Consider the following 104,725-nt stretch of genomic DNA (forward strand, 5'->3'; position numbering starts at 1 on the left):
TTATATCTATCCAATTTATCAAATTTTATCAAACATAGTAATAATTTATATTCAGTAATTCTTAAAGTAATATATCTTCAAAGTAATCTTGTAATTTTTATAATAAAACATTTTCTAAACTAAATACCCCTTTACAAATGTAATTTTTTAACTTTGAATGTAAAAGATAATAAATAAATATATAAACGATAAGATTTATTTGTAATTTTTTTAACCAAACTCAAGTTAATCTTTTATATCTTAAACTCGCACCTACAACTTTTAAACTTGAATTTTGTATAAACCCTACTCCAACCAAACAATGCTCAATTTGATTTAATTATTTAAATATGAATACTTCATATTAGGAATTAACAACTGCTATGTATTGATGATTTAAATGTCTATTTTATTTTAAATTCAAAATATACTGGAGTGATTGATATTAAATACAATAGATGCGAAATATGTGAAAAAGACTATCAAAGGCATCAATTATGTCTAAAGAATAACATAATTGTTCCACTTATAATCATCTTGCCTAGTGATATCTTTCTATCTCTCCGCCTAGTGATATCTTTCTCTCTCTATCATGGAGTATATGACACCAAGTATACAAAGATATGGTGAAATTTATGGGTTTTGGTATAAGAATAGTAACAAAGTACAAAATTTAAGGGGTACACTTAGATCCCTTGAAGAACAAATGGCCACTCACTCCTCTCAAAGAGTGGAAAAATGCAGTAGCAAGTAGCAACTCCTGGAAAACTGGGATGCTGAAACTGTCAAAACTTGATATGGGTATTTCTGCTTTGACATTTCCTTCTTAATGGCTTGAATCTTTTTGACAAATCTTCTCACTTGGTGAAGGGTGAATATTCGCAGATGTAAACTTAGACAGACAGTTGACTAGAGTTAACAACTGGTACAACTGAATTTGGGCAAACTGACAAGACATATCATCAAGATAATCTACCAGTGCAAAGCTTATCTGCTTTCTGCATTCTCATGTGATGGAATGACATCGGATCCATCAGGTGCCAGAACTTCCCTGGTTTCTATGTTTTTTGCTTTTATTTGCTCCACTTCATGATCAGGGAAAACTTCCGATTGCAAAGATGGGGCTATTTGATTCACGTGCAACCAAGTTAGCTGCCAAAAGCTATCTCCACCAATATCATCTATTGGCCAAAGAATGCCAGCAGTCTTCATCACCAGCAGATTGTTCTTCAGAAGCTCAGGAACTAATTCATGAATCTTCTCAGATCGCTTTCCCCGGAGTCTTAGTTTCATATATCCTTCCATATGATTAAGAACCCCTAGCCATAACTTGCAGAAGGATGGTTGCTGAAAGAGATCCTGAAGTGACTGTAAGAATGCTTTTGACATTACTTTCATGGCTAAAACTAGTGTTCCATCAATGTTTCTGTAATCCTTTGGAGAGTTCGCTTGAGCAATTTCTAATAAATCATCAAGCAATTTGAATATGACCATATCAAAGCACTGAAACCACAGGGCATTTGGAAGGTGCATCCCATCTACTGCTGCCAAAGATCTCTGCAACACCAGAACAGCATGGTTCCTCACCTCTTCTCTCTGGTCCAAACACACTTTCTTCAGTCCCTGAACCAGCCTCAGCCACATCTCCCCAATGTCCTGGCTCAACTTCATAGCAGCCTCCTCCCCAGCAGTGTTCTTTGTCTCAGTAGACCATCTTACTAGACAATCAACTGAGCCTCCCATCAAATCTAGGGCAGAGACAGACCTGTCAATTTCACCAACCCGAGATTCAGCAAATTGTCTTGCTGCATCCACACACAGAATATAGTTTGACGGCAACAAGTGCACCCTGTCAGACATGATAAAAGCTAGCACTTCAAATCCTGCTTCTGATGCTTCAGGATGTCGGGCTGTGATAGATAGAAGGGAAATGATTGTGCGCCACCCTACATGAGATCTGATGTGAGTAGCATTTGCTTTTACAAGGCGCATTACTTCCTGTGTGATGTGCTCACAATAAGCATCAGCAACCCGGGCATCAAGTTTCAATATTAGTTGGAGTGACTTGAGGAGATCTTCAGTTAGGTTTTCCTTATAAGGCAGAAGTCGCTGGCATATCCTAAGGAGCCCAAACACGGCTTTCTCTACCAGCTTGCAGGGCATTACAGTTGACTGAACAATACTCGCTATGTGCTCATAAACACCCTGCCAGATAAGTATAATTCTATCCCGATTATTCAGTGCAATTGCAATCAGTAATTCTAGGCAGAACACACCCGTGTCTTCATCTTCCATGGAGCTACTTCCCTTACGGAGTCGCCCAGAAGCCAAAATAAGAGCCTTTACAAGCTCCATTAAAGAATCAGCTTGGAGAAACTTACTCTCTGTAAATATGCTATCAATGTGGCAATTCTGTATTATCTCACGGGTTCTCTGCTTAGCTGCAATTTCTTCCTCACTTGGCTGCAATCTTGGTTCCTCTATATCAAATGATAAGAGTTGACTGAAGCGACCAATCAAACCAGATGACTTTCGTGGAGTGGTCACAGGTGTTACATGTGATGTTGATAAAGAACCTGTAGTGGGATTCCCTTGCTCCACATCAGAGGAAGGCTCCATATCATCAGCTGCATCTCTAGCTAGACAAGCAGGTAGAAGACCAAGCTTGTGCAAGCTTAGGACACAATCCAAAATATTTTTCCAGCCAGAGTGGATGTAATCACCATACCTGTTTGCTATGGTAAAAACTGTTGTCATTGCCATCCTGGCTTTGGTGTCATCTCCAAAGGCAAGAATAGCTTCTTCAAGAGATAAAGGAGTCAAGGGGGTTGTAAATTTACAGAGGGACAGAACTAAATCATCCAAGACATCACCAAAATGACAGCATGTAGATATTTTGGCAAAGGCCAAGAATCCATTGATGCATCTCTGCAATATACCTTCCTGCTCCGCTTGATCAAAAACCACTGACATTGCAGCAATTGTGGGACCTGACAAGATCGCAAACATATCATGGTCCAGGAGTGCAGTTGAATTACACATGATGAAAGGGGTGGTTTCTTTGGATTTATGCATTACATTTATCCACCGGCTAGATGTCATTGCCGGAAAATTAACACCTTGCTCCGGGATCATCAGGATTTCATTATCACATATGGAGTGATAAAGCTCTGAAAGGTATTCTCGAGGGAGATCTTTCCCTCCATTGATGTGCCGATTGTTTCGGATGAAATCCTCTTCAGTCATCTTTTTCTTTACCTGTACATTGTGTTGATCTGTGTTAAGCAATATAAGTGAATATGACAACAAGAGAGCAGCATCTCTATTGGTCAAAATATCTGGTGATTGCTCATAATATCTTTCAGCAAATGCCTCAAGCACCCTTTGTATCTTCTGTGATTCACCAGGCAATCTGAAAGTTCCTAGGAAAAGACGCAATGCAGTATCTAGATTCATGCCATGGAAATTAAAAGTCCCAGCAAATTCTTGAAGCACCTGAATGCAAAATTCATCATGGTTTCCAAGAAAATCCCCAATGAGATTCTTATCCAACCCAGTTGTGTACCTAAAAAAAAATGCTACACTCTGTGGGTCAAGTTTGTCAGGTAGCAGATGCATTCCTTGAAGATATTCTAGACCTTTCTTAGAATCCCGGTTAAAGTGATCCGCCCCAACCATTAACCTTCTCTTAATATACTTCATCTTACAAACAAATGGAACCCAATAATTAGGGTCACCATAATCCTCACATTTCAAGCTCCAAAATGAATTATATTCCTCAGGATCTACTGATGACCCTTCTGAAGCAGGCAATTCATTGTTCATCCTCTCTGCCATACCCTGAACCATGGATATCATACCATCCAGAGCAAGAACATGCATAGCAGATAATGGTCCATTAACCGGAAATGCACTTTTTGATAATAGGTTTACAAGGTCCTCAAACAAATTGCAAGAGGTTATGTCACAATCAAAGTTGGCATATATCTCAGTCATAAATGTCTGCTGCCTACAGAGATCAACCAAAGCCTCCATAGCAACCTCCTGCTGTTGGTAAGAAGACCCATGCTTGCTCTGAGCAATCCGCAAAAGCACACATGAAAAGAAAGCTTCAAGCTGTGCTTTGAGTTCAGTACGCAAATGATGATAAAGATTGAGAACAATGCTACAAACTGTTGAAAGTATTAGTGGGCTCATGGACAAACCAAACTGCATCAGATTGCTAAACAGTTCATCCTGAATTAATGCCAATAATGTAGGGTGTTTTCTGAAAGACGACCCACCCAATTCTATAGCTGAATTAATCAAACCCAATGCAAATAGTGGAACATCTTCATCATATGCTATTGGATTTGATCTAGGACCAACTCCCATGTTTTCAATTACATTCAATAGAGAACAAAGGAAATGAAATATCTCCACCATGCATGGAACTCCAAATGGCTCCAACATTATCTTCTTACCATTTTGAGCAGCCTCTGCACCACTGCTACTCTCAACCTTATTTGCATCCATCTCACTTGCTTTTGACATGCATTCATTTGATGACTGACCACCATTTTCTACACTGACATTGCCATTCTCTAGCAGTCTGTCTCCAAAAGCAAGATCTTTCTCCACTCCCACCTGCACAAAATGAAGAAACATCAAAATTGTCCAGAGAAAGATAAATTTCTCAGTTTAGCAATAAAAATAAAGGAGGCAGAGAACTTCTCAGTGAACTGCAACTCAGCTCTATACTTTGATTGCTCAATGAAGGCTCCATACACGAAATGAATACTCACTCTGACCACAAATGATATTTATCAATGAAAGACATAAAGCTTGAAATTTTATAACTACAATAGACAAGCAAACCTTTTTTCACTTGGCTTGCTTAAAAGCTCAACATCTACCTTAGAGCTCACTAGTCAAGCCTTTGAAATATTACATTAATTACATATTTTTGTTAGCATTTACAACTACAATTAAAATCACATAAAATTCACCTATCGAATCTTCAGAGCTGACCTACTGAAACAATATTCAAGTTAACAAAATCAACAGAATAATATACAAAATATGGAACTTGGGGGCTCCACTACTAACTCTTGCATTGGAAAGGGAGGTTTACTCTGCAACATATTGCCAATCATCATAATATCATGCCATAGTCTTTGACTAATTTAAACTCTAAATTTTCCATTTGAGAGAAGAGCCTATGACTTAAGGTTAATTACCTTTTCACCAGCAGCTACCCAGCTTCTATTAAGCAAGGAGTTTTCTGGGGAGTCAATGTCAGGGAGGTGAGAGAAAACACACCGAACCAATTCATGCATTGTATGTCGTGCTATCCGTTGCAACAATTCACCTTTGGTGCTTGCTTGATGAACTATGTGAAAACAAGTATTAACAATATTGCACACATGCTGATTGCTCAACTTCACTGCTGCTTTGCTTTTCATGCATGCCAAAAGAACCTGAAGTATCTTCATCAACACCACCTCTTCAGATGCTGGATCAGTTACTTCAAACCGGCAGCTTGTTACAGCATCAACAATTAATTGCATAGCAGCACCCACATTCACAGTATCAAGATCAAGCACATCAAGGGTCAAGATTTTGTAAACAGAAGATAAAGCAACACCAGTAATTGGTGCACCAGTCTCATCAGATTGAATTACATCCAGAAATGGCTGAAGGTATACAGCTGGATCAATAGTATGCCACTGATTTTGCCATAAAAATATTTGTTTCCGTAATTCTTTCAGAGAATGAATGAGATAATGCTCTAGCTGATCATCATCTGCCACATAACGGACTCCCCACCTTACATTTCTCCTCATCACAGCCAAAACTGCACCTATTTCAGAATTTATCATAAAAGCTAGACCACTCCTGGAAGGTTTAACACGGCAATGCTCAAAACCTTTACAAATTGCATTGCTTCCAGACTCCATATTCACATGCCCAATCATTATCCCAGATCCTTGTACAATCCAAACTTACTCTTAAACCATGCTACAGTCCACCAAACAATCAATAAACACTAACCTGGCCAAAATTACACCAATTACTGTAAATTAACAAATTTCAACCCAACACAAAAACAAACTCATAAATTAGTACAACCCTTGGTATTGATCACGCATCATACATTACTAAAAAAATGTTGCATCCAATCCCTATTTAGTCTCTATATTTAGATACCAAACCTGGACGTAACTAAAACGCATTAATTCTAGTAACAAAACCAATAACTGTGATCCCAATAGCATAGATGAAACAAAAAGAGCTAACAATTTGCAGTAAAAGATGAAACTTCTGACTTTAAATTACAACCCACATTATGTTTTTTCCTCACCAAAACCCAAAACAAAAAACAAGAATAACGTTAAACAAAGAGCACCTTACTTCACAGCATAAAAACGAAAATTCGGATCACATAGTCCAGATCTAACTAAAATTCCACACTTGACTAAACGGCTCAAAACTGAACCATCTTGAATCAAACGACACATAGACGAAGATCAGCGGACAAATCCATAACATCATACGATCAAATCGGTTTCAAATTCAAACAAAAACCCCGGAATTGAGCTCTGTAATGAATACCTGATATTGTTTTTCACAGGATTCCCGGCTCTAAAACTCTTCCGTGAATAAGAAACGACGACGTTTTGGAGAGATCCCGTTAGTGAAATCGGAGGATCCCTTTACAATCGAGTAGAGACGTGAAAGAGGTCTCTCAAGTGTTATTGAGACTTCGATTGCAATACGCACAGATGTTTCGAGTTTCGGGGTGGTTTTAAGAAACGTTTCTAATAAAATTAGTTTCAATTTTTTTTTTTTTTTTGGTTGATTTGTTAATATACTTTTCCAATTTGGAGGATTTAATAAGGCCAAACGACTATTTCCCACCTAAGGTATGCTGTAATGACAAGTTTCCCCCCTTTAACTATGGAAATACCAAACACCCACCCATGGCCAGTTAAAAGTAACGGGGTTAAGGGTAAAATTGTCATTTTCTCTATAATATTAAAAAATAAACTAAAATATAATTTCCTTTTGCCCCCCTAAAGTTTGAAAACAAAAATTTTCCCCCAGCCTAAGTTTAAGAAAATGGCAGTTTCACCCTAGGGTTTGGTTTTGAAATCTCCGGCGACCTCTCCGGCTCCGTTGCCGACGGCTTCTCCCTCCCGAAGAATCCTCTCCTTCCGGTGATCGGTTTCCTCCCATTTGGAGGCCCGATCGTCGCCGAAAAAGCGGTGGGAGACGAAGAACTTCGTCGGGGAAGACGAAGAACTTCGTCGGGGAAGACGAAGTTCTTCGTCTTCCCAGACGAAGACGAAGCCGTCGTCTTCGTCTGGGAAGACGATCGTCTTCCCAGAAGAAGACGGTTGTCTTCCCTGGGAAGCCGATCGTCTTCCCAGACGAAGACGACGGCTTCGTCTTCGTCTGGGAAGACGAAGAACTTCGTCTTCCCCGACGAAGTTCTTCGTCTCCCACCGCTTTTCCGGCGACGATCGGGCCTCCAAATGGGAGGAAACCGATCACCGGAAGGAGAGGATTCTTCGGGAGGGAGAAGCCGTCGGCAACGGAGCCGGAGAGGTCGCCGGAGATTTCAAAACCAAACCCTAGGGTGAAACTGCCATTTTCTTAAACTTAGGCTGGGGGGAAATTTTTGTTTTCAAACTTTAGGGGGGCAAAAGGAGATAAAATTTTCAGGCGTTAGGGTTCTGTTAAATTTAACTGGTCATGGGTGGGTGTTTGGTATTTCCATAGTTAAAGGGGGGAAACTTGTCATTACAGCATACCTTGGGTGGGAAATAGTCGTTTGGCCATTTAATAATTATAACTTAAAAAAGATAGATCTATCTTGTTACGTTGCAAATAAAAGTTTTTTAAAAGGATAGGGCTTTACCTGTTTAGGCAGTTGGTAAGTCTGAGTTTGAGGATATTCAAATGTTTAAGTTCAAATAAATGATTTAACGGAAAATAAGAAATTCTTCTGATAATATATTTTCAATTACTAATATCATATTTTTTTTATTGAATATTTGGTTTTCACTATTTTTTATTAAACGTACCAAAATAATAATCCCTTTATTTCAAAAACAAAACAACAATTTTGTATTTATTGAATACCTATAGTAGGAAATACAGAAATGGAAAAATTTAAAAGCTTTTAGTATTTTTAATTGAAAAATCTTGTTGTTTAGCTTTAAAAAAATGAAGATAATTCATTTTAATAGAAAAAAATAATAGTTAAATACTTTTAGGTGTAGTTATCTCTTTGATAGGATAATTAATATTAAACTCAATAATATCTTTAGTAACACGAAATTCACTAATCTAATTAATTACTAAATATCTTCGTCGTTTTATCTTTCGATTGTTTCTATTTTTTGTGTTGTCCATCATAATACCATTTTTTCTTTTATTGAAGGATACATATCTCTCGTAACTTATTTTGTTTCCTCGTAACTCATTTTGTTTCCTCTTAACTTGCTCTGTATATGGAGAGAATTCCTTGGAATAAGGGGAGATAGAGATGGGCATATCTCGCCTCAAACTCACTCTGTTTGTACATAATTCTAAAATATAATTTATAAAAATATTCATTCCATTTTTAATTATTTAACATAAAATCATTAATGTGATAGTATTTAAGTAGGTAGGATAATAAGGATAAGAACGAGCAAAAGTTATTTCTTGCAAATTTATTTAAGTGAATGACCTTTGCGATGGATTGTTGGGGTAGCGTTATCAAGGTTTACTAACTTGGTGTAGCATCTCACTGCAAGAAAGTATCCATTGTCTTATCCAGAGTCATACATGTTTTTCTGCATTCCATGTGTGTGTTCTTGTAGACTATGCCATTTGTGCATCACTACTTTGTTTTCCGGCTGGTTGTTGAATTCTAGTATGTAATTAATCTGACAACTCTCAGTTTCATTTTCGATTTCTTAGTGTTTGTTTAATTTACATAAGCTATCCTAGGCCAACGGAACAAAATCCAGTGAAAGTCAATTTGAGATAAAAAAGATTTGTTCGAAAATCACTCAAAATCGATGAATTAAATCTTAAATTTAATTAAAAAATAATTTAACTTTAAATTAAATTAAATTCAAATATTTAAATCGTTCTACCCTAAATATGTTTATAAAAACGAGTTTAATATTTTATTTTCTTGTTAATAAGGTGAGATAATGAATATTACTAAATTCTATAGTGAAATTAGTTTTAGAGGTTGACATTCATTTTGTCAGTAAACGTCCACGTGGAGGAACAAGAGTGGGCGTTGACTCCTTTAAACAGCCTAATCCCCTTTCTAAGTAATTCATAATGGTTAACTTACCTTGTACGGTGGAAACAACCAACTTGCGTATAAAATTGAGTATTTATTTTTAATTTATTTCTATCAATTTTTTATTATGTGCCTAAATAAAAAATAATATTATGTGTATTTATTTTAAATATATAAATAAATATATTTATTTATATTATTATATGATTAAATATTATTTTATTTTTAATTTAAAATCATCTAACTATATGATGATATATATCAAATATGTATTTATTTATATACTCAAAATAGGTATACATAATTTTATTATTAAATAAATACAAACATAATATGTTGTCATAAAATTGGGTAATATATAATATGTATATTTATTTATATGCTTAAAATATATATATAAAACATTACTCAAAATTTAAAGCAAATTTAGTGATACGATCTCATCATGATGTTAGTATTACAATTAAACCAATCTAATTGTTAGCAAATTTAGTTAAACCATAGTCTAGTGTTATATATATATAGAGAGAGAGAGAGTTCAATCTCATGTCACTTCATTCCAATGAAACAGGTTTTATCAATGATTCGGATTGTTTGAATGAATTGGTCCGATCCAAATTTTAAAATAGTGCTTCAAAAGTATAATTTGGAAAATATTCAAACACCTTTTTTTTTTTTTTATAAATATAGAATTTTCAACAAAAAATTGTCAAGTGAAAACCCTTTTAATAATATGGAAAAAAGTATTTTAAAATACTTTTTATATAAAAATAAATAGATAATTACAAGAAATTGTTAAAATAAAATCTAGAAAAATGTAAAAAAAATATTTTTTTATTTTAAACTTTGGAAAAATCGACTCTCATGGTTTGTTTGGCTATTAACCCAAAGTAATTCTCCCAACCTTATTCTAGCTTTTGAAAGGGACTGACTTGTCTCACTTGTAGTCTTGCTTTGAATCTTACATTGTACAAAAATACATTTTTGCCCTCATAGTTTTTTGTTTACTTATTCCTTTAAGTGAAATGGTTATTGATATGTACAAGTGAATATTAATCAAACTGGATTTAAACACTTCTTAACTTAAGTTTTGTTCGAATAAAAAAAAAAATTGAAGTTTAACTTGAGTTTATAACTCAAATATATAGTTTAAATTTGTTGTTCATTAATAAAATAACATTGTTTTATTTAATAATCAATAAAAAGATATTATTTTAATAATTGTTTGACATAACTTAAATTGAATCACGATTCAAAATAAAACCAGATTGAGTTATAAGCTAAATTTCCTTTAATTTGAATTTAGCTCAATTTCAAAAAATGAACTAATTTTTCAAGTTTGAGTTCAAACTAAATGAAATCAATTAAATCAATCTGAGCTAAGTTAGGTTTTAAAACCAACTCAAGTTAGTTTGAATCTAACCTATTGATATGACATAAGCTTTACATTTATGTTATATATAATTCTCTTATACAAAAGAAAATTTACCTTCTTTTTCCTTTTTAATTCTTGTAATAAAAAAATGAAGTTTGATGTAATTGAAACTGTTTTAGTTTCTAAAAGAATCGTATTACAATGAAAGTGTTGTTTTGTAGTACTCCTAAATAAATCTCACATCGGTAAAGTATATAAAAATGTTTTATAAATATGAATATTTAAAATCGTTTGAGAATGATAACAAAATATTGTTTACATAGTCAATAAACTCTCAAATAAAGCTTAAAACAAAACAAAATAAAAAAAGCTGTAACAAATTATTATCTAAAATAGATGATAATTTAACAGTAGATTAAATTAAACTGTCTAATAATATATAGTAATGGGGTGTTCAAAATTTACCCATTTTCTCAATAAGTCAAATAATACTAAAATGTTTAACCTTTCTAAATCTGCCCTAGTTCTGCTCACAGTTTTTGGGCAGTTTCTTGTTGCATTGAGGAGACTATCTTTGGGTGGTCTCTTTCAAGAGAGTGATAACTTCTATGCTGTCTTCTTAATGCTTAAAGACATAGGCATATATTATTTTCATAATCTGACCATCAAAAAATAGTCTAAGATAGAGGATGAAAGAGAATAAAAGTGATATCTTCAATTATGATTGAAAACGAGTAAAACCAATTATTGTTTAGCTCAAACTAAATTTGTTTGTATTTAGGCAAAATTCGAGTTTGAGAAAAAAACACTTAATTCAAACATGATTCAATAACTATATTTAAACCTTATAATTTATATATTTATCAATTACTTCTCATATTAAAAGTTAGAAAATAATATTCTAAGAGTATAAATGTAAAATTTTAAAGCAGAAGAGTTTATTGATATTATACTTAAACCAGAATCATAAACTCATTGAACCAAACAATAATAAACTAATAAACTTGAATTCGGTTTAAGAGCTAAACTTGAGTTGCTCGAGCTGAAGCTTGGATCGACTTATTTACAACTCCATGTTCAATGACATAGAAAGGTACCATTTGGCTAGGTCAAATCAACACTGTCAAATTGGGTTCCATATGGCTTGATACGGAGATCAAATTAGTATAGTAACAAAAGGGTATTGAGCAAGCATTAAGACCCTTTCAGATGTCTCTTTTCCTTGAAAGAATCTTCACTTTTTCAGGTATAAAAATCAGCCACTCAACACAAAACACCGTAGCCAAATTTCAACAAGCACTCAAGTTCTCTCACAAGTGAAAACATCACTAAATGGCAAGGAAGAGAAAGGCTTGTGATGGAGTGGCAATGGAGGAGAAATTCACTGGCAATATTGAAGCAAACAGGAGTTGGGATGAGATGGCGAAAGAGGCTGCAGCAGCTGCGGCATTGGGAGGAGCAAGGCGGGCTCGAAAGAGATTCGTGGGCGTCCGGCAGTGACCGTCGGGAAGTTGGGTTGCTGAAATCAAGGACACCATACAGAAGATAAGACTGTGGTTGGGGACTTTTGACACAGCTGAGGAAGCTGCCAGGGCCTATGATAAAGCTGCCTGCCTGCTCAGAGGAGCCAATACAAGGACAAATTTCTGGCCTTGTTCACCATCAACTTATGCAACTCTGGCTCTTCCCACAAAGATCACAAATCTCCTTCTTCAAAGACTCAAAGCGAGGAATGATTCGGTGTCGTCTGCATCAAGTTCTTCGCCTGCGAATCTGCAAGAAAATCGGCAACATCAACGGGGACAAGCAGCTGCAGCTGAGCACAACAATGATTCACAGTTCACTGTTTTTCTTAACGATTCTGAAGGCTATTACACCAATGATAATATCATTAGCAATAATGGAGGTACTCTTGATTTGATCACAAACAGTTTTGAGACTTGTTCGACGGAGAAAGAAGAAGATTTTGCAGGCCAATGTTCAAGTGCTGACAGAGAAGATCGAGAACAAGAATATAATGAAGTTAACTCTATTGATTTCCATTTTCTCGACGACATTCATTCATCAAGCTTCTACTCTCCATTTGAGATTGCAGAAGAGATAGAGGAGCCAATGGAGACAGCAGAGTACTATGCAGATGAGCCATCAATGTTAAGAGCAGCAATGAAGAGGATGAAATTTGAGAGGATATTCTCAGCTTCATTGTATGCCTCTAATGGCATCCCTGAGTGTTTGAAATTGAAGCTGGGATCATCAGGAAAACCTGAGCAAATAACAAAACTTCAAAATGCTTGTAACAAGAACAAGTTAATGGAGGAGCATAAAATTCGAGAGAAGAAAGAGGAACAGAGCGAGGAGGAAATTTTGAGTTCAAGCAATGCTGAAGGTGAATTGTCACTTTGGAGTTCTCTTGGTCTGCCACCAATTTGTTTTGTGAACCAATTTGCACTTTAGCTAGGGGTGGAGAGCCCTAATTTAACATTTTAGCTTGAGTTTAACTTATTTATTATATTTTATAGTCAACATATGTTTTTGTTAAATAAGTTAAGTTATATACATTAATAATGACTAATTTATATACTGATACTAACATATCATCATATGATTAAATTAAATTTTACTTTTAATTCAAAATTATTCAATTATATAATGACAGATTACCGTTAATACACAAATTAGTATATATTATTAATATACATAGTTTCATTGTCCGTTATAATACTCAACGTACACCTAAAATTCATCGTAAGAATGTATTATGATAAGATTGATTTTAATTTTGATTTTGATATGGTCTAATTGACATTGAGAATCTTTTTACATAAAATATGATTATATTAAAAGATTCATTCAATTTCATGCTATGCTGAGTCCTGTACTTGTCTCAAAGAACAAATGCAATGTAGTTTCAGGTTTTTCTGCAGCAATATGAAATGAGTTTTGTTTGGTTTTGATCATCATCAAGATATGTCTTTATAATACCTCTTATACAAAATGATTAGATATTTACATATACAAATACACTGTTGTATCATTAGGAGTAGATATAAATCGGATCAAGTCTGAACACCTGTTGGCTTAAATTCAGGTCAAATGAAAAATATATTTAACTCAAATTCATTGAATTAAAGTTAAAGATTGTTTAAGTTCAATTTGATTCCTAAGTTAAAGTTTGAAGTTTAATTCAAATGCGTGATTTATTATCAAAACAATGTTATTTTAATAATTATTTAACACGACTTTAATCGAATCACAAGTCAAACTCAAACCAAATCATCGCTTGGCTCACAAATCATATTCATTTTAGTGTGAGTTTGAGCCAAACTGAACCAAGTCAAACCAGCCTTCAGGATCAAACCAACTCGGTCCAGATCCATCTTGACATATCATCTATTATTACCATTTTGAATTGTCAATGTTCTTTTCGACCATTGTATTTACCATATTTTGAAGGCCAAACGACTATTTCCCACCCAAGGTTTGATGTTTTCTCAAAAGTCCCCCATTTAACTATGGAAACACCAAATACCCACCCATGGTCGGTTAGATTTAACCAAACTCTAACGCCTGAAAATTTTATCTTCTTTTGCCCCTGTAATACCCTCAGGTAAATTCCAGGGGTAATTATGTAGTTGTAATACCCTCAGGTAAATTCCAGGGGTAATTATGTCTTTTGACCCTGTTTTGAGATTTTTCTTATTTTTAAATATATATATATGTAGGGGTGTGCTTTATATATATATATATATAAAGCACACCCCTACATATATATATATTTAAAAATAAGAAAAATCTCAAAACAGGGTCAAAAGACATAATTACCCATGGAATTTACCTGAGGGTATTACAGCCCCCCTAAACTTTAAAACCTAAAATTTTCCCCCACCCTAAGTTTTAAAAAATTACAGTTTCACCCTAAGGTTTGGTTTTGAAATCTTCGGCGACCTCTCCGGCTCCATTGCCGACTGCCGCTCCCTCCCGAAGCAACCTCTCCTTCTGGCGATCTCTTTCCTCCCATTTGGAGGTCCAATCGACATCCGGAGACGCCGTGGGAGACGAAGAACTTCGTCGATAAGACGAAGTTCTTCGTCTCCCCAGACGAAGCCGACGCCGTCGTCTTCGTCTGGGAAGACGGTCGTCTTCCCAGAGGTCTTCTTCTGGGAAGACGATCGTCTTTCTAGACGAAGACGACGGCGTTGTCTTCGTCTGGGAAGACGAAGAACTTCGTCTTCCCGACGAAGTTCTTCGTCTCCCACGGAGTCTCCGGGCGTCGATCGGACCTCCAAATGGGAGGAAAGAGATCGCCGGAAGGAGAGGTTGCTTCGGGAGGGAGCGGCCGTCGGCAACGGAGCCGGAGAGGTCGTCGGAGATTTCAAAACCAAACCCTAGGGTGAAACTGTGATTTTTTAAAACTTAGGGTGGGGAAAAATTTTAGTTTTTAAAGTTTAGGGGGGCAAAATTAGATTCTATTTTAGTTTATTTTTAATATTATAGTAAAAATGACGATTTTACCCCTACCACCGTTAGGGTTTGGTTAAATCTAACCGGCCATGGGTGGGTGTTTAGTGTTTCCATAGTTAAAGGGGGGACTTTTGAGAAAACGCTAAACCTTGGGTGGGAAATAGTCATTTGGCCTATTTTGAATGGTTAATGCTATTAATGATTGAGCAGTACTAACAATACTTCATACTGTGTATAAACACTTACGTATGCTTCAAACTTCCCTAAAAAGTAGAAATTTTATCAACCAGAGTGAATATAGATGGACGATAAATGATGAAAGAAACATTATTCTTTTATCGATTTCATTCAAGTTACCTGTTAGGGTTCATATCATAAGTTCGAGATTCGACAGCATTAAGAACTGGACTATCAGTACTAGAGAGTAAGTGACAAAGCCAGAGCCGAAACAAGCTTTTGCCTTAGTTTCAAAAACATTCACCCGTATAAAACTATAGGGAGAAGTTAACAAAAGATCCCAACCAAAAACTAGTTATGTACATCTAAAGGTTTTATTCACACGCATCAATAGTTTCGTGGATAATTCCTTCTTTAATGCCCTAACCTTCTTGTTTAAAGGACCCGAAGTTGTGCAAGAAAGGCCGCACAAAGATCCAGGAAAAGCAACTGTGGACCTTGAACCCTCTGAAGATCAAGCAGGTATTTCTCCTCGCGAGTTTTGTAAAGCTGTCAAGACACATAGTGAAAGGTATTATCAGCAGTGAACATTTAAAGACATCCAATATATCAGATTTAGTTCTGTCTGCACATGGCAAAGTGCTCAACACTTAAAATATGGCCATGAAAAGTGACTCAACTAGGTATTTCACTAGATTGAAGAGTGATCAATCTTAAACATTCGTTTCTCGGTATAAAAATTTTTGTACACCACCATTATACTGAATAACAAAATTGATCATATTTGTGTTACCTGAACTTCAAACTTGATTACACTTGGTGACTTGATCTCATTCTCAATAATGGTGGATTCCTCCCCAAAGTAGTGATTATTGTGTACTTGGTTGTTAACCATGCCCTCATGATGACCAGGAAAGCCAGAAATCCACCGGCACTTCATGTTGTAGTGCCCGATCTTCTTCCAGCACACATTTAGTTGTTGCAAAGCTTTGAGAACTTCAGTCATTATTTCCCGTGGATGGGCACGGGACTGTTAAAATACACATTCAAAGTGAATAACATGTTAATTAATAAAGTGCTACTCAGCCATATAAATAGATCACAGACACAACCTGCAGTCCAAGAGACCATTTCCTTTCGAATGGCATCTGTGCTTTTAAACCCATTCCTTGGTAATCCATGAACGCTGGAAGGCGATTCCCAACAGGCGAAGCAACTTCACCAGGATGCATACGATTGAAACCAGAATCCTGGAAAAATTATATGAAAAGAGAAAAGATTTGCCAAATTCAGAACCTAGATAAAATAAGTAATATTCCACAGAATATAACTACCAATTAACCAGATTGCAAAATAATTCTACATAGCATGACAATCAGTAAATACTTTGGGTCCAGGACAAAAATATCGTCTCTTTCACATGCAAAAATTTGATTATACTGCTCCAGCAAATTTAATGACGCATCTTTTACAACAGGACAACCTCCGCAAGGGAAGACACAAAATTAGATATTTAGCATCATGCCTTCTCATAACCCAGCTTGACTACAAATGAAAATAATTTTTTGTTATAAGCAATTATTTAATATTGTTTTAATATTTAAAAAGTAGAAATGGTATTCATTAGATCTAATTGGCATGCAAAATGATTAACAACACAAATAGAGTTAAGGAAAACAACTGCACCATAGTTTCTTGAAACTCAGCTCCAAGATAGCCACTGGAAACACGGAATCGGTTATCCAGCAACAGATAATACGCAACAGTAGCCTGAAATTTGCAGCAACTAATTATACACTATTGGAAAACCAAAAGCAAAAGAATTGGAAAGTTACCAACCTCATTTTGTATTCTGTTGCCAAGAGACTCAACCACTTGACTTTGATCGAATCCCATCTTAACCACTTCCTTAAGAATCTCCTCATCAATCTTCCAGAACACAATCATATTTTAATTAGTCATCATGAAAAATAGAATAGTATAATTACCAATAAATACAAGTAAGCATTCAGAAGCATTGCTCTAAATTGTCACATTCCTATGTAATCTAATTAAAAATTACACCAATACCATACTATAAAGCTGGCTGCAAGGAAATTTTGCTTAATAATGAAAGCACTATATTCACTTTATATTTACAACTGAAATTGATAAACACTATTATAAAATCAATCAACCTTTTTGGCTTGTTGCATAGTGTCAGGCGGGGGAACAGCTAAATAACGTGGAAGATGAGCTTGAAACCATGGATGTTGACGAATATCTGGAATGGAAATTCGCTTCATTGGATCAACTATAAGCATCCTTGGGATCAAATCTCTTGCACCTGGAGATAAATGACTTGGAAGTGTGTATATCCCACCCTACGATTCCATAAAATCATCAGTGAGCTCAAAATTTTAAAAGCTATCCATGCCAATATTGACTGTTGTAGATTTTGCTGACTGGAAAAATAGTAAACTTGATTGCACAAATTCAAAATTACCTTTATTTTCTTAAAAAGGTTGGGAATGTTTTCATCATCAAAAGGAAGGGTACCACAGAGAAGAGCGTACAATATAACACCACAGCTCCACACATCTACTTCAGGCCCAGCATACAGTTTTCCAGAAATGACCTATAAAAGGTAAAGGGACTCAAAATGTTAGCTTGAGATTGTTATTTAACAAAATAATTTCATTCATAAAAGAGAGCACAAGGGAGCTCAAGAATTTTAGCAATAAACCCTATCTTGCGATGTTCATACCTCAGGGGCAGCATAATTTGGGCTTCCACAACTTGTCTTCAGAAAATGTCCATCTCTCATAATATTGCTCAAGCCAAAATCAGCAATTTTTACATTGCACTTGGAATCCAAAAGCAAATTTTCAGGCTTAAGATCTCTATGAACCACCATATTTCGGTGACAGTACTCCACACCAGATATTATCTGCTTGCAGTAAAAGATTTGATTAAGTGTAAGCCAATTGGAAAGATAATAATAAAGAGTAGGATCTAGTATACAATAATTGCCAATCCCTACCTGCTGAAAGAAAACTCGGGCTTCATCCTCCTGTAGCCTGCCCTTCTCAACGATATAATCAAATAACTCTCCAGACTTCACATACTCCATCACAACATAAATATCATTTGGTGTCTCTATGACTTCATAAAGTCGTATGATGTGAGGATGCATAAACAGCCTCAAAATTTTTATTTCTCTTCTCACTGCCAAAAATAATAGTAATAATAATAAAATAGTAAGGTAAGAGACATTGTAAACAACTCTTTATAAGGACCATATAAACAACACCATTCATGCAAAATTACAGGAATTATTACCCATGAAGAATAACAATAAATCTATTTCCTCTTAATTTGTTTGAGAAAATAATCATGAAAACTACAAATTAAAAGGGCTTATAATTCAATCTCTAAGCCTCATTACATGATATCAAAGTAAGCTGCACACATTTAAAAAAAAAAAAAAAAGGAAAACAGATATAATTCTGATCACAGAGAATCAACCAAATTAACAAAGTATAGAAGTATCTTTTAAACCAGAAAATATCATAATCAAAGGACAAACCATACCTTTTTCTTCCATTTCCATGTTCTTGATCTTGCGACGATTAAGTATCTTGATAGCGACTTTATGGCCGGTCAATGCATGCTCCGCAATTTTCACCTTACCAAAGGATCCAATTCCTAGAGTTTTACCAAGCTTATAATTTGCTAAAAACATATCCACACTACTGCTACCTCGATTAGATCCCTCCATGTTCCTACTCAGAAAACAAGATTGAATTTGAGAAGACACATCTGGCAATAATCAGAGTTCACACAAAAATTCTTGATAACATAAAATCATGTTTCCCCTCTGCAACTAGCTTGACAACATTCCCAGGTCAGTACCGCAGTGCTTCTTCAAAAAACGCATATTTTAAACCATAAAATTTCCTTTACTACTATTTTAAACCCTAAAACACAACTAAGCCGACCTTCATCAATCCCACAAAGACCACAAAAAAAGTAAACATCTTTCGCCACAAATCCAGTCAAACGAAGCTTCAATTACAACAATACAGAAAAGATTCAACAAAACCCTAGCTGAAACGAGAGATCTCAAAACCCAGCCAAAACGACATCGAATAAAACAGACAAAAACGCCCAACCCCAACAACATCCACATTCACATTAAATCAAATAGAGAAGTACTTACATAGAGGAATTCGAGCGAAATCGAGCTTGCAAATTCCAAATTAAAGCATGAAAAAATAGAAAATAAAATAAAATCAATATGACTTCAATTACAAAATACTGGAATCGAAGATTTCGTTTTGGGAGATGCGATTATTAATTATTATCATAATAAATAAATTAATAATTAATAATAATAATAATAATAATAATAATAATAATAATAATTGCCAACAGGTTGAAGGGAAAATCGTTTTGTTTTTACAACTGAATTTATAAATATATTCCCTTTCTTGTCTGTAGAGAGCGAAGAGCGAGTTAAAACGAACGGTGATTTTGTCGTTTGCAATCGATGCTTTTGATGCATCATGAGTTACTGTGTTGCCCTTCACTTTTCATATATTGACAGCAATGCCCTACTTTGGCTTCCAATTTCTTTGGGTACGAGGGGGATGTGACATTAGACCCAAACGGACGTAGCGTAAGTTTGACGTGTGATTGGTTAAAATGAGTTAATCTCAAATAAAAATAATTTTAACATGAGATTTAATTTAATTATGAAGTTGACAAATACAATTTCTTTTAATGATTTTTCTTTTTTGACAATTTTTTTCTTTATCGTTTTTGATAATTTTTTTCATATTTGATATATGTATTTTTTTATCTTCGATAATTTTTTTTATAATTTTGTGACAATTTAGTCGATGAACTCTTTTGTAGTTTAATAAATTAAATTCAAACAAAAAAGGGTTTGACTTATTCTAGTTAAGAAGTTAGGAGATAGTTCTAAACAATTAAGTATGTTAAACAAAATTTTAAATAATGTTATTTTATCCGTTATTCAATAAAATATCATCATTTTGTTAATGAATTATAAACTTAAGTCATGAATCCAAATCACAACTATGAATTACAAATTCGAATTATAAGTTCAAACTAAAATTAAACTAAACCAAGTCAAATCATTTTTCATCGAAACTGAGCTCAAATTACCTTTAACTTTGGTTCAAAAAACTCAAACCAATTTTTCATTTAAACCAAACTTAAACTAAATGGTTTTTGAACTTGGTTCAATTTGAATTTAATTGAGTTAGTTAATTATATCATTTCTCCCCCTTAAACCCTAAAATTAGCAATTTTTCTTCGATCCAAGTTTTTTAAAAACAACATTTTCCTCCTAGGGTTTCCAAACTTTCAAATCCAATTTTTTCAATCACGAAGAGACTTTTTTGACAATCTCTAGATAACGTCTCTTTCTCTTCAATGCATCTTCCTTCCGATTTGGTGCGATGTCATCTTTGTCCAGAGATGAAGACGAGGTCTTCGTTGACAAAGAGTCTTCATCATTGACAAAGACCTCGTCTTTGTCTCTAGACGAAAATGAGTCATGTTTATTCTCTGACAAAGATAACGTCGCACCGAGTCAGAAGGAAGACTACCAAAAGAAGGATGTGTTGAATCTGAAAGTTTGGAAACCCTAGGGGGAAAATATTGTTTTTGAAAATTTGGGTTAGAGGAAAATTGTTAGTTTTTAAAGTTTAGGGGGGAAATGAAATCAAATTTAAGTTTATTTTTAATAATAAATATAAAATAATGATTTTACTCTTAAAATTAATAGACTTAACTAGTGGGTAAATGAGATTTTTAAAATTAACAAGAAAAAACTTAAGAAAACAATATACATTAAGTGGAAATAAGTCCTTTAAAAGAAAATTCTTATTTGAATTAAATTATTCTTTTAAAAATTAAATTAATTATATCAAATAGATAAACTCATAGATTTAATAATCAATCTTTACTGATATTATAATAAAAACAAAAAATTTAATATTTAAATGTATTTAAATTATTTTTGTACTTATAATCTCCTCTCTTAACGCCCAAGTACTTCCAATCAATAGTCATCATGTTAAGGATGAATATGATAGCTAAAAAGTACCATGAACAAGAAAACAATGGGACATGATACCAAGGAACTGGAGAATATGCTGAATGGAGTGCGGTGAGATGGTATTGATGAGTCAGAAACGTGTTGCCATTCCTACTTAGTACCTTTTTTGTTTGGTGAGATTATTAATATGATATAATTGTATTGGTAATGATTTGGCAACCACAAGAGCCCAAGTGGGTCACGTGTAAACCTCAGTCTCAAGGCTGCCAACGCCAAGATCCCCACCATTTTGGCTGCATCTGCATTCTGCATCAGCAATTGACCTCGCACCTTATCTCTTCTTACTGAGTCTGCTACAATTTTTTGCTGCATCCGGTACTAAGTCAAGCAGGCAACCCTAACTCAAGTTGAATAGTAGCAGGCAATCTTCTTTTTATACAAAAATTTTATTGTCAATTCAAATGAATTTAAGTTTAAATTGAATTTTATGAATTTAAACTCAATTTAATCCTTATTTAGATTCAATTCACATCGAATCCACCATTGATTACATTACATATTTGATCAAAGTTTCTAAGTCGATGTGTGAGCAATGCATACACTACCTCGCAAATAATACACTCAATCAGAAAGTGGCAGCTCACTGTGGATATGAAGGTGGGTGCTTCAATAATCAGGGATGGCGGCGAAGCGATAACCTGGAATTCGCCTCCGCGAATAATATGCTATCCAGGTCTCATAGAAGCCTACAGCCAGAAAATCGATATCACAGTGATCAGTTTATAGGGTTGTCAAGAGAAGGGAGAAGAATACAGTTAAATGTTTCATGGCATTTACAAGTATAATGGACAAAATAAGAAGCATATGGCAGATACATGAAAACAGCATTTCTAATTTACCAAGTTTGCTGCACCCACATCTTTATATGGGAGTTACCAAAAGCCAAACTACTCCAAATGGGGCATAAATCAATCATCATAGACACATAAAATCTATCTAGCCTTCCACATCAGTTAATAGACAAATATCAAGAGAGCATAAAAAATAACAATTTTCATATGAATGGTCTGACATCAATGGGCTGCAACTGAAGAAAGGCCTATTGATCTTCAGCCTACAGGTTTACAAGCTATACCAATCAAGCATTCAAAGCCCTTTAAGAATCTTTGCTTCTTTAATCAAATGTCTGATTCCATTTGCAACTAAACATGTTAGACATAAGTTATGTAGTATGTTGCACAAAAAGAAAATTAACCATCAAGTTCAAAATGCAAGCATAGCAAATCTAATTAATTAGGCACTTTTACCTGGAAGGAATGAAAGAATTCCAAGGACTAAAAGGCCATAAACTTGGGCCCTTTCTCCACTCATATGACCAGTGAAAATAAGCACAGAAAGAAAGAGAAGCAGACAAAGCAAGAAAAGTGCGAGTGCAATCGACTTCCATGGGATCTTATCAAAGCTTTTGGCGAATAATCAAATCTATAATCGTCTCATAGGTACCAAGTTTTTCATAATGAACATTGCGCTTAGATGCCATATAAACTGAACCCAATTCTTAATAATTTTCCCCAAGGAACCACACACCAAATACCTGGAGCCTTCAATCCAAAACAGACAAAAAAAATTTCTTCAGAACTCAAATCAAATTAGAATATTCACAAAAGCAAAAAAATAAACAAAAATAATAAGTCAAATGAAAATATAACACATAAGGGAGCCCAATTATTCTCTTCCAAACTAGAGGGTATTCTTGTTATTGACTGAATTCAATCAATATCTTCAGCCTAGTTAACAACTAAATCTAGATCGTTTGCTTTTCAGCTTTACTGTTATACAGAATGGACTAGCAGCAAGGAAAATAGGATCTTTTATACTCATGATTAAACATCCCAGGGAATGAATCAAGTGTGAGAGTAAATAAGAGTTAGTGAGGAACGGAAAATATCTATCTGAATATCTATATTTGAATATCAATGTCTACCTGCCTTTGCTCTCAAGAAGAGGGAGCAGCCACAATGTAACTTCCAGAATATGGGGGAAAAAAGAGTTCATCTCTGGCATAATTGGAGTCAAAGTCTAAATTTATACTGGTATGGTATAGAAATCTGTTAAGAGCATAGATTAGTTAGTTATTCTTCATATAAAATCCCAAAATGAATACAGAACAATTTATCTTTAAAAAAACAATTATTCAAGTTGCTTCACATCCATTGAAAGTATTCCACATCAAATGATTTCCATGTTCTTGTCCTCTTGTTTTAAAATTATCTACAAAGAGAGTATTCAAATATAAGTTATCAAGGACTTTGATCAATATAAACTCATTTTCTTCTTCTCCCTTATGAGATGCGTTTTAAGGGTAACATCTCGAGACCAACGAAGAATTTGAGTGGTGCGCTGCGCTATCCTCGGATTGAGGCGACATCCACAGTTGCCATTAAAAAAAGAATATCTTTTGCTATGAAGAATCAGTTACGCAATCAAAAACAAAATCATTAAATTACAAATTTCAATATTTTGTGCTCATAGGAATTGCTGCTTTAGCGAGCAAGATTTTCTATTTCCACAGAAAACTACTTTTCTATGGTTGCTAAACACGCCATAAAATATAAATGAAGAACTGTGATAACAACAACACGAAAGAGAACAGATTAAATGATCTAATTTATGGAAGAGAAAATTATATTAAGGGCGTTTGGTTCCAGTTTTTTAAAATTATCTTGGTAATCTATTTTTTATTTCCTTATTTAGTTTATCAATAATAAAATATTACAGTACTTTTACTGTAGTTAATTTTATTATAATTATATTATTATTTATTAATTTTTTGAGACCAAAATAAATTTATTTTTAATTAATATGATAAATAATATAAAAAATATTTAAAAATAATTATATTTAAGGGCATTTAAGTAAAATAATTTATTAGTAATTTTTTATTACCTTTAATCAAACACAATAATTATTTATACCTATCAAATTTTATCAAACATAGTAATCATTTATACCCAGTAATCTTCTAAGTAATTTATCTTCAAAATAATTTTTTTATTTTTGTAACAAAATATTACCCAAATCAAATATCCCCTAAGAGATTAGTATACAAATAGAGAAACTCACAAGACGTAGCTGGCGGAGGAGGATGCGACGACTGACGGGGAGTTTGCCAAAGTATAAGTACAAACGACATTTCTAACCTTTTGACCCACAAATAGCTTGCAGGGGAGAGATCCGAGCCCCCCGTCATCATCAGCCCCATAATAACCCAACAAGTTGATAATAGGGAACAAATTCAACTTTTAACAATATCCACAAGATCAAAAGTACGAGTAGCTTTGATATGAGTCAAGTCAAGCTAAACACTGAATCAAACCCAACTCAATTTGAAAACATACAATATCATCATAAAGTTATTGATGTGAACAACAGTAGTATAATAAACCCAAAACAATAACATCAAAGAAACAAACCAGCTAAAATCTCGACAACTAGCTTTGTTTCGGATCAATCACTCAAGTAAAGTGAAAACCAATTATTAATTCTATATAGAATCTACTTAAAATCAGTGAAGTGAAAAGCTTTAATTTCCCATGTGCCAATGCCTTGCGTTTCTCAAACACCAAGTTCTATGTATAAAATTAATGCAATCACATTGAACCTGGAACCAAACTTTTCAGTTCCTGAAAAGGCCATCTGGCATCTGGGTTTAATGCTGTTCTTAGCTTTGACACTGCTCAATATAATATAAGTTATCAGGTGCAGCTGATCCAAATTATTCTGTCCTACAATTTTTTATTGGTCTCTTACTTTATAGACTATGGTAGCTAATTTTTAAACAAATATTGAATTTAGATATTGTCATAAAAAAGAAAGAAGATGAGTTCTTTTCTTTTCTCAGTCAAAAGTGGTGTGAAATGAAACGTTTCATGCATGATTTATATCAGAGAATTAAGTGAGGAAAGTTTTCTGTTTTCGACTCCCAAAATGTTTTAGACAAGAATAAGTGACATCAGTAGTAAATAATTAAAAATTTTGAAACTGGTTTTAGTTATATTCACATTATTATGACAATAGGATTAGTTTGACTTTCATTTAGTTTAACTTTGAATTAGTCTAGTTTGATGACTGACGCAGGTTTTAACTTTAACATGGATTGAATTTATCTCCTATTTCTGATCGATCTGAGCGGTGTGATCTAGGTTTTAATAACCTACTCTTCCATTCAAATTATTATTATATATTTTATACCTGCATGCATGTGCAATGTTGTCTTGTTCCATCTGTAGATGTTTTTTTGACTTTGTCAAGGTCAATGAGTTTGCCTCCGTTTGTACTCGTCTAGCAAAACTATATTTGCTTTCATTTTGTGTGATTTAATAAGGTTTGGATTCAAGATTAATTTATTTGGGTTGAAATTCATATTTAATTCAAATGAGTTACACTTAGTGCAAAATAATTTAGTTTGTCGAGTTTAACTTTAACTTAAGATTGATGCTAACAACAAAGTTTATTTTGTCGATGATTTTCTTTAATGATTATTCTTCTTTGATGATTTTTTTCCTTTTTTAATGTTGTTATTTACATTTTTCGATATTATTGTTTAAAACTTAACTCAATTCGAATCAACCTCTTATCCCACTCTTCTCTTTTTTTTTTTTTTTTTTCAACTTAATGTATTAATTAAGAAAGCACATCAGTTTTTAGTGACAAAGTAGAAGCATTTGAGAAGCACTTTCAAAGTGATTACTTTTACTTTATGTCCATTCAATTAGGATTGCAAATCCTCAACTCTAGTAATTGAAGCTTAGTCATTCAACAATGACCTTTCAAAAGCACTTTTGCAATATAAAAAACCTAGCCAGCTTATTCAACATCCCATTTAGAGGAGTTCATCCACTCAACACAAGCATTGCAATTCTCTTTTGCTTATTAGATAAATTATTTTATGGTATTAATGGTGCACATAATGCATGTATTATATATTCTTGGCCACAAGGCTGCCCATTATGTTCTTCAAAATTCCCATTTCTCAGCTCATGAAGTCTAAGGTAAGGGCTCTTTGCACTATGGTTGGATTCGAATTGAATGGGATCAATTCAACCTCAAACTTATTTGAGTTAGTTAGAGAATCATCAATAAAATAAATAGTATTACTAAAAAGATAAATAGTATTACCGATAAGATAAATTATGTTATTTAAAAAGGATTTGAATTGAGTTAAAATTTTAATTCAAACTCAAACTTATTTAAATTGGTTAGAGATGTTATCGATGAAATTAATTGTGTCACTAATAAGATGAACAAAGTCATCAAAAGGGGATTCTAGTTGAGGTAAAGCTCTAACTCCAATTGAGATGAAGTCAAACTAAGTTGAGTCAATTCAAGTGCAACCCTACTTTTTGCCCACTTAGAGCATTTGAAGGACATTCTTCTCTGTATTCTGGCTATCATACAAAGTGACCACTCATGAAGGGAAAAAAAACTGTCAAACGATTCCTCCAAGAACAGTACTCTGAGATGACACAGCGTGAGCTAAAGTTTCCACCAGATACAATGAAAAGTAAGCCCCACCCCATTGATCATTCCCATCAACCAAACTTTGAATCACTAGAGACAAGGCCCCAGTCCTAACATATAACACGTACGTAACCCTTAAAACAACCCCTAAAAATATAAAAAATTTCAAAATCCCCTCAACTCCAAAAGGGTAAAAAATGACTACCCTTGTAACATTATCAGGGGATTTGTTCACTTGGCCTTTTCAAAGTGTCCAATCGAAAATCATCGCATTTTAACACTATCGATGATATCCATCTTAGTGGAGGCCTATAACAGGTCTTGACTCTTATTTCAAAAGGATATTTGATGACTTTTCCTTTATCCTCATCAATCTCGTTTCACCCAGATGAAATCCCTTTTACATCTTGACTTGGACCTTAAATCACGCTTTGCCGCCTAGGCCCTATCTAACTTTATACATCGAACACATTGGAGAGCTTTATATTCGGAAGTCCAAATATAAAAAGCATGCTATATGTGACAAAAATGCACAACTTTATATATAGAAACTCATGTATAATACTGTTTAAATGCAGGCTTAGCTTTATAATTGAAATAGAATTCAATAAAGTTCACAAATGCAGCTGGATTCAGCTGGAGTGGGAGTGGGCTCTGATTTTATGGTCATTTCAAAGCCGAATTTAATGGGGTTTTATGTTTATGTCTATGGCTTGTGTGCTATGTCTGTCTCTCTTGTTTTTGGACCATTTCTATTGCACGTATCTCCATGTGGTGCCTTAATTTACTACTGGGGTTAGATTTTATCTAATCAAGTTTAAGTTAAAGAAATTTTAGTTTAAACTCAATTTAGCTTGAATTTTCTCATTTTACCAGTGTTGTCTTATTGATGAGATGAGCTTATTCTTCTTTTTCTATTAGTTAAGTTTAAATTGACAATTCATCAATGTCAAAATTAATCTTGAATTCACTATTTTAGATTTGAGAAAATCTCAAATTGAATTTTGTTTACTCTTAATCAAATCATAATTGATTATGATTCAAGTTATATCATTTCTATTCAAAAATGGCAAGGCACAATACATTACAAATGTTGCGTCAATGCTCGTAAAAATACAAACATTGACAAGTCGTACCGACTCATCAAACCTCAAGGGCCATAACACAATCATGACACACAGATCATGTCTTTGTGAGCTATTTTGTAACTTAATTTATAATATTTATATTTTTGTAAAATTTAAAAATTTTTAATTTCTATATATAGTATCATATCAATCTATAAACCTTCTCGTGAGATATTTGATATAACTTGCTATGTTTACAAACCATGCCAAGGCTAAGTCATGCCCACAAAAAGTGGCCTACACTGATCCACTTGTTCACACGGGCCCACTCCCAGCTCTAGCCTGGATCAAATCAAACTCTAATTTAAATTATTGATTGAATAAAATATGGAAGATGCCAAGGTGAAAGTGTAAGAAAGCAAGCAAGGCTTATTTCTTTACCGAGGGTAAAATGGGAGAATAAAAATACAGGAAACGGGATCACGTCAAACTAGTTAGAAAAGTCAGTTAAATAGATTGACCGACAGATGACGTGGCACCTCCTCAACAAACTGCGATCAAACTTATGACTCGACGCAGCGAAATTTCGACCATGTTACCAAAATTCAAGGAGACACAGACAAAACCTTCAAGTAGATTTATTTATTTATTTAAATTAATAATTAAATTTCTATTTTTGAAAACAAATAAATTAATAATCAAGTCTGGCAATAAATTCTTATGTACCTCTCTCTTTTTCAAATTCTTATAGAAAAAGGAAGAAGAAGAAGATCAAATAACAGTCCTCTCTGTAGGTTCGTAGGATTTTGACCCGGATCCGACCTCGCCATACGGCGTCGTCGTTGGACCCGGAAGCCGAATCCGAACACAAACCCAGTTTTGTCTTTTCTCTCTCTCGGCTGGGTGTCGTGAGAGAGGGAGAGTGACAGAGAGAAAATTCTACGTAATTTGTTTTTAAAATCGTTTCCTTTCATGTTCATCTTTCTGGGATTTCTTGAAATTCCTGTAGACGCATGCATTGTAAATTTATTTTATTTCTTTTAAATTTTTGTAACTTTTAATGTGGACCCGTTTTGAAGCTTTCTCATTTGTAGCTTTTTATATATAAAAATGTGAAAACAGAAGCTTCGTGTTGATGAACAGAGAGTGGCTGGCTTCTCTTCCTTACTCTTTCCTCTTTTTGACTTCAATTTTGTAACTTTTAGGAGACACGGTTAAAAACTTTTCTGGGTATAAAATAATGAGGGGGGAAAAATAGGTATTATTTGTGATAATGATGTTGTAGGTGAAGATTATTGTAAGTTTGAACCCTTATTTATTTGCTTCTGTATTGATTGTTGCTTGCTTGCAACTGCATATTAGGCTCCTTATTATCATTGATTGGTTGATCTGGACTATATTTTGAGGTGTGTTGTGTACATGACACTTAAAGGATGATGACGCGAAAATGATTTTTGATACCATTTTGAGAAATGAAAACATGGAGTGTGTTTTCATATTTTTTGCTACAGAGCTCTAATGGGGAATATGATTTTGTCTGCAGGATTTTGTAGTGAAATAGTCAGATGGGCGCTTGTGCTTCAACACCAGTGCACGGCATTAAGGTAAGGAGGCGGCGGAGGTACCGGGTCTCCAAATGGCACCGGAAAGTTTCAAACGCTGTTTTTGATGGCACCAAGAAAAAAGGTCGTGATTCAGGACCTTGTGTAGCAGATTTTGCTGTTAGTCAATATGTGCATAAGGATTTCGAAAATGGTTTAACTGCCACTGGCAAAAGATCTGAGCTTCCCAATACAACAATCCATCTAAGGCAGTTGCAATGGTGCCTCAGTAGAGAACTTGATGCAAACGGTATGTAATTTGCAAAGAATGAGTAGCTTACTTTTCCATTGATAATTTGAAGCTTGATTTTAATTTTTTTTTGCATATCGCAATTGATGGTACTGACTTGTAGCTTCTTCAGTAAGCATAAATTCAACCATATAGCTTAATGAAATCTGATTATAATGTTGGTGGTGACAGTAATTTGCCAAGAGGATGCTTGGTTCGACTCAGTTAGTATTCTGGAGTCTGACTCAGACGATGAGTACATTAGTGTGTATGGAGGTAATGAATGTTTCCAAATATATTCATATCGTAAAGATAATATCAGCTTTTCCCCCTTTTCATGAACTTGTTGGAATATTGTTTTGTTAGCACCAAAAAGGCCAACTACTTAACAAATCTGAGTTTTCTCTGGTGTTTTCTGTTTTCATTTTTGCAATAGATGGTTTTCCAATTGTGGGCAATACAATTGGGACCATCTCAGGTGGCCAAATGGTTCAGTATGAAAGTTCTGCATGCATTATGGACGACAAGGGTCAATATGAAGAGTTCCATGAGAGTTATGTAGAAATGGATACAGGCAAAGCAGAAAAATGTTTGAGCAAAGATGAATCAAGCAAGTTTACATGTATTAGTGCCCAAGGTTACGACCTTTCACGCTTGGGGAAGACGGACGAGATTTTCAGCAAGAGGAAGAAAGTGTTAGATCAGTCTTACGGAAGCTTTAAAGGTCTAATAGATAATAGACGTGACTCTGAAGGGAACAACATGAAATCAAGCTTGGCTCGGATGGTTCCTTCTGTAAGTTTCAATGACAAGAATTTTAGTTCAACGGTTTCAGGTCCACAGCCTCAAAGAAAGAAATCAGCAGTTTTCAGGCTTTCATTTAAGAGGAGATCATGTGATGGAGAAGAGACTACTGAATTATGTTAGTATTCAAAATTTTGAAAATGCATGTCATTTCAACTCTTCTGAATTTAGGACCCTTGAAAATATTTGGGTATTCTTGGTATGAATCTTCTTTGGTATACATGCAGGTGCTTCAAAAAGATTCGTGTATCGACCCAAAGCTGGATTCATAATTCCACGTTGCACAGATGAGAAGCCAACTCCAGGGTGTTGGTCCGAAATCCCACCATCGACTTTTAAACTCCGTGGCGAGTCATATTTCAAGTATGCAATTGACTTAGTTTTGATGGATTTCAAGGCATATGCAAAAAATAAATTTCTATTTTCTGTTTCTTGATTATGGTAGGGTTATAATTGCCTAATCTACATTGCAGAGATAAGCGAAAGTCTCCAGCCCCAGATCACAGTCCGTACATACCAATAGGTGTTGACCTATTTGTCTGCCCAAGAAAGGTTAACCACATTGCCCAGCATCTTGAGCTTCCAAATGTGAAAGCAGATGGGAAAGTCCCTCCACTTTTGATAGTAAATATTCAGGTACTTATTTGATATGGTTATTCATTAATTGCTTCCTTTTTCCTTTTTTGCATTTCATTTGGCTGATGGTGCTTATCTTATCATAACTCTATTTCTCTCGGCAGTTGCCTACATATCCCGCTGCAATGTTCCTTGGAGATAGCGATGGTGAAGGGATAAGCCTTGTTCTATATTTCAAACTTTCTGAGAATTTTGAGAAAGATATCTCCCTCCAGTATCAAGAGAGCATCAAGGTAACCTCATTTCAAATCAGGACTCAACAAGGTCTTGTCATTTCTTTATATATTGTCTTTGCCAGAAAGAATATGCATAAAGGCATATTTATACACTGCTTTTTGCATGAATACAGTAGCCGAACTCTATTATCCCAAACTTTCGAGAGAATACGATATAGCATTTTACCCCGAATTACCAGATTAGATGTGTGTTTTTCATATATGGACTCATTGTCGAGACAGTTTACAATTTCCGAATAGCAGATGTTTGCATTGAGCATGGAATAGAATCTTCTGCTCCTTGCTTACGGATTTTTTATTTGCTGCAGAAATTGGTGGAGGATGAAATGGAAAGAGTTAAAGGGTTTCCAAAAGACTCCTTTGTTCCTTTCAGAGAAAGATTAAAGATTTTGGCCGGATTGGTTAATCCGGAGGATCTCAACTTGAGCTCCACAGAAAGGAAACTCGTCAATGCTTATAATGAAAAACCGGTCCTTTCTCGCCCTCAGCACAATTTTTACAAGGTAGAAACATTAACTTCTTGTTCTCTAATGCTTCCAAATGCTTAGCCTGTGAGAAAGAGTTGCATATCAAATTTCTTGTTCTTCTGTAGGGTCCAAATTACTTCGAGATTGATCTTGACATTCATCGCTTCAGCTACATTTCAAGAAAGGGACTTGATTCATTTCGAGATCGTTTGAAATCCGGAGTACTTGACATGGGTTTAACCATCCAGGTAACAGATCAGTCTGCGCTGCATTTTCTGTCAATAAGCTTGAGAGTTTCATCGGGATTAATTTTTGACTAACCCTCATTGTTATTAAGCAGGCACAGAAGCCAGAGGAGCTGCCGGAGCAAGTCCTGTGCTGTTTGAGACTTAACAAGGTTGAGTTTGTAGATCATGGCCAAATTCCCACTTTAATGACCATTGATGAAGATTGATAAAATGCAGAGAAGAGAATCCCACCAATTCCATGCAATTTAAAGCTTTTGTACATGAGAAAGGGGAAGATTCACCACTTTGTTCCAAATAATTAACCTAAAGTAACTTGAGATGTTCTTTAATTCTTCAGCTAAAGCAGTAAAATGTATGCTTTTATAGCTTTGTATTTATCCAGTGGCTACGAACCAAACCAAAACGAGCTCGAACACCCTTGACATGAGTTTGACCCAAATGAAAAATGAAGCGGCTCGAGTTTGGTTCAAATTTGTCAAGTTAAAGTTTGGGATAATTCGAGTTTAACTCAGTCCCTAAGTTTTAAATTTAAAGTTTGATCCGAATTTATGGTTCGAGTGTATGATTTATTAACAAAACAATGTCATTTTATTTAATGATGACTAAAATAATATTGTTTTGACAATTATTTGATATGCCTCTGACTGAATTGCAAGCCAAGCTTAGCTGAGTCAGCTTTCAAGATTGAACTAATCTGGTTTGAGTTCTATGTCGTGGGGATTAAGTCGACCTACAATTTTTTTTAATTACCTTTAGGGTATAGTTCTTTTCATATTAGTGAAGATTGAAATTCAACAAAATATTGTTGGTTATGGATATCATGAATATACATGATTACTGATGTTGATGTTGAAAATTGCAGCAATGAAAAAGGCCACAAAATATGCACCAGTTTAAGTGGTAATGATGATGAATATCATAAGATTTAAGTAATTTTGAATGAATTACTAACAAAACAACAACGTGCCTATAGAATTGCCCATTCTAGCTATAAATAATGTCCGTTCTACTCCTCGTTCTTCTGCCCATTCGACGTTATGCCATGGAGTATAGATTTTGCTTGGAAAGTCCAATCTTCCATCGGGAACGCCCATTCTGGACTTCATATTTAGATTCAGCAAGTTCCCACAAAATGTTAGCAATCAACTTACAAATGGCTGTAACTTCTATTTTTATTTTTTCTGGAAAAGGAACAAACATACGGTTCTATTTCTTTTAGCTCCAATATTCGCAACAGCCAATGCCAGCAGAAATGAACAAGGGCTAAAGAAAACCAGGCAAGTCAAATTACATTACCAAGAACATCTCTGCCTTCAAATTTGAGAGGTCCTATGCAACAATAGTACTTACGGATTCGATTTTAAAGTTGGTCTAGGCAGCATGACTCATACATTGGTGCAATGCTTCTTCCATATCATTCCTTGCAATGCTTCTTCATGTTGCACCATGTGATTTTGATGGAAGCAGCCACTGAACTGGTCTCGTGACAACTTGAACGGATTTTGAAAGAGAACTTTACACTATGATTTGCTCTTCTTTTAACCGCAGAAGCACTGGTCTTTGGTCATGGTTTCCGAACTCCACGTCTTTGAGTAACGGATGCTTCTGAGTCACTGCCTTCGGCCGTTTTAGTTGTGGTGCATTGTTGGCTGCATTCTGACTGCTATTTCTTGAAGCTGGGACATCGTGATTGTGTTTTCCCTCATATGTAGTTATGACAGCTTTGGGGTCGGTTGGAGCTCTCTCGACATGTTTACGGACATTGCAGGCTGCACTGGTGCATTTGTAATAGCTCCTGTAGATAGATTTTAATGCATCAGAAAAGATCCTTAAATAAATGGATCAAATTGCTCGTGAAAGTACCAAAAGCTTCAGTGCTCAAACTCAAAATGGAAAAATAGAAATAAATGAACATGCAAAGCAAGATAAACAACTACATTGGGTAAGCCCGTCAAATTGAAAATGGTAAGTTAAAAGCAAGCTCTCCAAATTCCTTACTGATCCATATTCCAAGAGTGTATTCAGCAAAAAGTTGCCTAGAATCCACTAGCATTAATTTATTTTTGTACCAAAATACAAATGATAGATATGTAGGCAAAAATACCACCTTGGATAAGGATTCCCTTTGACCACTTTCTGCCCGTACTTGCGCCACCTGTATCCATCATCTAAAAGATCAACTTCGCTTCTTGTTTGCACAATGATCTTTGGTTCTGTGACTGTCTTATGTGACACCATTACCTCTGGCTCGCCAGCAATGTTCCTGGTCCCCAAGGCACAGAAAACTCAAAATTTGGAAGAATGAAGGAAAACCCGGTATCATTCATTAAGAAACCAGTTTAAAACTGACCTTCTCTTAGGATTTGGCTCATCATCATCCCCTTCCTTTCTATTATCTGCATCACCTAGTTCCTCGCTGTCACTTGACTCTGGAATCTGTATGGGAGCTGCATGACTAGATTCCTGGTTATTTCCTGGAACCGAATGAGAAGGTGCTATTTGACCTTGCAAAACAACTTCAGGCTTAGCCTGAGAATTTATCTTTTCATTTACATCACAGCCATCTTTTGCACGTCTATTCAGTTGAGGCTTTTCATGGTTGTGCTCATTTTTGTAGATGATCTGAGTTATTGCACCCTCAGAAGAACGCTCTACTTTCTTTTTAACCGGGCAATTCAAGTGCGTGCATTTATAGTAGCTTCTAGGGAATTCACTGCCCTTAATCGGCTTCTGCCCATATTTACGCCAGTTGTAGCCATCATCTGCAGGTTTATCCACAGCAAGAGAAGGATTCAGGTGCTTTCCATCAGACTGAGAGACCTCTGATGTATCCATCACAGAACTTTGAGGGTCTGAGTTAGCAGGTTGCATCGGCTTTTGTGAAGCTTCATCTAGAGTTAACAATGGATGATGTGCCAATGACTCTGCAGAAGCAGATACTTGTGCAGGTTGATATTCAGCTTGCAAGTGCATATTTGATTGGGCTAGTACAGCTTGAGCCGTAACCTGTGCCAACGCCTGCTGATGGGACATTCCAAAGGGACTCTGCATGGATTTTAAGGTGCATATGTGAAAGTATGATACAAACACAATATATTGATGTCTACTGGTGTCAACACTAGAAAGAAAATATAGCCCAATAGCATCGTTTTCCGCACCATCGCAGTAGCACAATCCAAGTTTAGGTAAGCAGGGAAACAAGATCTACACAATTTTTTAATTTTTTTCCTTGTGCAGAACATCTTTCCCACCTGTCCCTAAGAACAAACACAAACTAAACTGCATTTCCACTCCTCCCTCAAAGTTGGCATGAAGGAGATCGATCCCTAAAGTTCTTTCTCCGTTGCAAAATCTACCTATCCTCTCAGGGACAATAAAAACTACACAGTTCTCAACAGAAATTTCAAGGTTTCCAAATGGTAAAGCAAGTTTAATGACAAGCAGCATTTAGTCTCATATAATATTATTTTACATATCTCACCAAATTCACCAGAACCAAAATCTTCAATGTTTCATGCTAAATAGTAAGTTTTCATGGAGATTCACCATGAAAATACATCCTGCATGAGATTTTGTATGCAGAAACATACCAATACGAATTTTTTTTTTAAACGTCCAGGAAATACACAGCTGAAGGACTTAAAACACTTAGACAAACTGGCATAAGGAGGGTTGACTTCCTTCCAATTCAAAAACAACCTAACCGTCGAATTATAATACCCAAATCCAAAAAGAAAAAAAACCACACACACATTTCCCAATCTCATTTCACCCTAGAGAAAAAGATACACAAACTGTCTCATAAATCTCCACTTCAATTCTAATAGAAGTAACCAAAGCAAGCATCATTTTATCACAGCGACAACCAATCCTCAAACCCCAATCAGAAACACACTAAATGGAAAAAACAAACTTAACCATAAAAATCAACACTAAACCTTATTCTCAATTACAAAATTCACAAGCACCCAACTCATAAATATCTTAACTTCAAGCTCAACCTGATAACACATTCAAAACAAGCGTAATTTCATCACAACTACAACAATACTCAAACACACCAAAAGGCAGAAACAAACTTAACATTTTAAAGCCAACACAAAACTACTTCTCAATTTCACAATTTACAATCACCCAAATCATAAAAATCTCAACTTTCATGCTCAACCCCATGAAGTAATCAAAACAAGCATCATTAAAACACACACCAAATAGCAAAAACAAACTTAACCCATTAAAACAAACACAAAACTCATGGAAATTACCTGAGGTGGAAAGAACCCAGGTGAATTAAGCAACCCAGAAGGGCTTAACCCAGGAGGAACACTAAAAAAAGGAGAATTAGTAGCCACTACCAAACTCCTCGGCCTACTATCTTTAAAACTAAAACTACCCCTTTCATCCCCATGCTTAACATCTTCATTTCTACCATTATCAACCAGAAGGCTCGGTGTTGGAGTTGGAGTTTGTCTAGCCAATGGTGAAGCCATGGCCCCTGCAAGAAGTTGAGAGAAAGATTGGTAATTTAAGTCCTCAGAGAAGAAACTTGAGACCAAAGTCATGGGTCCAGGGCTGAACCCGGTAACTCCATACAAGCTCTCCATAGACGGCCGAGGTGGAAGTGTGATTGTAGGCTTCTTCTTCCTCGATTCTTCTTCTTTCCCAGTTGCCATTTGTGGACAAAAATCCGAACTTGAAGGTTGGACTTGAAGACTCCTTGTTTGTGAAAGTAGTTTGAAGAAGTTAAAGGGAAGTTTGGGATCAGATTTGGGTTTGGATTAGTTTTTAGTTTTTATCTGTGTGGGTTGTCGAAGATAGTTTCATTAAGTTCATGCTCATCTTGAAAAACTCTCTCAGTGGAAAGCAAAAGTCCATGGGGCAATAACTGAAAGTGACTTGCTTAATTTTTGTTCTTATCTATTATTTATTACAATAACTAATAAATAAATATAAAGAATAATTAATTTCATATAATTACATTTAAATTGAGTTGAAACTGAATCCGAAAATAGGTGTTCTATTTGAATTAAGTTGATTGGTAATATTATTAAAAAAATTATTAAAAAATAAATAATATTATTAAAAAGTTCGACAAAAGTAATATATGATGAAAGCTTGCTTTTAAGACATTTTTCCTCCTCCTAATAAAGTCATCTATCAGCATCTCATGATGTTTAGGGTGAATATATTTCAGTTCTTTGATGGGATTGAAGTCTTGTCTTAATAGACTTTAAATTTTAATTTCAAGGGGAAACAAACAAATTTATTTAGACTGAAAAAAAAAAAAAAAACAGTAATACTTAGTTCCCCAATTACTTGTGAAAGTATTATTTTGTATATAAATTAGTATTTATTATTAATATTTATTAAAATTAATAAATAATATTAAATATATTCAAAACTAATTAATCAAACTGATTTAATATTATTTTGAATCTAAACAAAATTTTTGTTTAATGAAACTCATAAATCAAAATTTAATCAATTTAAAAATTAATTGATTTTAAACTAAATAAAAAATATCAATTAACTTAATCAAATTTTTAAATAATCGATTTTGATCAGAGCTTCAAATATTCACCCTCTTTATTGTTTCTTAATTCTATTTTTCGAAAATTAGTTCAACACTTTTATTATTTTTTCAAATTAATTTGATTCAATTAATTGGTTTTCAAAATAAATAAATCGTAAATCCAATCAAAATATCGAGTTTTTATATTATTGAAATGATAGCTAAATCAAATTTTCATGAAACCTAATTTTTTTGTTCAGTTTTTTATTTGAATATCAGTTCAATTCGTTCAACAGAATCTTTTGAACAGCTCTGCATAGGATTTTGACAGGCTATGACCAAGAATGCAAGTTGGGAGCAAGATGAACAAAGACACTTAAATTAAGTTTGTGGGCAGATTCAGAGAATTAAATGGTGAAATGGACTGTGGCAGAGTGTTTCAATTCTGTTCATGAACCTCGCTCACTTGCTATTGAGCCTATGTTTGTACCTTCAACATTTTCACTACCTATTGTACCCTAGAACCCCATTTCACATTTATTTAAGGGTGTCTCCACTCCTGCATGGTTGCATTGCAACCGCTTTTTAGAGCATAGATGTCCATCGTGAGACTTAACTCGATTCGAAACTGAGTCTATTTGTATGGTGACAAATTTATCATCGTTAAATTTATTTTTTATTGAATTATTACAGTTTATGATACATATAAAATTTTAATTATATCATTTTCATCATATTGTCATTATATTGTCAACTGATTGGTCAGATTAGTCAAAAGTCAAAACCCAAACCAGCCTTTAATCTGATCGGAAAAACATCGGATAGAGGTGCTTGTAACTTGATGCTTACCTGAAGAACTTGTGGTGCTGGTTGAGGGAACAAATTGTTGATGCATTTAGTATCAATAGACGTGGTTTCAATCAACTTGTGTGGAGTCATTGTCAACATGAGAGCCGCAGGCCAACTGGCCATCTTCACCAACTTTGAGATATTTATTATTCAGCAAGTTGGGGAGTTAAAGACAATGTTTTGCATTGTCAATGACAACGTTATACTGCTATTTGATCTTCTCCCTCATCATCGAGAAATGAATCTCAACAATTTTTTTTCTTCTTCTGCAGCGATTCTTTTCCTTCTATTAGAGTTTTGCATTCTTTCTTTGTCAATTAATCCTGCTGTGATCAAGTTTGAATTGGCTATGAATAATACCTTACAATTGGTGGCATCCAAGAGTACATGAAAGGGCAACTTATAGGCCTCTCAAAAGTTTTACTCTTTCAATTCATATCCAAGAATGCATACATAGTTTTCATTATATTATTGAAAATCCCCAGCTAGGGGTCAGAAAAGATAAAGAGACCATTCACACAGACGGAGAAAAATTACACCAATGGACCTTTGAATTTCTGTTTAAACAAATTCCTATCCTCACAACTCAATCAATTAATGGAAGGTAAATACTACATCAGTTGGCTTTCTCAAAAATGGATCTCTCATTCAACAGAAGAAAACTAGGTACAATGATGTGGGTGAAACTCAAAATTTGATCTCAGAAAAATAAGTTGATGAAACAGCCAAGCCTTCAACATCATAGGTTCGAACCAGTCTTTGTCTCTTACCAGGGGCTTCAACCCAACCAAACTCCAAATGGAATGACTTCGACTCTGCAACACTCTTTGCAATATCGCAAGGCCATCCCATGTACATGCCTCCTGGCAAAAACGTATATTGGTAGCCTCCATCAAATGTAACAAGGTTGTCCAACATCGTTCCTGTCCAGTGCACATTAGTCGTAACCGCTTTTCCATCAGATGTTGAAGAAAAATCCTGATATTTTGAGTGGAGAGAGTCAGGACAAAAAAGGAGCTCAGATTTTGGCCTTCGTTAAATATCTGTTCACTATAACAAGTACAATTTTTTGGTAGTATTGGTATACATCAGACAGTAAGCGCAAATGATATTTATTGCAAATTTAATACCTTAAAAAGTCTCCCATTTCAACGAATTCAAGAAGATGGTTTGAGCATATTAAGAAGAATACCTGAATTAACTGACCCTTGCCATCCATTTCAAGTAAAGCAACCGTATCAGCTTCATCAATTGTTGCTCCATAAACTCCACTGCGCTTCGTTATAGAATGGCCTTTCCAGTTACCAAGAAATGGTACAATTTTGTCAATGTTCTTCTGTAACCAACAGAAGGAATTGGTATAGCCTTGTGCATTTGCACAAATGTCTAGTTTACTCTCAGTACAAACCATGGAAATTAAGCAAAATACAAAATAATTGCTCTACTTGGCCACTTAAACTTACCACATCACTGTCAAGTGAAGATGGAAAATCTTCACTATCTCTGTCCTCAAGGAAGATAATAAGCATATCCAAATTCCCTCTTGGATCCATGATATGAAATGCTCTTGCTCTCCTATCTCTCTCTTGAGAATATAAGCAATTTTCACATACGATAGCAGGCCGACAAGAAGGAAGCTTAAGATTTCTGCAAAATTAAGAAAAAATAAGTTAAAAACAGTACATACTGAGATTCTGGAAGCACTTAGTAATTTACTAGAAATCTTAGAAATGGAGATAAGTAGTACAAAGCCTCAACATCCACTGGTATAGGTTTGTCGAAAATACACATAATACAAACAAACATAAAACAAGAGCCAGGCTAGCAATTCATTCTCCTTGGGATACATGTAAAATAAGAGTCACAACCATGTATAAATTGAGATTCCAACGGAATTATACAGTTCTTTTTTCCATTTTTAAGGGGCAAAAAGGCACAGCCCAAAAAGCCTGGCTTAGAAACACTCAACAATATGAGAATTGGCTTCTTTATGGACAAAAATTTTACATCACTGTTTCTCAAACATGTTCAGATAGTCCCACTCAGATAATCTAATGGTAGATCTCTTACTGATGGAATAGAATAGCAATGCTGTCTGAAGCATGACTTACTTGGGTGATTCTTCTCCAATGTCATCTTCCCCCAACACACCTTGCCTTAAAACGGTTTCCAGCATGCCAGCAGTCTGATATCTCAATGAAAAAGCCCTTTCATTGGGAAAAAAACCAATCTGCAGACTAGAAGTAACGCACATTCAAGAGAAAACAACAAAATCATAAAAGCTAAGATGTAAGCTAATTTTGAACAAGGTAAAGAACGAAGAGACAGTCTGAATTCTCAAAGTCTCAAAAGCATTCACCTGTTGGTATTTGTCCACAGTGAACATGTTGGTTTCTTTGATTTTGTATTCAGCCCATTCTGGTTCCTCTTCGTATCCAGAAATCAACGTGCTTGATGGAGGTTGTTTTATGTACAGCCTACAAGGTACAACCAAATTAAACCATAAAAGGATAAAAGCCAAATAAAAAGGAAAATCACTACTAAAGAGAATCCCCATATAGTTTGATATGGGAAAATCTTCAACTTTCTCAGTAAAATCGGAATCTGAACAAATGGCAAGGATACAATTTTTTTTAATTTCAATCTATTTAACTTAAAAGAAAAAAATCCAAATTCAAAATTTATGATGAGCCATAATATATTCTTCCACACAACATTTCAAGAAAAATCAAACTTCTGTGCAATCTACCAGGAACTCAACAAAAATCCAACAACCTTATATGGGAAAAATGATGGAGGACCAAGCCAGTAGCCCACGCACGTAGAGGAACCAAGGCAAGAAGAGTGCACAATCAAGTCCAAATGGCTGATAGGCATACAGTGACATCATCAAAGAAAATAATAAAGAGGAAAAATAATAAATCTTTTCTTTGTTAGGATTACAGTTGGTTGTTTTGGAAGCATATCTCATAGAATCCTAGTCCTAAGTTTTTCAAGAGCTTGATATAACAAATTGATTCTCAGTTGTGTGCTATTGTTCTTATCTTGTTGAACAAGAACATGAACATGATGTCTACATGAACGATATCATGACCAATTTGACGCATCTAAGTGTTACAATCTCTTCATTGTGATCTCGCCGTTCAATGTTAAACTCATTTTTCATTTGCTGAAGATACCCAAAATAATAATCTTGAGAAAAAATTAAAATAAAAACTTACGTTTGAATGAGACTAATGAGTTCATCTTCTCCATAAGTATTGACAGAAAGCTTTGTACGAATTTTTTGCATCAAATTTCCAGTACCATCAAATTGCTGCAAAATTAAGTAAAAACATTTAATTATTTTATTCAAGCAGAGATTAAGTTGAACTAGAGCCAAGTTACGAAAAACTCACGTGGAAAGAACCGGACCAGTTGCCAACGTTGAGGTCGAAGAACCGTTTAAGGTTGTCTATGCTCATGGAGGCTTCGCCTGTTCGGGTTGTGGAGTTGACCCGGGTGGTCTTGGAGACCCAGATTGTGGAAATGGATCGGGGAAACGATTTTGCATTTGGTGGGGTAGAGACTGAAGGGAACAAGAGTGAAACGGAAATGGACGCCATTGGAGGAGATTTGAGGTCAGTGAGTGTGGAGGCTTTTTTTAAGATGGCTTATCATCTCAAATAGAGGATGATGTTTTGATGGAAAACTTGTTCGATTCCCCGTGGCCTATAAAAGAGTAAATCAAATTTTCCTGCCCAAGGTTTAGCGGGAAAGACATTTTTACCCCTAGATGGCTTAAATTACACTCTCACACCCAAGATAAAAATTTGTTAACGAAAAAAATTAGCAACACAAAAAATTGAAATTATCTTTTATCTTTATTAATAAAATTATGTGTATATATTTTTGAATATATATTTAATATATAATTATATAATTAAATATTTTTAATTAAAAATAAAATAATAGTCAATCACATGATGATACATTAGTTATATACCCAAAAGTATGTGTATATAGTATTAATTTATCTCTATAGTTTTATTTTTTCTAAATTATCATATAACTCAAAATTAATAAAAATTAGATAAATTGTCAATAACATGTAATTGTATATTTAAAGATAAACTGTATTTTTTTTAATATTAGAGGTATTAATGTATTTTTGAAGGCTTTTGGGAACCAAAAAGTCCGAGGTGTTTGGAAAATTTTTAAAATTTTAATATGTCTTTTAATAGTTTTAATAATTATATGACACCCCAAAAAAATTAAATAGAACTAGGCTAAATTTAAATCGAATTTATTGAAACTCGAGCTTAAGCTCCGCTCGAATGAGTCCGAAATAAGTCAGCCTTATACAAACTCGTTTGAGCCAACATCTTCAAGCTCAAGCTACTTATTAAATTTGTGAATTAAAAATTTTGATACAAAATGATGTTGTTTTGACTAATATATATTAAAACGATGTCGTTTTAATAACAAGATAGTTAAAAGCTCGAGTTCGAAATGAGTCAAACCAAGTTTGAGCTTAGTTTTTATGAGTTCAAACTCAAACTCAAGCTCTACTATATACAAACTAAGCCGAGCTCAAATTCAAATGAGTTCGAGTTCAGCTTAGCTCGAATCTAACCCTAAATAGAACAAAATATGAGTGGAAAGTCATATTACAACATGTATAGACTATAACAACCTTTTCAAAATACATAACTTGAATAAAATAGTTTAGTTTGATAATTTATTCAAAATATATAAGTTGACTAGGATAATTTTTTTAACAAAAAGGAGAAAAATATATATGTGCCCTTCAGAATTTTAAAAAATTAATTTAAATCCTTGAAAAAATGTTCATAGTTCAATCTGGAAGGGTTTTATTATAATATTTTAAACTTTGAGAACATGATAATAGTGAAGAAGAGGTATCAACGTTAGTGTTTTAAAAAATCTTCGTAAGTTTTCAAATTTTTTTTTCAAGAATCCTATTTAGACCTAATTTGTAAAACAATCATTTTTATTATTATCTTTTTTTTTTTAATTTTTGGATGGTATAATTAATATTCAGCTTTACACCCCTAGTTTATTAAACAGAATTTAATTTTAAATTAAAAATATCTAAACTATGTTTTATTCAATTCGAAATTGAGCCAACAAGTATTAGAACTCGATTAGGTACATATCCACCCACTCTCGATAGGATACGCACCTGCATTGAAAATTTTGTACGAAGTCTCTCTCAGTGTGGTATCAATATTTAAAATTTCAACAGGAATCTCTGCAATTTCACCTAAACAAAGGCATGCTATGTCTCTCCAGTGTAAAGTAAACAAAGACAGGGACGATCTGTCTGAATCAATGGCTATATTTTACAGCATTAAAACATGGTGCATGTGGCCCAAAACAACTCAAAAGAGCAGAAAACATTTGCATAATTATGCAGACAAATCCTCCAATAAATAAAATCAAATCTTCAAGTGTCTTTTCTCAACATTCACAGCAACGACCACCACAGCATTTTCAATTCAAACATTTCTAGAGGTAATCTTTCACAAATTGGTTAAGGACTGTAGAATCTGGTATCCTGATAGATATTACTAGCTTGTACTGGTTACCGGAATCGGATGAGGGTGTCCCACAGGGCGCCTACGGCAAAAAGAGCTGGTAAGACAATGTTGCATTGGTAGAGTGATGGAGAGCTGCTTTTGACCGGGGAAGCGACCGGAGGAGGAGGCGGGTTTATCACATGGACGGCTAACTTCATACCACCATAGCAGAAGCCCCTGCCACTAACGAAGTAGTAATTACGCGTCACATTAAGTGGAACCACGTCCCTCCCTGCTCCGGTACTCCAATTGTGAAGTGGATAATCAGAGTTGCACGATTCGAAGTCTGTCTTGTTCACCTCTAGCACATTCATCTGGTTCCTGTCATACACAAAAACTGAGGACAAACAAGAGTTACCAAGCAGCAAAAATGGTTCAGAAGTACCAATAATGTGTCAAATTAACTCAATCATATCAAAGATTCAATCAAAACGATGTGTTAACCTTCAAAATTATCGCATTCAGTTCGATCATAAAAGATGTTACTCAACCTAAGGCCAATGGGTTCATATAAGAAATCTGTGCTTGCTTAAATTGCATTTCTGTTATCTGCTGAGGTGATTAAGGTTGAGGCCTAATGGACTGGTTGCTGCTGAAAATACTGAAAACGGGTTTTTGACACTGCTAGTTGCACCTCTGGTTATCGAAGAAAGAAGATGGTTCGCCTATGTAATCAACTAACCGATTAGGCCTGAAAATGGGGTTCGCAGAGTTGCTACTCGGAGACTAATCGAATTGCCATGATCAATTAACCAGCAGCAAAAACCAGAAACATAGATCAGAAAGGCAAGAATGTAACTAACAAGAAAACAACAAAAAGGTGAAATATCCTTTTCAACTAAAAGGCTGAAAAGGGAAACTTTGTGATTTCGACTAGCCAGATCAGAAAATTGAAGAAAGTTCAACAAAGAGGGGAGATTTCATCAGCGGAGAAAAGGAATAAAGAAAAAATTCAAATCTGGGTAATCCAGGAGAATTAATATAAAATAAAAAAATCAATGGAGAGATCAAAAATAAAAAGCACTTCTATTCAATTAGTTTCCAGCACACTTGAATTGAGCTCATCTTAGTCAACAAGCAAAAATTCTTTTTCTCAGCAGCCAAACAGGGCTGCTCATTGAAGCTAACAAAGCTGAAAATAAATAACACAAAATAAAGAAAAAGCACATATTCTCAAACAAACCACTCATTTTCAGCACAACCAATTTCCAGATCCAACTCTTTACAGCTTCAAAAAAACCAAAAATAGATTAAAATTAACGAAGAACATGAGCTACTCAGCTCCCCATAAAGACATATATATCAAAAGAGAAAGTAGAGAAGCTACAATGGGTTAAAAACAGATCTTTAAACAGTTCATTCATAGAAAAGCTAAAATTAAAGAATGTAATGCAGCTATACAAAGATAAACAACGGATCTAAAAGTAACTCCATGCAAAGAACCAGGACTAAAAACTGCAAGAAGATAAAGAAAGCGAGAGCATACAGAGCCAATCTCCATTGATAAAGAGCTTGTCCTGAGCCCAAATTGTGTAGTTCACATTAGTAGTCCAGCCCCGGTTAGCTCCCACTTGCCACCTGGTTGCAGCCACCTCAGGAATCATCACCACCATGGCCCATGCCAGCCCTAGAGCCACCCCCACCACCATTTTTGGTGCCACAGCCATTCTCCCTTTATCCTCACAAGTTTGTGCAAAGTTGAATGCTTGAAGCTCTGGCTGGTGGGTTTTTATAGGGTTATTATCAAGACAGCTTAGGGAACACAACAAAGTTGGTGACTTTGTTTTCGCTGTAGTAGACTGTAAAGTAGCTTTATATCTGTACAAATAGTAACATGGGTTAGTTTCAGTTAGCCGCTTTTGATGGTTTGCAAATCTTAAAAAGCCGCATGGATTGGAGGATATTTTATTATAAAAATTAAAAAATTATTTTAATTATTATTAAATATAAATTATTATTATATTTAATAAAAATTAATAAATATAAATAATTATTATATTTGATTAAAGATAATAATAAAATACTAATATATTATTTTACTTAAATACTTTTAAATATAATTATTTTAAAATATTTTTTATATTATTTGTTATATTAATTAAAAATAAAATTATTTTTACCTTAAAAATTATAAATAAAATTATAGTTATAATAAAATCAAAATTATTTTAATAATATTTTGATATCAAATAAAATAATATAAACAATAAAAAATAAATTATCAAAATAATTTTTAACTTTTTTAAACTTAACACCCAATAAAAATCTTCTTGTGTCTTTTACAAGTCCATTATTATTTTTGTGACTTATAATACACCGTATTAATTTTCCTTTCTTCTTTAATACTATCAACAAATCTTTGCGTTTCAAATACCCCCAAACTGTTTCGGTTTTAGCCCCTTTTCATCTTAACATTTTATATATATTTTTTTCATCCTCATTTCTTTCTTCTTTTTTCATTCTTTGGCCACTAAAAAACACATTGATTGAGCTAACATAGGTGGGAGAGATAACTTTTAGACTCAAGAGTTATGTTTCACAACAATTCTCTTATTTTTAATATTATTCTTTCTTTTACGACGTTGTTATCTTATTTTTTACGTTGTATTTTTATTTTTGATGTTTTTTGGTAGTTTTCTAACATTATCCTCTAATTTTTAACACTGTTTTGATGACTTTTCTTACATTGTTATCTTAGTTTTAACATCACTTTATGGTGTTTTCAATTTTCATTATTGATTTGATGATTTTCCAACGTAGTTCTCTTAAAATGATGTTATCATTCTATTTTTGACGTTTTTTTGATGGCTTTCTAAAATTATTCTTCAATATCCAACCCTATGTTGGTGGCTTTTCGACACTCATCGATCTACCTTGTTTCCAACATCTGATTATTTTGGCGAACAAACTACAATGTAGCTTCCATAAAGACAATGAGCATTTTTATCTTTTCATCCATTTTATAAAATATTAACATATTTTATTAATAAATTTAATACAAGGTAAAAAATAGAGTTTTTAAACTTAAAAATGAAAAATTATTCCTTCATCAAAATTCAGATAAAAAATAACTGTTTGAATATATTTTATTAACAGGTGTATTTTATTAAACAAGCTTGCCTTAACAACTTTGTAATGTTGAAAGCCATTAAAATGCATTTAGACAGAAACTTTCAGTACTTCATGTTCCATATTCATGACTCTGAATAATCTTTTTACTATTTTACTTTCTTAATTGCATGCGTTTTGGACTTTTTTTTTTTTCGCCAAATGACTTTTTCCCACCCAAAATTTAGCAAAATGACAGACTTTTGCCAGTTAAATTTCAAAAACTCAAATATTCATATATATATTAAATTTTGCTGTAACCGTTAGAAATAAAAATTTTATTTAAAAAAATTATTTCTATTTTTCTATCTTAGTTTCAAAAATTAACAATTTTCTCTTTAACTTAATTTTAAAAACTTATTTTTTCACTCCACCATCTAGGTTTTCTAGGTTTCTATATTTTCGGTTAACATTTGTCTTCTTAATCTTAAAATATTACACTTACACCTCAAAAAAAGCATATTCTCTCTTTGGTGACCGTTATTTCTAATAATTCATTATGTTGATTTTCAACTACACTATGGGCAAACTCTCTCTCTCCCCCGATGGTTTCCTAATACGATGCAAGAAATAACATTTTAGTGCATGAAATGGAAGCAAAAAAACATAGAAACTTGGAAACAAAAATGTGAAAACACATTTTTTTTATAAATATAAGAAACGAAAAATAGGAAAATTTATAAATATAAAAAATATAAGATTTTTTATATTAAAAATATAAACTTATATAGTATAAAAATAAATAATAAAAAAAGAATGAAGAGAAAAAATATTATAAAATAAAATTATAGAATTTATTATAAATTATTTTTGAGTAAACACATATAGATATTTAAAAAATAATAATACACATCAATCTATATAACATGTTAGAAAAGAAATAAGTAACACATCGAATAGTAAAAAAAGATGAATTTAATATATGATTTAAAAATATTTTAAATTTGAAAATAAAAAAATATGTGTTTAATCGATTTTATAATTTTTCTTTTAAAATAAATATATATCAAAATTTTTTAAAAATTTTGAAATGATTCAAAATATTTCGTATAAGTTTATAAGAGTTTTGAAAACAGAAACATTTCTACAACTTGAAAACGCACGCCATTATGAGTTTGTGCGCTATTTTGGTGCAGAGCATTTATACTCCTTTGGACATGCAGGCGCTGTCAAAGAGAATTCATTACGGTAAATTTGTCGCCGAGGTTACAGCAGATCCAGAAACGTACAAAGCTGCCATCAGTGCACAGGTATAGTACTTTCTTGCACGCGTTGCGAAGACAACACTTCTGGCAATATTCTTGATTTTCCCTGAATTGTGATTCTCCACCCACTAATATTTCCTTTCGTGTGAATTTTGCAGGACCGAGATAAACTGATGATAAATCTTCCCACAGATGATGTTGATTTTATGAAATAAGTGCTTTACTTTTTTCTGTGCTGGAGTTGAGCAATGGCTTGTTTGCCTTTGGGAGTTTGAAGGAGAATTACACAGAGCTCAGAAGAAATATGTAAAACATTAATGTAAACCAACTAAACCTATGTGAAAGTTATTTACTCATGAACATCCAAGAGAAATTGGAAAACAAAACCTCCATTTTTTCGGTTAATATGTTAGGATTCATTTTGACACGTCATCAACCTCATCACTAGTAAGCTTTCTCTCTTACCCGTGGTTTCTCGGCATGAAAACCACTCACCGTCCAAATGAAATCGCACAAATCTGTCCTTCTCTAGTGTTTTGATGCTATTCTTCTATTTTTGATGTCTTTTGGAAGGTTTATAAAACTATCATTTAGCTTTCAACACTATTTTAGTGAGTTTTCGACATTGTTTTGTTTGTAGCGTTATTCTCTAGTATTTGAAACATCAGATCATTTTGGAGAGCAAACTATTATTTAGTTTTAGTAAAAACAATAAAAATTTTTGCTTTTTTATCAATTTTATAAAAAAAAAATCAACATATTTAACAAACTGAAAATTATAGTTTTATCCTTACAAGTGGGAAACAACCGTTTCGTCAAAGCTCGGATGAAAAATAACAACTCGATAATATTTAATTAACAAGACATTTAATATGAATGAAATATACTATTATATAATTAATTAATTTTGAATTACCAAAAAAAAACAATTAATTAAACCAATCGTATACTCATACTCCTTATTTTAACTTTTTGCAATTATTTTTATTTTTACTATAACAATTTCCAAGGTTTATTGTAATTATAAAAAACTTAATATCGAACTAACAATTTTAGATTTTAACTTAGTTTAAACTGATCTTTGTTTGAGTTCCATTCAGTTCAAACCACTCCTAATTGAACTCAGGATTTGACATATTAACTTTAAAAATGGAGTTTTGTTTTCCATTTTCACTGGGACCTTCATGAGTAAACAACTTTCACATTGATTTAGTTGGTTTACATCTCGATGTTTTACATATTTCTTCTAAGCTCATTGTGTAATTCTCCTTCAAACTCCCAAAATGCAAACAAAGTCATTGCTCAACTCCAGCACAGAAAAAGTAAAGCACTTATTTCATAAAATCAACATCATCTATGGGAAGATTTATCAAAGAATGTAGTATTCTACATTGTAAAGTGCCTCTCAGCTTCCTGTTAAATGCATATTCAATTTACACAGTGCAGGAATCAGTAAAACCGTCACACCAAAAAGCATTTGCAGATTCTGTTACCTGTATCTTAGAAAAGTTGAAGACTCCATGGCTATTTAGCCCAACCTTCTTAGTAAGTACTCTACTTGGACTTCCTTTGTTAAGGGCATGATCCAATTACCGTAGAGATTCGCAACCAAGCTTGGCGTTATTCTAAACACCGGCTCTACTCCATCTGCTTCATCATCTCTGGTGACTTCTTGTGCATAAGCTCTGGCTTTCATTTCCACTCTCCGTTTGATTGCCTCTTCAACTTTTGGGTATGTCAGCATACTCATCAGTTTATCTCGGTCCTACAAAATTCACACAAAAGGAAATATTAGCGCGCAGAGAACCATGATCCAGGGAAAATCAAGAAACTTACCAAAAGTGTTGTCATTGCAATGAGTACAGGAAAGTAATATACCTGTGCTCTTATGGCAGCTCTGTAAGCTTCTGGATCCGCTGAAAATTTGGCCTCGGCGACAAATTTACCATAATGAATTCTCTTTGACAATGCCTGCATTTTCAAAGGAATGTAAATACTCTGCATTCATGAAAAAGAGAACTTGCCAAAAAAGGATCATTGGTTTTAGAATATGAAACTGATATGCATGTGCATGATAACACAGCAGATCACAGATGCTTGATGCAAATAACACTTCGCCTCGAAGCCCATACAGAAAGAAGGAAGAAATGCAATTAACTGGAAGAAAGGCAGGACTTTTGAGTAATTCATGAAAGGTGTGGCACTCAAAGTTAGAGATGATTGTGGTGTAAAAACAGATGGAAACACAAAGGCAGAAAAACAAAGTTAAGAACATTTGATTTTGAAGAAAATCAAACTGATGAAAATCACTTCAAATGTAAATAAATTCGATTAAAGGCCTACCTGCAAGCACATTGTATCACAAACAGCAGTTGACCCACAATTGCCATCATCTCCTTCTTGCACTAACCTAGGGACAATATTTACAAAGTACATGTCCCACACTTGCCCATTTAAATTGATTGAATCAGCTATGGGATGTAGTACCTGTTGATAGAGTAAAAACCGAAGAGGTTAAACCCAGACCGGAGGTTAAACTTAGCAAAAATTATAATTAGCATCCGAAAATGCAGAGACAGAGAATGACCAAGTGAGAAGGCTCACATTGGCAAGACGGACACAAGCACTAAAATGTTATTACCAGTATATATTGCATCGTACCTTAGGGTATTGCAAAGGCGGCAAAACCGGGGCAGGCAGTTCGTCTGGAAAGAAAGGATGTTCATCTGGGCTTTGGTATCTGCCCAACTGACAAGTAATTAAATTGTTCAGAACTCTAATGAAATAAATTTTCATTGTTTTTCAGTGAACTTTTCACTCACGACAAGTGAAGAAAAAAAAAAGTTCAACAACCTTGGCATGAAGCTTTTCAGTTTCTATAAGAAGATACTGCACCAAAGAGCCTGTGAAACCATCCATGTTGAAAAGATTAGGATCATATGTGTCTGCATTATAACAATATTGAGCTCTCTCTAAAAGACTAAAAATTATGCTATCCTCCTGTCGAATTAGAAAACTTCTTATGCCATCTAGGGTCAAATAGTCACTCTCATCAACCCTTTTCTTTCTCCCTGATGACCTACACAGGAAGAAAGCCAGATTTATACCATAGTTACTGCAATTCAAAAGATGCAATGCTTTTGGCATCCGATTCCATTCGATGATTTTAGATTCCTCACACGGGAAAAAATTGAAGTGCATAATTATGCGGATTCTTATGTATGTAAGCATTACCATACTGTGATTCTTTACAATGTGAAAAAAAATATGCTTTGTTAGGTGTTCCCTTTTCTCGAAGGCAATGCACTCTACACATTAGACACAATGGAAGAACAGTTATACTAACACAATGCAGTAAATAAACTAACAAAGAAACTGATACTTAACTGATATACATAAAAATTTCACGTGTTCTCGCATCCAGACATACGGATGGTGACAAGACATAACAATTTTTAAAATGCATTCTTTGTTAGGTATTCCCTTTCTTCAAAGGCAATGTACTCAAAATATTACGCTAATCGGGTGGAACGGATATATTAACACAATGCAGCATTTAACCTGACACAGAAATTCACGCTTTAAAGATGCAAGTACTCAAAGACACGTAAACATTCACGTGGGTTCTCACATCCAAACACTTGGTGAAAACAAAGCAAAAGACAGGAAACACTCCTGAAAATTCATAGAGAACTAAACATGCCTCTGGACACACAAAAAATAACAATAATAATAAATTATAAAGAAAATAAATTATGACATATTTTTAGAACTGATGTATTCATCTGTGCTTCATGCTATCAATATTGAAGATTATGCATCTAAAAATTGCACTGAACCATCTATTGCATATAAAACAAATACAAGATTGATAAATTCAAATTAACAAAACCAGTTGTTGAATAGCAAGATAAATGTTAGGGAGGAGAGATAATTTTATAAGAGAGAGATTTTGCGTGAGAAAATTATTTGAGAAGAAGAGACTTGTAAATTTTTATTTATACTCCAAATACAAAATCAGTAGGGTATTTATAGGAAAAAAAATGGTTTTTAAAATCCTAAATACATAAATCTAATATTGAATTTGTACATTAACCATAAATAACTTAACATTGAATCTATACTACTAACATTGAATTTGTGTATGAATTATGTATGAACATGAATTTGTGCTATGAACATTAAACTTAAAGTGGTGTCATATGAGATGTATCTAGAAATGTGTTTATGAACTTGTGTCATATGAGATGCACTTAGAAATCTTCAAATTAATCTTCAACACTCCTTAATTGGAAATTTTCTTCTTTACTCTAAGATATGCTCGTAATTGAAGAAAATCTTCAAACTTGAGTGGTTTTGTAAAAATGTCTGCAACTTGATCATGTGTCTTTACATACTTAAGTTTCGCTTCCTTTTTTTCAGTACATTCTCTTATAAAATGATACCTTGTGTCAATATGTTTGCTACGATCATGGAAAACTAGGTTCTTAGCTAATGCTTGTGCAGACTTGTTGCCAATGCAAATTTCAATTGCTTTCTTTTGTGGGAAGTAGAGTTCCCTTAATAAACTCCTAAGTCAAATAGCATGACAAGTGCAAGATGTTGCAGCCACATATTCAAATTCACAAGTTGAAAGAGTAACAATGGATTGCTTCTTCGAACTCCATGTAATAGCATAATCACCCATGAAAAATACAAAACCAGTAGTGTTTTTTCTATCATCAACCTCTCCTGCAAAATCACTATTACAAAATCCAATAAGCTTGAAATCAATTGTCAAAGAATAGAACAACCTATGATCAATTATTCCTTTAAGATAATCAAGTATTTTTTTAGCAGCTTTCATGTGGGTAAAAGTAGGAGCTTCCATGAAACGACTTAACACTTCAACTGCAAAGAGAATATCTGGCCTTGTACATGTCATATATCTCAAACTTCCCACAAAACTTTTGAATACAATGCGATCTTCCTTAGATCCTTCATCAAACTTTGACAATTTTATTTCACATTCCATGGTGTATTAACAGGATTGTAGTCAAGCATGTTGAATTTCTTCAATATTTATCTTGCATAGCTTTCTTATGAAATAAAAATTTCATCTTGTGTTTGCTTCACCTTCAAACCCAAATAGTATGACATAAGTCCTATATCTATCATCTCAAACTCTTGTGACATAGTTTTCTTAAATTCTTCAAATAATCTTGGATTATTACTGGTGAAGATAAGATCATCCACATAAAGGCAAACAAGTAAAAAAAATCTTCATTCTTATATGATTTAACATAAAGAGTACTCATTAGGGCAACGAACAAATCCATTGTCTTGGAAGTACTTGTTAATGCAAGTATTCCAAGCCCTCGATGTTTGCTTTAAACCATACAATGTTCTCCTCAATTTCAAAACTTTATCTTCATGGCCTTTAACTAGAAAACCATTGGTTGCTCAATATAGACCTCCTCTTCAAGATAGCCATTTAAAAAAGTTGACTTATCATCAAGTTGACAGGTTTTCCACTTCACTTGAGCTGCCAAAGAAATTAACAATCCAATCGTCTCCATACAAGCAACAGGTGCAAAAACTTCTTCATAGTCTACAACATACTTTTGCTTATATTCCTTAGCAACAAGTCTTGTTTTATATCTTTCCACATCTCCTTTTACATTCTTCTTTGCTTTATAAACCCATTTGACTCCAATAGCTTTATGACCCTCAGGGAGTGTTGACAATTCCCAAGTGTTATTTTTCTCAATCGTTTTGATTTCTTCCTCCATAGCTTGCCTCCCCCTATTGTTTTTCACCACTTCCTTATACTTTAATGGTTCATTATCTATAAGAAGACAAAAGAAATTATTTTCATCATACTTAAAAATTTCTTCAATTTCATATGTCAATGCCATGCTTCATCTCTCAAATCTACCTTCAAGCTTTTTGTTTTTATTGTATAGAGATTCAACATAAACATTCTATTTTTGGACATAAACACCTTAGCAATCAATTTATCATTTTGATCTTTGAGCCAAAGACAACAATCTTTCATGTGAATTTCATACCACTTTTCAATAAGTTGTCCCAAACTCAAAATATTGGTTTTTAATTTAGGGATATAGTATACGTCAGTAATAAGCATTTGACTTTCATATCTTCAGGAAATTAAAATAGTACCTTTTCTACAAATCTGAATTCGTGAAGAATCTCCAAAGGAAACATTGCCTTGCACTTTATCATCAAGCATCACAAATTGTTCTTTGTCCCCACACATGTGATTGTTTGCTCCATTATCTAATAACTACGAATTTTCTTCTTTTCCCTTGTCATCTTTGAGTGTTAGCAACAAAACGAGCTCCTCAACTTCTTGATTGTCATCAATAACATTCACTTGTTCCTTAACATGAGTCATTGCAAAATAACATTCCCAAGAATAATGACCAAAATTATGACAGTTGTAACATTTAACTTTAGACTTATCATACCTCTTTTCATTTGGTCAAGAATTGTTACCTCTCCCTTTTCCTCTTGCTCTTCCTTGACCTCTATGCAATTGATTGCTTCTTTCATTATTAGTGAAGTTGTTATAATCACCTCTATCTTGTCCTCCTCGACCACATCCTCATCCTTTTTGGTTAGTCTCGCCATTATCATCTTTCAAAAAAACTTTTACTTTTAGAGCTTACTCTAATGGATCATCTTCCCTCTTTTTAATCCTATCTTCATAGGCTTGTAAAGAGCCTTTTAATTGTTCAGGTGACAAGAAGTCTAAATCTTTGGACTCCTTAATAACACAAACCACACAATCAAACTTTGGAGTCAAAGAACAAAGAATCTTTTCTACTACACAAACATCTTCAATTTGATCTTCATACCTTTTTATTTGACTGACGATGACCTTTACCCTTAACAATAATCTGAAATTAACTCGGAATCCTTCATATGCAAAGCTTCAAAATCACCTCGTAATGATTGGAGTCACACTCTTTTCACTTTGTTAACTCCTTGAAATGAACTTTGCAAAATCTCGCATGCTTCCTTTAAGGTAGTTACATCGACCACCTTCACGAATATTGAATCATCCAAACATTGATGGATGAGGGTGAGAGCTTGTTGATCCTTATTCTTTATCTTTGCCAAAGCATCCTTCTCATTCTGTGGTAAATCGGTTTCATTTTCAGGTTGTACATAACCTTTCTGAACAATGTCTCATACATCTTGTGAGTCAAGTACAACTTTTATACGTAGACACCAAGTTCCATAATTTTCTTTTGTGAGATGAGAAATTGAAATGAGTAGACTTCATTGTTATTTGTCATCTCTCAAAAGAACTAGACTCTGATACCATTTTATTAGAGAGAAGAGGTAATTTTATAAGGACGAAACTTTATGTGAGAGAATAATTTAAGAGGAAGAGACATATAATTTTTTATTCATACTTCAAATATAAAACCACTAGGGTATTTATAAGTACAAGGATAACTTTTAAAATCTTAAATACATGAACCTAACATTAAACTTGTACATTAACAATAAATAGCTTAACATTGAACCTATACTACTAACATTGAAGTTGTGTATGAACATAAACTTGTACTTGTGTATGAATCATATAAGAACATGAAGTTGTGCTATGAATATTGAACTTGTATCACATGAAATGCACCTAGAAATGTGTTCATGAATTTGTGTCACATAAAATGCATCTAAAAATGTATTCATGAACTTGTGTCATAGGAGATGTACCTAGAAATTTCAAATTAATCTTCAACAATAAATTCAAACAAAACTGAAACGATAATCAAATATAAACAAAAGGGAATTTCAAGATTGAAGATTTTGCATCCAATAATTGCATTGAACCATCCACTGCATGTAAAAATATACTAAAGATCATAATTTTAAAAGACTTGCACAATTAGTCAATCTATAAAATGGAAGAATGAAAGAATGAAGATTATGCATCCAATAGCTCCGTAGGATGGTCCGTTTAAAGATCACAAACTTACAGAATAAATCAATCCAAATTAACAAAACCGACTCTAGTAAAGCAAGACAAATTGTAGTCAAATCGAAACAACAATCCAATTAAAACAAAAAAGGGTATCTGTAATCATACCCACTTAAGCTGGCGGAAGCCCTGAGAGGAGGAATACGTTTCTTCTGCAAACTGGAACAAGCAACCGAAGCAGAAACTTTTCTCGTTTTGAGGGAAAAAAGGCAGGTGGGTTGGGAGTGTTTGGGGACATTAAGAGAAGGAATCACAGAAGAAGAAGAAGAAGAGGAAGCTCGAAGAAGTTTGGTCTCCATTGTAGGAATGGAAAAACAAGAAAGTAAAACAGGAAACAAAGAAAGCAAAGATAAGGAGAAAGAATAAACGAAGAGTTAAAAGAAGTTCAATGGAGACAAGAAATAAAGAAAAGAAGAGAAAAAGAGTCAGGTGGCGCAGAAGCCTTGGAAGGGCTACAGAGAGAAGTAGGTTGGTGGCTGGTGGCTGGTGGCTGGTGGTTGAATATATACACAGAAAATAGGAAAATTCAACATATACAGATGCACTCAACGACGCACATCTCCACTTTCACTCCAATGTTTCTTATTCGGTTGAAATGATGTTGATATACATTCTCCATTATTGAACCTGTCAAATCTGTCATTCATTGAACTGCCATGTCAATGGTTATGTTCGGTTTTCCTTCCGACAGTTAGTTAGATATTAGAAATCGTCCTGGTCTGACCATGTATGGTCAATTCTATTTGTACCCCTTACTTCGGAAACTATCGGTTACACCCCCGATTTCGGAAATTGTCAATTAATACCAACTTTGACCAACTAAATATAATTTTATTCTTATAAAAAATATATTATTATTCATTAATAAAGAATTAATTTGACTAAACTATTTATCTACCATCACCACCTTCTTAATATAGATTAAAAAATAATTTAATCGTGGATTGAATAAATCTGATTCAAACTTGAATGTTTAGATTTGAAACTCAAATTTTTTTTTACGAAAACAAAATTAATTCTTGGTTTAAACTAATTCATTCAATCAGAAGTTATGAACTTGAATTCGAAATTGAGTTGCACAAATCAAATCCAACCATAATCAAAACAGCATGTATCTGAACCATTAATAAGAAAATCAATAACAATCCACAAAATTACAAAACCCTTTCCTCCAAGCAAAAACCATGGAAAACCTAAGAAATCAACTCAACATATCAAAATAAACTAGTAATTCATTAAAAAACAATCAAAGCAAACCAAGAAAATAATAATAATCAACAGTAGAGCAGCAAACATGGACCAGTGTTTTATACATTTTAATATATTTATCGTAGTTTATAGCCTATATGGCCTGGGGTTTTTGAGAAAGTAACGAAAGGACTGTATTTTGGGCTAAAGAGAGTGTGGGTTGTGCAGCTGAAATGGCCATGAGAAATGTAGTTTATTGGGGGTGTGGGTAGGGAGAGAGAGCAATTGAGCAAGGAAATACAGACCTGTTATTGGACCATTGCTGCTTGTAGCCCAAGACTGGGGCTGGATAAGGTAAGGAGTGTTGGGCATTGGGAAGAGATCAATTTTGGTAAGATTTAGGGCTGAATTCAACTAGAATACAGGGCAAATAATATTGAATTTACAGAGATCAGTTTAAATAAAAAAAAAACTTTGATCGAAATTGACTAATTGAAACTCAAATTTGATTTTAAATCAATTTTACTTATAATAGGCTAGAAGTCAAATGTTCATATCACCTTAAATTCTCCTTACACTTGTCTTATTTTTCATGAGATGCCTTCGAGTAACAAAGCATAAAGCATGATGCATACATACCCTTACATAAAGGTTTGGCTAACCCTTTAACTTGTGACATGCTTCATTATGTTAGTCAATCTAACACAATTATAGTAAAATATATGTTAAATTGAATCAAAACATGATCACACTTTAAATAATTAACACAATAATCACTCAAATCTTGTTTATAAGTAACATTATCCAAAGCCTTTCTTTGCATTTGCTTATTCATAGATATGTAACATTACATCAATAAAACCATATACACCAAAAAAATAAGTATTAAATTAGGCCGGATTGATAGTCCTAGGCTTCACACATTTGGATTATATCGGTGATGAAAATAATATTTCATAATAATAATAAAACACAATCGCAATTTGGGTTCCCACATAATTTATTACAAATATAATTGAAATAGTTGAGATTCTTCATTGCCCACCAAACCCTAACCTGAATCAAGCTATTTCTATTATTGTACCCTAGCTCAAACAATTTGTCTCCATCTATACACATATATTACAAACATATGTTTGGCTAGTATTCAAAGAAAATTGATAAGATAGAATGTGAAATTTAACCAAACAAGCACATGATACCATTCTAGAAAACTTTATCATTCCCGTCATTATTGGGATATCCAAAATTTTAAAATGGGTTTTAGATATATAACATTAGTTTGATACACTTAACATTTTTAAATGAGCTTAAGTCATGTGATATAACTATAATATTGTTATAATGGTTTGATCGACGATTGAGCTATAATTTAAAACTATTAACTTGATTCAACTTTGAATTAATTTGATGTAATTATTAAATCAAATTTAATGATAATTCATGCCAAGTCTGGCATCAATTTTTTCTTCAATTGATCGATTCGATCCGAATTTTAAAATATGATAAGAAATATTTTTTTTAGTTTTAGTAAGATAAAAATAGAGATTAAAATTGAGAAATGATACAAGAAAACTAGTTGTGTGATTGAAGATGTCTTTGAGATTTAATGTTTTCTTTTTCAATTGTAATGATGTTGGTGGCATTTTTTCTACCTCTTTTATTGGGTTCTTTGAAATGCTTTAGGTTTTAGGGCCATTCATTGTTGTTCCATATTGACAGGCTTTTGAAAAAGCAACTTTTTCCCATTATATTATATTTATTTACATTCAAATCTTTCCAATTTCTATTGAAGTTACAAGAGTTTATTGGCCCCCCCTTCTCCCCCCTCAACCAAAAAGAAAGAGAGTTATTTAGGAGATCTTAATTACTAGCTTCAACAGAAAGAGAATTTGATTCCAAATTTTTCTTTTCACTTTTTGCTACCTTACTTGCTGATTGCTTTTCTACTTTTACTAATTTGACAAAGTCTCAAAAACTATGATTTGAGGTTTCCATTAAAGGTTAGAGATAAGAGAATTTTTTGATTTAATTGAGTTAGTTCGCTAGATTGATAGGGTAAGAGTTATTGGTTTTTTTTTTTTTTTTAGGTTTAAATCTTAAATTTTAGTTAAATTATTAATATACTTAAATTTAATACAATAATATATCATATAATATTAATTTTAAAGATAAAATTATTATTTTATTTATACTATTAAAAATAATCATTTGATCCAAAATTTTAGTCGGCATTACAGTTGAATGGCATTGGTGGGAAATGTGAAACACAGATCCAAAGGCGCATGGAGGATGTTAGACAATTGAAACTAGATGAGCTATCTTAAGGTTATTATATAGGCCAAACGACTATTTTTCACCCAAGGTTTGATGTTTCTCAAATACCCATCCTTTAACTATAGAAACATCAAACACTCACCTATAAGCAGTTAAAATTTTCTCAAATACTCTAACGCCTAAAAATTTTAACTGCTCATAGATGGGTGTTTGATGTTTCCATAGTTAAAAGATGGGTATTTGAGAAAACATCAAACCTTGGGTGGGAAATAGTCGTTTGGCCTATTATATATATTTTTTCGCCAAATGACTTTGTCCCACCCAAGGTTTGGTGCACACTATTTTCAACCCGTAGGCTATCAAAAATTTAAATATTTACCTACTTATTAAATTTTAATATTATTATTAAAAGTAAATTATCACTTAAAGATTTTATTTTAAAAAAAAATCTTTTTTTCATTTTAGTTTTAAAAACTAATAATTTTTTCTCTAATATTAAATTTTATAGATGTAAAAATAACTTTTTTCCTTCAAATCTAGGGTTTGTATAACTTTCATATTTTTTCATTTGACAATCACCCCTTCAACTTTCTAAAAATTTAGTTTTAATCCACTTCACCTTTAATTACCAGATTACTATTGACATCCATCTCTCTCTCATATCTCTACCATCTAATGCAAAAGTCGAACGAGATTGATCGAGATATGGTGGATTCTCGCTTGATCTCGATTGACTTTTGTGTTGAATGACAAACATATGATAGGGAAATAAATGTTATGGCTTGTGCTGGATTGTGGATATGCTGGAGATGGAAGGAGAAAGTCGTTGACGACAATCTGGAAACTTAAGGTGAAGTAGGGGTGAAACTCAACTTTTTTACATGGATAGGGGGCAACTAAATAGAAAAAATATAAAGATTATACGAAACTTAAATTTGGGAGAAGAAGTCAATTTTTAAACTTGAGAAATTTGAAACTAAAAGAAAAATTATTAGTTTTTAAAACTAAGATAGAAAAATGATTTTTTTAAATAAAATCTTTAAATGATAATTTTATCTCTGATAACAATAATAAAATTTAACAGGTAGATAAATATTTAAATTTTCAATAGTTATATAGTGAAACAGTAAGTTTGCATCAAACCTAGGTGGGAGATAGTCAGTTAGCAAAAAAATATATATAATGAGCTTAAGATAGTTTATCTAATTTCAATTTTTCTAATATCCTCCACGCGCCTTTGGATCTGTGTTTCACGTTTCCCACCAATGCCATTCAACCATTAATGCCGACTAAAATTTTCTACATAATAGTTATTTTTTAAAATCTTTTCATTACATTTTATTCTCTTTCTATTCAAAATTCATCTTTTCTTTTTTTAATGATTATTATTTTTTAATTATTTAAATGGTCGAACTCAATTTCAAAGTAATTATCTTAAATTTGTATTGAATTTAAATTAATTATTATTAAAATTCATCTCTATTTAATTCTCCTCTAATCAGTATATAATTATTTTTATTGAGATTATTGTTACGTTTAATAAGATTATAAGTATAAATTTGTTATAAAAATATGTAAATAGTATTTTTTACTATCTATTTATAATAATAGTAAATAATACTTACTAATAATGATCAATATTATTGTAATTTAATTAGATCATAATAATGGAAAATGATTGATATCAAATTTGAATTGATTTTTGTTTAAGTTCGAATTGGTTTGAATCTATGTTATTATTAATCTTATCTATAATCTTTCAATGATATTGTATTCAAGTTTAAACAAATTTAAACTAGACATACTAAATCAAGTTGATGTCGATTTGAATTTATCTTTATTAAAATTATTAATTATAAAAAATTAAAGGGATAATAAAGTATTAAAATATTATTTTTTAAATGAAGAAATTAAACTTTTTTTTTTAATTAAAAGAATTAAACTCTCAAATTTTTATATTGAAAAAACCAAATTTGTAATTTTTTTTAATTAAAAATACCTAAATAATCACCTTGCCTGAGCTACATTTAAAACAGAAGAAAAACAAACCAAGCTTTGGTACTTCAATATTGAAGTACTTAAAGTTGGGAAAAAAATACAAAAATAAGTATAATAAGATTACAGTTTCAAGATTGATTGAACTGAGATACATTGACTGATAAGAGAACTATTTTGTAAATACATGGCAATGACAGAAGACGAGGATCAATGGAGTTAAGGTGAAGTCAAAAGGGCAAAAACAGAAACGGTGGCATTAGATTACGTTTTACGTTGAAGTATACTTGTCTGTGACGTTGGGAGAGAAGATAATGTAAATGCTGTTGATGCGCGTGGGTAAAGTAATCTTAGTAAGATCCCATTGAAGACGGGTCAGATACTTTTGGAAATTGTTTGGTTGTTGTCTGAGTACACCCAGGCGTCTGCATATTTCTAAAGTACTTAAAATATGTGTACCCAAAAAGCATGGAAGGTAGAGAGAATCTAGAAAATGTGAAAAAATTGCCTATATCTTTCACATCCTCAATCAACCCCTTTATTAATTAAATCCGATATTTATTTGGTTAAAGAAATCATCGAACTTGAGCCAAAGGTGAAGCAAAGTATATAGAATATAATAGAGAGAGACTACAAGTTGACAAAATTCAAGTCATTCAACTCATTGTATCAGTTGTTGTTGAGGGGGGTTCAGTTCTCTCTCCTTTTATTTTTCGGCGCTTTTTTGTTTTTTTTTTGAGAAGAAAGATCCCATTTTTATCATCTGGGTATGTGGGATCTCTCTATCTTGTTATCAGGTACTGGGCCAGTAGATCTTAGTTTGCTTTTATTCTTTTGTTTGGTGATTATGATTGGTATGACGATCTAAGCTTCTTCTATGGCTTTTTCAGGTGTTTTGACTCATGGTCATGATGATGATGACCATGATGATTTGTCATGGAGGATGATTTGGTGAATTCGGGAGGGAGCTTTGGTAAAAGGGGTGGTGGAGGATATAGTTATGAGGTGAAATTTTATTTCTTTTGGGTTGATCGTTTGTTGTTAACAGCTGTTGTTAGGGTCTGGTTCATCTTGTGATGTTTCTGTTTGATGATTGTTTAGTGGTTTTTTTTTCTTCTTATTCTGAATTATGATTTGGGCAATTTGTGTTATGCATTGTGTTGTTAATAAGGGTTTCATGGTGTTAGTTTAATTGTTTCTTTTGTTGGGTGTTTTTTGTGTCTATTTCTAGTTTTTAGCTAAATTTTTTCCATTCCTTATCTGAAAATCTTGAATGGGGTTCTGGAATTGGCCTAAATTGTGATTTTGCTAATAGCCATTGTGTTTCTCATAGTGAATTTGCTGCTTGATTTTCTCTGTGATCTTCTGCTTTATTGCATTGCTCATGACTCCCGAGTTCAATCCTTATGGAATGTAGAATTCATTCTCATTCTTGATTATAAGTTCCATTTTAGAAGATCTGCTTTAAGATCTGGGGATCATCATGGGAATTAGTAAAAGTTCAGTTCGTATTTGCGCCTCTCTGTTCGTTGTTTAACTTTCAGAAACAAATTTTTGGTTAAGCAATTTGTTATCTTGAATCTCTCCATCAAAATGAGTAACACATCTCTCTCTGGTTCTTTTTCTAAGTACATTATAAGTATTTTCTTCTGAGTAATTCCAAGGACTACTTTTGACCAGTTAGAAGATTTTTTCTAGCTTCATAATATTTTCTTATATTTGAAGCTGCATCAAGTTTGCAAAGCAAAGAATTACTCTTATGGTTTCATGGATTGTATTAACTATGTTTCTCAGTCGAGTTAATTTAGTGCTTTTTTTGAGTCATATGCAGGAATGGGAACTGAAGTACAGTCTAAGATGTATCTACCAGTTTACTATTCCTTGAGAGATCTAAATGACAATACTGGCAGTGGTAGCTGGTCTTTATGTCAGCAAAGCAATACGTTTGGTCAGTACCATGATTTTTTCATGTCGAGGCAAGCAATAGATGTTAAGGAGGAACATGACAAGCAACAATTGAGGCAAACGATATTGAAGCATGAATCTATGTTCAAGCATCAGGTATGCTTATTAAGACTGAAGTTTTGTAATATGGTACAATAAACCCCTAGAGGCTCTCGTTTGTTCTAAAAGCTTAGTACTTGAGGTGCGGTAGTTGCATCACTTCTGAACTTATTGGTGTTTGGATCTTTTTTCAGCTCCATGAACTTCATCGTCTTTATCACATACAGAGGGACATGATGAATGATATGAGAAGCAGGGAATTAAACAAACATCTGATCCCGGAAAGACTATCACGGTCAAATCTTTATTCATCTGGATTTTCATTCACAGATGAAAAAGTTAGGCAGCATATTTCCAGTTTGTCCACGGTGGATTTGACTCATGGCAGACTGTCTATTTCTGGTGCTGACAGCTTCCAACGTCATTTTGGATCCATAAAAGAGAATACCATGCAGTCCGGTTATGGTCCTAAACAAAATGGATTAAGATTGGCGGGCTACGAGACTTCAGAATCTGAAAGCAAGAAGCATCAAAGAAGGTTAATTGATCTTGAACTTCCTGCTGAAGAATACGTTAATTATGAAAGGGAAGGTCAAGGGCTTTCTGGAATGTCAGTGGGTAGTTGTTTCCTTAGCAGGGACCATGCGATGACTCCTGAAAGAGTTGGGAATTCATCTTTTCACTCTGGTGATGGGCCTAGTCCGAGTTCATATATGAGGAAACCCCAGGGACCAAGTAATTTAAATGAACATGTTAAGGTTAAAGAAGCATCTGTCTCAGCTTCCACAAATGTTCCTGGAAATATTATCTGCTCCAACGATGAGATGGAAAGACGGTTTCCATCTTCGTATTCACATTCTAGCTTTCACTGCTTGGATAATAAATTATCCCAAGATCCCCACAAAGGAAAGGAAAGAGGGGTCAGCTTTAGCAATTTGCATTTAGAGACTGAAAGGCAACAAAATGGGTGGCCAGGGTATAACCTTGAAGCTGGTAAGGCCTAATTTTGCACTGTTGGTTTAAATTTATTGCCTCCTAAATTTGCTTGAGTTTGTAATTCCAGTGCTTCTGTCTTTTATCAGTCTCAATTACAAGTGCTGATACCCTTTGAAATTATGAACTGGCTGATAAAGAACCAATTGTTTTTCCATCTTGATAATCGTGTAGAAGTAATTATATTTTGATGAAATTGCAGAGAAAAAGAAAATGTAAAGAATAATGTCTAGAAAAATAAAACCTAAAAAAATGTTTACCTGCATCCCGATAAATAGGAGAATGATATTCCGAATGCCATTTCTACAACTTGCATTTACCTCTAAGCGGAATCTACTTCCACACTGAAGTGAATATGTATATATACATAAAGAGTTTTCTTTTACCTGGCTGAAAGGTGACTTAATGTTCATTGTGGGCAAGTATGTTCCAAATATGGCTTTATTGTTCTGTGTTAAAAGGTGCCATTTTGCTTTATTATTTTGTTTTTATTTGTTTTAGTGTCACCAAAGAGAGGATAAGTAGTACCAAAAAGTTGTTTAATATAAACTGATAGATTGATTTGGCTTCTTATAGGCCAAACTGGAAGCAATGGAGGTCCATGTCATGCGAGTTATTCTCGTGACGATTTACCTGCAACTGCTAAGTCACAGCAAGTTGAACCTAGGAACTCCAGCTTTTCAAAATTCATCTTGTCTGAAGAAAAGAAGATGGAATCACATCAGAAGAAGAAAATTTTTGGTATCGAAATATGTGAAAGTAACAATGGTGCATCCATTGAGGCCTTCCGTTTTCCTAATCAGAACCCACTTATTCCTCAATCTAATACGGCCAATTCTGATTCATCCTCCATTTCTTCTTGGAAGAAGCTTTATCCTGGCTCAAGCCATAATGTGATGACAGTTCAAGGACACCCCTTGGTTAGCACCTTTACTCAGTCAAGTAAGAGTTTGGTGACATTGATGCACAGCCCTGACCCTGTTGGACACAAATTGGGTGTCAGTAGCAGTTCAAGATCTGTCTCAAACACTAGAGCTGAAGCATCATACCAAAATGAATTGTGCTTTGGTTCTCAGTTGGAATCCAAAGAGTCATGGGTTTGCCGCTCATCAAATGGATTTGGTCACCCAAATGTCATCAGTGACAGTAGCTCTGCTTCTGAACATTTTGCTCAGCATGGTCCTAGAAACAACTTAAGGGATTTAGGCTCCATGATGGATGCAAAGTTTACAGAAGAGAAGAAAGCAGATGCAGTATCTCCAAATAGTTATCAGAATGATTCAGTTACATATGTTTCTATCAATGGGACAAAGAAGCAGAACCAGCATGGAGAATTGCCTTGGCTTAAGGCAGTTCCTTCATGCAATGGAAACTCTTCTCAGATGAATGTAGATTCATCGCAAAACTATTCCCACCAATTTGTTGATAAAACTGAAATGATGAGAAAGAGCTCCTTACAAACCTTTGTTCAGGATTCTTTGTCAGCTACGTGCGCCCTTGATGCTGAGCACTGGAAGACCGAAGTTGGTGAGTGTTCAAGCAACAGGAAAATTCCTAGGTTCTCCCATTTTGAAAAGCCTTATAAATCTAAGGATCTTGCTACCCCTATTTCCCCCTTAAAACCAAGCCATCTTGTTGCTGTTGATGGTATGAAGGCCAATGATCCAACATCACCTGAATATGGAAAGCAGCATAAAGTGGAGGATCAGATGGAGAAAGGATTAGTTAATCACAGTGCTGATTCAAGACATCATATTGATTTGAATTTGTCTGTTGTTGATGAAGAAGTTGAAGAACTGGCTCAACCAACCCTCTTTTCTTCAAGAAGCAGTCAGAAGATAGCTCTTGAGATAGATTTGGAGGTGCCAGCAGTTGGAAATGAAATGGAGATAGATTTGGAAGCGCCAGCAGTTGGAAATGAAATGGAGTTGCCTCCTGGGTTTGAACATTATAAAAGCAGCAGACTACATGTTGACAGCAGCAAACCTCCTGGGTTTGAAAATTCTGATGGCAAAGTTCAAGGACCTGTTAACTTGCTTCAAGATGTATCTAAGGAGCTGTACGAAGGACTAAGACAGGTTGCAGCTGAGGCTTTAGTAGCCATTTCATCAGCTTGTGTGCCTCATCATGATGATAGCTGTTCTCAGGAATCAGATGATTTTCCTGGAGATCCCCTTCATTGGTTCGCAGATATTGTCTCTGCTTACAAGGGTGATGTTCAGAATGAGGTTGGATCAGTTTCAGTGGATCAGGAAAGTGTTCTTGAACATACTTTTCCTATTGGGATGGATTACTTTGAGCTTATGACATTAAAACTGACTGAAACTAAGGTAGAACAATGCAGTTATGAGCCTGAAGTTTTTGAAAACTCAAAAACTGAAAACTTAATGCCTAAACGACCCCGAAGAGGTCAGGCAAGGAGAGGGAGGCAAAGGAAGGACTTTCAGAGGGACGTACTTCCTGCTCTTGCTTCACTGTTAAAGAATGAGGTAACCGAGGATCTTCAGACAATCGAAGGGCTGATAAAAGCCACTGGTGGCAACTGGAAGTCAAGTTTGGCACTGAAAAATGCTGTGAAGAATGGTGGGGGCAAGAGAAAGAGGCGATCAGTAGGTTCTGATTCTCCTCCTAATGACCCTGCAGCTTGCCTACCTCAGATTGAGCTACCTAAATGTAGCGAAGTGGCATTGGAGGAGAGAAACCTACTAGGATGGGGGAAGAGGACCAGACGTCCACCACGACAAAGGTACCCTGTTGGTAGCCCTCCTCTCTCTATAAAATAGCCAGAAACAGAAAGAATGTTTGATTTCAGAGAATCAGAATTCTCTTGGCTTTGGTGCCAGCCGGGGTTTTCCATTCCAGGGAGATTCACTTTGTACATGCTTTCATTTCTTAACCTTAATTTGGTTTCCCAGTACCTTGAGTGAGTTGTGTGTTTCATCATAAATAAGTTTCATTGTTCATCTCTGAGCTTAAACTGAAACTTCACGGCTTAATGTACTATAATTGCAGGAGTGCTCCTGAAAGTTTGGCATATAGCAAATTTTAGATTCTGGAGTTGCCCATATTTTTCCCATTGACATGCTTTGTTAGTTTGTTTACCAGCCATCTTAGCAGCCTTTTATCCTTGTGTCACTAGTGAAACTCATCTTTGTCTAATCATTGACTGTCATTGACTAGCTATATTAACATATTAAACAGTCTCTTATCAGTAAATCATCTAGGAGCCTAGATAAGTCTCCTACTTCTAAACAATAAGAAGAATTTCACAAGGTGGTTTGTTTCTCCGGCACTAACGAGATTCTTTTTCTGTTCTCTCCCTTGCCCGTCAAGCGAAAAGGATCGTTTTCTATCTAGTCAAAATAATGCTGCTAATAATTATTCTGCTTTAGTTAGATTAGAATAGTAATAAATTGTGAAAATTATGTCTAAATTAAGAATACTCAGACAAAGAGAAGCAAGATTGAGATAACACACAAGAATTATACTATTGGCAAAAATCAAGTCTTATTATATTTATAATAATTAATAATATATCAATGACACATTCAATTATTAGGTCAAATCATATTAAAAATTGTTTTTATCTTTATATCTCATTTATCTTTTAGTGTAGTGAATAAAAAATTTAATTAGCCGAATTTTTACTATTGTTTATTGTAATTTATTTTAAGCAAGAATCTAAATTAGGTAAAACATTTGGCAATGAAAACACCTCGCATTGACCCAACTATATTTTTGTGTCCTTGATAATTGGACTTACAAGCAGAATCTCACAACCCCATGTGTGAAAAACAATCACGTCAATAAAAATCTCGAATAAGATTTTGAGTCAATAAAATCAATTCATATGTGATATTGAGATTGACCATTCTGAGATAATGATTTTGGGGTTGATCATAATTGAAGATCTCATATCATGATTCATAAATTGTAATTGATTATCTGTTGATGTTGTTTCAAAGAGTGCACTAAAGGCTTTAACTGGTATAGTTTTCTTTTCCAGGAAACAGAGAACTTAGAACTTTCATTATGCAACTCCAGCAAATAATAGTCCAGTTTGTAAACTTCCTGATATTGACTCTTTTCTGGCATGCTAATAGTTGTTATAGCTTTGATGAGATTAGATAGCCATATACTTGTATGCTTCTATCAAAAACTAGTTTTCTCTTCTTCTGATTTCATGTTAAATTTTCGCTATGAATGAATAATGTAGAGCAAACATCATCAACTTCATTCTTTCTTCCACATTTTGATGAGTTCAGTCAGCCCCTTCTTAGAACTCCTATGCAGTTCTATCCGATTCCTCGCTTCTTCTCTAATGCACATCGCTTGCGATCTCAGGAACTCATTCCCCATCATCTGCCTAACTTTTTCTGCAATCTGCTCCCTCATTACTATCTGCTCACCTCCCCAGCCCCAACTTTTCTCCCATATCCCTAATCCAATACTTGTCACCAGATTTGCATTGATTTTCTGGTCTCCATGTTGAGGCCATGCTAATACTCTAACACCATGCCACATAGCCTCAGTCACTGAATTCCAGCCGCAGTGAGACAAAAATCCACCCACTGCAGGGTGTTTCAATATGCTCTCTTGGTTCACCCAGTGCTTCACTGCCACTCCCTTTTCTTTAACACTCTCCATTAGTTCATCTCCTATTACATCAACCAGTTCTTCGCCATCTTCTCGATCAACCTTCTTATCTTTAACCACCCACAAAAATTTATAACCACAACCCACCAATCCATTTCCCAGCTCTCTGAGTTGTTCCCTTGAGATAGCAGTCCTACTTCCAAAGCTAACATACACCACAGACCCTGCTGGTTGATCATCAAGCCATGTTAATGGTTGGTTGTCTTCAAAACAGCATGGTGGAAGCAGCCCAATGGCAGTCACTGATGGTAATCCTTTTATAACTTTACCACCATTTAGTGCTAGCAATGAACTTTGCTCAATGCTATCTAATGTGTTCACTAGAATTCCATCTGATTTTGTCATCGCTTTGCCATTCTCTATAATATAAGTCTTCAAGAGATTATTTTTATCTTGTAAAAGTGGTGGGGGAATCCATGATCTGGGTGTTGCTTCTAGACTTGGAATCTTGACACCATCCATTGAACCAGCTAGTATGTGGAAAGACACAAAAAGTATCAGCATTGTAGCAGATGATGTGAAGAAAATGAAGTTGGGAATTTTAAGAGCTTCAGTGATTGGAACAACTGCGGCTGTCAAACTCATGTCTGTCACAATTGCAGAAGGGGGTGGAGACAATGAACGAAGAAGGGAAGAGAGGAGTTGCGACGACTGTCGAATGACTTCAATGTGGCAGTAAAAAGGGTCATCTTCTGAACCTGCAGAAAGATTGTCGAGTGGAAGAAGATGAAGTTTTTCCTGACTAATTTGAGGGAAGGCCGAGAAAAAATGACACAAAATCTGAGACTCCGCTAGTGAGACTGGTGGCTCTCGAGTGATGAAGGTGACCTTGACATTACATGAAGCAAGTAAACCGGCAAGACGAAGGAAGGGTGTTAGATGCCCCATTCCAGAGCTTGGAAGGAGAGTAATATGTGAGGAAGGAAGAGGCCCGAGTTCATTGGTATCTGCCATTTTTAGAGTTCTAAGATGGTTTGGCTACAGAATGTATTGATGATCACTCCATAACGAAAGATTTATGTATTTATAAGTGTGTTTGGTGCTGAGTTTGAGTCAAATTTGGCGGCTTTCAGTCAAATTTGTTGAAGAAACTTAGTTTTGTGGTTAGCATGCACTGAATTTGCAAAATGTGTGAAATAGAAAATTAGTAACTGGTCAGCATTTCTACTTGAAGGCCAAGAAAGATTGACAAGAAACAATGCTTTTTCTTTTTTGTTTTCCTGGGTGACAAGGACAGACTTAATTCATATTTGGTTTGAACAAGTTAAACTTGAACTAAAACTTTAGCTTGACTCGAGTTCGAGGGTTCATCGACATTGTCACACTGAATCTTGTCTTGCCGACAATTATTCTTTTTTTTTGGTCATTTTTGTTCATCGTTAACGATTCTTCTACTTCTTGTGATCGAATTTAATCTCTAATTACTCATTCTAACTTTAAGTCAAGTTTAAACTAACTTTTGTTTAAACTCCACTTGTAAAAAGGCAATTAACAAAATAAATAGTGTTTTCATAGGGTGAACAGTATTATAACAAGATAGACAATGTTGTTCGACATGGAACAATGTCAAACTAGAGCCGAGCTGTCGAATGAGACCTTCAGTTTGAGTTTGACTCATTCAAGTCAAACATAAATTTAAACTTGAGTCAGTTTGATTTGAATCCACCCTTGATGATAGATGGACTCTTGTTATGTTAATTATCCATTAGGTCTTGTGACTATTCTCAAATGACAAAGCAAAAGACTAGAGAACTTCCTGTGAATAAGTTCCTGCTGGTTTGTGGGTAATCAATGTTGATCCAGGCTGTGACTGTAGGTAAAACTAATCAACTTCACAAATTGCAAAGCCATTGCTCGAGAAGCTTTGCTTCCCATTACTTATTTCATTCCAAAATTTTTCACCTCAGTAACATCAAAACACTCCAAAATTTTTCACTTCAGTAACATCTAAACGTGATCATACATCATTTCAGTATTCTGGTCTTACAGCATCACGAAAGGAACAGCAAGAGTGTGATGACCTTAGCCCACAAGCATGCCAGGCAAAAGGCTATTGTGTCATGCGAAAACAGATCAAAAAAATCAAATTCAAGCTAAGAATTGAATTTGTTTTTATAAACAAACCAAGTTTGTATCAATCCAAATATTCTAGCTCAACCTGGCTTGGATAAAATCTAAAGTTGAATTATTTTTTAACTGAGTTTAAATCACAACTCAAATGATCTCAAACTGAACCTTGTTGGGGTTTGACCTAGACTGAATCCATTACTAAATGTAACCTTATAGAATAAAATATTCACAGATTGTAACCCAGTAATGAGAATCCTTCTGGAAAATTACCGCAAACAATTCACAGACCAAGAACCCAACACAAACATGGAAGTATTTGAACAAGAGCCAGGACACTAATTTCATGAAGCCAAAAAAACCCAGATGGGATTTTGTGAAATTATGCTCAAAGATGCGATATGCCATGCCGATATGGTGATTCAGCCATGGCTGAAGCTCAAAACCCCTCTTGAAGAAGTGTTACATATTTGCCTGGAATTCAAGTTTGTTTCAACAATACAATAAGATGGCATAGAGATTGAGACACAAAAGACTCATACTTTTTAATTAAGAGAAATCTGTACCTGTTGTAACATTGCACGTAATGTTGTATAACTTCAGAGGATCAGGAGATTTCAAGTCTTGAAACAATTCTATGAAAATAACTGTACGTAATGAACCTTTAACAGGATCCCCGTGAATCTTTTCTGCTTTTGTGAATCCAATTCACCATTAGAAAATCCATTAAAGTAATGATAATTTGGTCTAATCAATCAACATCTCATCACTGGTTGTCTGTATTCTATCCTCCATGCTCTGAATGTTTAAGCCTGCTCCACGCCTTTTTAATTCTTGAGATCTCACAAAGTCCACGATTCTTGCCTTCAATTCTTCATCAGGTATCAACATGTCTGCCGTAAGATGGGAACGATTGAATGGATCCGTCTGCAATTAAAAGAAAATTACCAGAATATTTTTTTTACTATTTTCAATTATACACTCCATAAAACTAAGAAGCGAGGATGCATACACTATCACTGAGAAGATGCCTTTGAATAACTGGCCTGTCCACTGTGATCCTTGATGAAGGTAAGATTACTGGATCCTTCATCAAAGTATACTGAAAAAGCAACAGAATCGATGTACATTTCAGTAATCAATGTGAAGCGGATCACCTACATAAAATAGTAACAGTTACAGCTAAAAAGAAAAATTACTTGGATTGGATCTAAGAATTCATCAGGTATCTCTCCAAGGGTGGCTTCCGCATCAATAGCCTCGGAAGCAGCAGCTTTAGCTTTTGCACCAAGCTCAACAAACTCCTGAATAACCCTCCCATCTTCACCAATTCTACGAAGCACAGCAGCTGCAGCACCAAACAACTAAAGTGGGGTTGATTTGTTAGATTGAGTTACTTAACCCAAATCTCATGAGACAAAAATAGCGAACTTGAATAAAAAATTATCGTGAAAGCTTTGACTAAGCTGGATTACCTGCTCATTGTATGATCGACCATCACCGGAGATAGCAGCTGGAAATATGTTTTGCGCATCACCCCTTGCCAAATGGACATATATGTGGACAATCTTCAAATATATCAACAGAAGTTTATTAAGTTAGCTATCCTTCAGCCCATAACAATAAGAAAATTGTAAGATTCAGTAGAGAAGAGAAAAGATATCATCAAATATGCAAATGATTCAATAAATAAACATTAACCTCTGCAGAAAGTACATATAGTGACAAACACAAGAAATCGCTATGTGGATAACATGCTAACCATGATTCCTAGATAGAAACAAGACAAGACAAGAAACAAGTAGGAAAAAGACCCAGATCCCTTTAATATATCATATAACAAACGTTGCATTTCTTTTACTGTGTAATCTCAGAATGCAAATCTGTGTAACCTTATGTTTTATTCCCCACTCCCAAAAATTAAATAACGAAAGAACGTTCAACCAAGAAAAAAGTTTAAATGCTAACCTGCTTCAGCAACTGCTTTGGACGGAATTCATACTTTTCAGGGTCTTTAAGAGTAAGAGATTTTCTTTGGGGACCCACAAGTTGTAACAAAAAATAATTGAGCATGCTGGCCACTCTTTCAACCTGATAATAAAAGGGCAGAAACTTAGGTTCATTGAATATCAACTGTAGCTTTCGTATCCTTGATTCTTAATAGCTAAAATGTAACAGTGAACAGGAGAAAGATTTTACCATCTCAGGAAGTAGGAAAGGAGACACAATCTGCTCAGAAGTGAATGCTAACATGCTCACATCCTCATTGGCTAATTTCATATCAATTCGTATAATCTGAACACACAATAATATTTTTTATAAAGTTTGTGAATTCACTACATACAATACAGAAAAGTAAATAGTCACACTAACATTCTCTTGTGAATGGAACTGCCGGGTTCTCTCCTGCCTCTCTTGAGCTGGTCTTTGCTCCCATTCTGTTGTGTTTGACATCTCAGCTTCAATCTCTTTGAGTTCCAGAATTTTGTTAAGACTTTCATCAAGAAGATATATGCTATCGTTGATGAGAAAGTTCAAGAAATTCAGATAAACACCCTTTTCCTCTTCCTTTGCAATCTGAAAAATATTACAGTTAACCAAGCCAAGGGTTTGTTTATTAAAATAACAGAAGTGTTAACTTGAAATCCCCAGTGTGTAGGTAATGAATAAGAAAACTACCTGTGTCCACGCATTACGGTGACTAGGGACTTGCCATAGGTACTCAAGAAGTTCAGCAATATTGTGGCGAATGTTAAACTTATCATAGAACTGTGCAGGACAGAAAAGAAGCTATTAATAGACAAAACTCAATAAAATAAGGGTAAACAAACATCTGTGATTGTCAAAGAAACAGATTTAAAAAAAAAAAAAAACAAGGGAGTTAAAAAATTAAACAAGTTAACAACTGTCTCATGAGTAGACACACAACAAATTAAAGAAACCAACAATGAAGAATAACCACCTAGTGAGTACCATGACAATATTGACCCAAGTCCCAATGCCAAAACTAAAGATAATGATGCTTCATACTTGGCATAGAATGGCTCCTACATGGACCAACCTTGCAATACTGTTAGACATGCCATAGAACATTTATGTGTATACTCTGCAAAGATTGCCCTAGATTACCCTTATTTCTTTAAAGTCACATACACTGTTTAGATGGCCATCATCCTGTGTAACTTATGTGAACTGGGAATCACCTGTGTGTGAGAGCCTGTGAATTCAATGTCAACATATAACTTCAACAGATTCCTCACAAGATAGTCAAGAGACATTTGATGCCCTTCGAATAGAGTAGCTGTGGCAGATGATGAGCCACTGCACACAATAAATAAATGGCCAAAAATAGCTAATAATCCAGTTACCATAATTCGGCAGAAATTACCGCAAAATATATCCAAGACATAAAATCACCTTCCACGGGGCATCCAGCAGTTCAGAACTTCAACCATCTTAGCTCTGAGATAAGGGTTCCTGATAAAATTTGGACTTGCCATGAACATAATAATGAAGTTCATAAAATCATCCTGCCATACAAATCAGGAGAACATTTGTCATGATGAAAATGAGTGATTACAAAGGGCAAAACTGTTGAATAAAGAACACAACCTACCAGCAAGACCCCGTCCAACACTTTTTGAATCCGTGAGGCAAAGATAAGCAGTTCCATTGCATCTTCCACAAAATGCTCAGGCATACAAGCAAATTCCATTGGGCAAGTTGATGGCAAAGGCATTTTAAATCCACCAACCAGGTCAACCAACCAAACCACCATTAATCGATAGAACGAAAGTGCATGCTGAATAAGATCTGGATCCTTTGAAAGAAAAATAAAACAAATAAAATATATGACAAAAATGTCAGTAGGAGAGAGAATTTCTGGTTGAACAAGGCATAGAAACTACGAAAAAGGAAAAAAAAATAAAAGTTTGGCAACCAATAATTTAATGGGGAAAAAAAAACTTAAATGGGGGATATTCTGGCACACAAACTAAAAGGCAAATAATAGGTATGCATCTGACACACCAGATCAATTGACGCACCAATAAACCTTATTGGCATGACCATATTCCAAAATAATATGATTCAAACCTTGGTCAAATTACTCCAATGCTCAACAAGAGTTAAAAATTCAACAGAAAAATGTAAATGTTATTAACCAACACAGAGGTTCAAAGGTACCACAGGAGAGTAAATACACTGCGAGTGTTTTTGTATGGGTTGAGAGGAGAGGAAAAAAGAGACATGATATACCCTTAAAATCTGAGCCTCGTAACAAAGTTTTTCCTGTGAGTACAATTCAGTTTCTTCCTCAATTCGTTTTATATCCAGCTTCAATTGTGGAGTCAGCGTCTGCCCTTGCATGGCTCTTAAAGTGGCAAGTGTCTCTTCAGCTCTTGAAATGTCCTGGATAAAATAAATAATTAATAAGTTATTTTCCTATTCGTCTGTACTGCAATGCATACTTAAATAAGTTAAAACAAAAAAAAGAGTTCTGAAAGAAATAATTTTGTATTCAACACTTCCCCATGTAGAAGCCATGCAAGCAATATACCTGAACTAGATGCTTAAAGTCAGAAAATGCTTTTAGCAGGCCCAAGTTGAGCACCCTTGCAGTCATAAAGAAACATTCACAGATAAATGTATATTTAGATTTTCCTGCACCGACATTTGATGTTAGCTTCACATTCTGGAGAGAATGTTCAGATGCAAAGCTGCTGGAACTGGTGGCTTCTTGAGATCGTAGCAATCGATTCTCACCATCACTATATAGTCCAGAGACATCTGTTTTCCCAGGACTATCTTTATTAATCCATTGAGCAACTTCTTCTGATGATGCATGAAGAGCAGTCAACTCTCTGATATAGATTCAAAAAATGATTAGAAACATCAGCAGTTATTACATGTATAATCAGATAAAGATGAAAATAATTGTTTTCTACAGATAAGGCCCTCACTTTAGATCCAAACGACAACCGTAGAAAACGTATTTGGGATCAATTTTATCCCTTTTAGTTAAATTTGCATCTAAGAATGGATCACAAAGCCGAAGCATGACAGCACTAAGGTTGACAAACATGCCAGAACTTGCACAGGATAGCGGTTCAACCTAAGAAACATGTTGCATAAGATGCGTGTTAAGGAAGATTGAAGAGAGTAATTATATAATAATGACATCAAGGAAGGAAAAATAACCTGAATATGGGCCCTGGAAGAATTTTTATTTATCACCTCTCCAAGATACTCAAGAACGTGCTCCCTTGTCTCTGTATTTTTCAGAAGAGCGAGAACAACATCTCCAAGATCCTTATATAAACCTTTCATTACTGTTTTTATCATGGTAAAAGACGATGACAGATCTGCTTGTCGACGAGTTGAGGCATCAGAGAAACACTGCTGGCTGGTGATTGCAAAGAGACAATTGATACATCAATAACAAACCCTTCTTCCACAGAAAACATTGCGTCCACAACCAGTCAAATAAATTGGTTCATAAGTAAATAAAGAAAAACATTCACAACACTTAACAAAACAAACATCAAGTTAATAAGTAAAACCTCAAATTTTCCATCTTTGATTTCTTCCCAAGTCAGAACAAAAAACGCCAGCATTTTGAGTGTTCACTCCAACTCAAAAACTTAAAAAATGCTAGTTTAAAAAGAGTTCAAAAGTATCACTCACCCAACATCAGGCTGGCTCTTGAAAATAGTATGATCAGGCAAAGCGCTGACATGAAAAAAGGGACCCAAAATACTTGTCATCTCTATAACTCTCCCATTCATATAAACACTCTTGGGAATCCACCACGGATGATTCACCAAACTCTTAGCTCCAACTGGAAAACTAATCAAATACAACAATGCCCTCAATGGCTGCTGAAAATTCCCCAATGCAGAAACATTCAACACACTTCCCCTCAAATTCTCATATAACCCTCTCAAAATCGGGTCCAAACTATCCCAATCAGCTTCATCAAAGAATTCCTTCAAAAACCCCGGAGGACACTGAGCCCCACTACCACCGCTACTACTTCCTCCAAACCCGTCCATTCCTCCTCCGACCTCCGAAAATATCAATGGCAACAACGGCGAAACATTGGAAACATTCGGTTTATTACTCTTCATCTCATCACTGCCACCAAAACAATCCGGATTCGCTAAATGAATTCTACAATAAGAAACCAAAAGCTTCTTCGCTTGTCTGAACACCGACTCCAATTCGCTACGTACTTTCTTATCCTTCATATTGGCTATCTTCTTAAGTTGCTCATGAGCGCGCCGATACGAGTTGATCAAATAAGTAAACGCCGGTTCGGCCGCGGGGAAGCTGCCGGAAAGCCGGTCGATAAGAATCCTCTCCATCAAATCACAAGACAGCTTTAGGTCTCTCCCTTCACTAAGGATTTCGGCGGCGGTCAATTCGAGGTAGACGATTCGAGCATCGGCAACAGGATCGGCGGCGTCGGTCAACCGGACGAGGAAGATTTTGCGGAGGATTATATCCTCGATTTCTTCCAGCGACCTCTGCGGCTTGTGCGTTGACATTGCGCTCCGATGTTAGTATTTTTGAGTTCAGATTTTTTTTTATTTCTCGGGATACAAACGGAAATTGAGGGAAATTGAGAGAGAAAGTAAGGGGTTTTTAGGTTATCGATTCAGTGACTGATGGATGAATTGGAGAAGAAGAAATTTTGAGAGTGAAACTACGACGTCGTTAAGAATTGTACAAGAAAAAGATAACTCAGGTAGTTGTAGTTTACTTGATAATCAATCCAGGGAAGAATTCTCGTCATTCAATTATGACTAGGATTTTATGGGCCAGTTTGGATCCATTGGGCCTACTGAATTTGGGCTTGGTTTCAATTTTTTTTTAATTTTTTAAAATTTGAAAACGAATTTTGACAAATGGGAGTCACTAGTACTCGGAAGTCTATCCTCATTGCTTTGTTATTGCGATGATTTAGCAGCGTCACAATTTATATAGTAGAATTACTGCTGTAACTTTTTTTTTTTTTTACCTCGGTACAATCTTTAATTAAGACAATAAGTTTAGTTAAGTATAATTATAAAGTGGAATCTATTAAATTTATCTAAAAATTTTAATTTGGCAATAAGTGGTTATTATCCCATAAAGTAATTCTATGAAATAGAAATGAAATTATGTGAATGTAGTAAATTGAGCTCAAATTTGGGTCTTTAGCTCATCATGCTCATAGATTTAAAAAAGTTTAATTTGAAACAATTAAAATAATATCATTTTGATTAATTTATATCAAAACGATATCATTTCAATTGATATTAACTAAATTATAGTATTAAACCGAACTCAATTCAAATTTGATTCAATATTATAGTTTAACTTGAATTAAACTCTCTTCAAATTGAGCGAGGCTTATTGACCTTGAAACTAACTCGATTTCTAAGTCTAATCAACTTTAAACTGATTTAACTTAAACTTTGTTCAAATTTATCTTGAATTTAATGTGTTCAATCCTATGTTATCAATGTGACACTTTTGGTACCCGACATAGAAGACAAAAGAACCTAAAATGTTGGGAAAAGGTGTGCAAAATCTGGTCAGGAAATTTCCTGGAATCTTACAGGTTACGAATTATAAATGCTGTGACAAATATAGTTTACTATTACAATGGCTTCTTCTTCTTCTAATTCTGATTTGTTTGTATTGTATGGATGGTATTTGAATCCTGTAAGAGATTGTCTAAATTCAGAAAGTGTGGATTCGAGAGACGGATTATGCAAATTCAGGAAATATGGATTCAAAATTTCCTATCGGCCACAATTGAAGCCAGAACGGGCATTCCTTTGGTTGTTTCTCCATCCCAAATGTGAAAAACAGGAAGTAAAACAAATTACAGTCTGAACTGGATTGTCAAGATGCATCACTGTTTGTTTTCTTCAAAGAATGTCAGGATTGTTTGGGTGTATGTATGTTTACATGTAAAAAGTGCTTCTTCAGAAAATTTGTTTTTATTATTTGGAATTGGAAGTGCTTTTTGAACAAATACTTTTGTTTATTTAAATTAGTAGTCGATTAATAAAATAATAAAATTATATATATACATTTTTTATATATAAATATATATATAAACATAGAGATGTTATAATGTAATTTAGTAATTTTGAATTAATGATAAAATAATATCTAATTATATGATGACACATCTTTATATGTACATATTTGTATATAAAAAATATGTACATATAATATTACTCATTTGCAAAAATGTAGAGTCGATAGCATTAACCAGTATATTTAGTTTTTTAGCTCTTTAAATAAGTTCGAAAAGCTCTTTTGGCAAAAAGCATTGTATTTTCAAACAAACTTTGTCTTACACTCCATCAAAGGAAATTTCCGAAGAACAAAAGTCATTTCTATTTTTATTCTTGTCTAAAATAAATACAAAAGTTCCAAGACTTCCATGGCCAAGTTCCTACCTAGAGAAAGGCAAAGAGCTTTATTGGTCAATGAGGATGGCTAACAGAGAATTAAGAATTGAAAATAGCTAGCTAGCTCTTGGTTATTCAAGATGGTCATGAGGTCTAATTGACATGAACATTGCAGCATATTTGAGGAGCATGTTCTCATTGCTGCTGCCATTTTCAATCACAGGAATCACAGGCCCCCTAGTCCTCATCCTGTATTTTCTCCAAGCAAATTGGATGTTCACCGCCGCCCAAGTTCTCCAATTCGATGAGTAGTATCTTGCTGTTCTCTTGAGCCTCTCATTTGCAAATTTGTACCTGAAGTGATCTGTGATGTATTTCAGATTGTTTGCATCTAGGCCATATGCTTCTATAGATTCAACACAAACAAATGTTGCAGATGAGGCTGGAAGGCGGTCCAGGAAAGGGCGGCGAAGGCACCAGGAGAGTAGCTCGTCGCCCAGAAAGCCTCCTGGTTCTAGCACACTTGTAGCTACCATGCCTTTGCTTAGGCTTTGGCTTCGTTTGATTCGCCCTCGGACAATGAACACCATCCTTGGAACAGGATCCCCTTCTCTAATTATCTGTTTTCCAATTGAACATAGAGAATTTTCAGCTCACTGATTGTGGTTTTTTAAGAGGGTTAAAGGAGTGAATTTAAAGTGTGCAAATTTTCACCTTTTCATCTTTGGAAAAAACTAGGGGCTTCACCCTGTCACATATGTTGTCAAGAATGAGATCATCCAAATTATGGAACAAAGGTACCTAACAGCCAAAAGAGCAATAAGAAAAGATAAATGAGATTGTAGTTATGGCTGAAATAAGAAATAGATGCAGTTGGGAAGTTAAATTTGCATCAGTTCCTACCTTTTTAATGAGATCAAGGCAAAGATAACGTTTAATATCTCTTCTAAGGCCTTCTGGTAAATCTTTGATCAATTCCATCTCATCTTCTCCTCCCATTGTAGCCCATCTTTGACGTTCATAATGGCGAACTCTTTGCCTCAAGCGTGCTGGCAATTGTCTCCTTCTCATCCACCATTCCATGTCTCTACATCTGAGCTGCATTTTTCTCTTCTTTGCCATGACAGCATGCAGAAATACCTACATGGAAACAGCAGGTCCTCATTACTAGAATCACATAAGCTGCAATAAACATTTTCTGCGTTATGAAAACTACAATGAAACATTGAATATGACTTACCTGAATATTTCCAATCAACAGAGTGAAGAGCAATAATCCACTCAGCACAATACAAATGCTGAACATCACTTCTAGCCAGTGACTCGTTGGTTCAAGATCATTGCCAAAGGTGCTGTTACATATGCATAGAGGCCGGATAAATTACATTTAAGTCAGCATGTACATTTTCATTATTAACGTTTTGGAAAAGCTAAGACAAATCCTCATCGCCATTGCAATTTGGTTATTACAGTTCAAATTATAGAGGTAATTTTTTTAACCTGAGGGTCATGAGGCCCCAAAAAATGGGATAAAGGATCTTGACAGCAACAGAATTGCTTTCAATGACTGGAAGAGCCCACTGATAAATTCCATAATTGAAGGGACCATTAACATCTAAACACGTGGATTTTCTGATAGTTCTGGTTGAGTTACCACCACAAGAATTTCCAATTGCCCCCGCGGGGGCCAGAAACTGGTAGCAAACCTCCTCTGCGCATGAAAAATAGAGATCACAATGAGCCTTTCTTTGGCATTGTTGTCGAAGGCAAGAGACCACTTGTTGTATTGCGAGGACATACCAGCAACCTCCAGCAACCTGTGAACAACCATCAAAAAAACCATGAACAAGTTGTGAAAATTTCTGTGCTGTGTGACCATTTTTTTTAGGATAAGCAATGCGGCCTTACATGAGAGGCAATGAAGTAAGCAATGAGATTAAGGCCAAACCCCCACCAAATGGTACCAAAAATATATCCTGTAACTTTCTGCATCCTCCTCATTATCAAGATGCTATGGTAAACCTTGGGAAGGAACTGAAACAAGAAGATTAATAGGAGTATTGTCATGATCATCTTAATCTTCTCTTCCCGGATCAATTTTGGAACAACTAACCAAAACACTGCCTGCAGAGCCAAATAGAAGACACTTGTAAACAGTCAAAAACTTGATACTCTGTAAATTAACTGGCTCGTGTAATTTCATAAAAGTAGCATATGCTCTTGTTCCACAGTCAAAAACAGGTTCATAATCAGAAAAGTTAACTTGCTCCTGTACTTAAAATCCAGTTTCTACAAAAGGTAAAGATTTTAGAAGTAACCAGAATGAACAGTGTCCACCCGACTGGCCAACCAAATTTTAGCCTCTTTTTTTGAATTTCACTGAAAAAGCTTCCTATCATACCACCAGTATTGCACCAACCAAGATCAAATAACGATTGGCATTATCGTACAAGACCAAGATGGGGTCAGCGGAACCCACTTAGTATTATCAGTATCACGCCACCGTTAGATCACTCACATCATTACAACTTCAACTCTCATGATGACACTAACGTCTAAAAATACCCACTTACATGAATATGCATAAATCTTTGCCAACTTTCTGTAAATAAACAGAGCAATCAATTCTGTTTTTTTACCATGCTTTAAATGAAAATGGCTACTTAAGATGGAAAAGACAAGACAACTACTCCAATAATTAAGCGAGTGTAAAAACTTTTCCTGATACAGAACAAGCAAAACTAATTAATTGAAGGTTCCAATGTTCTTTTCACGAAAGCTCCTATTTTTTAACTATTTACCTCACCGTTTTGAGTTCACTCAGTATTTTTATTAGATAGATGGATTATTGACTCACCTGCGGAACGGGCAGGATCACGAATAGGTCGAACCAGAAGCCCCGAAGGGACCGGACGTAGTGAGAGGCGATGGCACGTGCGTCCCACACGAGTTTGCCGCAGCCGACGACGAGGGACTCTCTGGACACGTAAGCCAACCTGAACTGGAGCCACAAGTGGAAGAGATGAACCGTGTCCACACACGAGCGAAGGATTGTGACGATTGCGGCCAAGGCCCCGTCCATGTAAAGGCAGGGGGCCCCGCCTCCTCTGCCAATCGACAAAGCATAAAAAAACAAAGGATCAACTGCCAGCGACATGCCACGTGCCAGAAGGAACGCCCTGTTCCACCTCTGAACGCGCTTGCTACGTGGGTCCAAAACAGTCCCGAACGGTCCCGATAACCGAGCCTGAGCCTGAGCCTTAGCCTGAGTCTGACTGTACGAAACCTTCTTGGACCGGGACCGAGCCTGGATTGGAACGAGTGAAGACCCGGCGGAGGCCTCCCATTCGGGCTGGTGGGCGTCGTCGCAGCTGGTGGAGTGGAAAATTGGAACCCCTACTTGAGTACAGGCGTAGCATTCAAAATTGTTGGTGATTGGGATGTCATCATTACTGTTTTCGCTGCCACCATTTTCATTACTTGATCTTTTACTCTGAAACAGTCCAATCCACCTGCATGAAGCATGTTAAAAAAAACCCAGTTCAGTATAAAAAAAAAAAAAAAAAACAGTTCTAAGATACAATCTTAATTCAAAATTTGCATCACCTTGGGATGGAAAAGAGGGAGTTGGGGTGAGAGGGCATGGCGAGAAGAGAGGAACCATGGGAGAGAGTGAAAAAGGAAGGAGGAAGAGAGTGAAGAAGAAGGGCAATTTGGGAGGATTTATAATGGAGAAAAGGATAAGTGTGTCACGTAGTCCATGATGAAGAAGAGGGGAAGAAGAGAATAAGAGAAGAAAAGTGCCAGCCACACACGAAACGTGAAGGTGGGGTTGCTGTCGTCGAACCAGCCATGGAGAAATAGGACCCACCACGGTCGAGTGACTACTCAACAATCTATGTCACCACCAGCCAGCCTAGCTTTTTGGACCACCACCCTCCTCCTCTAGTAATGAGCGGATACTCCCCGGGGTACTCTGGGACTCTTATTCAGTTGAATGAAAAATAGGATAGTCATTTAGTTTAGAGCCTAATCATCCAATTAATTGCATTATTTTTAATTAAAAGCTAGTAATATATATATTAGTTTAGAATAATATTATGTATATATATTATTATTATTATATATATTATATTAATTTATTTTTAATATATAAAAAATAATAATATATATAAATATATTTATATATTTAAAATAAATACATAAAATTTGAGTGATTAGCTTACCTACTAGGATATAAAAAGTTAAATTGGATATTATTTAACTAAAACACAATTCAATGGAATTCACTTAAGACTTAAACTCGGTAAACTTAAGCATTGCCAATTAAAGCTGACCCTTGAAAATGATAACTTAAACTTGGCTTAAAATACTATAATTATACCTCACAATTATATATTTATCTATTATTTAACATGCCCAAAATTAAAAGAGTAGAATTTTACGGAGATAAATCTAGGATTTTTAATGATATTATACTTGAATCAAATCACAAACTTACAAGCAAATTGGAATTGGAGATACACTTATCATATATACGCGCGCACGCGTGTGTATATATATATATATATATATAAAAGAAATCTTTGAATTAAACTAAAATTATATTTTCAATCAGCTTTTTATCACAAATTATTGTACTTAATGACTTCTAATTTAGAAGTTTACCCTTAATTACTCAACTATAATGATGTGAAATGTTGGTGCTATTATTATAATTATACAAAAAATTTCTATACATTGACAGCCTAATCAAATCTTTGAAAATGCAAAGCAAAGATATTTAGAACTTTTTGAAAACAACGTGTTTCAGGTGCGCATTATTAGTAACGTACAAACTTGAAGGCTACTCCAATAAAATACCCATCCATTAATTTACTTGTAATGGTGGCTAAATAAAGCATTCGAAATGATAATTAAACCATATGAACAAACTAATTTAACTTTTTAGGGATTATTTGATTAACAAAAATGGGGTGTCTAAGCAATAAAGGAAGCATGGGTTTGAAATTGGCGAGATGAATATCAAAATTATACTATTAATTTATTTAATATAATAATTATAAAGTCAATAACTGAATTCAAAATTTAAACAATCTTTTTAGGCAAGTAAATATCGTTAAAAGAATATTTTGCTTTACTATTCTGATTTGTTAGAATTCTGATTTCAAATCAAAGCATAAAAATATTTTTTCGAATATAGTTTTATTTAACAAAACTAATTTGTTAAGAATTTTATATGCATCGTTTATAGTTTTGTTATTAAATTATCTATACTCGATTACCATTCTAATATTTCCTCTTATTTGCTCAACTAATTAAGTCAGAATAGGTAACTCCTGATTAAAAGCAAAATGAGTAGTCTGATTTAAATCAAAATTTCTTGTTATCGGTATGATACATGTTTTTAGAAAAACAATAATGTAAGGGTCTTGTATTTTAAAATTTTCATAATTTTTGAAGCATTACAGTGTTTTTTTAAGGTAATGTTATGATTTTAATTATTATTATTATTATTTTAAAAAAGACACTCCTCCTCCTGATATATGAATGTGTAAGATATATAATTGAGAATATTAGATATTTTACATACAAAATTGGATAGATTATTTCAGTAACAAAAACTATAATATACAAAACCATATTTTTGGATAGATTACTTAACTTATCATATAAACGATTTCATGAGGTGGGCGACATGAGAGAGTCGTATGAAAATTAAATCCCACTTGCACTTTTGTGAATGGAATATTTTGGCTTTATTAGTCAATTACATTTCATTCAAATGAAAGATAGAGGTACGGTTACTGTTATCGGTACGGCATTTAAAAAATGACTATAGTCCAAATTTTCATTGCCCCCACATGTAAATTCATTTGAAAAAGGTTGTTCCCTTTATATTTTATATATATATATTGTCTCAATTATTTGAAGTTGGTTCAAAAATTAAATGAAAAGAAGTGTGAACCGAGTTAGTATATAGTATTATTGAAGTATTGTTAATGGGGTCAGCGATGTAGTTACAAGAGTTAATAGTATCGTGGATTAAATGAATAGTATTATAAATGGAATAAATAAATAAATCTCAAATTAAATTAATTTAAATCAAATCTTCTCTTAGTTAAATTCTCATCCTATATAAAAAAATCATAATAACGATTAGAATTATTAACTTATTTTGTGTCAATAATTTAAGATGATATATAGAATTAATGATGAATAAATAGGCTACCTAAGTAAACATTAAAACCAAAACATTTTTAATGTGATTCAATCCGTTACTCTAAAGCTTAAGTCGTAATTATATTATTTACGTTTTTGAAAAATTTCTATACAATTTTAGTCATGATTACAAATGAGTTGTAGCCAATGAATCTAGTGAATTTATTCATATTTTAATTATATGAAAATGAGATGATTACATTAATTATTTAATACCGATGTCATCAAAACTGATAATTTTTTTCTATAAACACTTGATGAAATAAGAAAGTGGTCTCGTAGATGCTAAGTTAAATTATCAAGTGTTTATAGAAATAAGTCTTTTTTGCATGTCACATAAAACCGCATAAAAACAAGTTTACCTAGTTGAGGGGGTTGATTCACACCTTCATGTTCCATGGCTTTCGTTCATTAATGGTACGATATATGCATCCATAAATATTAATTTTAGGCCAAAGGAATATTCCCACCCAAGCTTTGATATATTTTTAAACTCCCACCCTCATTTTTTCAAAAACTTAAATATCAATCTGCTATTTAACTTTTATTATATTTAACTATTAATTAAAAAAATAAAAACATCATTTTATCATTAATATTAACAAATATAATGTTAACCCATTTCTTCCATCGAGTTTTGAAAACTGGTAATTTTATCGCAAGTTCAATTTTTTTAAATTTGAAAAATAACATTTCCCCCTATTTTAGTTTTTTTTTCTTTCCTCTTCAATTACCATCTCTATATTCGATGACTCTTTCTTCTCACCCTAACCTTTCGTAGACAGTCTCTCTTCCTCCCAAGTGGTATCTCCAGTGATTCTATCATGACTTTCGATTGAAAAACAAGCAAGAAATCTAGATCTTCCACTCATTTTTGCGGCGTCGTCGCCTCTCCTTCAATGGTCGATGACATCATGTTGAAGGAGGAAGGAAAAGGTTGATTCCTTGACCATCTCCTTTTTCGATTTGTGCATAGGAATGTCGAATTGTTCCTTGGATTTCTTTGGACCAAAAAACGAACGTTGGATCTTTGTTTGATTATCATCGATAAGTCCGATTTTCTTCTTCAGCTTTCTTAACTGACAATGCTAACTATGCCTTGGATTTCTTCATCAACTGGAGATGAAAGGAGTCGTTTGAGATGGAGGGAGAAATGGTGGAAGACAGGGGTGCAACTATACTGTTTCTAAAGTTTAGGAGGCGATTAAAGATAAAATTTTGAGTAATAGGAAACATAAGTCAGAAGAGAAAATGTAATTTTTCTAAATAATATGTTTTTTCATTAAATTTATGTTTTTCATGGTTATGTATAATAAATGTTAATAAGGGTAAAATAGTAATTTAGAATTAAATTAATAGGATTAGTTAATCTTAACCAATGAAAAGTGGGCAGTTGGGATTTTAAAAAGTTGAGGGTGAGAGTTTGAGCATGCATCAAAACTTAGGTGGGAATAAGTTCTTTGGCCTTGATTTTATTGCAAGAGACAAAAGGAAACAAATGAGAAAGAATAAATTATTGCACATGCGTTTATTTCATTGTTTGTCTTGTAATTTAGCTCATGACGAAAGCATTTTATCAATAATTCATCATAGTTAGAACAGTTGGTTTAGATATGAAATTTCAAAAATATAGTCAAAAGCCATAATTCTAACTTTATACTCTTATAAATAGAATTAAGTTTACACACTAACGTATTATGATATATATGTGTAAAAGTGAGAGCTTTTAATAAAGGATGAATTGATCTAAGTCAAACTAAGTATGAAGTTAATTTGAGATCTAATTAAATCTATAATATTTAACTCAAACGATTGTATAATATCACATCATGCTGCTAATAGGATGAACTATATCATTAAAATAGTAAACCATCATAAGTGAGATAAACATTGTTAATACGTTTTAAGGAAGAGCTTGAATAACAACAAATATGAAATTTCTAAGAGAGATAGTTTAAACTTAAGATTCGTTGGGATTATATCAAAATCAGACCATTGATTTACTAGTGCAATATTGTTGAGTTAGTCATTAGAGTCGAAGTTTTACCTATTCGATATGATTCAAAATAGTTTGACTTAAGTAAGATTTTTTATTACAAAAAAAAAAATGTCAATAAATAGACAAACGTGCTAATCTTAATTTGAATTATTAAGAAAAAGTTTCAATATGAAATCAACTCATTTAAGGCAAACGATGGATTCAAATCAAGTTAATTCAAATCGAGGCCACCCCTCATCCCTAGTGGTGGGTCATCCAGCTAATCTCCCAAGATTTATTGACTTGATGACTATGTTTAGTTATTGGGATTCCTTCTCACTAAAAAATAAACATATATTTAATCGAATAATTTCAAAAGAAGAATAGAGAAATGTGGCAGAATTTCCTCCAGGAAAACATAAAACGCAATTGGATGGAGGGATAGCTATCAGAAAAGATTTTGAAGAATCAATAATGTTGTAAAAGTTACGAAAGGGTCCCTAAATAATGCAGAAAATTTTCTGGATTATGAAATGTATGTGGCCCCCTTTATTTCATAAGTTTCTAAGCTTAGTTATCTTGTTTGTAGATTCCAAACACATTATTGATCTTATATCTTATCTCTATCCACATATTATCTTATATCTTATCTCTATCCACATATTAAGGCCTTACAATGGGTCATATCGAAATTAGTACATTTCATTGTACTTAAAATCATGTCATTTCAAAATTTGTAAAAATATAGACTTTAATGAGCTATATTAACTTCAAAATTTTTAAAGCACGAGACACAAATCATGATATGATAAGTTATGTTTTTATATATTTTTAATGAATTAATTCATGTGTTTTGCATATTTTTTGTCAAAAATATAACTTTTTTTTCTTTGACAAATCTTTTGAATTAGAAACATTTTTTTTTTTTAACGATTTTCTCTATCTTTTAATTAGTATTATTATTTATTGGTCAAGTGACCTAAATTCTATCTTAATTTAATTGTTTTTGAATTTAAATTGAGCTTGGGATAACACTGGTTTAAAGTGGCCTCCCATCCACCCCTCGTCTTATAAAATTGAACAAAACCATGCAACAATGCCCCGGAATAGACATAAGCTAATACTTAAATTTCATTTTCTCGCAATATCACATTTCATTCATGCTTGAAACTGTTCCTTCATAAGCTTAATAATATTTTTTCTCGTAAATTGTTTCAATTATTAGCCATGTGCGCATCACCTTTTACTTTAGGCCAAGCAAGAAAGGGACAACATACCTGTCGAAATCTTGTACCCTCCTCACGGCCTCACCTTTATGGCCCTTTCAAGATTCCACCGTTGCATGGTGAAATAGAGTTAAATCTAGTTGAATAGTATTTAACTTAAACTCAAATATGAAAATAATTTTTTCTAACTCAATTTAAAAAATTTAACTAAAATATTATAATTTATAAAAAATATTTTTAAAATTAATAATTTATATATTTATTAATTATTTTTTAACTCAATTCGTTTATACCCTTAACTTCACCTTGACTTCATTTACAACTTAAAAATCAAAATTAAAAATCTTTATGATGTTCATTTTAAAGAATTTGTATCAAATATATATTAGAATTTTGAGTTTGATCTTATTTAAAAAAATATCGTCACACTATTGGTTGAAAATCATTTGGGGCATAGCTCTCCCAATTGGGGTCAAAGGATTTATTTGGATAACCAATATAACAAAAGATTTATTTATTTATAATTACATTATTTTAAATTAGTATATAAAAATATAGTTATATTTTCTTAATCTTATCATCTTAAAATTAATAAGAAACCTTTTACAATAGCGGACGTAGACATTATTAGCCTAACAACACAAATTCGTTTTGTTATGTATGCATGACTTTGATTTACAGTTTCCTTTTTGTTTGATTCTTTTTCTATTTCCGTTTGCAATTTTATGATAAAACTCTTTATTTAAACCCGGATTTTTTTCTTATTCAACGACTTGATGAAATATAAGAAAATCAAGAGCAAAAAAAAGTAATTACTAAAAATATTATTTATATAAATGGTGTATACAAAAGAGTATAAACAAATTATTTTTATTATTTATTTTATTTTTAATTTAAAATTATAAAATTATATAATAGCATGTCAATTTGTTTCTATTTATTCATACCTATCGTTTGTATATATATAAAATATTATTTGAATAAGTATAGAGTATTAACATTTGAGAATTAAAGATGGATTTAATTAGAATCAAATCTACGATTGATTTGAGTTTAAATATAATTTATAATGCCTAATTTATTTAAATTAATACACAATATTACTATAAAATTATTGGTGGGAAAATAATATCATAAAATAGACAAATAAATCAAATTGGAACTTTAGTTTGAAGGCGATTTGTTCAAACATCACTCAAATAATAATTATTTGTTTCATGAATTATTAGTCCAGGATCCTTATATAAGCCAAACAGAAAAGGAATCTAGAGCTCACATGGACGTCAAAATCTAGATGAAGCCAACAAACTCTGTGAAATTCTCGAGGAATGAAATGTAAAGGCGAAAAATCGAGAGCCAAGAATCAAAGATGCTATTCCGTGAAAGTACGGGGTCCCCACGTGTCAGCCCTTGTGAAGCTTCAATAGCCGTTCATGGCTCTTCCTGTGACTAGATTATTATTCATCTTGAATTTGAAAACAAACGTGAATCTTGCACGGCATGTTTTTATGCAATTTAGGAACCTTCCACTATCAAGCAAAGAAAGGAAGAAAATAAATTACATTAGTGTTCTTTTTATTATTCCGTTTATAGCAATGTTATGTGAATATAATTATGTAGAGCATTTTATATTATGACTGAATATTAATTTATTTTTAATTTAAAATTATCTAATTATATAATAATATATTATTTGAGTATTTAATTAGATATTTAAAATTAAAAATATATAATTTATTATTTGAAAAATATTATTAGTGTTAATGGGTTATACATCCACCATATTAAAGCGATTGTGATTAGATTAGATTTTAATGACTTTATTATGAACACTTATTAATTTACGATTTGTGAATAAACCCTAAGATGAAAAGATGGTTGTAGGATCATAATGAGATTGAGATAATCCCACGACCTACAGACTAAATCTAGAGGCTACCACATATAGATTGGTTGACCTCTCACACGATGTTGCTCTTGCAATATCAATTGTGGTTGGAGAGTAGGCCCTATCAACCATTGCACACACGCCAACCGTTTGGAGCACTAGCAACGGTTGTTAAGTAGTAGCAGCCGACCTCTTCAATTCAATCCTCTCTTTTAATTTTTTGCAATTTTCCATATTGTTTATCCTCTAACCCCACCACTGACGATTTATTATAGTTCTCCCACACCATCTTAATATAAGAGGCACTTTAGTAAATTGATATTTTAGCATGTTTTTCTTATTATTAATCAAATTTAATAATTATTTATAAAAAAAAATTACGTATATTTAATTTTAAATATTTAAATAATATATTATTATATGATTAATGATTTAATTATTTTAAATTAAAAATAAAATAATACTTAATCATATGATGACGTAATTAATTGAGTACTCAAAACTAAGTGTATATAATATACAAACAATATTATATATACCTATTTTGAGTATACAAATATATATAGACTTATATGTGTCGTTATATGATTAAATATTATTTTATTCTTAGTACAAAATTATCTAATTATGTAATGACATATATAAATATATATTTATTTGGGTATTTAAAGTAGTTTCATATAGTTTTATTGATAGTGTATTCAAGACTGAGTGCACATAGCACATAACATTGCTCAAACTTGGGTTTATTTTTATAATAAAACTATACATATATATTTTTTTGTATATAACTTAAGTGTACAAATAATATATTATTATGTTATATAATAATTTTGAATTAAAAATAAAAAAAATACTAAATTAAATAATAATATATCATTTATATACTCAAATTATATACTAAAAATATATATAAATAATATTATTCTTATTTTTATTTTTTAAACCTACCAATTAAAATGAATAGGACTATAAATACAAACAATATTTATAAACAAAAGTACAAATAATATTATATATAATTAAATATTATATTTCCTTTTATTTAAAATATTTTAATTATATAACAACAAATAACTATTTATATTAAGTTTGATGGTATTTTTTATATACATAATTTTATTTTTACGGAATTTCAAAATTGTATGTTTCTTATTTGTACTTGCGATAATAAAATCGTGAAAACATACCGACAACAACTATGTCGTGGTCAAATCCTTTAATGGCGACCGCAAGTAGTTGAAGGAGGAGAATTCCTTCGTTCCCAGTACCTGAAATCCTCAACTTTTCAGAAAGAGCAAATACAAAATTCTCATTATAGTTCTCCCTCTCCTTCTTCTTCTACACTCAAATCAGAAAGAGAGAAACAATCTGAGGGTTTCTGTCAAAACCCTCCCTTTCTTTTCTCTCGTGTCGTCAGTCAACCGGTAAGATCGCCTCGTAATTGGTATTTATTACTTGATTCACACGGATCCCACGTTAATTACGATAAATAATTTATGGGTTCTTGGCTCCACTCGATTTTGTTTCCGGGTTCGTCTTTGATTGATAGCTAGGTCTTATTTCTTTTCGGGTTATATAATTAGGTTTGATCATTGATATATATATATATTTTCTTAGCTTTTTTGAGGCTTCTTGTTTGTTTAAATTTTGGATTTAGATGGTTGTTTCTAGTTGAATGTGATATCATTGTATTAATCTAGGTTATGCAAAATATGAAATGATGTACAGTTGCACCAACAAATGAATTTGATTGAGTTGAATCGTTCTAATTATTGGGCATTGAGTTGGCTGTTTAGGCTTTTATTTTTCTCTTTAATTGAGCCGAAATGTAATGAGGCAAGAAATGAATATGGACTAGTCATTGCTCTAGCGTAAAGCAGTGATTTGAAATATTCTGAAAGTAGAGAGTTTTGAGCTTTGTGCTCAGAAATATTTATGGTCTACTGTTATAAAGAAAGTACATTGAAAGCTTGAAAAAAGGTCAGATAGAAGAATAGTTGAAAAATCATTTGAATCTTGAGTTCTATGAGTTATGCGGCTTACTGTAAAATTCATCTTATTTATACTTATTGTTTCTAATAATAATCTTAGTAATTTGGGATTATGGGTTTTATCTTGATAACTTGTTAAATTTTGTTGTTGAAAATATAGCCTATCTTTTGGTGTATGAAGTTATCTGCAATTTTCCTTCCAGGTTCACTTGTAAGAGCTGTATTACTGCAGTCATAACTTGAAGGGCATCCTCAGGGTTTTGGTTGATGGATATTGGTTTCCATTGTAAGGTTCAGTTTCTACTATAGCAGCAAATGATTTTGTTGGCTTAGTTATATTTGCCCCAAACTGTCAAAATGTGGAATTTTGCATCCAACTACGTTGCTGGAAACGTTGGATTGAAAAATGACTCTCTTAAGCTAACTCAAGCTGCTTCAGAATGCTCAGATGATGAGGTGTCTTCTATTGTTAGCAGAGAGGAAGGGCTGGAGTGCCCAATATGCTGGGAATCCTTCAACATTGTAGAAAATGTACCCTATGTTTTATGGTGTGGTCATACTCTTTGTAAAAACTGCATCCTAGGGCTGCAATGGGCTGTTGTGAAATTTCCTACTTTACCAATTCAGCTTCCCCTTATAATCTCCTGTCCATGGTGCAATCTCTTGTCTTTCCGTCTGGTTTACAAGGGAAACCTCAAATTCCCTCGCAAGAATTATTTTCTGCTTTGGATGGTTGAGAGCATGAATGGTGATAGATTAAAGTCTCATTCTGGTTTCTGTGAAGATCATCTGCCATCCTGGTCATCAAACAACAGTTTAAGTTTTGGAAATCAAGTGAGTTGTGGTAATTACAGAAGGGCACAACGCAGTCAACACTCTGAGCCAGTAGGACCAAACCATGATCACTTTCGTGGTAATAATTACCTCCGTGTGCAGAGAATGCATTCCTCCCTCCGAAAGTCTCTGGTTTTCTTTGTTCATTTGACAGCCAAGTTTCCCCTGGTTATAATATTTCTTCTGATTGTCGTGTATGCAATACCTGCCTGTGCAGCCATCTTGGCTTTGTACATACTTGTCACTATTTTGTTTGCGCTCCCATCATTTCTCATTCTTTACTTCGCGTATCCTAGTTTGGATTGGCTTGTGAGAGAGATAATCACTTGACCTGCTACTGGATTTTACTTATAAGTATTGTGAATAGAAGTTTGGACCTATAAGATGACATCCCTTTATCTGTGTGTCATCAACTTTGCAGTTCATCTATTTTTTAGCTCCTAAAGTGTGCCCCAGTTGTCACAGGCACCGGCAAAGCTACTGAATGCTAGTTTCTCTCCAAGTCTTAAATGATCAGAACCTTTTCAGTGCCTCCAGGATATGGGATTGTATGATAGTCGTTTGTTTATTCCAGGGATTTGGTAGATTGCTGGAAATGAAGGTTTAGACAAAATGCAATGTCTATAAAGTGAATATGCAAAGCTGTTGCTAGTATGTAGTAAAATATTTTTATGGCGAAAAGCTTTCCTCATGTAATGAGATTGATGTTAATTAAAGCTTTGTAATAGTTCTGTCCTTGTTGTGTTTCTTTTCTTTTCTTTTATCTTCTCAGTTAGAATGGGGTGCGATTGTGTCCCCTGCAGGATGTTTTTCTGGATTTTCTTCCTATTCCATTATGTGTCTTCAGGAAAAAGCAGCTATCATCATGTACGAAATCACATCATGTAATTGATGGAATTATCTTATTTACATAATGAACAAAATAAAAATCTTTCTATAGTTTAATGTTTGTATTAGATACACTTCAGTATCTAATACAATCACTTGTATTAGATACAAGTGATTGTATGAAGGCAAGGGTAGGGATTAAGAGAGTTGAGTTTTACTCATTGTATTATATAAAAATTTCTTCTCAGAGACATAAATAACATAACTGTTGACGTAGGTGTTCGAACAATAGATTCACATTTTAAAAATGTCTTCTCTTCAAAATTCCTTTGCTCGTTCTCCTCCATTCATAATTATTATCTTTTTATTATTCTACCTAGTATGTGCAAAATAATTAATTCCACTAATTTTAATGAGTGTTATTGTATTCTTACATTTGATTTACCTCGGATTTATTATAAAGTATGGTTTGTAAATTTTTTAAAAAATGATTAGAAAATGAAAAAAAACAAAAAAATATATAAGAAATTTACTTTAATAGGTTGACTTATTGAAAAGTACATGAAAACATGATTCAGAGAGCTATTAAGTTATATCCTAGACTTTATTGTTGAGATGGGCTAGCACGACCCTTTGAAGCCTCCATGACGTGACAAGACTAACCTTCCTTTCATAAAAAAAAATTATATACATATTTTTTTAGTTTTTTTTATTGGGTATTTATGTAATATACAAATTATGAGAGTAATACTAATTAATGGATATATAAAATATAATTAAATATTATTTTATTTTTGTTAAAAATAGTAATATCCATAAATGTTAATTTTGTATCTTTCTATAAATAAAAACTAATTTAATTGTTGCACGTTAACAAACGAAATGACAAGAAAAAAAATCGTTTTCAAAATTTGAAAATAAAATCCTCTTTATTATATCCCTAATTATTTTGACAACAAATACAGTATCAATGAAGCTGTAACAATAACAAAAGGCATAAATTTTGAATTATTTCCAAATAATGACAAAATTACTATTAAAATTTCAAATTTTCATCTAAAATGTCTCGTTAAAAATTTGTAATTTACATAAATTTGTTTGTCTCTCCTCAATAATTGAATAAATTAATGTATAATAATATAAAGTCAATAACATAATTTAAGTCATGGGTGGATCAAATGCTAGTTGCTCTAGTTTGGATCACTATTTAATTTGACTCAAACCTTTTTGTTCTAATGCTAATTATACTTTTTTTCTTGAGAAAACTGTTTATCAATCAAGCAAACTGAATTAGATTTCGAATTAATTTATTTAAATTTAAACTAAATTTAAATTAATTTTTATTTGAAATTGAATCAATTTGAATTTATCTATCCCTGAACTGAATGTAAACATTAAAATATATAAAAAATTCTATAAAATTGGAAAGAAATTTGGGTGGGCTCCTGAGTCCCAATCCAATGAATACTTCCCATGCTCTTCTCGAACTCAAACGTTTTTTTCTTGTCCTCAACCAGACTTCAAACTAATTCAAATAACGCCAACAGTTTGCATGCACGATCAATCCGAATTACATAAACAACAACACCAACAATATTAATAATCACACAGAAAAAAGGAAGAAACAATTCGTGTCCATTTTCCTTCGTTTTCTGGTTAAGCGCAACATTTGCAACCAAAGGTATATTCAATCAAAACCCTGTTGCTTTTTTCTCCAAATGCTATATGGGTTTCGTTCATCTCCTTGTTTGCTCAAATGGGTCTGCTCCAAAATTGGATTTTCTGTTTCGGGTTTGGCTAAAAATATGCTCTTGTTTCTTTCCCTTTTTGGTATCTGGTTTTTGTATTTTTATCTTTGCCTGTTTTTTTGAAGTATATGGTTCTTTCAGTTAAAGTTTCATGTTTAGAGTGAGGTTGTTTAGCTTGCATGCTTGTTTAGCAATTTGTTTGCAATTTGTGGAGATGGTTTGCTGAATAAACTTAGACTTGTGATATTTATTATATATACTTTCAATAATTTTGATGAGTGTATGTGTAAGTAATAATGTTGTGAATTTTAGGTGTGTTATTAACTTGTTCCCTTCAGTTATTTTCTGTTCAGTAAATTGAGATTGGATTGCTTGTGTTCTGCTCTGTGCTAGTTCTTTCTTTGATTCAATTGGGGTACTTGTTTCTGTTTTTTGGGGGTGTAATACTTGCTTTTCTGTGACTTGAAACGTTTTTGCTATCGTATTATTTATTGAATATTCAGAAGTTATAACAAGTAAGAGGAGTTTTTTATTTTCTTTCTGTGATTAAATATTGATTTGTTTTGTGTTGTGGAAAATTGTATTGTCTGCAACTGTGGAGTTCATTAAAGTTTACCTCATTGAGTTAATGCTTCAATCAAGCCTGTATAAGAAAAGAAAAGAAAAGAATTTATTTTGTTATTAATTAATCAAAAAGATTGGATGCCTTTTCGGTTTAGATTTAGTTAAATATCTGCTTTTCTGTTTGTTATTACGGAGGTCATTTTATTGTTAATGTTTTTTAAAGATATATGCTTTTTCGGAAAGTTGATTTTGAAGATGGTCTTTATTGATTTTAAGAAGCATATGCGATGCTTATTTTTATTGTTTTTGTTTTTCAGATTGGAGATTTTTTGAAAGTTTCCCTAGTTATTGTATTACATTATTATTTGATTCACTGTAGCATTGGAATAGATTTCGGTGAGTTGGCATCCTTTTACAGCCATGAGAAAAATGTTTCCAAACTTGCTAGGTTATTGTCTACTTAAATCTAATAAACTTTACTGTTGTCAAATATTTATCATTACTTTTTGAGCTTGTCTATTCTGAACTTTTTTTTGTTTTCTTTATCTTGTGCCTAGTTGATGGCTGAGGAGAGTGGCAATTTATTGGTAACTCAAGAAGGAACCAAATCTGATGGAGGTACTTCAGGGAGAACATCTATGGGAAAATTAAGTTCTTCTAAAAGTGGAGAGAAAGTTCTACCTCGTTATCTCAGAGTCTCTACTGGCTCTTGTCATGACTTGTGTAAATATGGCAGGAAGCATGCATTTGAAGCTAAGGAAAGATGTCCTATGGCAAAAAGAATTGCAAAACCATCAATTGACAACCAAAGTCAAATGAAAATATTGATCTTGCCAGAGATGGAAAAGACATTGGTGGTGAGGCCCAAATCATCTCCTGATCCAAAATCCTTTTCATCTGACATCCCTGAGATCATCAATCATGAAGTATCTACAAGATCACCAAATGGCCGTAATGTGCTTAATATATCAGTGGATAGTCACAATCCACTTAAGGGGGAAGTTCTGTTTGGGATAAAAAAGACATCAGCAGCCAAGCTCAGACCATCACCCACTTTTGAAACCCATCTATCTGAATCCCCAAAATTCAATAGGCAGGAACTGTCAGCTTTGACAAAGATGGAGTTGTCTTCAAAATCAGTTAAATCTAAATCTAAAGAAAAAAATGCGTCATTAAAGCATGCCTGTTCTTTGAAACCAAAATCTTTGGATCAGAATCCATTATTTTCTCTTGATTCAGGAGGTTTAAGTGGCAGAAGAAACTGTGACATCATGACTGGCCCGTATAAAGCAGCTATAAAAAAAGTGATAGCTTCCCCAAGACTTTCATTGTCATCTCCGATGGCATCAGTGTCTCCTAAACCTTCTATCAGTAGAGTTCCAAAGAAAGTAATGGCTTCCCCAATAGTTTCTCAGGCATCTCCAAGGGCATCATTGTCTGCTAAACCTTCTATCTGTAGAGTTGCAAAGCAAGTATATGCTTCCCCAAGAGTTTCACTGGCATCGCCATCTCCTAGACCTTCTCTAAGTAGAGTTGCAAGCCTAAATGAAAGAAAGCGTACAGGCTTCAAAGTTGTGTCTCCTATGAAGAATCAGGGCCGAACTAAAACAGGTGAACCTAAGGGGCCCAAGATTGAGCTTAAGCACACTAATAATGATTTGGTCCAGGAAAAAACCCTGCATATTATCAAGATGGAAACTGAGAACAAATCTTTGGAATCTGATAAAAATGAAAGCTATGTTGTTGAACCAGCTGTGCCTCCATCATGCTTGTTAGCTGAATTCCGTCCAGTTTTTCCATCATCACCGGTACACAATGAAGAAGAGCAAGAGATATCTGAGTATACAGAATCTGAAACAGAAGATGCGTCTCTTTCTGAATCTGATGAAACCATTAGCACAGAAGATGTGGGGGATGAACACCCAGGGAGGCCCAGATGGGACGGGATGGTTTATTCTGAGGACAAAGGTTCCCAGGCAATGGAATTACATTGTGGTAGGGGAAAGGTCGTTGACATTCAATCTCAGAACAAAAATCCAGGAAGGCTCAACTTCAGGAGAGGAAGAGTGCTTGGAGAAATTGAAACACTCAAGGGTGATGGCAGAAGAAGCTTTAAGAAGAAAGGAATTGATGTTGTGGTGATTGAAAGCAACCCTGGTTCACAAGAAGTTGTTTTGAGACATCAAGATGTTCAAGGAAAGAAAGCTTCCCCAATCCTTTTAAATAAAGTCATCGAACAAACAGCAAGTAAACTTGCTGAGATCCGGAAAAGCAAGGTTAAGGCCTTGGTGGGTGCTTTTGAAACAGTTATCTCCCTCCAAGACACCAAACCTTCTGCAAACACCGCTGCCTGAGTTGGAGTACAGTGCTTTTATTAACATGTCTTTGTTCTTTTTCAATATATCTTAGTAAATAAACCTAAGCATACGCGAAAAGAAGTAAATGAAGTTTGCAAGCCTATGTAGTTGCAGAAGTGTTAGAGTAGACTGCTCTGGGGGGAACCCAAATGCTGGGCTGAATGTCCTAATCCTCTGTGTACTGACATTGACTTGCTTCATACACATTTTTTGTTGGGCATGCTTCATTTCCTCTTTGAATTCCATACTAAATGTGTCAGTTAATACACAGTTAATAAAGCAAATATACTAATGACTTTTATGCATCTTTTGAGTGTGGAAAGCGAAGCTTCTTGACTGTAAATCGGCTGGCTTGTGTGTGCTTTGTTACATTTTGTGTTTTCGCTTTTTCTCTCATTCAGTGTTTTGGATTGTTCTTTTATTCCACATTGAACAGAACTTTTTGTGATATACTTTGTTCTCCATGCTTTAAAATTATCATATAGTTACGCATGAGTGTCTGGTTGCAGTAAAATTCTCGTGGATATTATTTGAATATTTGTTTATATAATTTATCAAAAACCAGCAGGATTAGTAAATAACCTGATTAACCCCTTCACTGGTAAAAATTATTGATCTTGGGTAAAAATTAAAAGTAATAAAAAATATTTTTATTTTTTAATACGTCTACGGTGAAAAAATTGCCATTTTTCAACTTTCAGATTTACTCATTTTAGAATAGATTGATGGGAAATTATCATTCTCACACATCAAAGGTAGGCTTGCACCCTCCAGTAAAAATATAAATCAACCCACTAAGAGGTTACACCTTAAAAGCACCGGAAAATAAATAAAACCCAAAAATGCAAGAGCTGACACGTGGAAAATCGTAGGGTCGAAGGTTCTCTCTGTGGACATGAAAGCTTTTAACTATCCTCAAGTCCCGACAAGGCAAAAAGGTTGGCTTGTTCAGGTTTAAGTCTTTGTGATGATATATTAAAATAATATTTTTAATTAATTTAATGATTATAACTTGTTTGATATGTTAATATTCGTTACTTAAAAACAAAGGAAGATAACTGTAAACGATAATACGACGCCGTTCTTTTTCCAAAGTCACCGCCAATCAGGTCGGTGCTAAATAAGACAAAGTGGCTCCCACTTGCCGCCTATGCATCCGCCACGTAATCGTTTACCTGCTCAAATGCTCAATCGTCGACGTGACGTCTTCTCATTTGTCGTTTATTTGATTAATAAAATTACCTGTCAGCATATCTTGCCCTTCAAATATTTAACATTTTCTTCTTCTATATGGAACCCAAAGCCCTCTCTCTCACTGCTTTCTCTGCATTTTTCTTTCTTCCTCTGTAAATGTAGTTCTTTTGGACTAATTTCCCCCTGTTGGCAGTGGAAATTTACCAGCTTTTTCGTTGTTTGCGAGTTGAGAATTTGTTACTTTATTAATTTGTTTGGTTTGATGTTTCAGCACATGCAGAGCCCTAATAATTTTGTATTTGTGCAGAGATGGTTTTTCTGGGGTTTTGAGGCTGTACATGCAAGAAACTTCATGAGCTGAGGTGAAAAGTAGGGTCTTGATATCATGTTCATTACGATCTAGGTCAGTTTCAGCTTGTTTGCTTCTGTTGAAGCTGGTTTTGTTGTGGGCTGAGCGGCTGTCAATTTTTGTTTTTATAATGTTGATTTAGTAGTATCAAGAGAAGATGTGAACTGGGTTCTCTTTGGATTGGTTATTGCTTGAGTTTGTTTTGGCTTTTTTTAAATGATGTAAATTTTGTATAAGTGGTTTTCTGGATCTGAGATTTTGGCTTTGAGTAACATGCATTGATTTATAGATTTCTCTTGTTAAAGAAAAAGATTTTTGTATTGAAATTAAAAAACACCGAGTTCATCATATGTGTGCAGGCTCCCAAAAAGGTGGATAATTGAAGGAAGTAATAAATGTTATGAAGTTTGATGTGGGTTAATTCGTTGAAACTTAAAAGCCGTGATATTTTATTGGACTATGCGAGTGAGATAAAGTGAGCATTAGCTCTACAGTTAACTTGCTCATCTTGGAGGTTTTGTTTTAGTTCTATTTGACTTGGTGCTTTTGGGTTATCTAAAGAACTTTACTTAGTTATGTGGTTTGCTGTTGGTGTTCTTTGATTTTTGAGGTCTTTTTGTATGTTCAGATTGTCATTTCACCATTTCTTTCTTCTTCATCAGTATGGGGATTTTTCGTTATCTTGTTTTTTTAGTGGATGCTGTGAGAAATTATTTGAGAAGAAATGGTATAACAATAATGGAAGAAGGATTTGTCAAAAGGGTAGCTTGAGACATTGCCTCTGCAATAAATTATATTTTATGTAGGAAATTATTCTCTTTTCTTTTCAAATGGAGCACATTACAAGTAAAGATTGGCTTAGCAATGAATGAATTATTATATGTTTATGTGCCTAGATAAACTGATACTTAGTCGTACAGAGTATTGATTCTTGATTATTTTTAGCTACTTTCATCCCTTGTCTCTTCAAATAGCTTGATTTGTAATGACAGCATGAGGTTCTATTATGTGGTTCCTATATATTGCTGGTGCAAACAAGCATAGGCGATTAAAGCATCATAAAATTGTGTTTTTAGTATTGTCCTTATCTTTCTCGGTTCTCTGTAGGAGGAAGTAGAAACAATGATTATAACGAAGCAGTATCGTTGCATACACTCAGCAAGCTGTCAATGCACAAAAGGACATCTCAGTGAAGATGTGATTTTCCTAGTATTTCAACAAATGAACTGGAACCCCAAGCTTATTGCCACTCTTTCCTGTGTATGCAAATGGTTTGATGATCTTGCAAAGCGAGTATTATGGAAGGAGTTTTGCCGAACAAGGGCTCGAAAGATGATGCGTGATCTGCAATCAAGTGGGAGTCACAGTGTTGATGGAAATTGGAGGGCACTTGGGAAGCTTCTTATATATTGTTCAGGATGTAGCAAGGGTGGTTTGTTCAATAGCATTGAGATCCCTGGCCATTTTGTTTATAGGACCCGGTTTTCTCGGACATCAGGAAAGAGTTTTTTGTTGCCACAGTGCAGAACAGATATCTTGTATGTGTCTGATCCATGTGAGCATCTTGACCAAGGAGAGGAAGGGGATGTAGGGTTTTTCCGTGGAGTTTTTAAGTCTTTCTCAATGTCAAAGGTTAAGAAAATGCTGATTCAAAGGGGAGCCCAGCTTCATCCAACAGAAGTATGTCCTTATTGCAAGGCAAAGTTGTGGAGCATGCTGCAAGCCAAAATGATACCACAGAGTGCCACCTGCAGGTTGGGTGCATATGAGGATTGCATTGAGTATTATGTCTGCCTCAATGGCCATATGCTTGGGATTTGCACCCTCTTACCTTTGTCTGATTCAGAAGAGGCATCTGAGCGGGAGTAGTAGTTGGAATAGATCACAGGTATTCACTTGCTGCAACAATCTCAGCTATATCTTGTTAGTGAAGATTTGGGATGCTTGAAACAGTCACACTCATCACTATGCAAGTTTTAGAGGATCTTTGTCACCTGTTTCATAAATTGCTAAGACATTCATGCCCTTTTTGGCTTAAGCATCATGTAGAAAGTGGAAAATATAACTGTGAGGTAGTTTGCTTGTTTTCTTAACTGAAAAAATTTTGTAGCGCCACCCTAACAAGATTATTCTTTATTGGACAGTTTGATTAGTGCTGCAGGCATGGATCTTGTGTCTGCCAATGGATTTTTACATGAATTATAGAAAGTGAGACGTCCGATTAGATGGGCCGGAAATCTCATTCTCTAAGAGCTTAAATCACTGATCAGTCGGGTCTTGACTCCTGGGTCCAGTGCTGTCGAGTCTTGCTTGCCCCAGTGAAATTGTTTCCTTGTGAAAGGTTAGAATCTATTGCTAACCATTACCCTGTATTTATGAATGGTCATTAAATGGATGGCATTTTGGCCACTGCAATAATTCATATAGATTTCCTGTTAATGATAAATTAGTTGCCATGCTCTATGCTCCACGCTTCACGTTGCCATGAAGACAATTCTGCAGGTTCAAGTGCAACTTTATGTTTTATATCTTATTTAAATGTCCCCAGGTTCAAATTGCTTGACAAAACACAGCAACGTATCAATGAGGGCTTGCAACCTCATTGATTTTTCTGATAGCTTGAGCCCACACCACTATAATATGTTATCATGGCCGCCAAAACCTTACTATGTTCATACTGAAATGTTATTGGTCACAGCCCATCTCTAAGTCAAATTGGATGTGCTCGGTATTTACCACATTTCTCCAACCAACGGTTGTACTTTTCATATTTCTGACCACAAATTCCGCAAAATAAATGTGCATTGAGTGGCTAAGCAGGTACTCCCATTTTCATGTGTTAACCGTGTATTGATGATGATAGGTTAATTCAAGTGTTAGAAACTGTCTCAACTACATAAGATATGGGAAAATGTAATGTTTTATGAGTATATCCCAACTGAGAATTTGGTGAATGAATAAAAAAAGGGATTGTGGGTAGGGGTGTTTAAAACTAGTTAACTAAATGGGGCTTTTTTTTTTTTTTCGGTCGAATTAGATTTTTGGTTTAGAGAAAATTGAAAATAGGAATTGAATTTGTTGAAAGATTGGTTGATTTTGAATTGAACAAAAAAATATTGGATAATCGGTTTAGAAAAAATTTTAAATTAGAATTGAATCAGTTGAAAGATTAATTGATTTTGAAATGAACAAATAAAAAAATATTAGATAATCAAACTGAGTTGGTTATAAACCACTTTTGTTCCAATCTTGAGATGATTGTTTTGGCTTCAGATTTTTATATACTTTTTTATTCGTTCAGAATGGTAAATGACTTATGGAATTGGTTGTTTCTGGTTGAATAGACAATCCGGAAAATGGAACGGGCGTTTCACATCTTGAACAGGAGTTCCCACCTTCAAAGTTTTCTCAACATTTGCAATTGAATTGATTTGGTTTGGTCAATTGATTTTGAAAAAATCGAAAAACTAATAACCTAACTGAAAAACCAATTTTTGCCAAAATCCTAACTGGTAACTAAACTGGTTTTCCGGTTACCTGC

At 33.9% G+C, this 104,725-nt stretch overlaps 14 protein-coding genes and 2 pseudogenes across 22 annotated transcripts; 6 read left to right on the forward strand and 10 right to left on the reverse strand.

Annotated features, from left to right (window-relative positions):
• Positions 1-445: 445 nt before the first annotated feature.
• LOC123225892 (ARF guanine-nucleotide exchange factor GNOM-like) lies at positions 446-6,759 on the reverse strand. Its single transcript, XM_044650220.1, has 3 exons — positions 6,574-6,759; positions 5,199-6,012; positions 446-4,605 (listed from the first exon to the last, which is right to left on the reverse strand). The coding sequence occupies exons 2-3, from the start codon at positions 5,934-5,936 to the stop codon at positions 967-969; spliced, it is 4,377 nt and encodes a 1,458-aa protein (XP_044506155.1). The 5' UTR covers positions 5,937-6,012; positions 6,574-6,759; the 3' UTR covers positions 446-966.
• A 5,216-nt stretch (positions 6,760-11,975) lies between these two features.
• LOC123226364 lies at positions 11,976-13,097 on the forward strand (annotated as a pseudogene).
• A 2,436-nt stretch (positions 13,098-15,533) lies between these two features.
• Positions 15,534-19,655, reverse strand: LOC123226516 (SNF1-related protein kinase catalytic subunit alpha KIN10-like). Its single transcript, XM_044651042.1, has 11 exons — positions 19,483-19,655; positions 18,855-19,045; positions 18,304-18,488; positions 18,028-18,210; positions 17,767-17,898; positions 17,459-17,644; positions 17,121-17,210; positions 16,968-17,051; positions 16,394-16,531; positions 16,075-16,311; positions 15,534-15,830 (listed from the first exon to the last, which is right to left on the reverse strand). Coding segments are annotated over exons 1-11 (1,542 nt in total). The 5' UTR covers positions 19,485-19,655; the 3' UTR covers positions 15,534-15,716.
• A 2,026-nt stretch (positions 19,656-21,681) lies between these two features.
• Positions 21,682-23,232, reverse strand: LOC123226365 (annotated as a pseudogene).
• A 5,439-nt stretch (positions 23,233-28,671) lies between these two features.
• Positions 28,672-32,536, forward strand: LOC123224949. The gene is made up of 10 exons (XM_044648743.1): positions 28,672-28,881; positions 29,482-29,789; positions 29,961-30,044; positions 30,205-30,690; positions 30,800-30,935; positions 31,046-31,208; positions 31,313-31,441; positions 31,753-31,947; positions 32,037-32,159; positions 32,252-32,536. The coding sequence occupies exons 2-10, from the start codon at positions 29,504-29,506 to the stop codon at positions 32,363-32,365; spliced, it is 1,716 nt and encodes a 571-aa protein (XP_044504678.1). The 5' UTR covers positions 28,672-28,881; positions 29,482-29,503; the 3' UTR covers positions 32,366-32,536.
• A 777-nt stretch (positions 32,537-33,313) lies between these two features.
• Positions 33,314-37,027, reverse strand: LOC123226400 (probable WRKY transcription factor 3). The gene is made up of 4 exons (XM_044650913.1): positions 36,425-37,027; positions 34,510-35,204; positions 34,267-34,422; positions 33,314-33,954 (listed from the first exon to the last, which is right to left on the reverse strand). The coding sequence occupies exons 1-4, from the start codon at positions 36,830-36,832 to the stop codon at positions 33,675-33,677; spliced, it is 1,539 nt and encodes a 512-aa protein (XP_044506848.1). The 5' UTR covers positions 36,833-37,027; the 3' UTR covers positions 33,314-33,674.
• Positions 37,028-38,952: 1,925 nt separating this feature from the next.
• LOC123225201 lies at positions 38,953-42,200 on the reverse strand. 3 transcript variants are annotated; one of them, XM_044649104.1, is made up of 7 exons: positions 41,919-42,200; positions 41,742-41,836; positions 40,880-40,997; positions 40,632-40,750; positions 39,984-40,167; positions 39,713-39,853; positions 38,953-39,498 (listed from the first exon to the last, which is right to left on the reverse strand). In XM_044649104.1, exons 1-7 carry the CDS (start codon positions 42,123-42,125, stop codon positions 39,208-39,210), a joined length of 1,155 nt encoding a protein of 384 aa, XP_044505039.1. In that variant the 5' UTR covers positions 42,126-42,200; the 3' UTR covers positions 38,953-39,207. The 3 variants fall into 3 exon arrangements, with proteins under 3 accessions (XP_044505039.1, XP_044505038.1, XP_044505040.1); XM_044649103.1 differs by having other exon boundaries at positions 39,713-39,856; XM_044649105.1 differs by having other exon boundaries at positions 39,356-39,570; positions 39,713-39,856.
• Positions 42,201-43,843: 1,643 nt separating this feature from the next.
• On the reverse strand, positions 43,844-45,864 carry LOC123224880 (lamin-like protein). The gene is made up of 2 exons (XM_044648627.1): positions 45,589-45,864; positions 43,844-44,439 (listed from the first exon to the last, which is right to left on the reverse strand). Exons 1-2 carry the CDS (start codon positions 45,767-45,769, stop codon positions 44,108-44,110), a joined length of 513 nt encoding a protein of 170 aa, XP_044504562.1. The 5' UTR covers positions 45,770-45,864; the 3' UTR covers positions 43,844-44,107.
• A 3,864-nt stretch (positions 45,865-49,728) lies between these two features.
• On the reverse strand, positions 49,729-56,929 carry LOC123224881 (chorismate mutase 1, chloroplastic-like). Of its 2 annotated transcripts, XM_044648629.1 has the most exons (7): positions 56,520-56,929; positions 51,269-51,494; positions 51,077-51,163; positions 50,759-50,902; positions 50,294-50,386; positions 49,909-50,180; positions 49,729-49,828 (listed from the first exon to the last, which is right to left on the reverse strand). In XM_044648629.1, the coding sequence occupies exons 1-6, from the start codon at positions 56,708-56,710 to the stop codon at positions 49,944-49,946; spliced, it is 978 nt and encodes a 325-aa protein (XP_044504564.1). In that variant the 5' UTR covers positions 56,711-56,929; the 3' UTR covers positions 49,729-49,828; positions 49,909-49,943. The 2 variants fall into 2 exon arrangements, with proteins under 2 accessions (XP_044504564.1, XP_044504563.1); XM_044648628.1 differs by having other exon boundaries at positions 49,729-50,180.
• Positions 56,930-62,332: 5,403 nt separating this feature from the next.
• LOC123224882 lies at positions 62,333-67,933 on the forward strand. The gene is made up of 5 exons (XM_044648630.1): positions 62,333-62,668; positions 62,762-62,876; positions 63,703-63,932; positions 64,070-64,868; positions 65,445-67,933. The coding sequence occupies exons 3-5, from the start codon at positions 63,705-63,707 to the stop codon at positions 67,649-67,651; spliced, it is 3,234 nt and encodes a 1,077-aa protein (XP_044504565.1). The 5' UTR covers positions 62,333-62,668; positions 62,762-62,876; positions 63,703-63,704; the 3' UTR covers positions 67,652-67,933.
• An 855-nt stretch (positions 67,934-68,788) lies between these two features.
• On the reverse strand, positions 68,789-70,506 carry LOC123224883 (UDP-glycosyltransferase 708G1-like). Its single transcript, XM_044648631.1, has one exon. The coding sequence runs from the start codon at positions 70,476-70,478 to the stop codon at positions 69,102-69,104; it is 1,377 nt and encodes a 458-aa protein (XP_044504566.1). The 5' UTR covers positions 70,479-70,506; the 3' UTR covers positions 68,789-69,101.
• Positions 70,507-71,687: 1,181 nt separating this feature from the next.
• LOC123224884 (probable ubiquitin conjugation factor E4) lies at positions 71,688-78,348 on the reverse strand. Of its 2 annotated transcripts, XR_006504077.1 has the most exons (17): positions 77,277-78,348; positions 76,791-76,995; positions 76,553-76,704; positions 76,150-76,453; positions 75,849-76,001; positions 75,208-75,411; positions 75,009-75,121; positions 74,795-74,912; positions 74,271-74,360; positions 73,965-74,168; positions 73,791-73,886; positions 73,560-73,682; positions 73,067-73,159; positions 72,791-72,955; positions 72,604-72,693; positions 72,158-72,518; positions 71,688-72,065 (listed from the first exon to the last, which is right to left on the reverse strand). XR_006504077.1 is itself a non-coding variant. In XM_044648632.1 (16 exons), the coding sequence occupies exons 1-16, from the start codon at positions 78,137-78,139 to the stop codon at positions 72,339-72,341; spliced, it is 3,153 nt and encodes a 1,050-aa protein (XP_044504567.1). In that variant the 5' UTR covers positions 78,140-78,348; the 3' UTR covers positions 71,688-72,338. The 2 variants fall into 2 exon arrangements, 1 of the variants encoding a protein (XP_044504567.1); XM_044648632.1 differs by having other exon boundaries at positions 71,688-72,518.
• A 1,616-nt stretch (positions 78,349-79,964) lies between these two features.
• Positions 79,965-83,778, reverse strand: LOC123224819 (cyclic nucleotide-gated ion channel 2-like). Its single transcript, XM_044648545.1, has 8 exons — positions 83,609-83,778; positions 82,860-83,514; positions 81,911-82,126; positions 81,503-81,819; positions 81,243-81,354; positions 80,906-81,142; positions 80,717-80,803; positions 79,965-80,622 (listed from the first exon to the last, which is right to left on the reverse strand). The coding sequence occupies exons 1-8, from the start codon at positions 83,644-83,646 to the stop codon at positions 80,134-80,136; spliced, it is 2,151 nt and encodes a 716-aa protein (XP_044504480.1). The 5' UTR covers positions 83,647-83,778; the 3' UTR covers positions 79,965-80,133.
• An 8,721-nt stretch (positions 83,779-92,499) lies between these two features.
• On the forward strand, positions 92,500-95,080 carry LOC123224706. The gene is made up of 2 exons (XM_044648400.1): positions 92,500-92,743; positions 93,514-95,080. The coding sequence occupies exon 2, from the start codon at positions 93,668-93,670 to the stop codon at positions 94,472-94,474; it is 807 nt and encodes a 268-aa protein (XP_044504335.1). The 5' UTR covers positions 92,500-92,743; positions 93,514-93,667; the 3' UTR covers positions 94,475-95,080.
• A 1,343-nt stretch (positions 95,081-96,423) lies between these two features.
• LOC123225460 lies at positions 96,424-99,943 on the forward strand. Of its 2 annotated transcripts, none has more exons than XM_044649405.1 (2): positions 96,424-96,653; positions 97,842-99,943. In XM_044649405.1, exon 2 carries the CDS (start codon positions 97,845-97,847, stop codon positions 99,636-99,638), a length of 1,794 nt encoding a protein of 597 aa, XP_044505340.1. In that variant the 5' UTR covers positions 96,424-96,653; positions 97,842-97,844; the 3' UTR covers positions 99,639-99,943. The 2 variants fall into 2 exon arrangements, with proteins under 2 accessions (XP_044505340.1, XP_044505341.1); XM_044649406.1 differs by lacking the exon at positions 96,424-96,653 and adding an exon at positions 97,600-97,680.
• A 962-nt stretch (positions 99,944-100,905) lies between these two features.
• On the forward strand, positions 100,906-104,114 carry LOC123225831 (EID1-like F-box protein 2). 4 transcript variants are annotated; one of them, XR_006504211.1, is made up of 5 exons: positions 100,912-101,060; positions 101,143-101,238; positions 102,292-103,072; positions 103,329-103,525; positions 103,733-104,114. XR_006504211.1 is itself a non-coding variant. In XM_044650115.1 (4 exons), exon 3 carries the CDS (start codon positions 102,307-102,309, stop codon positions 103,051-103,053), a length of 747 nt encoding a protein of 248 aa, XP_044506050.1. In that variant the 5' UTR covers positions 100,906-101,060; positions 101,143-101,197; positions 102,292-102,306; the 3' UTR covers positions 103,054-103,072; positions 103,329-103,647. The 4 variants fall into 4 exon arrangements, 3 of the variants coding, with proteins under 3 accessions (XP_044506050.1, XP_044506048.1, XP_044506049.1); XM_044650115.1 differs by lacking the exon at positions 103,733-104,114 and having other exon boundaries at positions 100,906-101,060; positions 101,143-101,197; positions 103,329-103,647; XM_044650113.1 differs by lacking the exon at positions 103,733-104,114 and having other exon boundaries at positions 103,329-103,647.
• Positions 104,115-104,725: the final 611 nt, after the last annotated feature.

The sequence above is a fragment of the Mangifera indica genome, chromosome 9 (assembly GCF_011075055.1).
Source record: "Mangifera indica cultivar Alphonso chromosome 9, CATAS_Mindica_2.1, whole genome shotgun sequence".
Taxonomy (NCBI): Eukaryota; Viridiplantae; Streptophyta; class Magnoliopsida; order Sapindales; family Anacardiaceae; genus Mangifera; species Mangifera indica.

Coding starts and splice junctions, on each gene's coding strand:
- LOC123225892 (XM_044650220.1), bottom strand. CDS start 5,936: ATGATTGGGCATGTGAATATGGAGTCTGGAAGCAATGCAATTTGTAAA. Junction 4,606..5,198: donor GGGTAGCTGCTGGTGAAAAG/GTAATTAACCTT, acceptor CATTTTGTGCAG/GTGGGAGTGGAGAAAGATCT.
- LOC123226516 (XM_044651042.1), bottom strand. Junction 17,211..17,458: donor CTATGCAACAAGCCAAAAAG/GTTGATTGATTT, acceptor GTGTTCTGGAAG/ATTGATGAGGAGATTCTTAA. Junction 16,532..16,967: donor CTGAGTTTCAAGAAACTATG/GTGCAGTTGTTT, acceptor TAATTTTTCCAG/GATTCTGGTTTCAATCGTAT.
- LOC123224949 (XM_044648743.1), top strand. CDS start 29,504: ATGGGCGCTTGTGCTTCAACACCAGTGCACGGCATTAAGGTAAGGAGG. Junction 29,790..29,960: donor TAGAGAACTTGATGCAAACG/GTATGTAATTTG, acceptor TGGTGGTGACAG/TAATTTGCCAAGAGGATGCT. Junction 31,442..31,752: donor AGTATCAAGAGAGCATCAAG/GTAACCTCATTT, acceptor TATTTGCTGCAG/AAATTGGTGGAGGATGAAAT.
- LOC123226400 (XM_044650913.1), bottom strand. CDS start 36,832: ATGGCAACTGGGAAAGAAGAAGAATCGAGGAAGAAGAAGCCTACAATC. Junction 34,423..34,509: donor GAGCCAAATCCTAAGAGAAG/GTCAGTTTTAAA, acceptor CTTGGGGACCAG/GAACATTGCTGGCGAGCCAG. Junction 33,955..34,266: donor AAAGGGAATCCTTATCCAAG/GTGGTATTTTTG, acceptor ATCTATCTACAG/GAGCTATTACAAATGCACCA.
- LOC123225201 (XM_044649103.1), bottom strand. CDS start 42,125: ATGGCGTCCATTTCCGTTTCACTCTTGTTCCCTTCAGTCTCTACCCCA. Junction 40,168..40,631: donor ATTGGAGAAGAATCACCCAA/GTAAGTCATGCT, acceptor TTAATTTTGCAG/AAATCTTAAGCTTCCTTCTT. Junction 39,857..39,983: donor CTTCACTTGACAGTGATGTG/GTAAGTTTAAGT, acceptor TGTTGGTTACAG/AAGAACATTGACAAAATTGT.
- LOC123224880 (XM_044648627.1), bottom strand. CDS start 45,769: ATGGCTGTGGCACCAAAAATGGTGGTGGGGGTGGCTCTAGGGCTGGCA. Junction 44,440..45,588: donor TATCAATGGAGATTGGCTCT/GTATGCTCTCGC, acceptor GTTTGTCCTCAG/TTTTTGTGTATGACAGGAAC.
- LOC123224881 (XM_044648629.1), bottom strand. CDS start 56,710: ATGGAGACCAAACTTCTTCGAGCTTCCTCTTCTTCTTCTTCTTCTGTG. Junction 50,903..51,076: donor CGCCTTTGCAATACCCTAAG/GTACGATGCAAT, acceptor CTCTATCAACAG/GTACTACATCCCATAGCTGA. Junction 50,387..50,758: donor GTGATACAATGTGCTTGCAG/GTAGGCCTTTAA, acceptor TTGAAAATGCAG/GCATTGTCAAAGAGAATTCA.
- LOC123224882 (XM_044648630.1), top strand. CDS start 63,705: ATGGGAACTGAAGTACAGTCTAAGATGTATCTACCAGTTTACTATTCC. Junction 63,933..64,069: donor AATCTATGTTCAAGCATCAG/GTATGCTTATTA, acceptor ATCTTTTTTCAG/CTCCATGAACTTCATCGTCT. Junction 64,869..65,444: donor AGGGTATAACCTTGAAGCTG/GTAAGGCCTAAT, acceptor GGCTTCTTATAG/GCCAAACTGGAAGCAATGGA.
- LOC123224883 (XM_044648631.1), bottom strand. CDS start 70,478: ATGGCAGATACCAATGAACTCGGGCCTCTTCCTTCCTCACATATTACT.
- LOC123224884 (XM_044648632.1), bottom strand. CDS start 78,139: ATGTCAACGCACAAGCCGCAGAGGTCGCTGGAAGAAATCGAGGATATA. Junction 75,412..75,848: donor ACGAGGCTCAGATTTTAAGG/GTATATCATGTC, acceptor TTTCTTTCAAAG/GATCCAGATCTTATTCAGCA. Junction 72,956..73,066: donor GTCGATCATACAATGAGCAG/GTAATCCAGCTT, acceptor ACCCCACTTTAG/TTGTTTGGTGCTGCAGCTGC.
- LOC123224819 (XM_044648545.1), bottom strand. CDS start 83,646: ATGCCCTCTCACCCCAACTCCCTCTTTTCCATCCCAAG. Junction 81,820..81,910: donor CTTACTTCATTGCCTCTCAT/GTAAGGCCGCAT, acceptor GGTTGTTCACAG/GTTGCTGGAGGTTGCTGGTA. Junction 81,143..81,242: donor TGTTGATTGGAAATATTCAG/GTAAGTCATATT, acceptor GTTTCCATGTAG/GTATTTCTGCATGCTGTCAT.
- LOC123224706 (XM_044648400.1), top strand. CDS start 93,668: ATGTGGAATTTTGCATCCAACTACGTTGCTGGAAACGTTGGATTGAAA.
- LOC123225460 (XM_044649405.1), top strand. CDS start 97,845: ATGGCTGAGGAGAGTGGCAATTTATTGGTAACTCAAGAAGGAACCAAA.
- LOC123225831 (XM_044650115.1), top strand. CDS start 102,307: ATGATTATAACGAAGCAGTATCGTTGCATACACTCAGCAAGCTGTCAA.